Source organism: Thunnus maccoyii, chromosome 1, assembly GCF_910596095.1.
Source record: "Thunnus maccoyii chromosome 1, fThuMac1.1, whole genome shotgun sequence".
NCBI classification, from domain to species: domain Eukaryota; kingdom Metazoa; phylum Chordata; class Actinopteri; order Scombriformes; family Scombridae; genus Thunnus; species Thunnus maccoyii.
This window is the reverse complement of record NC_056533.1, coordinates 38,936,296-39,046,604: the sequence shown is the minus strand read 5'-3', so window position 1 is coordinate 39,046,604 and position 110,309 is coordinate 38,936,296. Positions and strand designations below refer to the sequence as shown.

Here is a 110,309-nt window from a genome sequence, read left to right as displayed (position 1 = left end):
AACACTTGGTTAGGGTTAGGAAAAGATCATGGTTTGGGTTAAAATAAAATAAAAAATAACATAAAAATGGCTGCAAATGTCCTGACACCTCGCTAGGGAAGCAGGTATTGGTTTCAAGGTGGTCTCGAACTGATTTCCAACTTTCAACTTTCTGCCATGATTTGATATGACATGGATTACACATGTTGAAACGTAGATACTCAACATTTCTGTGGTTTGCAGAAACATACAATGCCAACGTTTTATTCTGGCGACCAAACACAACCTGGTGTTAAAGAGCATCAAGTTAGTACCTTTTGTTGTTGTATGGTTTGTTTTCGCAGATCTCTGGTGAAAGGTAATATAGTGTTCCTATGACTGTTGTTGCCAGTTCTTCAGTTCTGGAAATGAGAAAAGAATAGAAAGCAGACTGTATTATACTTTACTGTTTCCATTTTAATCTTGGCTTCATAGAGATCTACAGATTCATTCAGATGACATTTTACAAACCTGTTCAGCACCCTTGAAACTCCAAAGTCCCCGAGCTGTACAGTCCCACCTTTTGTCAAAAATATGTTCTATGCAGACATCATGAAAAGAATTGTAATGTCATTATCATGAGTTTATACAATACAAATAAAAAATGCATCATCACTGAGGCAAGATCATGTGGTGCATGAAGCAATACCTGTGGTTTAATGTCCCTGTGGAGGGTTTTTCTATCATGGACGTGCTTTAATGCCAGACAAATCTGCACAAACCAGTCCAGGATCTAAGAAAGGCAGAGGAACGTAAAGCCACACTTAAGAGTATCAACTTGCACTATAGACATCATCTGTAATTCTAATGAATGAAAAAGCCAAAGAGATAATATAAAAACATTAAAAAGAGTCTAAATACATGTTAAAGACATATACAGTGAAGTGGAATAGTGAGTGTTATAAGATGAATTCTATCCACATGTTGAACAGTTTCACCCTAAAGATTATCAGGTTTATTTTCAACATTCATGATTGTCTTGAAGAGTTAGTAGCTTACTCGTTCTTCTGAGAAAAGTTCTCCTTTCTGAGAGTTGATCTTCTCTAAGAGGTCTCCTCCCTCACAGTAGTCCATCACAATACACAGACAGCCCTCCTCTAAAAAGATTTTTATACAGCATAAGGAACATGCATGAAAACACGTGTATGCATCAGGATATCATTGCAGTAGATGATCTCTGTGATTCTTTGAGGTTACAGCTAAGATCTTGGATCATTTATACCTTCAAAAGACTCTTTATACTGGACAATGTTGGGATGACTCATGTTGGCGAGGACTTCAACTTCTTTTTGAACATTCTGCCTCTCTTCAGGTGACATCTGTCAAAGTGAGAGGGACAGATAATGTGAAAGAGCAACGTAGTAAAGAGGAGCTCAAATCAACACTGATACTGTGGAATATTATACAAAGGGTTCTTACTCTAGATATGCCATATATCTCCTTGATGACATATTGGTGTCCATCCTCTTTGGATTTGACAAGGTTGGCCGTTCCAAATCTACCTTTCCCAATTCTCTCCACCAGTTTGTACTTCTCCATGTTAGTGGAATGACTGCCACCTCATGCTGCAGAGGGACAAACACAGCTGATTGAACTGAAATGCACTGAATTAACTACAGTAAAGTTACAATGAATAACAAACTCTGAGTTACATATTTAAAGCTGCACTAATCAATACTTCTATTTTAACAGTGAATCACATCACTCTGTGCGATGTAAAAAGGGTCATTTATCATACAGGGGACATATTAATACTTTTTGTGATTCTGTTATTTTTACACTGTTATAGTGTCTGATGTCTATATTAAATATAGTTAAAGGTCCAAAACATGAGGAGTAATGATCAATATGTCCACATGTGTCCTGACTTTTGACATGAAACATGTATTTTCAACATGAAGCTGTTATGTATATGACCAGCATCCATATGGGCAGGCTGCCCTCCATCAGGCAATGGATGAAACATGTTATGACAACTTTGTATTTGCTGTTGTGTGACTGATGTTTGACCTGAATGAATAAGAAGGAGACCTGCAGAGGTAGCAGACCTAAAACTCTGGAGTATCTGTGTCCACAGTCAATAATCTGATTGTATTTGATGGTTATTTGGTTCTGCTTTGAAAACAAAACTACTGTGAAACTATCAGCAAATGAAGTGTTATTTCTCTTATTCACTCACTTAGTTTTATCATCCCTCTCTCTCATTCTCTCTCTAGCTTGCTCGCCCACCATTCTCTCTTCTCTCATGTGAGTAAACTCGAGTTACTGCTCATCATATTTCAGTGTTTTGGTTTATCCCCTGTAGTTTCAGGCTACGACACTCCTGATGAATAAATAAACAAATAAAATCACTATATTTTGCTATTTCAGGTACTATAATTGCCTCCATGATCAGTGTGTCACAGCCAGTGCTGCTGCTGCAGCTGATCACTGTGCTGGTAAACGGGTCAAACTTCAATAACTAACTTGTTTTTAACACACCAGCAAGCTGCTGTTCCTTTCACCTCATGCAGTGACTTTGTCTCATGTTTCTCACTACACATCGATCTTCATATGAGGCCTCACAGTTTGAAAACATCTGGTAAAGTGTAAAGTTGTATTTACTTTTTTGTGTATTTTATGATTGCAGTATTAAAGGTCATTCCTTACTGTATTTTCAGTGATTAAATTAAAGTGATCAAAATATCTAATAATGTATGTTGGTGTGTTGTACACAAAGCTTTTAGCGCAGGGGTCTCAAACTCAAATGACCTGGGGGCCGCTGGAGGCAGAGTCTGGGTGAGGCTGGGCTGCATCAGGTATTCCACAAAAAAAGCTTAGCAGGCGCAAAAAAGGCGACTACTACCGGGTTGTTCATTACCCGCCGTGCTTTTGTTGTTGTAAACGTCGTCATAGAAACAAGTGAAACAAATGACATCATAAAGAAATATCGTTATAATGTTTATTGTGCAAGGCATTTACTATGGAGTAAAATGTTTTGAGGAATAAATCTCTTTCCGCAAATGATTCAGTACATTTCATTCACCCAAAAGATTTTTTCGAATAATTTGTCCGTGAATGTCACATCATTGCAGAGCAAACGTGGAGAAAATGAAGCCGGGACAGTGGGACACCATTATCCCATGGTTTGTAGCCATGGAGGCGTTATTTATTGGCTTTTATTTTCTATAATAACTCCATGGATGTAGCGGGCGCTGCGAAGTTAGCGGCGTTGTCAAATCAAATATGGCGTGTGGCACAGCAGCATCAGCTGTTCTCTGTATTTATGATCTCTGTCGGATAAACATAAGAGTGTTCATGAAAACGTATATATTAACTTTTAATTCTCTTCACAACGTGGCATTATGTGACAGAAATATGCACATACATTATTATCTGCCAGACTTATAAAGACGCAGATACACCTGGTTTTGTTGTTTTAATGTCACACACTGTGGAATCACATGCACGAGCCTCATTTGCTGTCACAGTGAGCCAAAAATGGATGTAAAGGTCTTTAAACCTCCGTTTGTACGTCAACAGTTGTGTCCGTTCCGCACATCAGACCTCAGTGAGAATTACGCACAGGCTCTCCAACAGCTGATCATTACGCACGGCTGCTGTGGATATTTGAAAAGACTTTACCTCTGATTCATCACATTTTTCTGCAAACCGTCACCACTGTAATGTGTCAGTCATCATTATTAAACATCAGAAGAATGATAAATGATTGATTGATAGAGCTCGTGTTGAAACGGACTTTACAAAGTGCTTCAAAACAAAATGAAGTGATCGTTAACAGAGAGATGATGCTGAAATAAACAGAATGATGCTTTAATAAGGTTTAATAATTCACCTTTGAATTTTACTGAAAGCTGTGTAGCAAAAATAACGACACAATCTATCGTGAGGTGCGCACATTCTTCCTGTATAAATATCATAGTGGTTGTGACACAGCCATATACCTCTGTGATTGGCAGGTTCGTTCAGCTCCAGCTTGTGCAATAAAGGGACCTTAAACACACAACACAGTAAAGTGCCATTCATATAAAACTTGAGACCCATGTGTTAGACAGAAACAAAACAGAAACAGTCCAGAACCCAACAGTAAACATTTGACACTGATATAAAACAGAGAAAAGCAGCATCATAACTACAGAGAAACTTTGACATTGTTGCTTAATAAATTAATTTAATGATTAATCAATTATCAAAGATGTTAATGACAATAAACTAATTCTAGCAACTGACTAATGATTTAATCAATAATAGTAATAACATTTATATAACTAATATCACATCTCTGCATGTTCATCCACATTAAGAAACATTAACCAGTAAACCAACTCAGTAAATAGAGAAGGATGTGTAATAATCTGAGAGACTGTGAGACAAACTAACAAACGAGATACTGTCTTAGTTTCTCTGGATCAGGTCTGGATCAGGTCTGGATCAGGTCTGGATCAGGTCTGCTTTCTGTCTCCAGAGTCAAAACTAAACATTGAGAAGCAGAGTTCGGTTTTTATGCTCCACATAAAACTGCAGGTCTGCTGTGACTCAGTTCTTTAAATCACAGCTGAAGACTTTTCTGTTTGCTGCCTTTCATTAAACCACATTAAGGGTTAATATTTTACACTGTTACTTTTATTCTCGTTTTATCTGTCTTATTCTATTTTAGCTTTTTAATTGTTTTTTTATGTCTTTTTACTTGTGTTGCTTTTATATTCTGTCTTGATGCATTTTATGTTCTATGTAAAGCACTTTGAATTACCTTGTTGTTGAAATGTGCTATACAAATAAACTTGCTTTGTAGGAGAAAAGTGGAATGGTTTTACATTATTACTGATTAGCTGTGTCCTTGCAAATACAAAACACCCGCAATATTTTTTAAAAGGCGCTTTAGTAAATATATAAATACCGATTTTTCGTGCGTTCTTGGGGGGGGAAAGTTGCATTAAATCATCACACCACCAGACGCAGCTCTCAACCTATAAAAATAGGATCGCAATTTCCCTTTATGATTGAAATTTGCCTTTTGGTTCAGATGAGTACTTAAATTGTTCTAAATCCAACAAATACATGGTCATTTCGTCTGAAATGTGGCCTGTCTTTCTGCTGAACTTGTGAAACGTCAGAGTTTCCGGTTGGCCTTTAAACAACGTCTTCGCGGTCCGCAGTACCAGACTATACATGTACTATCATCTGTATATAGAGACCGAATGAATGCACATAAATCATTGAAATCACCGCATTAACGATAATAATGTTTTCTTTAGTGTGTATATCATCAATTATTCGTTGTCCTGCCCAGGTCTGATGATGTAAGCCTCGGCCTAGTATAGATACTGATACCATGTGAATAAAAGCAGCTAAACAAATCAACATCTGATCATCTGATAAAGAATAGGGATCGATCATAGTCAACCAAAGTAAAAGAATCAGGTTTGTCAATAAAAATACTGAAAACAGTTCAAAGTAAAACGTTTCCTCTGTGCTGAGACTGAGGTTGTCACAACATACAACAGTTTACAGTGGAGCCCTGAGTATCACATTAATTATCATTAATAGTCTGTTATATTGAATATATAGCTATACATTGTTCAACTTGTTTTTCTCCCATCAGGCACATAACAGAAAAATCACTGCCAAAATAAAAGTATAACCCACCTTTGTAGAAGAGACTCATCCATGTTAAAAATACATTCTTCTATCCAGGAGTTGGTTTCAGTCATGCAGTAATCAGTTGTTCAGGCGTCTATCTCTCCTGATAAAACGCAGCACTTCCCTTCATATACCGAGGCGGTCCGCCATTACAGGTCCCTTTTCTCTACTGGTGAAGACACTTTCACTTTCATTGGCTTGAACATAAGCGGCTGTTTGTTGTTTAAGAGGGAGGGGTGTGGCGCAAGACTGAGGAGACATGTCAAATATTTTTTAAGCACTGGGGAGGGACTAATGTTTTTATTTTGGCTTAGAGGAGGGACATACAGCTTTAAATGGTTAATACTTTTTTTCCTCTTAAAATACGTTTTTTACCGTTTTATCATGTCAGGACTCAAAAATCGTCTCTGAGGAAATAAACCACTAAAACCTGCTTATTCAGTTTGTGTTGGAACATGAAGGGTTGAATGAAAAAAGTCTCTTTTATCAGACTTTTACGCCTCCACAGTTACTGGGAGGAAAATGCTGCTTTCAGCTCTGTGATTGGTGGTCCAGCTGTAATTTCACAGAGGGCCAGTAATTTCAACAGCATTTGACAGTAAAATTGACCAATCATGACAATATCTCCGCTCTAGATGGGTGGGCTTTGGTTTGTGTTTCATCTGTCTATTAAAGTATCGTTTCTCAACGGGGCCGTTCACAGAACGTCGGGGGGCGCTGGAAGCAACACTTTTGAAAGGGGGGTGTTGTTTGTGTGTCTGTTTTTACAGTTTAGTCCTACATTTGAATACACATTTTCAAAATTCCCTCATTAGACTTCAGAGTTTTCCTGTGTTTTTTCACAGCACTGTCAAGTCTGTTTTCCTCCGTTTTACGCGCGTAACTAGTCTACATACAAATTTGTATTTTGGGCCAAGACGCAGGTGACCTACACTCAACACTGTACCTGAACGCCTCCTGTGTAGACACACGGGGAGACTGCAGAGTCATTTAAGGTCATGCTTCTCTGTCTCTCCTCTGCTCTGTTTGTTGGTGTTTGTCTTTAGCTTAGTTAGTTAATTAACGTCTATTAAAAGTTGGCTTCTGACTGAAACAGCTCCTCCTCTCAGCCTGCAGCAGAGGGAGGAGGAGGAGGAGGACAGGATGAAGATACTGACTGATGTCTGTGTTCTTCATTCTTTCTAAACGTCACTCAGTATTTTAACACCTGTTGGTTATGTTACCTTTAGATGCTGAAAATAATCTGAATCAAGCTGATGAGTGAAGGTGAAATGAATCAGCAGCTTCAGCCAGAACTAAACCAACCAGAAGAACAAACATGAACCACACAGCAGGAGGTTTTTCAGGTTTGTTGATTCACAAACAGTCTCAGCTCTCTGCATTCATCTTTAACCTGAAGAGTCCTTTAAGGAAATCTGATAACAGAACAGCAGCTCTGAACTTTGGAACGAAGAATCTGGAATGAAAGTCAAATATTAACAGATAGTATATGCAGGTCACGATCAGAGCTCTACAATCCTGCCATGAGGGAGAGGAGGAGATGACATCTCTCTTCATTTGATAACGTCAAAAGTTCAGCTTTGTTGCAGGTCTCCCGACTCATTTTTAAAAAGACGAGAAAAAGAAAAGAGAGGGTGAACGAGCAACAGAGAGACAGCACTGGAAAGTTTTCACTGAAAGCGAAAAAGCCTGTGACGGTGGTTAAGTTCTAAATCACAAATAAACAACCATCAAACAATTAAAAGTTACTTTGGAGATAGACGCACTTTTGGTGCAATCTGGACACATGACACGTTTAATATTAACAAACTTTGAATAAGCAATCGCATCAACCTCTGGCAGGAACAGCAAGAGCAAGAAAGAAAGCAGGAACAGGGATCACTTTCTGTAGAACAGGAAATGACCAGGTTTTAGATTTTATGGATTTTTATTTTTCATGTTCATGCTCATGTCCTATCTGATGAAATACTCAGTTATGGACATACTGGTGCTATCTCAGTTCAGAACATGGAGTCCATTGTTCAGTATGCTAGGACATGTATAGGAAAATATAATACACAAGTAAGGTTTTGTAGGATTTTTTTTCCTTTCTGCTGTTGTAGTGCCATCATACTCCACACAGTGCTGAGGTAGCAGCCTCCTCAACTGCTTTTGGTTTGTCACTTGTGACAAATGAAGATGTTGTGATTCTGCTGGCCACGACTGAGAACATGATTCAAAACCTGAGACTTGGACAAACTACAGTTTTTCAGCCTCACAAAGGTAAAGAATGGTATATTTGCTGATCTTGACGACAGCTGTCATTGGTGAGCAGTATATATATTAGCAGGCTTTATCCATAAGTACTCATAGTTGGGTAAACGTGTGTGTGTGTGTGTACAGGAAGATATAACAAAGACATGAATAATTAAAGCTGCAAGCAGCGTTGAACGGGCCTTCGCACCCTTGCGTATGTCAGGGCGCAGCGCTGGTGAAGGGCTTCTGTCACGGGCATAGAGATGTCCCCTGACCGGGGCTGTTTTCAGACAGTGCAAGGGGAGAATAACGTCACATCCTCAATCACGTACTGTGCCTGCTGCAGGGGCTGCTGCATTGAAATGTCGTAGGGGGCGCTATGGAGCCAGTTTTCATCACTGACTGAATATTGCTATTTAGACGTGTTCAGGCTGGGAGTCTTATCAAACATGTAAAGTTTGGTGTAGACTCCAGCATTTACACTAAACTTATAGCAATTTCGCCTGTCATGGCGAAACATCAAAACTCAACGCCACGCCACGGCCACACGCTTCAATGATAACTAAATTTTTGATAACTTTTGATCACACACTGGTGTAGATGACACACACTGATTTTGAAGTCGTTACGATGAATTCTGTAGGAGGAGTTTGTTAAAATACAAGGTATGCGAAATGGTCAAAAAAACGCGAAAAATGACCACTTTTATCAAGATGGCCGACTTCCTGTAGGACTTACAATACAGCTCCAAGAGGCTTTTTTGTGCGTCTTCACATGATACATAAGCCTCCCGAATTTCATTTTCCTAGGTTAATCTGGAAGGCGGGGCTACAATTTAGAAATTTTCAAGGGGGCGCTGGTGAGCCATATTGTCACGTCTATGCAAATGACCTATCCAGAATTTTAACTGGTGTCGCTCCAGACATGTGTGCCAAGTTTCGTGATTGTAGACCCATCCCTTATCCCTAAAATACAGCATCGTATTTCATGGCGAAGGATGTGTCGCCATGGCAACGGCGTTTGGTCATGGGTCATGACCTGCCCAATGTAGCATCACCAAGGTCTTACATCTTAGCTGAGTCAATTTCAGGTGCATCGGCCAAATTTCCTAGGAGTAATACAACAAAGAACGACGCATGATACTTCCTGTTGCACTCTGGCCCGTCGGGATCAGATCACGCTTTTTAAAAATGAGGGATATTTCTTACAAGTGTGGTGTGCTTTTATTTTGAAAGTTTGATTGACATGTGTACTGTCAGGTGTGTAGAGACAATAAGTAACTGCAGCTGGACACAGAAAAATACTCATATATTTGAATGGAGAGTGTGAGCGAACCCATACCTTTTTGAACATTTACTGCTTCCACATAATTTTAGATACAAACTTCATTTGAACTTTAAATGAGCCACGAGACTTTGACCTACAAATCTTGAATTTACATGTGTTTTCTATCTTTTATTGTTTTTGAGATATTAGAGTGTGAGTTTTAAAGTCTTTTCTTGCTCCTCCTGTGATTTTATAATGAGTGTGTATTGCGGAATGTTTCACAGCACTGAGGGAGTGACATCACCAGGAGCAGTTGGAGAGGAGGATTTTAGAGAACGCTTCTCGTGAAATATCCTCATAAATCCCATGACTTTGGCCAAATCATACATAAAAATCACATTTTTTTGTAGGGATTTTCGTCGCGAATCCATTGATACAGGTTTGAAAGTGGTCGGACTTATAGTTTAGACGCCAGATGCCCCAGTTTGGCACAAAGTCCATGCCCAGAGATTGCCTCCCCATTGGTTTACATTGTAAGGTGTAATGTCGCACTCCAACTTTCAGGGCTTACTAGATCTAAACCGTTCGAGTTATTACAAAGTTTTTAATAACTTTTGCTCAACACAGTGTGATAAGTCATGTATTAAAGTTTGAAGCCGATACCATTAACGCCCTCGGAGGAGATAGCGTTTGTTCGGGGGCCAAAATTGGGGCAAAGTCTTATTTTGAAAAGCTGATTGCAGACTTCCTGTTGGATTTAGATCAGGGGTGTCAGCGTATGATTTGTAGGTCTTGATGAGACGAATAATTGAGTTTTGGTTCGATCTCTCTACGACATTCCTACGGGCCGTGGCGGCCGTTTTAGATACATAGGTGGCTCTAGAGAGCACATTTTGGCACTTCCGGGGTTAATTTTTACATTTTATCAAATTTTTCACCAGACCTGATGTGCGTGCCAAATTTGGTGAGTTTTTGAGCATGTTTAGGGGGTCAAATTTAGAGTTAAAGTGGCGGATTAATAAAGAAAGAATAATAAGAAAGAAACAAACGCACGAAAAACAATAGGGTCTTCGCCCTTTGGGCTCAGGCCCTAAAAATATAACACTGCTGTTGTCTCGTGTGTTCTGCTTTCTCATGGTACTGTGTTAGGATGGCCATGTAGCGGCTGGACTCTAAAGCAAAAGGCTTGAGGCAGAGGTTAGGTTGCAGACCAACCAGGTGTTTATTTCACCCACAGACACAGTACAACAGTCATAATTTTCCCCATAAAATACTGTGGATGACAGGCAGCATGTGATCTTGACAGCAGCAAAGCTTGATGGAAACTGGCAGCCTTATATAGCCTGCCACTGGGTACGACCTCGACCCCTACCACAGTATAGGGAAATCTGCCCCAACCCTAACATCAAAACTACACAAAAACAACAAAAACATGAAATACATTTTATACTACACACGTCAAATAGTTTACCTCATCTAGATTTATGCTACACATTACAATAGAATCATAGAAAACCTGAATAGGAGATTAAAGTACACTAACATCCCTACACTAATTACTACATGGTATCTCCCGGAACCTTTAAATTGGTGCTCAGGTACCCTGGAGACTCTTTTAGCCCGAATACCCTGGAGAGGAGAAAGAACAGAGGTTTGTGACCGACACAAACATGACACATTATATTATTGCACAATCAAGCCACAGTTAACTATTTTCAATCCACCATCATTTTGGCAAAAGTTGTACCACAATGAGCTCATTATGTTGAGGTAATCAAACACTGAGTGCATATGTCTGTCTCCACAGGGCTACATTATCTACAAGACAAGTCCGCAACACATATTTTTATTATTAAATCTTTGATCAGTTATATATAAGACATGGGCCTAGATTTGGGTATGGTCGGTAGGAACATGTCCCTTCCAATATTTTTACAGATCTCAAACAATCTAGCTGTTCAAATTCCACGTAATGTAAATGGTGAGATCACTGCAGAATTGCCAGGTTTGTGTGTTTTCAGGAAAAAAGTTCGCTATTATGATCAAGAGAAAAGAGCTGAAAGAGCAGAATAAGGGTCTGAGTGGATCAAATGTTATTATTGCATATGTGTCACTAAGACATGAACATTATTTATAAGCTAAATTCGCCATAGCTTGTCCAATTGATCTGTTTGTGACTGTCAGGCATCATTTCATTATGAAAACCCTGTCTGCAGCAGCCTGAGCAGCACAGAGACACACAGACAGGTGAGCTCTCATGTCAGAGAGAAAGATCAGCCTTAAGTTCAGGAGTTGATTGAAAAATAATACAAATATAAGTTTTTGAGATGATTTGAAGAAGTTTGAGTATCACTGTGGCTCTTTCATGAAACTCTTGAGTTGTTTCACCCAAATCCACAAACTGAAAGAAGGACAGAATCTCAGGTGATGTTTGAAAACCTTCCAGCAGCGAGTTACAGAGCAGCACATTACCTACAGGTTTCTATACATTTTTTTCTTGTTACATTTATTTTGACAATCTATGACGTTAATTTTAAATATTAATTTTGGTCTCAGATGAATATTTAAGTGATCCGGTACAGGCAAGTCAGCAAATGCATATTCAGTAAAGTAAACATTTTGCAGAGTCAGGCTCTTTATGTGTGTAGTAGAGATGTGCAGAGAAGCCAGTATTTGTATTTGTATCTATATTCGTTGAGGCAGCAAAATTATTTGTATTTACATTCTAATAAAAGTGGAAATAGGTGTAAAAATCCTGTGTTTGTTTTTGTTTTTATTACGCTTTTGATTTTAGAAAACTTAAGTGTTAAAGTAAGTGTTCATGAATAATCAATATTATGAAGGAGGTCCCCACACCGGATCTCTGACTCGAGACTCCCAAATAATAGACGACTGCGCTGACTACTGAGCTAAAGTAGCCACTATGCAGATAGACCTTTACGTATTTATACACCCATTACACAGACACAGCACAGCGTGTAATGTGTAAGGAAGAACTTCAGAGGCGATTCTTGCTTTGCACTTCTCACTTATTGCTTATTTTTTGCAACCTAACTTTGTGGAAAGGAGAAGGGGAACAACAGGTTATGGAGAGTCCCTTAGGAGCACTTTGCGTGTGTCAGTAGCTGAGCTTTATCTCTTGGGAACACCCCCAACTCTGGGAGTGATGTTCAAATAAGGAAATGTGACTCCCCTCGTTGAGACCTGCTGATAGACATAATAGTGGAGCAGAGGAGAGTCACTGAGATAGTGATGTAACTGACTAGCTGACTAGCGATGTTTTCCTCCTGAAAACAAATATTTCTTCAAATATTTGTACAAAATAAATTTTGGTAAAAAAAAACACTATTTATGCTTTTTCGAATATTCATATGGATTCGTGTAGTGTGTAGGTGTGTGCACATCTATTTAATGGCCATCAGGGGGCGACTCCACTGGCTGCAAAAAGAAGACCAGTTGTATGTAAGTCTATGAAAAAATGACTCTACTTCTCTCTTGATTTATTACCTCAGTAAACTGTTTCCTAATGAATTTATGGTCTCAATCGCTAGTTTCAAGTCTTCTTCAATACAGCATGATGTTCAAATTTTTAAATTGTGGTCCCAATTTAGAGTAAAATTGATGATAAAGCAGTGTCACAACACAATCTGATTAAAACGTTTTTGTTCATTAAACCTGAATTTGAAATTGACCATCAAGGACTGTAAATTCAAGTGGGTGTTTGTCTGAATTTAGCTCAGCATCAACATCTATATCAACACCATCTTCACCTCCACCTGCTTCACTCTGAACTGATGCTGAAGAAAAGTGTAGCTCACCGTCAGATTGTCCATCTTTAAATAATATATTCCAATCCTTAGAATCATCACTCTTCATGGACACACAGCTGGGTACAGGAGAGGATGGTCAACACAACACAAACAGAGCTTTGAGTGTAAATAATGATGGTTGGATGATTTGGGTCATGGACAGTTAAAGATCCTCATCTCACCTTTGAGCTTTTGTCTTGGTGTCATGTTTCCCACACAGAGCGGTTCTAGAGGGAGAGTTTCCCTCCTCGCAGCCGACACCTTCACACAAACACAACAACATGCTGTCAGAGCTGCACTCACTCATTTCAACAACACTGAGAATGTTAACTTAGAAAACACTCATCTGCTTCATTCACATCCAGTTGGATAATTGAGGAAGACCATGTTATAAGAAAGATGATTTCATATTAAATATCCTCAGCCACATATATTTAGCAATCAAAAAAATAAATGAGCAACTTTCCATTTTACAATCACAGGGTATAAAACACCTTTTCTTTAGAGAGATAGTGGTGTTTGGATTTGGATTGTGGCGGCGGAGCCATTATTGTGAAACAATTTTGCACTGTGGACCAATGTTGCTATTACACATTTTGATGTGAGACTGGGTTGGTTGTTGAAAAGCACCATCCATACACTGGAATGTAAAGGGAGACAACAATGTTTTAGCTTTAGATGTTTTTTATGACAAGCAGGTTTGTCTGGTTTTATATTTGTTACTCAAAAGCATAGCGAGTCACTCAAGTCGCCTTTACCATGAAGCCTAGTGAGCTACAGTATGGAACCAGGGGCAGGATGCTTGACTAGTCACACAACTAAAAAAAATGTTTTTTTTTAATAGATGTTTGGACATCAGTTGGCAAATGATTTGTTTACATTTCCAAAGAATGTGTTTGAGGTCTAATTTATTCATTTCTCCCTCATCGTCCACCTCCTGATCTGACCACACAGGTGATGAATGTGTGGGTGGAGGCCGACAGTCTCTACAGCTCTAAATCTCTCTACAGCTTCATAAAGGTCTCATATTTACTAAACCACAAACACTGTAAAGCAATCCAATTAAATTTGAATGTTTTCAACAAATCCCCTCTCTAACTGTACTCCGCCCATATATTCTGTTTCCCTCAGAAATACATCACATTATGAAAGCTAACTGTGATTTTACTGTGACATTAAAGCCAACTACAGACCACTACAACAAGTGGGAAATGTATCTCGCTATAGGTTTGACTAAAACACATAACTTACCAGCACTGTGAGCTTCTTGGGTTACATAACCAGATTCTGCACCAGCAGTAGAGGTGGTTGATGCACCTGCAGTGAAATTAAGAAATTTATTAAACAATGATTTGAATTTTAAAATGCAGGAGGCTACTGTTTTTATACACATCAACAGTGAGAGCTGTGTTTATTGGAACCTGTGACCTTTTTCCAATCATGTATATTAATAGTGCTCTTAGAAAGGGGACGAATGGATTTAAGTTATTAATGTTAGCCTTTTAGTGCAGGGAGGAATAGTACAAGCAGAAACAGCCACAGTGATGATGATGTTTACCTCATTATTTGAAATGATGGCTTACTTTTAATATGAACATCCAACATTGTAACATTATATATATGACTGAAAATAAGGAAAAGCATAATAGGTCCCATTTAAATGATAATGATAGATGAAGGCTTAAACTGAAGAAGACCCTTTTACCAATTGTTTAACTTTAATCATTGACTTTTATAATTTCCATGTATATTAGGGTGCAGTAAACATACAGATATCTTCATCACATCTTATTTTAATAATAACAACAATGACAATAATAATAACAATAATGATAATAATGATAATAATAATAATAATAATGATAAGAGTTCTGCAAATCTCCAGAGACCATCAGCTGCTTGCGTGTAAGCTGGAGCTCGGCTACAAACAGCGATGGAGGCCCTGTCAGCTCTGCCAGTCAGAGCAACACTGTGGCATGTAAGGTCACAGTGACACAAGAGATGTACAGTGAGCTTATATTCTCGTATCGCTCTTAGTGGCAGGTGCACCAGTCAGAGAAGCGCCAAGAAATCCAAAACTATCCAACTGATTTCATTCCAATTATTTTTCAGCTATTCAAAAGCCTTTCATTCATTCATCGGCAACTTATAAGTGTGTAATTAATATGTATTAGTATTATTACACTCTTTGTTACAAAGGCAGAAATACAAAATAGCACAGCTAAGGCTAATGTAAGAGGCTGATGCTCTCCTGTGGTTTAGTGCAGATTATCTCAAGATATACAGTGCTGCTTGAAAGTTTGTGAACGCTTCAGAATTTTCTTTATTTCTGCAAAAAATGACTTAAAACGTGATCAGATATTTACACAAGTCCTAAAACTAGATAAAGTGAATCCAATTAAACAAATGAGACAAAAAACAAAAACTTTTTCATTTATTGATTGAGGAAAATTATCCGATCTTACATATTTGTGTGAGGCAAAAGTATGTGAACTCCGAACCAAACTCCAAAAAACCAAACCAAACGTCTCCAGTAACTGTTTATCAGCTCTGCACATCAGCTTGGAGGAATTTTAGCTCATTCCTCCTTACAAAACAGTCTCAACTAAGGGATGTTGGTGGGCTTCTTTGCATGAACTACATGCTTCAGGTCCTTCCACAGCATTTCTATAGGATTAAGGTCAGGACTTTGACTCGGCCGTTCCAAAACATTATCTTTCTTCTGCTCTAATCATTCTTTGGTAGAACGACTTGTGTGTTTTGTGTCGTTGTCTTATTGCATGACCCACGTTCTGTTGAGCTTCAGTTCACAGACATTTTCTAGCAGAATTTGCTGGTACGACTCAGAACTCACAGCTCCTTAAATGGCTTCAAGCTGTCCTGGTTCAGAAACAGTAAAGCAGCCCAAACCATGATACTACCACCACCTTGTTATACACATGGGATAAGGTAATTATTCTGGAATGCAGTGTTTGCTCATCTCCAAACATAATGTTTCTCAAGCCAAAATGTTTGAGTATGGTCTCATCCATCCACAGAACATTGTTCCAATCACCTTCTAGCTTATCCACGTGGTCTTGAGCGAACTGTAGATGGCAGCAATGTTCTGTTTGGAGAGAAGTGGCTTTTTTTCTTTCAACTCTGCCATGCACACCACTGATGTTCAATGTTCTCCTGATAGAGGACTCATGAACATTGACTGTAGCCACTACAAGAGAGGCCTTTCCTAGACGTTTCAAACCGAGAGATTGAAACATCTATCTCTAATTTCTCCTTGAAAATGAATTGATAATCCTGGAGGTTCACATACGTTTGCCAGACACAAATATGTATCAATAAATAAATGAACAAGTGTAAGGTTTTTGTCTCATTTTTTTAAACTGATGTCTCTATATCTAGTTTTAGGACTTGAATGGAAATCTGAACACGTTTTAAATCATATTTATGCAGAAATAGAGCTAATTCTAAAGGGTTCACAAACTTTAAGCAGCATTGTAGGTATTGTAAAATGGAGCCTATAGGCTTACATACCTTTATATTCTTGCCTCTCCTTTTTTCTTTTTTCATGCTCAGACACAAGTGTTCCTTTTTTGTCAGACATCATAAGAGTCTGACAAACCTGTGACAAGTGACAATGCAAACACTGAGTAGAGAATAAATGTTTTATAACTGAACACAGTCCGCTTTATATAGATTCAGGTTGTATCAAAGATAACTAACTGTGCTCTCCACCTGTGGTGTGAGGAACCTCTGTATCCTACAGGAGAGGAAAGGTTCTTCCAGTATGCTGCTGACTGAGGGCCTCTCTGTGGGGTCGGGTTTCAACAGCTGTGCCGAGAGAGAACGCAGTTCTTGGGAGTAGTGATCAGACACAGGAGGGTATGAGTCATTGATGATCTTCAGAAGTATGTCCTTCATACTGCCAGCCTCAAACTGAGAGGAAACACATTTAGTACACAGTTATAACCACTGTAGAAAAAATGAAGATGACCCATTCTTGTTTGTCAACTATTAAGCAGAGAAGAGATCTAAATGTATGTGAGAGATCATTACATGTTTTCGATATATTAAATCTACACAAATTACTAAACAGCTCACACACAGAATACTTACTGCACGCTTAAGAGTGCACATTTCATACAGGACACAGCCGAGGGACCAAATATCACTGCAGAGGAGAGAAAGTCAGAGGAGAGAACAAACAAATAGACAAACTGGGATCAGTTCTGAGGGTAGATTTACATTTATTCAATAACAGTCACTTGCAAAATGGAGAAAAAAAGGACTTAATTGCTGAGAAAACTATGAATTGAACATTGAGACTGAGGTTTAAGTTTATTGACAACACTCCAATATATTTTAAAACAAAACAAATCAGACTTTATCAGTTATTGAACAATTAAGTCCTAGACTTATTTCCATTGTTGTCCCTGAGATTCTGCTTAATTTACTTCATTCATTTCACTAAAGTAGATCAGGTTACATGCATACATAAAACAGTTTAGGAGGAAATCAATACTACAGTAACTTCCTGTTGTAGATATAAACAAACAGGTTCGTTCAATAAAGAGGAGACATGATACCTTCACATCTCCCAGAAACCTTCACCTAATCCTGCATGACTCACAGTCAGTTCAGTGGGGAGAGAACTTGTCTGCTGGATTACTATTAAATGATAATTTACACCACAAATGAGACAAACACAACGTAGAGCATCATGTTAGTACCTTTTGTTGTCATATGGTTTGTTTTCGCAGATCTCTGGTGAAAGGTAATATAGTGTTCCTATGACTGTTGTTGCTAGTTCTAAAGTGCTGGAAATGAGAAAAGAATAGAAAGCAGACTGTATTATGCTTTACTATTTCCATTTTAATCTTGGCTTCATAGAGATCTACAGATTCATTCAGATGACATTTTACAAACCTGTTCAGCACTCTTGAAACTCCAAAGTCCCCGAGCTGTACAGTCCCACCTTTTGTCAAAAATATGTTCTATGCAGACATCATGAAAAGACATGTAATGTCATTATCATGAGTTTATACAATACAAATGAAAGATGCATAATCACTGAGGCAAGATCATGTGGTGCATGAAGCAATACCTGTGGTTTAATGTCCCTGTGGAGGATTTTTCTATCATGGATGTGCTTTAGTGCCAGACAAATCTGCACAAACCAGTCCAGGATCTAAGAAAGGCAGAGGAACGTAAAGCCACACTTAAGAGTATAAACTTGCACTACATACATTATTTGTAATTCTAATGAATGAAAAACCCAACCAGATAATATAAAAACATTAAAGAGTCTAAATACATGTTAAAGACATATACAGTGAAGTGGAATAGTGAGTGTTATATGATGAATTCTATCCACATGTTGAACAGATTCACCCTAAAGATTATCAGGTTTATCCTCAACATTCATGATTGTCTTGAAGAGTTAGTGGCTTACTTGTTCTTCTGAGAAAAGTTCTCCTTTCTGAGATTTGATCTTCTCTAAGAGGTCTCCTCCCTCACAGTAGTCCATCACAATACACAGATGGCCCTTCACTAAAAAGATTTTTATACAGCATAAGGAACATGCATGAAAACACGTGTATGCATCAGGATATCATTGCAGTAGATGACCTCTGAGATTCTTTGAGGTTACAGCTAAGATCTTGGATCATTTATACCTTCAAAAGACTCTTTATACTTGACAATGTTGGGATGACTCATGTTGGCGAGGACTTCAACTTCTTTTTGAGCTTTCTGCCTCTCTTCAGGTGACATCTGTCAAAGTGAGAGGGACAGATAATGTGAAAGAGCAACGTAGTAAAGAGGAGCTCAAATCAACACTGATACTGTGGAATATTATGCAAAGGGTTCTTACTCCAGATATGCCATGTATCTCCTTGATGACATATTGGTGTCCATCCTCTTTGGATTTGACAAGGATGGCTTTTCCAAATCCACCTTTCCCAATATTCGTCACCTCTTCATACTTCTCCATGTTAGTGGAATGACTGCCACCTCATGCTGCTCTGCAGAGATGAAGGAGCATATTGTGAAGCTACACTCGAGCTGATCAGGCTTTGATAGCAAGATCTTAAAATATTGTAAAAACATAATTTAATACACTGCTATTAACTTCAATTGTTTGGACTGTGTGTCATCCTGTAACCTATCTATCTTTGGGTTGGCTAGAGTTAAGAATGTCACAAAGATGGTTCACTTTTAACTGGTGTAGATAACCCCAGTATCCTGGGCTACACTGCCAACCAGCTCCAGAGTGGGTTCAGTTTGGAGAAACAGATTGTGGTGAGCTGGGTCATGTTAGCACAGGAACCATCAAACTACTTTTACAGCTAACTTTGTTTGTCGCAACAGCAGCAGTATAGAACAACAGTTTTTACAATACTTTGTGTCTAAGAGGGGTGAATGCCAGACAACAAAACAACAGAATAAAACTTGACATCTCTGCTGACACGTCGACTGAGGAACACTAAAAAGAACACAAACTGTTACTGTGTTCATATTGACTGAACACACTGTACAAAACATTAACATGCAACTGGTGCAGAAAGCACAAGAACAACTTACAGTAACTTAACTGGTAACACTGAGAGGCGTTGCTAATGCCAACCCCCCTAAAAGGAGTTCTAACATGGACAAATACACTGCATTTAACTACAGTAAAGTTATAAGTAATAACAAGCTCTGAGTTACATATTTAAAGCTGCACTAATTAGTATTTTAACAATGAACTTCAATCAGAGTCAGAGTAGTCTTTGCAGAATCTGGGTGGGAAAAAAAATAATGTCCCACAAACAGCTGTCTGTTCTGTAGCTGTTGTTACTAAGGTGGTTGCTAAGGGTTCCACAGGTTGTTCACGTTGTTCACTCTCAAATCTGATTCAGCTCCAACATGTACGGATGGATTTGAGAAGTTGGCATTTTAAGTAAAGGGGAAAAAGAAGTGAAATCCTGCTATTACAGTTTGTTTACGTAGCCTACAGAGCCGGAGGAAGCTTCCTGAAGCTGACCAATCAGAACAGAGTGGGCTCATCAGGAGGCGGGCCTTAAAGAGACAGGAGTTAAAACTGTCTGTTTCAGACAAAGGCTGAACTGAGGGGCTGCATAAAGGACCAGTATAAGATAAATAAGGAGTTTTTAATTGTCAATCATAAAAAGATATTCCAGTAGAGCCCCAGAATATTAATAAAGACCTTGAAATGTGCAGAATATGTCCTCTTTGACAAATGTTTTGCCTTTATTGGGAGGTGCCGTGGGGGTGTGACAGGAAATGAGGGGGAAGAGAGGGGGAATGACATGCAACAAAGGTTGCTGGCTGGAATCCAAGTGGGGAGACTATCAGGATGCACTGCAACAGTAATTTGGTTGTACAATCAATTGCTCGTACAATGATTTTCTCGTCTTTTCATTGCTCTGGCTATACAAGACTGGTTTGCTTCTAATCCAGACATTCCACCTTATTTGACCTTTTACAACCAATAGAGGAGTTATATTCAACATGAAGCTGTTATGTATATGACCAGCATCCATATGGGCAGACTACCCTCCATCAGGCCATGGATGAAGAATGTTATGACAACTTTGTATTTACTATTGTGTGACCAACTGGAAACAGCTTGTAATTGAGTCAGTGCAGAAGTCCCTTAAAGTGCAATACCACTGATGGTCACTAGATGCTGGCTCTAAAAATTCCTCCAATAGACTCCCATTCAAAAAGCGTCAACTTCTCTCAAACTTCTCTCTCTGAAACATTAGTCAATACATTTTTTTCAACGAGTCATTATGGTCTCAATATCTAAATTCGGACCCTCTCATAAGTGTGCAGGTGGTCATTTTGCTCTGTTAATAAGATATAAAGATGAATATCAGTTTTGATGTCTGCCATGAGGGTGTTGATTGACGGCTGTGATTGACAGCTGCTCCCCGGCTCCGGACCTCGCACTGAGTCAGACTATTGTCGCAATATTTCACTAAGTTTAATATTACTTGATAACGATACCTGCCGTGTTAGTTAGCTAATGTTAGCACAATTCTGCACCACTCAGTGTTCCTAGTAAGCTAGCATTACCTTCAGTCTGAGGTAGCAGAAAGCACCTTTCCTTCGCATTTAGAGAATTCGACCAACTCTTATTACGGCTGCTACTTTGATACTTCCGGGTCATTTCACTCAGTTTGGAATCTTCCTAAACAAAACAAAAAGCCTATTCGACAGCACCCTGACCCTATGTGAATAAAAGCAGGTAAACAAACCAACATCTGATCATCTGAGAAAGAATCGGGGTCGATTATAGTCAACCAAAGTAAAAGCATCAGGTTTGTCAATAAAAATACTGAAAACAGCTCAAAGTAAAACGTTTCCTCTGTGCTGAGACTGTGGTTGTCACAACAAGCCGAGTCTGAACACATAAGTTTACAGTGGAGCCCTGAGTATCACATTAATTATAATTCATAATCTGTTGTACAAATAGCTCTGCGTTGTTCGACTTGTTTTTCTCCCATCAGGCACATAACAGAAAAATCACTGACAAAATAAAAGTATAACCCACCTTTGTAGAAGGGATTCCCCCCTAAAAATACATTCTTCTATCCAAGAGATGGTTTCAGTCATGCAGTAATCAGTTGTTCAGGCGTCTATCTGTCCTTTGGATAAAGCGCTGCACTTCATATGCCGAGGCGGTCCGCCATTACAGCCCTCTGCTGGTGAAGACACTTTCACTTTTGGCTTGTACATACGCGACTGTTCGTTATTCATCAGAGGGAGGGGTGTGGTGCAAAACTGAGGAGACACATCAAATATTAGGTTATTTTAAGCACTGGGGAGGGACTTATGTATTTTTTATTTCGGCTTAGGGGAGGGACATACAACTTTAAATGGTTTCAGTTTGTATTAATTTATAAAATATTTATTTATAAAATACACGTTTTACCGCATTATAGTGACGGGACTTGTTGGACTGTGTTGGAATGTGAAGGGTTAAATCATCAGAATTTTGCGCCTCCACAGTTGCTGGGAGGAAAATGCTGCTTCCAGCTCTATGACTGGTGGTCCAGCTATAATTTTACAGAAGAATAATGTCAAATCACAGTAAAATTGACCAATCATAACCACATGTGATCCCCTTTGTGATCCACAGCCTATCTGTATAATTTTGCTTTCTGATGTTTTATTGGACAGTTTTTGTCTTTAATGATCTAAATATTTTTAGAAATGTTTCATAGGCTTTGTCAATATCTTCTTCATCATATAGGCAACTCCTCACTGTTGTGCTAATGATTCATGTCTAAATACACAGATGGATTCCTCCAAACTCATCTGTATTTTAATTTACCTGCATCCTTATCCTGCAGTCATAGATCACACAAAATGGCAAATGATCACTGATGTCATTGATTAATATTTGTAAATATATTATCTATTAGAGTGGCACAGTGTGATGTTATTCTGCTTCTACTGATCATTGAATATAAACATATATTATACATTACATCAATGAACTCATCAGTCATTTAGTGCTTATTAGGATTTAACAGATATATGTTGAAATGTCCACAAATATATAATATATATATATATCAACCACCAGGAAAGTGTCACATCCATGAAACTTATCAGCATCAGTCCTATAACTATACATTCAAAAGTATTTGATGCTGAGACCAACAGAGACACAATTCTGACTATCTGCCACTAGGTTAGTGTAATTTGATGGAAACCTTTATGCCTAGTGGTTAAACATATTCACCCCAACTCTTCTTTTGAGAAATGCGTACACAAACTCACTCATTGGGAGAATTTACAGAATTTATTGTAATTAAACCACCACTTTGAAAACACTGAACACCATCACAAGAAACAGCACCTTTTTAAAATGGTGTCTTTCTAGAAAAACATTAATAAAACAAATATATCAATAACGAAACAAATATTCTAACAATAATATAAAAAAATAAATAATGAGTAAATAATAAATTAAATACTGTCAAAACTAGAAGTGCACTCGACAGAATGTATACCTTCACCAAGGCCGTATCTCACAATGTTAGAAAAAGTGAAAAAAAAATCCATGATGAAGCCATTTTTCTAGATCAAGCTGACAAACAAACCAACAAACAGATGCAGGTGAAAACATAGTCTCCTTGACAGAAGTAATAACAAGGGACACCACCGTTACTTACATACAGGACACAAGTACTCCTCATCCACTGGAGGCCGATACACATTCATGGTACCACCACCTCTGACAGACATCACAGCAAATCTGGGAAAACAGGGACATGTAGTGGTACGTAAGTTTTGCATTTTATGGTATCCCTAAATATAGAATATCTCTAAATGAATTGACAACTAATATCTTTACTATTCCTTCATTTTTGGAAGTTCTCACCAATATGAATATTGCTTTCTGACTAAAAGTTGAATTTTCTACAGCACATGTTGTACAATGGAAAGTTAGTAATCTTACTACACAAAAGAAGCACAACATGAATGATGCCTTTATTAGTAGATGTGGATGATGTAGAAGATTGTTGTAATTACCACTGCAACCCTAACATTGATAAGTCAGAAAAAAATATTCCTTTTAATTTTTTACATTTTGCAATATGAGGAAATTACCTATTGTGCTTCATCCTGGTCCTCCATCCCACAATAAAAGCACAGACTGCTTAGATCATCTGTTAAAACAAACATTATTCAACAAATATGGTCAGATTAATACAATTTGCTTTTCTCAGTATTCCTTCACTGGTTTATAGTTGCATATTTATGAGATAACATGCATGAAACCAACAACATGAAATGATTGACAGTGTTGAGCAAAAAGGAAACAACAGATTCTCTGAGGAGGGAAGTTTCCAGTCTCAACTGAAGTGTCAAGATTTATTGCCTCCCCTGTAAAAATTTCTCTGCAAACTGAGGAGAGCTTTGATTAGTAGAAAGGCAGCAGGATTGCATGGTCTAGGATTTTTTTCCTCAATTGATTAGACACAAATCAAACAGATTTAAAGTATTACATATTCAATAAAACTTGCATCAGGATGTATAAAAGCAGGTGAAGATCTTCACTCCAATTGCTACTGAATTTGAGTTTGACAGTAATGTTCATGTAACTGCATTTCACTCACTTGTAATGACAGCCTATGCCATCTTGCTGACATCTATGAGGGAAAGTGCTGCCTGTCCACATGAAACATTGCAGCATTTTTTTCCTCATAAATGGTCTAAAGTATGTAAATAGTACATGTGTGAAAACTGTTGCACATCATTATTTAACAACCCATAGGTTCATAGGACACAAGTGCAACTATATTTTAGAGTCAAATTTACCTTGTAGACTCCAGGCTCATCTTAATCTTTCCTTTAGTTTCCCCAAGTGGATCCAAGACAAAGGTTATTTTCTCATGTGGGTACATAAACTCTATTATTCACATGGAAACACAACATACATTAGGCATGAACCCATGGTATTAGTGATATTAATGCAATTCTACATTGTAGGGTATTGTGTTGACCTTTATGATAACAACTGAGAGCATGTATGCACTGCCAAATTTATCTGGTAAATGTCTAATTATGTAGAGTGTTTACATCACTATAGATACAGAGCTTGTTCTCACCACCAACATTCAATGATGGTTCTCATTCACAATTCCCACAATAACTTTGTGTGCCATTGAATCAGTCTGAAAGTAGTCACAAAAAACACTAAATCCCTGTTACTTGAAAAATGCATATTTGCAAAATGCAAAGTCATTAAAATCCAGTCAAATAAAAAATAAAAAATCATACTACCTACATTTTTCAGCTGAAGCGTGTGCATGTATTGGAGCTGGTGAGGTGGCTGCTGAGACAGGGCCTGTTGATGCTGCGGCTGCTGTAGAGACTGGCAGTGCTGGTGGGTCTGGGACTGCTAGTGAGACTGAGGCTGCTGTGCCCACTGATTTTTTGATTTTATGAGGGATTTGGGGCAGCTCCACCTTTGCAGTTTTTAAGTGATCCACATTAACTTTGTTAAAAACAGTACCATCTTCTGCCAGCAGATCAGCACTTTTCCCCTGTAGTGCCGTCACAGTGCAAGGACTGAGGAAGTTTGCCTCCAGTTTGCAACCTTTTCTATGTTGGCTTCTTATAATTTGTCTATTTTTAAGGCATGCTTAGGAGCACCCTGCTTCAATAGCTTCATTGTGTTCTTCTGCTGATTGGTGATATCCTTAACAATATCCTTGATTTGATCAAGGCTCTTTATGTCCTCTGACACAGCTTCCTCAACCACAACAACCTCAACGCTGCCGTCTACCTGTGAAGACGGCAGCATTCAGTCCATGTTTTCAACACTGCATTGACAGACCTAAACTTATATTGAGACATGTGTTTACCAACCATGAAGTGTTCTGGCACCTCTGTTGGGTAACGAGCCTTTCGCTCAAACATTAAAAAGAATGGGAAGAACTGAGTAGTCATTTTTTTTGGTACTCGTACTCATCTCAGTTTTCAGTTTTTTTTGCCACCAGCTTGCTGAGAGCTCAAATAGGCTTATAGACTTGTGGCCATTTTGTCAGGTCATCCACCATGACACAGATGGAGTGATTCAGTTTACCCATCAGATCCATGCCGAGTAGCTCAAATGGATGTGTAACCTGAAAAAAGCAGTACAACATGAAAATAGACATTTTATTCTGGATATAATGTGTCTGAGCATGTTTAAAGAAAATTAAGCTTTCTTCCTTTCCACGGGCTCTGCTGAGAAGTATGTAAAGATTTTATGTATTTATATCTGTAAGGTAAATATGTTTTGTGATAAAGCAACGGACATTGATTGTGAGAATGTGTCAACAGCAGTTACCTTTATGGGGGTATACTCCACCTTTAATAATATGACCAGCTGACTTGTACACTGCACATTCTGACACCTGTTTAAAAAACATATATGTATTTTTCTGTCACTTCACATTGGAGTCGACCATGTAGAACAGGTTTAATTACTGTAATTTAATATACATGCTAGTAAGGTATACATCTTTATGTGCTGAAACTCAATAAACAGCAAGGTCCTTATTTTTTCTTCAGTTGCAGTGTTCTCTTTACATTAAATTGTATAGATGGACCAAATAAAAGTTGCCAAGGAGTGTATATTAAAGGTGGCAATAGCTGTTTTTGACAGTTAACAGTGTAACAATAATAACAATAATCATTATTTATTCATATAGAAATATTTAGGCCTATTGGTAGACGCATGTTGGAAATAAATTGTAACAAACATTTACATCAGAAAATATATTTAACATTACATGTGAAGGCTGTGCCTGGGAAAACCATGCCAGAGATGCAAAACAACTCAGGAAGAGGCTGGGGGATGCAAAGTTCAAATAATTATCATGATTAAAATACTTATTTTATCAATAAATTTGTGACACATTGATATAATAACATTACATTAAAACATACATATTTTGAGGTGTTCTATTATTTTCCAAGTGTATTACAACTGTAGCCATCTGGTAAACGGTACCGCAGCCTCAAAGCCCGGACCAGCAGGCTCCGAGACCACCAGACAACCAGTTATATACGACAAATCTCATACATTAATTGGAAAAGTCTGTAGACAGTTGGTTGTAATTACTTTCAAATAATGTTTATATGAAGTAATGATTGTTTTTGTGTCATTTTCACATACAATTAAAGTGTAAGGCTCGAAGGGGCCACGGACGGGGACCCTGCGGGTTGTTGTTGTTGTTTCTTCAGCTGTCTGTAGACTTACATGCAAGTGATTGTCACATCTTGCCCGGACTTAAGGTGGTTTTTTTTTGGTCTTATGTTGTGTTCTGTGGGGTCTCCTGGTTTTGCACGTTTGTTTAGTCCCTCGGTTCATCACTGCATCATTGGTTTGTTGGGTTGTGTGCTTGGGTTTGTGGTTCGTTTTGGATGGGTTGGTGTAGATGGCGTTGGGTTTGTTTTCTGGGTTTTTGTTCTGTTTCCCTTGTGTGTTCATGTACTCCTCCACACCTGCCCTGCATTTGGACTCGTTAGCCCTGCCCTGCTGTCTTCCCCACACCTGCCCTGTGTTAGCCTCGTCAGCCCTGCCCCACTCCCTGTGTGTCCTCAGCCAATCAGCTCCCTGTATGTTCATTCCCCTCTCGAGTTCTCCAGCCATCTCCCCACCTGCACCTCATCTCCTTGTTAGTTCAGTTTCTTTAAGTTCGGGTTTTCTGTTCAGTCTTTGTTGGATCGTTTTGTGTTGTTCCTTCTGCTAGTTCTGTTCAGCCCTGTTTACCTGTCCGTGACCATTCACTATTAAAAGAGTTTTTTCATCATATCTGCATTCCGGCCTCTGCGTTTGGGTCTGCTCCTGCATCTCCTGAGCCCTGACAGTGATTTGACTTTCAAGGGTATTCAGTAGTTGTTGTTAATTGAAACTCACTGCAGTCCTCACTGTTAGTAGTCAGTTACACAATAGTGTGTTGAGTAGTATGTCATCCATTGTGCAGTTTACAATAAAAATCTGTAAATATTCCACTTGTGAAAATTCTACTAAAAGCAGTGTAAATTAACAGTAATGTGCATTACTGATATAAATAGCGTGAATACTGAACTGTGTTACTATTGAACATGCTGTATGTTTGTATGCTAAGTCCTTCATATATTTTAAGTTGTCATTTATATATTTATTGTCATTTATCTTTCCTCATAGGCTCAAGTGAAAAATGCATGCTGAGGTTCCTTGAGCATCAAAGAAATCTCGGTATGATGTATGCTAAAATACTGTTGGTATTGCTTGAATTATTCCAACGATTATTTCTTGACTCATCAGTTATATAATATTATTATATGCAGAAGCCCAAGGGAACTACTTCAAATGTCTTGTTTCGTCCGACCAACAGTCCCAAACCCCGGGATATTCAATTCACAGTGATGTAACATAAAGAAAAGCAGCAAATCTGCATATTTGAGAAGCAGGAACATTTTTGGCATTTTTTCTTGTGAAACAATTATATAAAATTAAGATATTATTGCTGATTAATTTTCTATTGATCAGCTTTATCAATTTAACATTGTAGCTCCACTTCAAACTCTGCCCATATTACATTTTTACAAGTTTTTACTTGACTGTTATTTTGTAAACTAATCAAAAGTTCATATTCATGTGTTTTGTGCACATCTAGGACTAAATCACTCACTCACCAGAAAGCAGCTATTGTATTGGTAAGTCAGATAAATATTTACATTTTGTATTTAAAAAGTCACTTAAGCATTTCATTGTGAAGTCCTTGTTAACTGAATAATTAGCAATTATGACTGTAACACAAATTATTTCACATTTTTTGATAAATCTGTTCCCGCAGGATCAAACTGACTGAGTGACATTGCCCTTTGTACAGCAATCAGAGGTATGTTTTAAATTTGCTTTTCTCTGCATCAGGAGCAGTATATTTGTATATCTGTATTGAATTATTCAAGAATATGTAGACTCAGTGCTTTTTATGTACTGAGCTATTACCAGACTGAATATCTGTCTGAACCCTGTTCAGACCAGAAATGGTCTGTATTAGTGTTGGCATGTTGCTTCAGGTAGCAATGAGATGATGAAACATGATACTAGAAGTCCAGTTTGAGGGATAGAACCATGTGTTTTTAGACTGCTCAGATGCCAAAACACTGCATAGCACTTTATAATACTGCAAGTCAGTATTTTACAACCCTGGCAAGTTTGTAAAGTCTGGAAACATGACCGCAAACATTTTTATATATATAATTCTCAAACACTGGCTTGGGCAACGATGGTTGTTTAAAAAAAAATGTTTTAAAAAAAAATAGAACCATCATAATTATATTATTTTTTGGAAATTACATTAGTCAAACTGTTACACTGTTTTGTTCTCGATGTTTGTGTGATGTATAATTATTTGTGTAATAATTATTACTTTTTCATTTTCAGTCTAGGAACAAAATGTTCATGAAAATGAGATGCACTCTGGCCCTTCGCAGTCTTCCGGTGTATCAGTGTGAGGGGTCTCTGAGTTCTTCAAGACCAGCAGTGTAACTTCTCAGTACACTCACAGAAATGTCAATATCTGTCAGTACAGTGTTGAAATAACATATTGTATGGGAAACGAACTTGAACACCTCCTGTAGCATTCTCAAAATTTAAGTAGATTCAAGGATAGGTTTGGACTTTTTCAAGTCTATCTCAATTCAATATTCAAATGTATATCGACAAAGTTATTAGTGGGTGGAAATTATTCGTCCTATCTCCATAATAGCTGTAAAGCAGTCCTTTCCTATCAGGTAGGATGAGTCTCTAACCGGTCTGCAGAATTACATTGAGTGTGTTCTGCCAGTTATCAAGTGGCTCCACATGATCACAGCTGATGGAGGCCACTGTCCAGTGAGAGCTTGATTCTAACTGATGCTACCTGGATGAGATGTCCCAAACTGATTTACTTCACAATAGTTGATGCTTCATATGATGTCCACTGTCTGTGTAGATTAGTCACTGCATAAATGCCTATTTAAAAGATGCCTGTTTTTTGTCTAGCTGTCAACATATCCACATTTCTATTTATTTTTTGAGACATTGAGTGTACAAACCTATTGATGAGGAGGTTCACTCAGTGCGACACCTGCTGGTCATTTTTTGTAACTACTTTTGGCATGCTTGCTGTTGGTTCTATGCCATTGATCTCTGTAATTGTTGAGAGCTCATAGTACCCTATTACCCCACTAGAAAACTGTGCTCCCAGAATGCAGGCTTACTGGTGGTTCCTACAGTCTCCAAAAGTGGAATGGGAGGCAGAGGCAGCCCTTAGTTATGCTGCTATAGGCCTAGACTGCCGGGGGACTTCCATTGATGCACTGAGCTCCTCTCGCCTCCTCTCCATCTGTATGTATTCATTTACCATTAATGCATATTTCTAACTTGACTTCTTCCTCAGAGTTCTTTGTGCTTTCTCATCCGCAGGAAACCCCATGGACCACACTGATGTGGGGATGTCCTTCTCCTGCTGTTCCTGCTGTTGCTAGTCATGTATCTATCGTTATTGTTGTTGCTGTTGTTGTTCTGCTTCTCTGACCCACTGTGTACAACATTGTAAATAACTTTGTAAATATATTTAACAGCCCAGTGTCTGTAGGGGTGGATGGCATTTTTAAAAAAATATCTTTCCTCCTGTTTCTGTTAAGTTAGGAGTTATGTCAGTGATTTGTATTTGTTGCTTTTTGTTGCTTTTTTTTTTTTTTGGCAGCTGGGGTGAGGGAGTGTCATTTTCATGTTGTGCCAGGGTTTCTCTTAGGCCGGGTCATAACAATATATTTTTAAATTCCTCTGCTTCTCCCAGTTTAGAGGCCCCTCTACTTAGCAGTGTGTGGGCCTGTATAGACTGTCTTTGATTGACATCTCCCCTAAAGAAGTAAAACACATTTCCAATCCACTGGAGATAGAAATATGAACGTATATTCAGACTATACAATATATATCTACAAACACAGTAGTAGAGTGGACAAAAGAGTCATTAGGTTTCATTCAGCGTATTCTGCTCATTCGTCATTCACCACAGTTGGATCACTCATTCAGTATACAGCAGGTTTAAATGTTTAGTGTGTTCATAATGGAAAAGTGACAAAATTGACTTTTGGTTTATTTCTGTGTGTGCTATTGCTGGATAATATTCTTCCACAATGCAATGCACAAAACAAATTGAGGGAGCTACAGTACTCACAGCTGTGGCAGGTTCTGAAGAATGATGGTAGTGTTCACACAATATATAAAAAATATCCCTCTGAAGAAGAGTGTCAGGTGGATATATTGGATAGTTGCTTGTAATTACTTTCATATGATGTTTAATAAGGTAATGATTATTGAAATTATGTTTTTGTAAGCCATTTTCGCATGATCCTATTTTTTTATACAGTATCAAACCAATATTTTTTACCAGGAATTTACTGTAAATAGATGAGATAATCACATACAATTATAGTCTAAAGCTCTCAAGATACCATTAATGGGTGTTAAAGGAGGATAATTTGAATATAATTTTACAATTTTTTTTGTGTTTTACAGAAATTTTGCTTTGATGGGGCAGTCTTAAGGATAAATTGGATAATTCTATGAATTTACAAAAGAATACTGTGTAAAACAAGCCATTATTTAAATTAGGTAATTTTAAGGTATTTCTGCAATGTTTTTCATTTTTTGTGCACATTTATACATTTATTTGGCATTCTAGCAATTTTTTTTTTTTTTTGGTTTTATTTTAGAACAGTTGGACTGTAAAAATGCAGACAATGTCTACAGTAAATATCTATATTTTAAAAAAATACTTTGTAGAAAAAAAACAGGCATGAACAGGCAACATCAAGTGTAAATTATTTAGAATTTGCTTTTTCTTCAAAAATGTAGATTTCTATATCTATTATATCATTATAAAGCTGCCTGGTTGCTTGTTATTGTATTTATAATTAAATCAATTCATCAATAAAATAAACAAGACTCTTTTTGTTCCCCAGACTCCAGTTAAGAGAAGAACAACCAGTCATTTCATCCATGCACCTCGAGACACAAATGATACTCCACTTCTGTGGGCTGGACAGTTGCCATTACACAAACAATGTCACAAATACTCAAATATTTTAATTTCATTTTCATTAATTCACTTTAGACACTGACACATAAATACAATACTATAATATAATGATACAATACAATACTAATAAAATCTAATAATACAATACAATAATATAATATAATATTGTATACAATGTAGTGCCTCAGTTGTTTGAGACCAGTGTTCAGATATACAGTCCAGTCATATGTAAACATAAAATAATTGGACCCTAGTACAACTAAGTAAGTAGTTCCCTGACAAACTCAATTTCTCTCCATTTCACACTTGTCAGCAACATGTAAACACCTTTTGTTCTAAGGATTAATTTTCTTGAAACAGTTTTACAGAGCTTCTTTCTTAAGCTACCACTTTGCAATTGCAGCATACATACTCACGTGTCCATTTAGTTGCTTGAATTGAAGCTTGGTGAAGTGTACATTGGTGAAAGGAAATGTAACAACAAAGTAATTGATAAAGTTTTAAAATGTAAGTTATTTTCTGATTTTAAAACACCATCAAAAGAACAATAGATAATGGTACAATATTAATAAATAAACATTTACACACAATTATTTTAAATGGCCAATTCAACCTAAAATAAAAGACATTCAGTTTAAAATTATGAACAATTTATCCAGCAGCTGAAACCTTACAGAAAGGATTTCAATTTGAAGTAGATTCTTGTGGTTGTTTGACAGAGCCTGAAAACTATTGAGCATTTATTTTTCTTTTCTTGTTTGGTCACATTGCAATTTTGGCAGAATGTTTACAGCTGGTTAAATATCAAGACTGGCAATCCTACATTTGATCTATTTCAGGTTTTAATTTATATGGATGATCTGCCAAGGAAGGTGTCAGAAATGGTAAACATAATTATCATTATGGGTAAATATCATATACATAAATGCAAATGGAAAAACAGTAAACCCTCCTTAACTTGTTTTAAAATTGAATGTAAAAACTATTAATCATTCATAAAGATGTTATCTAAGAATAACCAGTCTGTTCATGAATTATATGAAGTCATGTCTAAGTCTCTTGTATTTTGAATTATAGTCCTTGTTGCTCAAATACCTTAAGTTTACATTTTGTTATATTGTCAAACCCCCAAGTGTTTAAATGTTTTTCTCTTCTTTTCTTTCTACTGATTATATTATAAAATGCATATGTGAGTATTTATATATATATATATATATATATATATATATATATATATATATATATATATATATATATATATATATATATATATACACTAACTATATTTATAACTGAGACTATACAGTTTGTATGTTTCTATATGTATATTTTCTGGCTTGTATTTACTGATTACTGCAAGCTATTGTACCCCTCTTGTGTTTGTAAATTGAAATTATTAAAAAAAAAAAAAAAAAACAACTTTTCATAGGAATGAACAGGGCCCTGCCTCCGACACTGTATCCAGCTCTCTTTACACATCCACGATGGTAATACTAGATCTGAAAACTCTCACAAGATTTGTACGCATTGTGTGTCCTTGTACAAAATAATTATGTTTTATGATCTGACAACACTGTGGTTAAGGTCTGGTTGGGTTTAGGTACAAAAACCACTTGGTTCAGGTTAGGGTTATGGTTTGTGCTAAAATCATCATTCTCACGAGATCTTTCGCAAATCTAGGATTAACATCTAGACACGAGCCGCTCAAAGGGAGGAGGAGAGTACCTGATACACAATCGTGAAAGAAGTGTTCAGATCCTTTACTGAAGTAAAAGTAGAAATACTGTAGTCTTAAAATACTCCTTTGCAAGTAAAAGTCCTGATTTCAAAATGTTACTTAAGTAAAAGTACAGAAGTATTATAGGCAAAATGTACTTAAAGTATCAAAAGTAAAAGTTCTCGTTATGCAGCTTCTTGTAGAGTGTTATATTATTATTATTATTACTATCATTATTTTTCATTATTATTATAGTGTATATGTTTTTATCACTAACAAATACGGGTAAGAACATTTTAATATTGTAGTTCATAAATGTGGACCTAATTTTAGATACTTTAGGTAGATTAATAATAATAGTACTGCATCATAATATATAAATGTATCATATGTCTTTTAAACTAATAATAATAATAATAATAATAATAATAATAATAATAATACATATAAATATAATCATAATTATTATTATTATAATACACTTTATTTATATAGCACCTTTTTTACTCAAAGTGCATAACCTTTAAAAAAAAAAGAAAAAAGCAAACAATTTAAGAACCACTTATTATTATTTTATGTAAAATCTCAAATAAGGCAAATAAATGTAGTGGAGTAGAGAGTACACTATTACCTTCTGAAATGGAGTGGAAATATAAAGTAGCATCAAATGGAAATACTCAAGTAAAGTACAAGTACCACACAATTGTACTACATAACTGTACAGTACTTGAGAAAATACACTTTCTACCACTGGGAAGAAGTATTCAGATCCTTTACTGTATACAATACAATACAGCATAGTAAAAATGCCCCATTACAAGTAAACGTCCTGCATGAAAAATCCTACTACAGTAAAAGAGACGTTTAGAGGGAAAAATCACTATTTGGTGGAGCTGTTAACAACTCATAAACATCTGAAATGTGACCCAGACTACACACTGCTTTTTGTAAGATGTCAAAAGCCAAAAAACGTTGGAAACAACTGGTTTCATCTTTAACAATGTGTTGTATTTTAAAAGCTTGTTATATTATCCATTGTGGCAGGAAAGTGAAGATGCTTTCAAAAATAATGCCATGAATATGGTGCCATGATGCCTCATGGTGTGATAGAATACATGTGAGAACCATAAAAACACTCTGGGCTGGACAGATTCTATTTTATTAACACACAAATAGAGCTGCATGCTGCTCATTTGATCCTGACAGTAACAACAGCAGAGTCAACTGAGACAAATCAATGAATCATGTAGAAGGAAAAATAATTGAGTATTTGAGTCTGAGACAGATCTGCTTCACAGTGCAGAGTGTATGTGATGTTTGATTTCAGCAGCTGATCTTCAGTCAGCAGAGTTTCTGTACACAGGAGAGACTCTCCCTCCTACAGAGGACACAGAGACACTGAACCAGACCAGAGTGTAAACCCAAACCCAGCATACAGAGGCTGAGTGAATGTGGTGCTGAAGGTGTGGAGGTGGATCAGTGTGTCAGAGGAGACTCTGTAGAAGGCCAGAAGGCCAGCAGGACAGTCCACATACACTGCCACTCTGTTAGAGACGGAGGAGGAGGAGGAAGAACAGGGAGAGGAGGAGGAGGAGGAGGAGGAGGAGATGGATGTTACTGTCTTATTGTGACAGACAGAGTAAACAGCATCATCAGAGCAGTACAGACTCCAGGACTGATCATTCCTTCCAAACAAACCGTCGTCACTGTGTTCTTTCATGCTGATTTCTCTGTAAGTCACTGATATATAAACTCTTCCTCTCCACTCAACCTCCCAGTAATAGCGACCAATCAGAACATTTGTACACAGCAGCTGAGGCCAGACATCAAATCTGTCTGGATGATCAGGATATGACTGATCCTCCTCCACATGTGTCACTTTCCTGTTGTTGTCAGACAGTTTGAGTTTTCTGTTTGTTGTGTTTGTATCCAGTTTCAGTTCACAGGCATCTGATGGAGAGAACAAGACACAATACAGCTGCAGTTTATCATCTGTTTATTTATTACCAACTTTACAGACAATCACTGAAATTAAAACACTCAAACTTAAACTATCTCCGTGACAACTGAAACACTCCATCCACTGAGGAAGGGCATGAGCTGTGACTGAAAGCTTTGGGGATACAGAGTAAGTGGACCTTTTGATGAGAATGAGTTTTTAACTTAAACTTCATTCCAGCTATGTCTAATGTTTGTCTTAATGTAAATTCAACAGTTCAGTTAGAACATTAACAGACATGACAGTGAAGATGTCTGTAACATTCATGTTTTTTCAATAAATATTGGTGTAAAGTGAGTCTTTGTACGTCAAGTCCGTTATTTTCATCTCAAAATGTCATCTGTTAGAAACAGATTTTTGTCCGAATGCTCCAAACAGCGAAGTCAGTATGTATGAATGAACTTTATCTGCAGGAGAGACATGAGTGACATTTTGGAGCAGGTAGCACCACCATGTGGCCATTTATAAAACATTTCTCTTTTACCTCTTGAACTGTGATAACAGAAATATATTTCTGTTTCATGTATCCATTGGTTCAAGAAAAATGTCAGTTTAGGCCATGCCCATTTGTGCCAAAACAGACTTTCCATCATTTTTAACTTTTTTCACATCTTTCTCAAACTGAAAACACACTTACACTTCCTCACACCAGGTTTCAGTCTCTGCAGTCCACCATGGTCCACCCTGGAGGAAGAGACAAAGTCACAATCAACTTCACACACACTCCTGTCTGTCCTGTCCATCTGTCTGTCCATACCTGATAGTGTCCACCTGTCTGTCCATACCTGATAGTATCCACCTGTCTGTCCATACCTGAGAGTGTCCAGTCTCCAGTGTGGATCCTCCAGGCCTGCAGACAGCAGCTTCTCTCCTGAGACTCCTGGATGATTGTAGCTCAGGTCTAGCTCTCTCAGATAGGAGGGGTTGGAGCTCAGAGCTGAGGCCAGGGAAGCACAGCCTTCCTCTGTGATCAGACACGCTGACAGACTGAACACACACAAAAGTAGCTCTAATGAGCTTAAAAAGATCCTTAACTCAGTAAACAGCATTTTGTCCTTCAGGCCTTCATGTTTGTTGTGTGCGTTGCACTCAGCACCCCCTGCTGTATGTTGGTGTCATACAGATACATTTTAGGTTAGTAGTAGGAGAGAACTTTCATGTTCCTGCTGAGGCTGCAAATGTTGAAGCTCAGGGCTTAATTTTCCATTCTGTTTTTACTTTGGCAGAAGAAATGCCTTTAAAGTTAAATAATGTTCAACAGTATATCTAAAGATAGTAAGAAGATTTAATGTAAAAAATTACTGATGTTTTATGTTAGTTCATATTTTTCATTCCAGTAATGTTCAACATTTGATTTCAGTCATTTAATTAGCAAACTTAGTGTCTTGCATCATATTTTTGATTTCATTTCATTCAGTGTTTAAATATTTAATTTGTAATATTTTTAAAAATGTTAAATCTAAAGAAAATCATGTGCAACATTTCCTGCGCAGCAGGTCTGCTTTGTATGTTCCTGCATGTAGAGGACATGACAGTAATTCTGCGTTGTATACTTTATTATTCTTTCAATTATACTAGATTTTCAGGACTTTATGCACATCGAGTCTTCACTGAAGACTAAATGGCAGAAACATACATCCCGAGTCACATGTTGGCATGAAAGGAGTTTTACTTTCTGTACACTTGATATTACAACATTTCAGCTCAGACAGTACACAAAATCTTTTTAGTGTCAAAAACTCTTTATGTAAACTAGAAACAGGGGGGAGGCCAAAATATTACTTTTAATACATAGTAATACAAATGACCTGAGAGTTTCCAGCCTGCATTGTGGGCTCTCCAGTCCAGCAGACAGTAGCCTCACTCCTGAATCTTGCAGGTTGTTGTCACTTAGATCCAGCTCTCTTAGATGGGAGGGATTGGACTTCAGAACTGAAGCCAGAGAAGCACAGCTGATCTCTGACAAACTGCAGTGACTCAACCTGAACCCGACAGAATACAGGTTGAAAATTGTCAAATATAAAAGACAAAAATCACAGAGTGAACTATCCAGTGTAGATTTTTCTTGTTATATGAAGGTTTTAATTGTGCAGTTCAAAATTACTTTGACATTGTCAATAGACTAAACCATTGAAGAAAAAAATAGACTTTACCATTTAGATACTCAGTGTGGATCAACATAATATCAGCTTTATCTCTGCAATTTAGTGACAACACAACTGTCACATCATGTTAATCTCAGCACAGAGGTAAAAAATGGTGTCTGACCTCAGAGTCCCCAGTCTACATGGTGGGCTCAGAAAATCACACAGCAGCTTCACTCCTGAACCCTGATCCTGCAGTTTGTTGTAGCTCAAATCCAGCTCTCTCAGATGGGAGGGGTTGGACTTCAGAGCGGAGGCCAGAGAAGCACAGCTGATATCTGACAAACGGCAGTGACTCAATCTGAATAAAGAATAAATGATGCAGATAAAAGTCCATTTATAATCCAATCAGATGTGTTGAAGTTTTAAATGTGTAGTTCAACATTACTATGTCCTAATCAATGAGCTTTTGCCTAAAATGACTTTGTCATTGTGGATCATCATGTCAGCCTTCTACAGACATCATCCAAATGTCACCAAAACATTCAAACAACTATTCATGTCAACAGTGAGCCACAAAAATACTAAATTCATACTTTAAACACCTTATCTAAACCCACAAAAATGATCCAAAAACACCTTTTCTCAACCATTGATAGACTCATTAGCCCCTCCCCTGATGTTCCCTCTGATACTTTCTTATCTGCCAAAGAAATTAATCTGCATCATTTCTCAATGACAAAATTCTTAACATCAGGCACAATATCCCAATTACTAACTTCACTAATAACTATGACATACCTCTATACCACTGCATGTTGTCGGTCACATTTCTCCACTGTAGACTCCAACGATCTCACTGACCATATAAATCAACTTAAAGGGGACCTATTATGCTGATTTCCAGCTCTATATTTTTATTTTTTGACACCAATAGAGTAGCTTTGCATGGTTCACAGTTCAAAAAACTCTTTATTTATCTTATACTGGCCCTTTATGCAGCCCCTCAGTTCAGCCTCTGTCTGAAACAAAGTAGACAAAACTGTTGGAAACCTAGAGTTTAGAACAGTCAGAAGCTGGTGCCTGTTGCACACAGGGGTTATTTCTACATGCATTTACCTCATTATTTGTCATTTTGGCAATGTTTAATATGAACATCCATCATTGTAACATTATATATATGACTGAAAATAAGGAAAAGCATAATAACTCCCCTCTAAGTCCTCTACCAACTCCCTTGATCCACTCCCAGCATCCTTTGTTAAGTCTGTTAAATCTGATGTCATATGACATCTTGTCAATAGTAAACTGTTCTCTCCAGAATGGCGTATTTCCCCATTGCATGAAAGCTGCTGCTATTAGACCAGTTCTAAAGAAGGAAAACCTGGACCCAAATGCACTTACCAACCTCACACTCCTGAGTAAAAATATTGGGAAGGTTAACGTTAGAAGGTATATTAGCAACTGAACTGCTAGCTTACTGATAACAATATTTATGATAAATTCCAGTCTGGCTTCTGCACATCTTATAGCACAGAGGTTGCTCTTTTAAAAGTTGTTTATGACATGGGGATAAACAATGACAATAAAAAACCTCAGTCCTAATACTCCTAGACCTGAGCTCTGCATTCGATGCAGTGGACCATGGGATCCCGCTGGAAAGGCTAAGAAACTGGGTGGGTCTGTCTGGGACGGTTCTCCAGTGGTTTCAACTTATATATGGTTGGCCTCTGCTACATTATCAGCAAACATAACATTAGCTACCATAATTATGCTGATGACACACAGCTTCTCATCTCACTGTCCACTGATGACTTCCAACCCATAAACTCCCTAGTCAGCTGTTTGGAAGACACTGAACCACCGGATGGCTGCAAACTTCCTTCAGCTGAACAGGGCAAAAACTGAGATCTTGGTTGTAGGTGCTAAAGCCCAGAGACAACTGGTCTGCAAGTACTTGGAGTCCAGATCATTAAAGACAAGTGAACAGATTAAAAACCTAGGAGAAACCATGGATGGTGAAGTCAGTTTAAGGATCATATCAACAGCATCACCAAGGTTGCCTTTCTCCAACTCAGAAACATTTCCAAAATCAGAGGCTTTCTTTCTCAGTGTGCCTCAGAGAAACTCATGAGCAGGTGGGACTATTGCAGTTCTCTGTTTATGGGTCTTCCAAACAAAACAATCCATAGATTACGAATAATCCAGAACTCAGCTGCACAAATTCTTACCAGGACAAAAAGATCAGACCACATAACTCCGGTCCTCACATAACCTTCACTGACTACCTTGTTTTCAGAATACAATTCAAAATTTGTTTGTAATTTGTAAACTCTTGGTTTACAAAACACTTGCTGGTCTGGCTCCAAAGCGTGCTTTTGCATGAGATGGTGCTATACAATTAAATTTGAATTGAATTGGGCCTACATCTCTCTCTCTCTCTCTCTCTCTCTCTCTCTCTCTCTCTCTCTCTCTCTCTCTCTCTCTCTCTCTCTGTGTGTGTGTGTGTGTGTGTGTGTGTGAGGGTGTTCTGAAGGATCAATATCAATGATCATGTACATACATCATTTATGTATGTACATAAATTAGGTCCAATTGTTAAACATCAGACCTCAGACTCTCCAGTCTACAGTGTGGACTCTCCAGTCCAGCAGACAGAAACTTCACTCCTGAATCTTGTAGCTTGTTTTCACTCAGCTCCAGCTCTCTCAGATGGGAGGGGTTGGACTTCAGAGCTGTGGCCAGAGAAGCACAGCTGTTCGCTGACAAACTGCAGTCCCTCAATCTGAATAAAGAATAAATGATGTAGATAAAAATCTATCTATAATCCAATCAAATGTTTTCAGGTTTTAAATGTCTTGTTGATCAATTTAAAACAGATATTAGTTGAGAGGATCTTCCGTATACAAATGTAACTCTTTACCAAAATTTATAAACATTAATTAACAGTGGACATTTCCTATAGTTTCTTTAAGAATCTGTCATATTTTATAACTACAGACTAAAATTTGTACAGATATTTGTACAAATATGAAAAAAATAACTTCATGGATGTAAGTTATGTATGGAGAGCCCTTTAATTCAAAACCCTACCCAAACTGTACACCACCTGTCCAGTTACTAGACTGACCACCCAAACTGTACACCACCTATCCAGTTACCAGACACACCTATCCAGTCATCCTGCACTGCCACCCAGTGGACATCATGCGCGACCCAGTTGACAGGGCAGAGTGACCCAATTTGACATCATGCGCAACCCAGTCGACAATGCATGATGTCCAATTCGACACTGTGTGCTATCCAGCTGGATAACGCCGATTGGGCAGAAATTCAATCACCTCTCTTAAATAGGAAGTAGAGTTTGAAAGCCAAAACAAGCTTTGGAAATAAGCAAAAATCTAAGGCGGAGGAAATTGGTATTATTAATATTAATGTATGCCCTCCAGTCTGTTGGTCAGTTGTACCATCATGGATAATCCCAGAACCTGAAGTTGATGTATGCATACTGATTAATAACAAAAGCTAGAAATCAGGAGATATATTCAAGGAAGTTAAGTCTCATCTGCAACAAGGATAGAGTTCATATTTACAGAATTCAGAGGGATAAAAGGATCCAGAGAGTGGGAAAGTGGCATTTGGAATAACCAGTCCTGAATTAAGAATTAAAAACAGACATAGAATTTCAGATCAGATGTCAGTATTCACAGCATAGATGCTAGCATTATTATGGGCACTTTGGTGGATAGAAGACAATAAACCAGACAATTCAGTCATATGCAGTGATTCAGCTGCAGCTTTAACTACAATAAGAGAAATGTATTGGCAGAGATTTATCAAACATTATATAGAATTCAAGGTGTTAAATCTGTGTAATTTTGTCTCAATTGATTTACTATTCTGAAACTAAATCAGAAGATTAAATATGGTGCTTAAAAATGTTTTGTCACTCAATTTGAAAAAAGTCATTATAGAATACCTAATAAAAGGTTTGAAATTCTGTTTTTTCTTTTGCAAGTTTTACATTCTCTTGATAAGGAACCCTCTCTCTGGGTTAATATTAACCCTAACCCTTCAACATTTTTAACAACAACTACAGCATTGGCAGTTCAGTTATATGTAGGCTGTGCTCAGTTTATAAATAAGCTCAGAATGGCCAGCACAGAGTGCAAGACAACAGTGGTCTGCCTACAATATGCTCTCCGTCGCATCCGATCCATCCACCAGCCATACCTGACCACACCACTTGCATCAGGGCTCGCCACTCCATACTGCTCTTTACACCAGCACCACGATGGGCTCCTTCCCCCTTCTCTGTCCACCCTGCTCCGTCAACTCCATCACCATGGATGAAGTCACAGTATTTCAACAGTCTGAGCTGACTAAAATCAATTTTAACCAACTTTTAAACTGATTAAACAGCTGTGGAAAGACTGCCCTTATCGGCAATCCAATTCCTTCAAATGGTTCAGAGTGATTCAGCAGAGTCCTCAGTCTCCACAATTGGCTCCAGTCTGCTTGCAGGGCTTACAATGTGGGCTTCATAGACAATTTAAATTTTTTTTTTTTAAGACAGACGGTATCCATCCTAACAAGCTGGATATCCGAATGCTTGCTGCTAATTTGCAACACGCCGTGCAATCCTGTTCACATGACTCTCCACACAAACACCCTGGTACCTCCCTCTTCCTCTATGGTGCCACCTCAGAGTACTGTTTCCTGTGTGAACTCCCCCTTTTAGCAGTTATTTTCAGAAACTGCCATAAGTGGTTCCCTTTGGTATTAATAATTGTTCTGTCTTCGAAGTCCAGATGTTCAAAACCGGTGGTTCATGCCTTGTACTATGTGTAGTTGTGTATCACCCTCCTTGGCTGGATGCCATTTTCCTCACTGAGTTCTCTGAGTTTTCATCTTCAGTTGTTGTGAATCATGGCATAATTTTAATCCCTGGTGATTTTAACTTTCATTTTGACCTCTCATCAAATGTTAGAGCCACTGAATTTCTGGGTATTATGGACTCTTTTAACTTTGTACAGCTTGTCTCTGGCCCAACCCATAAACATGGCCACACTTTAGATTTAGTTTTTACACTTGGTCTGACCACTCCTTTGCTGGCTGTGGAGGATTTGGGGATCTCAGATCATCTGTGCCTTAGATTTTCCAACATGTTCTATAATGTTCCAAAACCTCAATTAAATGCCTCTTATGCCATAAGAAATAGTTTACCTTTCGCAATTAAGCAGTCCCCTTCTGTAGACACTTTTAAGGCTAAACTTAAGACCCACGTGTTCTCAGGCCTTTGAGTGTCCTTAAAGCTTTATGTTTTACTATTACTTATTTATTTGTGTATGCATAAGGGATAGTATTGTGATGTCATCTCTACTCCTTTTTTTTTGCTGTTACCTAGTTATGTTGTTTTAATTAGGGCCTGAGCCCCAAAGGGCCGAAGACCCTCTTGTATCTGTTCTGTTTCTTTCTTTTTTCTTTCTTTATTATTCCACCACGTCAACCCTAAATTTGACCCCCTAAACATGCTCAACAATTCACCAAATTTGGCACGCACATCAGGTTTGGTGACATATTTGATAAAATGTAAAAATTAACCCCCAAAGTGTCAAAATGTGCTAGATAGCATCACCTATGTATCTAAAATGGCGGCCACGCCCATAGGAATGTCGTAGAACGATCAAACCAAAACTCAATTATTCGTCTCAACAAGACCTACAAATCATACCCTGACACCCTTGACCTAAATCCAACAGGAAGTCCACAATACACCCATCAAAGTATGACTTTGTGCCAATTTTGGAACCCGAACAAACGCTATCTCCTCCTAGGGTGTTAATGGTATCGGCTTCAAACTTTAATATATGACTTATCACACTGTGCTGAACAAAAGCTATTAAAAACTTTGTAATAACTCAAACAGTTTAGATTTTATAAGCCCTGAAAGTTGGAGTGCCACATTGCACCTTACAATGTAAACCAATGGGGAGGCAATCTCTGGGCATAGACTTTGTGCTGAACTTAGGCGTTTGACATCTAAAGTCGTCTAAGTCAGACCACTTTCAAACCTGTATCAATGGATTTGCGACTACTGAAATGTGGTTTTTAATGTAAGAATTGGCCAAAGTCATGGGATTTATGAAGATATTTCCACTAGAAGACTGCTCTGAAATCCTGCTGTCAATCTGACAGGGAGAAGGAGGGAAGAAAGGCGGGGGATGGGTGTGACAGTTGGATGTAGCTCAGTTTTATAAGATATAGCAGAAAGGCCTATATACTTACAGTACATGATATACAAACTTTGTATGAAGTTTGGGGTTATTATCATTTATTTTACAATAATTGTAGGTCTTATATGTATAATCAGTAGTGAGGATGACCTATGAGGGGAAGGGAAAAAATGGAGTGAGAGTGACAGTTTAGTGATAAAGTGCTTCAGAAAAATAAAATCAAAACTAAAAATTGTAGCTCTGTACTGCCGTTTTTCCTTTATTAGGGCCCAAGCACCTAGCAGTTCACTCACACTCTCCATTCAAATATATGAGTATTTTTCTGTGTCCAGCTGCAGTTACCTATTGTCTCTACAGATCTGACAGCAGTGTTCAATGCTTACTTTTTTGTCAAGGAGTACATGTGTTCCTACATGAAACAAATTAGGAGCACACATAGAAATTTAAGAGCACACTGACAAATGTTCAAGTAACTGTTTATTAAAGAGAACAATTTATCACATACATATATAAATGCTGTGTGTGTGTGTGTGTGTGTGTGTGTGTGTGTGTGTGTGTGTTTGTAAATCAAATGTTCTCTGTAGGGGTGCTTGATTATGGGAAAAAGCATAATCACAATTATTTTTGCTCGATATTGACATCACGGTTATTTAACACGATTACTTTTTGACTATCATTTTTGGCGATTGCTGATATATGCACATATTTTTTCCCACTTGGCTGAGGAAACTATTACACATGCAAGCATAGATTGTACTAAGTATGATCAAAAAAGACAATATATGAGGGAAGAACTCAGGAAGACTAGAGTTCCGGAGCTCAGCATTAAAACTTTAATGAACCTGCCAAGTGGGTGTAGTAGCAGTTTTTTTTTTTGAGTTTATTATACAGACAGGATGGATGTGTAGGATTTAATATTTGGTCTACAGTCTGAAGCGGAGGGTGGCGGTAATGTGCCTAATATGCTAGTTGCCAAGCGCTGTTATAACCCAAAAAGAGGAGAATAAGAGGTTTTTTTCAAACAGAGTGGTACATCCTGTCAGCTGAGGGATTTCCTATCTGTGCAGCTGAACACAGCAACTCCTCCACGGACTGTTTCACCCTGGTGATCCCAGTGTTTCTTCTGCTTTACTTCACTTAACTGACCAACAGACCTGCTGATTCTTCCCCCTTTAACCTGAATAACAAACCGGGACTCGATGATCCGGTTGGATCCAAACAGAGAGCCGGGGCTAGCTGAGAGCCGAGCTTAGGCTAACTGGTTATGCTTCCTTCCGGTCATGCTGCAGCTAACGCTCTGTTAGCCTTATCAGCATCGCCACTTTCTGTATCTGTTGTTTCAACTTTAAATCCCTCTAGCATTTCATATGGTCTTATGGTTGTAATTTGCAGTCGCACAGTGTGCAAGTAAATTATTTTTCCACTTCGCACATATCTATTTTTAGGTACAAATGCGAGTCAAATACTCACTCTTTAGAGCCCTGTGACAGTACACATTTCAATCAAACTTTGACCAGGTCATGTGGGTTAAAAGTGCACAATTTTGATGACACAGCTGTGAGCAAGTCAGCCTTATATGACAAACATCATCTGATTCACATGAAATTTTCAAGGTGTGCTCTACAGTTGATATACAGCGACATGATGTTTATTTAATGCGTGTTTTCCACCACCATATAGTGGACACAGGAAATGATATTTAACTCCTTCACGCAATACTAGATAACAGACACCTAAAGTCTTTGTCCAGCAAGTACTTGTGGCACCATACATTTAAACGTACGACAGACATGAAGTGCAATCAGGCAGATTCCCAGAGCCATGGAGACAAACTTTGTGATTCGTCAGTTTCCAGAAAGTCCCAGAAAACGCCATTTTATTGACGTGATTGGTGGTACTGGTGGCTCTATTACTGGGCATCGTGATGGCCTGATGACGTGTCCGTGGTAAGACGTGTTTTCATCTCTGTTACCGTTGAGATTTGATGTTTCACCATGACAGAGGAAGTTGCTATAACTTTATTGTACATGGTCCAGTCTGCACCAAACTTTACATGTTTGATAAGAGTCCCAGCCTGAACAGGTCTACGTGACAATATTCCATCAGTGATGCAAACTGGCTGAATAGCGCCCCCTATGAAATTGCAGCAAAGCAGCCCCAGCAGCAGGCAAAATAGTGGACAAGGGAAGTGGTGTTTATCTCCTTCTTGCAATGTCTGAAAACAGCCCAGGTCTGAAGACATCTACATGCCCGTGACATAAGCCCTTCCACTGTGCTGTGGCCCAACATGCGTGGAGGCGCGAGGGCCTGTTCAATGCTGCTTGCAGCTTTAATTTACTTTTTTTATTTTATTGTACAGCACTTTGGTAAACTTGTTTTTAAATGTGCTTTATAAATAAACTTGATTTGATCTGATGATTGACTATTTTATCAAACTTAAAATTATCTACACCTATATAATTTCTCCAACTCTAAACTTTTCCAACTTCAACATGAATTGCCTGCAAAATGATTGCACATCCTCTGTTAATACATCACATCTGCAAATATGCCTATACAGCAACCTAATCCTGTGACCAAATGAATAATCAAAGCTATATGGCACTGGGGCCTACAACAGGACATAGAGGACTCTACCTACCTATTATAAAAGTTGATGGCGGCATGTTGTTGGCTTGAAATTCCAGGGGAGTTTTCTTTCACTGTTACACTCACAGAAGTGTGGATAGGTCTGGCAATGCAAAACTCATCATTGATTATTTGGTTGAAATTATGCTTGCTGATAAGAGCTGCTAAAAATAATTATCCTGTAAGATGGAAAAACTTCCCAGTCGCAAGACTAATGGACATATTTAATAGAATATAGGCTATAGTTTATGTCATTTCAATATAGACACACGTGGGGTCATTATTCTGTCTGGTTCATGGAGGGAGCCATGCATTGTCTGGTAGAAGAGAGACAAGGAAGACAAAGTCAAGTGACGTAATTCCTGTCCTATAAAGTGCATTGATGTAGTGATCTATGCAGAAAACTTCAATTAGCCACAAACTTTCAATAACTCCAAAATTATAAAAACATGCTGGCATGTGGCATGAATCCCTATGTCCCCGCATGACGTCACTAAGGAATTCCCATTGACAAGGGTATGGGATTTCTTTCTTTTTTTACTCCTGTAGTCCCTTTAATTGATTGAAACGAAGGTAGCTGGTCTGTCTCCAAAGTTGTGTTCAACTTGGTTGATAACAGGATAAACAAATATACAATGCATTATTTTGTTTTCCCAATTTTTGTGTGAATTAAAAAAATGGAAATTCACGTACTTTTCCCATTTTCGTCTTCAAATTAGCAAGTGGAATAGAAATTAAACCAGAACTAGAAAACAACTTGTTTTTTGCTTATTATTATATCTTATTGTTTCTGCTCCTACCGCATCTCAATACACTGTCATTGGCTATGCTTATAGCCTAGATAAATTGGATAGATTGATGGATGGATGTAGCACAAAGGTACACAGATTTAACACCCTGTCTTGTGAATTCTGTATAATGTTTGATAAACCTCTGCCAATATATCAAGTCTGGACTTGGATTTTATTTCTTTTATTGTCGTGTGGTTTAGTGTCTGGTAACTGGATAGGTGGTATGTGGTAACTGGAAAGTGGTGTATAGTTTGGACGCTCGGTGTCTAGTAACTGGATAGTTGGTGTACAGTTTGGATGCTGAGTGTCTGGTAACTGGATAGGTGATGTACAGTTTGGGTAGGGTTTTGAATTAAAGGGCTCTCCATAGTGAACTGACCTCAGACTCTCCAGTCTACAGTGTGGACTCTCCAGTCCAGCAGACAGAAATTTCACTCCTGAATCTTGAAGCTTGTTTTTACTCAGCTCCAGCTCTCTCAGAAGGGAAGCGTTGGACTTCAGAGCTGTGGCCAGAGAAGCACAGCTGATCTCTGACAAACTGCAGTCCCTCAGTCTGAATAAAGGATAAATGATGTCATTAAAAAATCATTTATAATCCAGTTGGGTTTTAAATGTGTAGTTCAACATTACTATGTCCTAATCAATTAGCTTTTGCCTAAAATGACTTTGTCATTGTGGATCATCATGTCAGCCTTCTACAGACATCATCTAAATGTCACCACAACATTCAGTCACCTATTCATGTCAACACTGAAAATTAACTTCATGGATGTAAGTTGTGTATGTACATAAATTATGTTTAATTGTTAAACATTAAGGTCAACAATAGTATCAGGCAGTCAGTGAACTGACCTCAGACTCTCCAGTCTACAGTTTTGACTCTCCAGTCCAGCACACAGCAGGTCCACTCCTGAATCCTGCAGCTTGTTGAAGCTTAGCTCCAGCTCTCTCAGATGGGAGGGGTTGGACTTCAGAGCTGAGACCAAAACCTCACAGTGAGTCTCTGAGAGCCAACAGCTAGAGAGTCTGTCATGACACATATATTATGACACATTTTATCATGAAAGAGGACACTTTATATTTACTTAATGCATTTGATGACAAAACAGTTTGACATTCCCTATTTTAATTAACATTTGCTCTTCACATCATGGTTCAGCTAATCTTTTTTTTAAAAAAAATTTCTGGGACATTTTATTCCTTCTAATGGAAAGCGACAGTCGACAATGTGACAGAGTGCACAGTGAACGCAGTAGCCACACATTTCTCCATTCTCTATTTCTCTGTTTTGCGTCATCAGGTTAGGCTAACCCATTGTTGCTAACTTTGGAGCTAACCCCCTTCACTTTTCCAGCACTTGGGGAAACAACAGATGTGACTTTTTAGCATTTAATAACTGACACACTGTAGTCTGTACTGTACATTTACTGCCAGACTGACAACTAACTACAAATTTTTTGGTCTGCTCCACTCGCATCCACCGTCACTTCCCTGCCGCTCACCCTTTCTCAATCACTATGCAAACGTATTAATGCAAACGTTCTAAGCACTGCCCTATTCCTGACCAGAGTTATGCTAGTTTCCCAGGCAACAACACAGAGGTTGACTCATGTATTGCAACAGCGCTGCACAGAGACTCCCAAACGCCATTGATTTACGAATGAATCAATATTTGGTGTTATTTTTGGCATTAAAAATATTCTTTTGGCCTGGCGGGGGTTCTCATTGTTATCATTATAGGAGAAACACTGATTCAGTAAATGTTCAGTGAACGTTGAGTACAGTTAGACCTAGCAGTCTCCATTAGGTTGGGCGAGTTCAAAGTTGGGAAAACAACAGGAGTGATTTGAATACACCTGTTTTCACAGGTAAATTGTTAGTCTGTTCCTCCCGCCACAGGAGGAACAGACTAATGTGGACTAATCCTGGCAAGCTACTGATGTAGCATTTCTATTCTCCTTATGAAAGTAACACAGCAATTATTCGACCAATGAGAATTTGGTTGGATGAGAGCCTATTGACCAACTAATCGACCAGGAGACTACAGCCCTATAAAAAACAGTGTCTGATTAGAACCTAGTCATGTAATAATAACTTTACTGCATTCACTGATAACTGTAAAATACTGATATATTTGTGATAAAATGCTGCTGTAATAAAACCTCAACCACAACCTCTAAAGTCCTTCATTTGTTTTACCAGGTTTGAATGATGCCTATGTCATCCAAAGGAAGAAAAACTGTAAAGTCAAATAATTACTAGAAATAAATAGAACAACTGTTCATTAACTTAACAGCTATAAACATAACCAACTGAAAAATCAACATTATTTACAGCCACAGCATTTCAAACAGCTAAAGAGCATCTGTGACTAAATTTAACTGACATATTATTTTGGCTATAAACAAGTGGAGAACTATTTTAACAATAATAAGAATTTCATATTATTTATATTTGAAGAACTTAACTACTAATCTAAACTGATTTATAATGTTAATCACATCTGGACTTACTGAGCCTTTTTGCAGTTCCTGACAGCTGGGATCAGTCGCCGTTGTCCCTCCACTGATGTGTTGTACTTCTTTAGGTCCAACTCATCCAAAACCTCCTCTGACATCTGCAGCATGTAGGCCAAAACTGAGCAGTGGATCAAAGAGATTTCCTTCTTTGATCTGTTCTCTGACTTCAGGAACTCTTGGATCTCCTGATGTACTGAGCGGTCATTCATCTCCATCAGGCAGTGGAAGATGTTGATGGTTCTTTCACTAGAAATTCTGAAGGTATTCATCTCCTTCAGGTTGCTGATGATTCTCTGGATGATTTTTGGACTGTTCTCTGTCTGACCCAGCAGGCCTCCTAAAAGACTCTGGTTGGACTCCAGAGAGAGGCCATGAAGGAAGCGAACAAACAGGTCTAGGTGGCCATTTTCTCTTCTGAGAGATTTCTCCATGACGTCCATCAGGAAGTCATCCAGAGATGGGTAATCATGATTACTGTTAGGTGGGTCACGGCTATCATTGTTTCTGAAATAAGCAGAAATTTTCTGGAGGAGAGACTTTGGTTTTGATTCCCTGTGTTTGTAGTCTTCTCCCAGGAAGTCCTCCAGTACCTCTGTGTTCCTGTTGTTGTAACAGTGGTGCATGTAGACTGCAGCCAGAAACTCTTGAACACTCAGATGAACAAAGCAGTAGACTGTTTTCTTGAAGATCACACTTTCTCTTTTGAAGATCTCTGTACAAACTCCATAAACTGAGGCCTCTTTGACATCGAGACCACACTGCTCCAGGTCTTTTTGGTAGAACATGATGTTTCTTTTCTCCAGATGTTCAAACGCCAGCCTCCCCAGCTTTAGAAGAACTTCCCTGTCAGCCTTCGTCAGCTCCTGTGGATTCGTCTCATGTCCTTCATCATACTTGTACGTCTTCCTTTTTGTCTGAACCAGCAGGAAGTGTGAGTACAGGTCAGTCAGGGTCTTGGGCAGCTCTCCTCTCTGGTCTGTAGTCAACACATTCTCCAGAACTGTAGCAATGATCAAGCAGAAGACTGGGATGTGACACATGATGTGGAGGCTCCCAGATGTCTTGATGTGTGAGATGATTGTGCTGGCCTGCTGTTCATTACTGAATCTCCTCCTGAAGTACTCCTCCTTCTGGGCGTCAGTGAAGCCTCGTACTTCTGTTACCCTGTCAACACATGTCAGAGGAATCTGACTGGCTGCTGTAGGTCGGGAAGTTATCCAGATGAGAGCCAAGGGAAGCAGATTCCCCTTGAAGAGGTTTGTCAACAGCACATTGACTGATGACTTCTGTGTGACATCAGATACGACCCTCCTGTTCTTGAAATCCAGTGAAAGTCTGCTTTCATCCAGGCCATCAAAGATGAACAAAACTTTACAGTCATTGAGCTTCTCTGCTGTGACCTTCTGTAAAAGTGGACAGAAATCATGGATCAGCATGAGAAGACTGTACTTCTCATCTTTGATCAAGTTCAGCTCCCTGAACGAAAGCAGAATCACCAGACTGACATCTTGGTTTTCCAAGCCTTCTGCCCAGTCCAGAGTGAACTTCTGCACTGAGAAGGTTTTTCCAACACCAGCAACGCCGTTTGTCAAAACGACTCTGATGTATTTCTTTTGGTTAGGTAAGGCTTTAAAGATGTCATGACACTTGATTGGCGTGTCATAGGGGGTCATCTTGGAAGCTGTCTCAAGCTGCCACACCTCGTGTTGGGTATTAACCTCTTTATTCTTTCCCTCTGTGATGTAGAGCTCAGTGTAGATATTGTTGAGGAGGGTTTCACTTCCTGCTTCATCAGTTCCTTCAGTCACATGTTGACATCTCCTCCTCAGACCGATCTTATATATATCTGAAACCTTCTGCAGATCACCATCTGCTGAAAGAGGAGAAAAGTATAGATATGAACATCTATCAGTGTGTTTACATGCGCTAACGTAACCAGAGAAACCAGGTTACATGGGTAATCGGGGCACATGTTAACACACACATTACAGGTTACTGTAAATCTGTATGTAAAAGCTTAGTGATCAGATTTCTCCTTTACACTGACCTTATTCTGAAAGCATGCCTTTCTTATTTTATCTGTATTGGTGATAGAAGATGCGTGTTAGTCCTGACTTTTTGTTCTGTTTTGCTCCGTGTGTCTGAGTCAGTTTTCCTCACATGAATGTGTCTGAATTCAACAAACAGTAAAATGTTAAGTGATGGAAACCAACTTATTTAGACTTCTAGAGGATATTTTGTGTCAGTTTAAGTTTTAGTTAGACTTTAAATACAAGGATTTAAGTACATGTCATGTGTATACATGACAGAGAAACTGACGTTCTCCAAGCGAGACATGGGGAAATAAGGTTTTTCCAATCCCCAATCCCCATTACAGTAACCAATAATTGTTACTTTGTAGGACCACCTGTCAGAATTACATCACTGCCCACCTGGCAAGAGTTCATTCATGTTTTCCAAAGTTAGACCCACAAAATTTCAATAATCCAATGACAAGCTCCAAATTACCCGAGGTGTGAAACCATCCTCCAGAAGGTGTTGTATATCTCAGAGGAGGAGATATAGCCAGATTTGCTATGTGCTATGTGCTATGTGCTATGTACTTCAAGTAGTTATGTCTGCATCATTGTTTGATCATTTAGTCTGACTTCATGAGTGTCTTTCCTATTACATTTTAAGCCCTGCAATTTAGGCACTATGTGTTAAAAGGGCTATATCTCCCACACAGTTCTTTCTATGTTGATGTAAACCCACTCAAAATAAAGCTGAGACTTTAATGTAATATCAATTATTTTATTTTAAATTGAATGTGCTGAAGCACAGAGCCTGAAGAACAAAAAATGAGTATGTGTAACTGTCCAAATACTTACTGTCTAGACTGTTTCTCCTCAAAGATCTGCTGTCTGGATGTGATGTCATGTTTGTCTCTTCCTGTGACCGACCTTCTGCTCCTGAGCCAATGTTTAACTTCCTCACCAGATCATTCCTGCTGATCTTCTTTAAAATACTCCTGATCACTTCCACAGCTCCAGCAAATTCATATTTCTGCACCATCAGATCCACCACGTCCTGCCTCTCTGCCTTTGACAGAGGATTCTCTTTGATGGGTGCGATGTTGCCCACCCTTTCATTCTTCAGAAACCACTTGAACCTCTCAAAGTCATTGTCTCTTAAATCGTCCAGAATGTTGAGGATGTCCGTCGCTGTCATCTTGGCTCTCTGGTAAAATCAGAGAACATTGATAAGAGAACCATTGTGTTTCTGTCTGTCTGCCAGTAGGAATTCATTCTGTGTTTCTACTGGATCTGATTGATTTGGCAAAAAGCCCAGTTTGGCCACAGTCCTTCAAGAGTCAGAGAAACCCAAGAGGATCTTCAGTAAAAATGTCTCACCACAAGTTTACTAAGAAGCTGTTCTGGAGCTTTCTATCGACTCGAGTTTTCTCAGTTGTCATGGAAATGTATGTGTTCAAATTTACATTTGTCTGGCTTAAATGTTGAGAATGAAAAACAATAGCTGACAAAGCAATCTCATAACAAGGTCCATTTAGTCTTCTGCTTTCACAACTAGCCTGTTTGTTGTGGTTCAGTGAACTCTGATGCGTTTACGTGTTTTGGTTGGTTCATAAATGCTGGTTTGAAAGCTGTCAACCAACCTGAAAATGAGGGTCTTATCTTTAAGACTCAGTACATGTCTCAAAGACTCAGTACATCAAACTGAGTATAAACATACTGTTGCAATGTTGTCCAATAACCTGATATTTTTGTTTAGTATATATAAAAAGTTACTTATTTTGGTCTAATAAAAACAATAATAAAGACTTGAGACCTGCAGAAATTTAACTGTTTTGTGTCGCTCATGGACAGATTAACCATATTAACCCTGAAACATCCACACGTAAATTCACATGTGAATTTTGACACAATTCATTTATACAAGACTGCTAATGTTGAACCTTGCTTAAGGCCCTCATCTTTTCAGGTGATATCTTACTTTTATGGAATTTTCACAAACAAATGTTTAAAAGCCAAATAACAAAAAAACAATGTACACTCTATGAATATGGGGTCACGTGCTTCTGAGCACCAATCAGGATTGAGCAGTATTTGAACAATCTCTGAACCCATTAGCTAGTGTCTGACAATCATTTAGCCTCTGGAGGCAAAGGCCAATATTTCAGGGTTTCAGTTGTAGCTGCTGGCTACACTAGATATCTGGGCCAAGACTTTCTCTTCCATGCGCCGGTCATTGTTTACAGTCCAATTAGCAACTTGCTAAAACAAATTGCAAGTGAATTGAAAACGGTCTTTTATTACATGAATCAAACGCTTCTCCACACAATACACAAACATCAATACTTTTTGTATGTGTTTTAGATCCAGATGACATTTCGGCCAATGTATTCTGCCTCTTTCGCTCCCCACATGGACTGTTTACAGAAAACCAGAAACAGAAACGGAAACCAGAATGCTTCCAATACCAAAATCTTGCCCCTTGCCTACAGATTCCGCATTCATATGCAGATATCTGTTTATAGAAATTAGTAATCAACATGAGATGACAATTGTCGAGTTGTTTATTCATGTACGCCCCTGTTAATCAAATCTGGTCAAACTATATCCACACAGTCCTGGTAATTTGAGTGTTACACCCTTTTTTTCCCCAAACTTTTACATTGATTGTTGCTGATTGAATCATAAATATTTTATGTTATAGAAAAATGTTTACACCATATTTTCAGGGTTTTAAGAGTTCAGAGCCAAAGTAACAACATACACCACAGAGGGAAACACTAACAACCTCCATGCAGTGAGCTCTACTATAAATAACTGATTAATGATGAACAATAAAAAGTCTTTAAACCAGTTAGGAGGAGGTATTCAGGTCCTTTTACCAAAGTTAAAATAACAGTGTAAAATACTCCATTACAAGTAATATTCACGCATACAAAATCTTAAGTACAGAAATATTATATTATGGCTGATACATAAACGTGTAGCCGACGTGTAGGAGATAATTTGGACTAATTTGTACACTGTTTTGATCTATATAAATCTTCCTCTCTATTTTTTTAAATGATCATATCATCAAGTTTGTAGGTAAAGTCCTAATCTGCAAAGTTAGTAGTTACTCCAGCTGTCAGACACATTTAGTGCAGTAGAGTGTACAATACTCACCTAAGAAGTCTATTGTACTGAAAGCATAAAGTAGGAGAAAAACAGGGACTCAAAATTGCACTCAAGTACAGGACATTAACCAAAACTATTGAGTAAATCACCTCCCGTTTAAGTACACATGGTTTTCATTCACACACACACAAAGAAAGAAAGAAGAGTTTCCTCTCAACTCAATGAAACATGTAAACCATCTCCTTTGTCATCATTGCACCTTACAGATAACTGAATCTGAACTGCAACATTTACAAAAACATGTGTTTTTCCACTCTTTTGCTATCTTTTCCTGCTCACACAGACAGCCAAGTTTAAATTAGTCTGTCCAGGATGATGATAAAAAGAAATATCTGCAAACATTTTGAAAATAGTATCTCAAACATGAAATAAACAATCGTGTCAGATGTGAACATTTTCAAAAACAGAGCTGAACTTGCTCTACGTATTCCTGTCTTATCTTACATCTGGCAGTGCAGCAGCTCTCACATGTTGCGACGATGTCATAAAAAGATGTTATTATTCATTTCAGTGGGAAGACCTGCTTCAGTTAGAACTCCACCCATCATTATTCAATAACTCTGATTCTTTTACCTCATCAGTTCCTGTTACAGTAGGACACCCCGAGGCTAATCAGCCCTGTGTGTGTGCAGGCTGCTGTTTCCTGATAAAACTGATAAAAGATGGTGGTGAATGTTTCCTCATATAAAAGTATGCAGTACAGGTCTGATGACAGTCCCAGAGTCTACCATGGATGACTTTTTAAAAAAATATATATGTTTAATATATAGACAGGAAGCAGATGGAGAGAGAGACATGGGGTGACATACAAAAAAAGGCCTGCTGCCAGATTCAAACCACCAATGTTGCAATCATGGGGCATGCGTCTTAACCAATGAGCTACAAGAACATGCTGTGGTTTTACCATAAATCCACCATTTACAGTTAAGTAAGGCAATGTTCCAGTCCTGACTAATAATGCTGATAGTAAGTTATTTCTCATTGAGCTCTTTGTGACATCAGATAAGATCAATAAACTCAGCTAGATCAGACTTTGATTTTGATGATAGTATGAAGAGTCTGATGCATGCATGTAGTGTGACTGTATCATTTACAGACATTTTTATGAGTTATAACTTCACCTGCTAAATTAGGATCTGCTTGCTGTTTTTAAAAGCAGTGTGAATTATCCAGTATGTATTATGCTGTATTATCCAATACAGCTGCAAAGTGGGAGGAGCTATTTTGGACACGCCTAGTTCCTGCAGTAAAAATCCCAGTAATTTTTTCCAAAGACAATGTTATCTGACTCATAGTTTGAGTACTGCTATAGCTTAGATTGTCATGAAACTCTCTCCTTAAATCATCAGTAAAAAAAGAATAATACCACATTAGAAAATATCTGGTTTACATGTCACTCAGTGCAACAATGTGACTCACTGATGTCTTTTTGTATGTTTTTTGACAACAATATAGTGTACTGCAGTGCTGTAGTATTTTGGTGTCTAATAAATCTTTCATGAATTGTATTCCATTGTCTCACCAATACCTGAGAAAATATGACAAAAGGTGTTAACTAGTCGGAACACTAAGCATAACCAACTGTGATAGTAGTACATGAACTAGACCTTCATGTAGTACTGTAGTACTACAGTGTACACTGTACTAGTACCACTAACAGTAGCATTAATACTAGTAGCACTAATAATGACATAATAGTAACAGTGATATAAAACAGTGACATAATAGTAACAGTAATACTAACAGCACAAGTAAACTAGTAACCCTGACTTTGAACTCAGAACACAAGATTCAAGACAAAAAAAAGTCTGTGCAAGTTTCACACCCAGTAAATAGAGAACAGGAAGTTCTTTTTGACTTTTTTTAAACTCTGCCACCTTGACACAGATCTGCTTGACTCAATTATGAAGCACAAAATATAATTTTTATCAATCCATGAGTCTTCCCTTTACAGTCCACTGGGAGACCGCCTACTCGGAGACTTTGAACATCAATAGTAGTGTGGTATTAACACTCACCCTGCCTTACATGTCCTGTTTTCCCTCTTTTGCTCCGTTGGCTGTAAATGGAGTCTGATGACTGATTGCATAATTTTCCTTTCAGTGTTTCCTCAACTCAGAGCTGCTCCTCCCCTCTATCTCCTCTGGTGTACTGCAGTACTGTGGAAGATTTAAAATGCCTAAAAGAAATCAAACAAAGAAATAAAATAAAATACAATAAACATTATAATATGTATTTCCTTTTTAGGTAGGTTTTTACAGTGTTAATCACTGTCTGTAATAACTGTCATAACTCAATAAAAATATTAAAAGGACAATAATTGAGTTTTTTGAGTGAATTGAATGAATTATTTTTCATTGGGACATGGATTTTTGTGCCACATTAAAATCAAACCACAACACAGAAAACAAAGTGAGGAGGTTTAAGGTGTTTCAGTGTTGTCCAGCAGAGAGCAGCATAGACCTGCCAACACTAAATACAGCACTGTCGTTAGTTTTCATGAAGAAGTGCAGGGCAGCTTTTTTGAAATGAAAATGGTGCTTTGATTTAAAAGAAATTAAAGATAAAAGGTTAAATAACATTTTCCCATTGATTTTCTTTTCATTATGACACAGTAAAAACACATAATTTTAGGGAAATACATACAACAATGTGTACTGTATTTCAACGAATTTATTTCTTTGATTTGTTTTTATTTAGATATTTTAAATCTTCCATACAGTACTGCAATGTTTAGGAGTCTGATAAACCTTCAAAACTGAAAAATAGAAAACAGTAATCGCTCTGAGTGAAGATATGATGTGGAGTTTACTTCTCCACACATATCTCTTTGGCTTGACTTCCACACTCTTCACATAATACAAAGGTTCCTACTTACATAACATTCTTGTGCAGCCTAATGCTACAGTAATAGCAATACTAATAACAGTCATAGCACTTTCAGTAGCAGCAATAGTAGAAGCACTTTCACTGGCATTATCGTTTAATCGCCATTAATAATTTAATTGATTAAAAATATATTAATCAACAATGTAGAAAACGAGAGACATGTCAACATTATTATCAGCCTCAAAAATCAAGTAGCAGTCGGGCTATCTTAACAGTTTGAGTAACAGTAACAGAAGAATTAACAGAAGCAGTAATACTAAAACTACTATCACTGATACTCATTGACAATTAGAGAGGGAGAGTTAGAGTCGGGTTAGTGGATCTGTATATTCTGCCAACTGGGATATCAGTCAGTTTGACATCCATACAGTTTAATTTTTACTCGCAGTGTATGTTGTTGTAAAGGAGAGCAACGCCGCAACAGTAGCAGGCTGCAGTGGACTAACAGCAGAGTACAGTTTTGTTTTAGATGATACTGATCATTTATATGTCTGGATCAGCTCAGGACATCTCTGAGTAGCAGTTGCAGAAGTAGCAATATTAACAGTGGCAGTAATACGAATATTATAATATTGATATTAACAGTAATGGTAAGTAACAGTAACATTAACAGAACCAGTAATAGTAATATTAGCTGTATTAACATTAACAGAAGTAGTAACAGTAAAACTACCGTTAGCATTAACAGACAGCAGCAGTGAAGTAATCCTAACAGTAGCAGTAGCTGTATCATGAGCAGTGTGATATAGTAATGATGGTAGTAACAATGGCATTAGTACTAACTATAGAAGTGACAGTGAAATTAACAGAAGCAGTAATAGTAATATTAGCTGTATTAACATTAACAGAAGTAGTAACAGTAAAACTACCATTAGCATTAATAGACAGCAGCAGTGAAGTAATCCTAACAGTAGCAGTAGCTGTATCATGAGCAGTATGATATAGTAATGATGGTAGTAACAATGGCATTAGTACTAACTATAGAAGTGACAGTGAAATTAACAGAAGCAGTAATAGAAATATTAGATGTAATATTAATAGTAGCAGTAATATAAGCATTAACAGTAGCGGTCATAGTAATATTATCAGTAGCAGTGACATTAACAGAAGCAGTAAAAGTTATACTAACATTAGCAGTAATAGTAGAAGCTTTAGGCCTATCAGTAGCAGTAATAGTAATATCAACAGCTATTCTATTACTAACATTGTTTTAAAGAATTTCTGTATTATAGAGTACAGCCTATTAAAATGACCTGATACCTTGTGATAATCAAAACAGCATTTAATCTCTAATATTAGACTATGCCGCCCATAATCAGCTGCTTGAGTAGATTGATCAGATAACATTTTATTAAATCAGGCTCAGATCTAACAGTGTGTCCCGTTCACTTTCCAGGTGAGGCACAGTTAATCTCAAATGAGCCTAATAAAACAAAATGTGGAGTTACAGATACATAATTATAACCATTGATATAATCAACAACAATAATAATAATATAACCATTTTTATATCTGTAGTTATAACCACTAAAACATTCAGGTTGAATTATTGTTTCCTTATATAAATTCGAGGTCCACTTATTACTTTTCTTCTGGGCTTTCAGCCATAACTTCGTGGTTTTCATCAGCATGGAGCACAGTTGTCATGGAGATGGTTCAGTTGTCATTACGTGACCTATTTTTGTTTGTTTTTCCATATACTGAGATAAACATTTAAAATTACTGAGGTGTTTTGTTTTATTATTAATGTATTTTTCTGTTAATATCAAATGTTTTCTTAGAAAAAAAAAAAATCAACAAAATTTACACCATAAATTATGTTCTTTATCCAATAGTATCACAAGAAAATTTAGCATCAACTGTTCTGCAGAACTGTTGGAGTACACAACATTTTTTGGTAAAGGTTTTGGATGGGACATTAACAACAAAGTGAAACAGTACAAATTAGATATTGTAACACAGTCCAGCAGTAAGTAGTAGCAACATTTCCCCCATTAATATTTCCACAACCCAAAGTAAATCGCCAAATATTGGAATAGAGGAGAGAGTGGACAGAGAGGAACACTCAAATAATAAACATGTAGGAGTGGGCATATACAGTCCATAATTCCACAAAGGAATAGTTAAGAGAATTTCAAACAAAGTATGAGTATAAACAGCAGAACTGAGAGCAACAATCATCAGTCTTCAGTTAGCAGTCACATGGTCAAACCACATATCGAATTAATTCAAATTAAGTCAAATCAAGTTTATTTATAAAACACTAAAATGACAGCAAAAAAGCAGTAGAGATAACATAACAATACTTTCCCATAAACACACACAAATAAATAATAAAGGAACAGTTGGACAACACCGAAGAGTAAAAATTGAGACATAAAGCCTTGAGGACACTCAAAGGCCTGAGAAAACATGTGTGTCTTAGGTTTAGCCTTAAATGTATCTACAGAGGGAGAACACTTAATTAAAAATGCTAAACTGTTCCAAAGCTTTGGGACAGCTACTTCTAACGCACAATCACCCTTACTCCTTAACCTCAATTGAGGGACAGCCAGGAGCAGCTGGTCTGAGGACCTTTTTTATTTGTATGTCAGCTCCTTGACCGTGCCAGAGTGGAGCACTAGAGCCCATCTTGGAACTCGACTCAGACTCAACCTGGATGACTCAGACTCGACTTGGACTCTTCTTTGGTGACTCGGGCTCGACCACTGGGGACTCAAGACTTGACTCGGACTCGAGACTTAGTGACTCGATTACAACACTGACTCAGTAGGAGTATTTTTACCCATTAATTTATAAGTTCAGTTGCTCTCTGTTTTTAATAAGAGTCACTGAATACTGGTCTGTCTGTCATTCAACACAGAGCTAAGGTATTTTTTAATTGAACAAGTGGCATTACTATAAAAACTTTACTGTAAATTTTTTAAATTGCATTACAAAAGAAATCTCCAAAGTCGAACTTCCTCAGCGAATGATAAAGAAAATAAAGCTTGAAAGTATCGAAAGCCTCGAAGAATTCTGAGGAGAATAAAAAACTGTTTCCTGATTAATTAAATGTGAATAATCAAGTAAATTTTAAAAAAATGTCAAATATTGTTAGAAATATGTCTGTTGGACAAGAATCTTGATTGTGCTTCATCAGTTATACTATCCAGCACTATTTTCATTCTTCAAGGCTTAAACTTTATAATCATTATTCAAAAGGCAAACTGGGGCTAGTAGTCAATAAACAGTGAATCTGTGCTGGTTTGGGGATTCAGGTAACATCTGCTCAAAGAATGTCAGTTTACATCAGGATTCCGTTCATATTCTGACTCTATACCAAATATCTGAATCACAAATCATTCATGAATATCTCAGCAGTCACAGATAAACATGTGATTAATCATTAATGAAGCCTGCAAACAGCAGAGTTTATTCTTTAGTTTTTATGCTTCTTGGTTATGGAGAAAAAAACATTTACAATTACACTATATAAAGATACTATGTCACATAAAACAGGAGAACAAAACAAGTTAATTGAATTATGGTAAATGTGAAAAACACAACAATATTTTTGAATGGTGTTTTTTAATTTTTTTTCATAAATATTCCTGTTATTGTCTTAATGTTTTCTATAAATAAAGTGATGAAAATAAAAGGTATGGTCCTGTCATTAAACATTTATTAAAGAAAAGTGCCACTTGCTGGGAAAATCATTTATAACATTTATACAATAAACCATCTAATCCAGGGGACATAATGTATTATTATTATTGTTATTACTATCCACTTACTGACCTCTGTAGGCAGATCACACAGATCCAGCCGAACTTTTCTGTAATGAATTCAGGAATATTAAAGCATCATTTTCAAACAGTTTCCTATAAAAGGTGGAACAGAAGTTGGATTTTTCCAGTTTGAAGAAATACAAGAAGTTCTGTTTCTCAAAAGTTTTATTTACAACAAAGAGATTTAATAACAATCATCATATAAAAACAGCATAAGAAAATCTTCCAATGCATACAATCAGAAAACAAATTAAATCTAAACATTGGGGTAATTTGAGTTGATTGTGTTTTTCCTGGTGATGCAGAGCAGAGATGTACTTTATTTTATTTTTTTTCTGTGGGAGAATTAACTGGGGAGGGAATCCGAGGGAATCATTGTCATGTTCATGAAAGTCAACACACAAGTTAACCTTATATATACTGTTCATATTCTGACCCTTCACAGAATCCCCTCATAAATAGTATAGTGTCTATACAAAAGTTCTGAACCACAAATCTATTTTTCATTCATAAATACCTAATCAGTCATTAATAAATGGGTGATTAATCTTTATTGAATCTTGCAGAAAGAGTGTATTCTTTAGGTTTTACACTATTTGTTATGGAGAAAAAACATTCACACTACTGTATATTATTATTATGGTCCTATGTTATGGAACATAACAGCCATCATAATTTCAATGAATGTCAGTGAATATGAACATTTTTGAAAGGTCATTTTTGAATAAATGTGGGTCAAATTGAGCACTCTCTACAGTATGTACAAAAATGTGTATTAGCTGCGCAAAAATTAAAAAAGTTGTGAAATATTTCCATTTTTGCATATTCTGGGTCACTTTAGGAAAAGTCATAAAATTTCAGGCTAAAACAAAAGGTGTTTAGTGTGTTATTACTGCACTCAAATGTAAAAGTGGATCAAATTTGGCCTGGACAGTATGTAAGGGTTAAAGTAAACACTTTCCAAACTGCCACATGAGTGAAACACACTGAAGTCTTCATTGTCTTAGATTAAGTGTATTTATTTTTGGTACAAACGTGCAATATATGATAATCTTCTCAATAAAGGACGAAGAAGCAGTATAGGTATACAAAGCGATGAAATAAGGTCAGAAAAGTAGGAGGTTATCTTGAGAGATGTCTGTGTCTTCTGATCTTTATGGAAACCCACTCTTAACCAAGTTAAATATTAAATGGCATCTTCAAGTTATACAGCAGGCAATCTAGTAGTTTTCCCACACATTTTATTCCAAAACACTAAAATATCCTACCATAATTATGCAGATGACACACAGATTTACATAATGATATCACCAGGGGACTGTGGTCCTGTACAAGCACTGAGTAACTTATCAATGATTGGAGGTGCCAGAATTCTCTTTAATTAAACAAAGATCAAGCCAAGGAAGAACAATTTAAAGTCAGTAATGTTAAAAACCACAAACCAAACCAAATCTTGGCATCGTCTTGGACAACATCCACAAAATCAGCCGACTGTCACCTTAATAATATCAAGAATAAGAGGACGTATGTTTCAGCAAGATTATTTTCAGTAGACTTGACTACTGTGATGGTGATGGTGTCTTGGCCAAATTATCAGTATTGCAAAGTTTCTTCTTGCATGGACCATCTTGTTCAGAGTTCTCCAGGAAGATGAAGGTAACTCCATCAGCACCGAAGAGGAGGAAGCAGAGAATGAATAACAGAGGAGTCCTGGAAACTACTCATCTTTGCTACATCCGAACCATCACCTCCTTCGCCAAGATTCCTCCTGCACCTTGTGGCATTGATCCATTCTGGTTCCCACTCAACCTTCCTGGCCGTTCACATGATCAACAGCAGCTGGAAGGAGACAGAAACACTTTATCTAGTGATTTAACATACACAGAATCTCATAGTTTTAAGGGATGAGAAGCCTCCTTTTTAGGCTCTGGCAGGCAGCAGGAAACCTGGAAGTGAAACTTTCTCAGAAGGTTAGTTACAGATAGAATATAGTTTCTCTTGGCTTGCTTGGTCCATATGAGGTTTCAGTGGCAGGTTTGCACCTGTGGAGAAAGATCTTCCCATTAGTATCTCAGGTAGAACTACAACAATTAGTCGATTGTCAGAAAATCAATGCCAATTATTTGATGGACCCAGTTTCTCAAATGTGAAGATTTGCTGTTTTTCATTTTCATATATGACAGATAATGGAATATCTTACATTTCTGACTGTTAGTCACACAAAACAAGCAATATGAAGACATAACCGTGGCCTCTTCTGAATGCCATAATTTCACTATTTTTTAAACATTTCATAGTCTAACCGATTAATCGACTAATTGAGAAAATAATCTGTAGATAAGTGATAATGAGAAGTACCTTTAGTTGCAGCCCTAATCTCATGTGGACTTAGTTCTGATTACACTGGCTAAAGCACCTAGCCATTTTTAACCTGTTTGCAAATGTCTTTTTAGACTTTACTCACCACTGCCTTCACTTTCTCTTTATTTTGTGATTTGTTGGTCACATGATGAATTGATGAAATGTATATAATGCAAACAGAGTCAGACACCCTGATGAAGGTGGTAATTAAAGCATGCCGGTTGATTGACTTTTTTGTATAGAAGCTCACACTTGTCTGCACCCTGCTGTGTGAAGAGCAGAAAACTGTTACTAAATAGGATCCAGAATTAGTGTGAATGGTGGCAACATCTATTACACATCAGTCTGTCCTGAGAGGGGGATCCCTCCTCTGTTACTAGTTTTTCCTTATTTATTATTGGATTATTATTAATCACAAGCTAGCGAGCAGTATGAAAAGTAATAGTAATCTTAATTTATAATAACACATCATAATTTCTTCGTTGATTATGTATTATTAATATGAATCTACAAAGTAACTAAAATGATCAAATTAATGTAGTAGAGTGAAAAATAAAATATTTCCCTTTGAAATGTGGTGAAGTAAAAGTAAGCAGTAGCAGAAAATGGAAATACTCAAGAAAAGTAGAAGTACTTCAAAATTGTACTTAAGGACAGTAGTTCAGTAAATACAATTACTACTACTACTAATGATAGATGATTTTGAGCTGCATTATACGTAATGTTTTTGAAGCTTGAGCGATATTAGAGACTAAAAGTACTATTTGATCATTGTTTTTAAAAAAATCTGTTTCTCTTTAAAGGGACTTATTCTGCTTTTTGTGATTTTTTGTTATTTATATCCTGTTCTGATGTTGGATGTTAAGTATGGTCAAAGTTCCGAAACTTGAGGTCAATGTATGTAGAAATGCTGCCTGCAAGTCAAAAGTCAGGGCCTCAACATGCTCTGAAAACTTTGTTTGCAACGTCCTTTTCTACTTTTCTGACAAACTGAAGTCAGCTTGTCACACATGTTCTGTAGCCTTGGTCACTAAGGTGGTTGCTAAGGCGGTTGTTAAGGTGTTTCCATGTGTTGTTCACATTGTCCACTCTCATATTTCAGATCTGATTCAGCTCCAATATGTACGGATAGATTTGAGAAGTTGACATTTTTGGAGTAAAGAAGGAGAAATAGAATTTAAATCCTGCTACTATAGTTTGTTTACAAGGAAGCTTCCTGAAGCTGACCAATCACAACAGAGTGGACTCATCGGGAGGGGGGCATCATGCAAAGATATTCCAGTAAAGCACCAGAATATAAATATAGAGCTGGAAATGTGCAGAATATGTCTCCTTTAAGTCCCCCAACTTTATGGAAATAAATCAATGAAGTGTCTTTTTAATGAGAGTTAATTAAGAGGATTATTTGTGTGGAGGAGTGTTCGTTGACTTCAGCAGCTGGAGCCACTTCAGCCTGTTTATGCGTATGTGAGAGCATGTTGATGAATTCTAGCTCTACAGTCTCTGGCCCAGTGTCCGAACTTTCCACAGTAAAAGCATTGATCTCTTCTCTTAGCTCTACAGTCTCGGGCCCAGTGTCCAAACCTTCCACAGCTGAAGCACTGATCTCTTCTCTTATCTCTGCGTGACTGTCTCGAACCTCCCGACCACGTTTGTAAAGCTCTGCTTTGTGACTCAAACATGCCCATATGTTCCATGCTTGACAACATGTTTTTGGCCTGAGCAAAGGTTGACATTTGCCAGTCAAGTTTTTGCAGTTTGAAAATCTCTGCAACATCAGGTTGTAAGCAATTTACAAGAGTGAAAATCGTAAACCCGCTGTTGTAATCCATCGCTACGCCTACACTGGAATCCCACACCTGTTCGAAACGCTGCAGGAAATCTGTCACCAGCTCTTTTGGTTTTTGATAGCAACACATTACAGCGAGGAAGTCAGCGTTCTCCCACGCGCTTTTCTCAATAGAGGCGACACAGGCGCCGTCCAGCCATGCTGTCAAGGAATCGATGTTTGGCCAATCAGCACTGGGGATGTGAAAATTTTTGCTCACTTTTTTCCACTTGGAGCCGTAAGCTAAGTCCAATAACATGCTGACGCCAGCAGGACGCATGTTACAGATAATGCAAATAACGCGCAGCCATGTGTGGAAGGCTGTCAGTTTGGTAAGCGGGTTAGGAATGTTTGTTAATTGGCCCCTGAACTCTCTGAAGAACCAGTCAGCGTCCATAACCCTCTCGTTTTCTCTCTGCTGAATTTGCTTTTCCGTCACACAAATAATCTTCGTCTGGGAATCATCTGGAATATTTCCATCCTCCTTTTCTTTTATACTTTCCTTTCCTTCCTCTGCTTTAACATGTGGAATATCTGCTGGCTTGCTGTCAACAGGTTGTTCAGGCAGTTGAGGAGGCGACTGTGGAAGCTGAGGAGGCGACTCGTGTTTCTCCTGAATGAGCCAATCAAGATTTACCCCCCCACATCTGAGCTGTCTGAGCAAACCCTCAACACTGGGCTGAGGTTGTAAGTCAATCCACCAGTGAATCAGGGCAGTGGCTTGTTTCCTGACTTTATCTGGAAATTTATTCATTATCTTTTCCTCTGCAGTGCTCCAAATCTGCAGGGCAGCCGAGAGCTGTTGGACATCTGCAGCACTAGTATGAGCAGCGATTAAGTCAACAACCAAACACAACGTCTCGTCATGCTTTTGTTTGACATGTTTGATCGAGGCGGAGGATGGTTTAGATTTAGCTTTCGGTGGTTTATGCTTTCTGGCTATTTCTTCCCATTTGGCAGCACATATGCGCATGTATCCATAATCCCAGTCAGGATTCATCTCCTCTCTGACCATTTCATTCAGCAGTTTAATTTTACTCGGGTCAAATGAGCCGCCTAAAGGCCAAATCCCATCGGTCCCACCACACATGTCATAGCTGAAAGGCAAAACAAAGTAATCTCCTACTTGCTTTGCGACAGTGTCAGCCGGGCTGCCAAGTGGAATAATCGGCCTGTCTTGCATTTGTTTTTTCCGTTGCTTCAGGATGTCCCTGACCCTTTCCTGTAAATGTTTAGGTCTTTTGGGACCTTCAAACTCTCCCCGCCACTGACCTTTTGAACTGTTGGACCCCATTATAAGGTCGACTCACTCACTGTTCTGCAGCGGCGGCTGATTCGCGGCTCATACGATTAGTCCACCAACAGTCGTCCACTTTCGTGTCCCGCTGCTTCTAGAAATGCAGGTACATTAAATGAATCGTTTGACATTTCAGGAAATACGCTTATTTGCTTTCTTGCTGAGAAAAGATTGATACCTCTTGCATGTTTGTACGATAAACACATAAACACTTTATCAATATAAAACATAACCTCATCTGGGTACCACCTCCGTTTTGGTTAGGATTTGTTAGCACCAGGAAGAAGCACTAATCCTTGTTCGGTTTAAGCAATGAATCAGTCTCATAACCATAAGTTCTTGTCCCAACAGTGACCTCTGGTTTACTGCAGCTCAAATTAGACAAACAACCACTTCAGGATAAATGAAGACATTTATTAACAGCTAAATGTCTTGAGGATACATGACAAAGTATAAATAATAAATAAATAGATAAAAAGAAAAATAAGGCCTATAAATGAGAGAAGAAAATAAACATAAGGAAAATCATTCAGCAAGAGTTGCTCGAAGTGTGTGATTGAGGCTTAACGTATTGTAACAGGGAATGCTAAGGCAAAGCTAATTCAAATTCTCTAAAGAAATTATCCTTTTAATTTTAATTTTATTTGACATCAACCCTTGATCACAAAGCCGTGTTATGCCTCACTGTTGACTTGTTTCATCGTGGTGTTGACGCATCATCTCAGCAGGTCCAGCATTGTTTTGTGCAGCATCAGCAGTGGTGTTCGGCAGTTAAAGAGCCTGGACCAAACAGTGGACTGTGGGCATGTCTTCGTTGGAGGTGTTGAACACCGGTAAAAAGGAGTCAAGCCATTTCTGGCCGCTCTTAAAGAGTCTTTAGACCGGCTTGACTTCTAGTTTGCAGTATTGCTCTCAGAAAGCAGGTAGTGATCCAGCTTTAAGCTTTGTTTTCTTCTTCAGGAGTTTAAGTTGAGGATTCAGGCTTTGGTTGGTTTGTAGTAACCTGAGTTGAATGCCGAATAAAGTTCAATCTGTCTACAGTCAATCTTCAACGGTGTTTACTTCAAAAATAAAATACTGTACGTGGAAGCACAAGACTTAATGTTACAGAACAAAAACCAACTAAACTTGTTTCAATAAAAGACTTAATACACTTATACTTGGTTGAAAAACAAATAAAAAAGATATCTTGAAAATTTTTATGGAGTTCTGGAGTTCAGCTCGACCGGGTTCAGTTAAGCTTTCCTATTTATTTTGGGTGTGTTTAAAGGTTTTCAGGTTGAATTGTTGATGAATATTCAGTTCCTTTGTTTTGGACTTTTAAGGTGTTGTTTACTACTTGAGATGTTGAATAACTTTCTTATACGGGGGAATTAAGTTTTAGTTTTAAATGGAAATCAACACTTCAGAGTCCCTAGGTCTGAACATTTCCTGTAATTTTGTAACATATATTGTGAAACCATTCAAGAAAACAGTTAAGCAGTATACATTCATTTCATAATAAGTCAATTCTTCTTTTAACATATAAAACATTAACCTTCATATTAACACTTCATTATGTCTAGACATCCAACCTTAATTGATTCAGTATGACTACTGTTCAATAATAAAAGAACTGAAATACTTTATATCTTACATTCCTATTACTTCAGAAGATTCACTCTTTCAGTACAACTGAAAAAAAAACACCTAAAAAAAATACAGTTTCATTTTTGAGGAAGGCTCTGTAGTAATTTCCTGAAAAAACCAGCTAGTGAGTATTTCTGGCAGCAGGACGGTGTGTGTGGGGTTGAGTCAAAATAAACTCTAGTGTGTGTACTAATGGTGATGAAAGAACATGTTTCCCAGTGCAGCGGTGTGGCTCACTGATGTGTTTTTAAAAGTTTTTGGAAACAAAAGAGGTCTACAACACAGAGGAATGAGATACATCAGGCTTTGATACACACATAATACTTGTTAGTAGATCAGTTCACTGTTGGTTTTTATAAAATTTGTAGACAATGCAGTCAGAAAAATAAAGAACATCACCAGCGTTATCTTTTGATGCCAAAACTTAAATTTTAGTTGTTTGATAAATATATGCTATGGTGCCACTGAGTATTAGTAGTTTGAGTGTTTAGGTACTTTCTGTCCCTGCAATAGAAGAATTTGAACATTTTTTGAAAAATATTTAGACCCTCAAGTGTTGAGTTTTTCTTTTTTTACAGAAAACATATTTTAATAGTTGACTGAATAGTAAAAACAATTTGTTTCAGAGACGTTGTCATTGAGAAATCTGATTGTCATTCAAAGTGTTGCAGCAAATAAATGAACTTTTGGAAAACAAAAATTGTTCAGAGGCGAAATTGTCAGAAAAGTATAAGGTCTTTATTGAATTGACAAAGTGGTCAAGACCTTGTCTTATTCTGCGCAGAGCAACTGAACTGAACACACAATTCGGTTGTACATATACAGTTGACAGGACACATCACCAGTTTTCATTTGTACATCTCTTTGGCCCTAAATAATGCTCATACTAGTCTAGTAATCAAAAACAACAGTGTCTGACATTTGTTTATCCTGCGTCTAGCTCAACAGACTGTCGATCATGAATGATGCCCCTGGAGAGAACAGCAATACCCGTATTTTCCTACCCGACAAATGTGGCACAGAAACTCTACGCACCCAAAAACCTCATAAGAACATCATATCCTGTGGAACATGAGAAAACACTCCGTACATGAACATATTTCTACTTTAATAGCAATACATAAGTATACAGGTAATTAGAGGAATATAAGTAAGCTTAAAGAGCACATATTGATTACATTGTGAATTTTTAACAAACAGTTTGGAAGTAATTGCATTACACTTATGAATTCTCCAACACAAAAGACAGTTGTCAGTTGTAAATAACCAGTGTAATCAGCAACAATTATACAGTATTTTGATGACAGAGACATTGCTCACACCACTAGGATTGTCTGACAGATTAAAGCAAAAATAATCACATAAACAAAACATGTTGTAATCAGAATAGCTGCATTGTATTCTGATGGGAGAGAGGACTCAGGCCACTCGCTGCCTCTCTGAGCATTGACAGATCAAAGCATAATGATCAGATAATTAGATACACAGATATACAATTTCTTTGTATATCTGGAGAGAAAAGCCATCCCCATCGCAGCCCTTTTCTCTGGTCATTAGCACACAGCCACACAAAAATCACTAGGTTAAAATTTTATCCTTGTCTGTGTAGACAAATGATCCCCGAGCAGAGTTAAGCACTTACATTTATGCCTAGTCATGCCTGACAGGAACAGTCTGCAGCATCGTGTGGTTTTATAACGTTGTTTATCACATTTCTTTCCACATGGGTGTGGAGAAACTGTCTAAACATGCATCTGTCAAACCACAGAGTTTCGTTTCAGCATTTTTCTAAAAGTCAAAAGTTTCTGTTAACCCATTAAATAAATCTCCATCACACAACTAAATTAGAACATAAGTATAATAATGAGTCAAATTTCCATTACAGTCTTTCAATGAGATTTCTCAGCAAATAGAAAAAATAAAGAATATCACCACACTTATCCTTTAATACCAAAATTCAAATTTTAGTAGTTTGATAAATATTTGCTGTGGTGCCAGCAACATATAATGAGTATTAGAGTATTTTAGACTCAGTATATTTAAATTTGAGTTCTTTCTGTTCCTGGCATTAAAGAAAAGAATTTGAATTTGTTGATTTTTTTAAAAAAAAAATTCACATGATAAAAAAGAAACATTTTGTTTCAAGGATTTTTATTTATTTATCTATTTATATATTTATTAAACCTTTATTTACACACAAAAATCACTGGGTTGAAATTTTGTGTTCAGTTTGTGTCGATATCACACTGACACAACACTGAATGTAGCAATCTGTTATTTTGAGCCAGTGTTTCACACAACAAGTTTTAGCTAAAAACTGACACAGATTTATTGTTTTTGTACAAAACAATGAGCAGATAATATTTAAAAGATACGTATGTTATTAACAATCAATAACAAACTATGACATGTGAGTTTAAAAAGAGTCAAGTAGATTACAACAAGCTTTAGTTTGGGTAAATAACCCAACAAGAAAATAGAAAATAACACTAAAACTGGGCCCAAACAACCTCTTGTCTTGAGTCACTTTCTGGGTAACATTAACCAGTGATGTGTTGGTGATACATTGACCCAATATTTTAACCCAGTGATATCAACACTTCATTATGTCTAGACATCCAACCTTAATTGATTCAGTATGACTACTGTTCAATAATAAAAGAACTGAAATACTTTATATCTTACATTCCTATTACTTCAGAAGATTCACTCTTTCAGTACAACTGAAAAAAAAACACCTAAAAAAAATACAGTTTCATTTTTGAGGAAGGCTCTGTAATAATTTCCTGAAACAACCAGCTAGTGAGTATTTCTGGCAGCAGGACGGTGTGATTTTTAATGTGTGTATACGTGGTGGTCTGGGAATAAACTGCAGATCGATAGAGAGAGCTTGTTTATTCCTGTTTACAGTTGCACACAATTACCAATCACATTATCTCTAAGCTCTCTGATTAAAGTGCAAATTCAATTAATACCAAAACACAAATTTAAGAAATAAATAATATAAAACATTCTGCATAAAGGAAAATAGTCAAAATACTAATATGTGCCAAAATAATATAACTCAAAACACACGTTCACTTTACTCTAATTCCACATGTTCAGTCCTGCAAACACTCATTCAACACTAACACAATATACACAAAAACTTTCTACAACATTCAAAGGTAGAAAAAGCAGTTTTGCAGTACCTGTGGTAGGTCAACAGAGAGAGGACCAGAGTTCAGGTCTTTCTCAGTCCAGAGCTTGTTTGTTTCTGAGCTGCAGAGCTGAGCTTGAGTCTCCCTGGTGGATCCACAGCAGCACCGTCTACTGACGTGAAGCTGTATTACCTCGATGTAAGAATGTCAGAATAGTGGGGTTTTGCAGTTCAAAACATTATGTTATCTTTAAGATCCCTTAAGTGTGTTTCACAGGAAAACTGATGATACTGCGGATGTCATTCAGTTCATAAAAACTCAGCTTCATAAATGTGAAGACTCATGACCTCAGTACTTTTACAATACCGGCTAAAGCCTGTAATTTATTAAACTTCACTGTTGTTTTTCACTAATATGTGTAGAGGGAAAAAATGATCATTTAATGAATAACCTTTGTATTAAGTGTGACTCTCTGTGTTATACTGTTTAGTAGAAAGCATGACTGGCTCCATTTCTGCTGAACTTCACTCAAACCCCTGATAGTATAAATGAACTGTCTTTCTTAATGCAGTGCCTGATCTGTGTAACACATTTATGTGTAAATGATGTAGGGTTGAAATATAGCCTAGCCTGCACATTAACCTTTTCCAGTCTGTCTGAGACAAGAGTGTGCCTTCATTTGGGAAAAGCCTTAATCAATCATCGATGTCTATCCCTTCATTGAATGTAACTATTGACTCTTTGTTCTTATGCATATAAAAACCTTGGTGAGGATGCACTCAGGATCGATTCCTCTGCAGTCGCTGACTGTCATTTTGTTGGTTTCGGTTCTTTTACAAAGACAAATTTCTCTTTGTTAGTCTCCCTTATTCTTTCTCCCTTATATTCTTTCTCCCTTATTTGCTCAACTTCCACCACAATATGAACCTGTCATCCCCAGGAGTCAAACTAGGGTTGGGGTTAGGGTTAGGCTTAGGGGTTAGGGTTAGGGCATTAGGTTTAGGGTTAGGTTTAGGGTTAGGGTTAGGCTTAGGGGTTAGGGTTAGGGCATTAGGGTTAGGGTCATCACAACTGAAGTGACACAGTTGAGATGACGTCAATATAAGGTGAAACCTGATCCGTTCTACACATATGCAGTGAGCCATGAGATGGTTCAGGTTTAGGTGTCACATGATTTGTAAGGAATTAGTAACTTTAACCCCCACAACGTTTCAAGTGATCATTTTAACCCTAACCAGACTTAAACCACAGCGTCATTTGTAATGGTTTTGGAAAATGGCATATTAGGCTTGTTAAAAGAATTTCTTCGTAATGATCTTTAAATAATGGAGACCAGATCCGAAGTATCAAAGTTTAGGTTGAATTTCTTTTCTTGTACAAGATGACTCCTTTCTGACCTGTCTCTGACCTTTATTCCCTCCTGACTTCCTCTAACGTATGTACTGGCCTCCCGTTGTTGATCTTAGCTGCTGCGTTTGCTGTTTCTACAACTCTGCAGAGCAAAACAGGAACATTCATCATGACATGCAAAAACAAGAACAGCACATAGTAAGGTTTTAAGACATCTAATCACAGAATAATTCTATTGGTGGTTCTGGAGTGCAGGTACAATCAACCTATATGGTTGTTAAATTATGAGGATGTGTTGAAATAATCATTAGTTGCAGCCCCAAACAGGACATGTCCTCACTTCTCTTTTGACCTATAAAGTGAAGACAAATAGAGTTCTGGTCTGTTCATTAAGGGTTTGTGTCTCAGCTGTCTGCTGAATGTGAGGAGGATGTTTTACTTAGAGGACGACGATAACAGCGAGGTCACAGACAACAGCACAACTGAACTTTCTCTCACATGTTCCCTTTTATTTCTGAGCCTGAGCGACGTCCAGTGGTGAAAGAAGCAGTCACCATGCAAAAACACTCCATTACAAGTAAAAGTCCTACATTTAAGACCCTACTTAAGTAAAAGTACATAAGTAATATCAGATAAATTTATTTAAAGTATTAAAAGTTAAAGTACTCAATATGAAGAAAATCAGCTACTGTGACTGATATCAGCTGGTAAAAAGAAGAAAAAACAAAAGTTCTGCCACAAATTTTTATTCGTTTTTCAGGTTTTTCCCTAAACTTTGTGAAATATTGTAAAGTTTTACCTCTTTGAGACGCAAACAATTATTTATTCGGAGCTACCAACTCAAACTCAATGTGTAACATGACAAGGAGCCACAACTACATGCAGAGGTTTACAAGACAACAAGTTTGGGAACTAATAGTTTAATCTTTAACTTTTTATATTGTATAAGCTTATCATTATGTTATTTCATGTACAATCTTCATTTGAAAAGTAACTAAAACTGTCAAGTAAATGTCATGACATCAATGTGAAACACTAGAAACCTGTAAAGAAAGAATGAAGAAACCAGAGAAAATAATTATATAGTATATAAAGATAGACAGTAATATACAACAACTGCTTGATGTCATCTCTGAAACAGGTTATTCAACATTAAAACAGCTTTTACTTTTAATAATTTACTCAGAGTGAGAGTTTGCAGGACTTGTAATGAAGTATTTTTACATTCTGGATTCTCATCCACCACTATTTATGATGTATGATGCACGTCATGTCTGTTAAATCACCTGCTGTGTTTTGTCAATCTGTCAACCTAAAGACAGTCAATATTAGATCAGACCTGCATGACTTTATTTACTATAGTCAGCTTTATATTGGACATCAGTCTTTGTTCATGTTTAACCTTCCAGTAGCTCTCACTGACGCCTGTTTACATGTTTAAACACCTTCACTGACTGATATGAAGATAAATGTACTATAGACAGATGTGAGTCCATCCACCTGCAATAATATTAGCATCAAAAAGCCACAAGATGGCGCTCCGACATCACTATGAAACAGACAAACTGCTCAGAGCTCAGAAACATCACTGTTTACATTTGTTCTTATCAGCTTGTCAGTTGTCTGAGAAGTACTTTACAATTAAAGTTTGATTGATTTATTGCTTGATTGAGTGATTACTGGTGACCTGCATTTTAATTGTTTCTGCAGTAGGTAGGTATTGGATACATTCATAGCTTACTGGTGTGTAAATAATTTATACTGGTGTTTGCAAATTCATTGCATTAAACTTTTCCTGTCTGTGCTGATTTAATCAGCCCCAGCAGAACACTGGCGTCCCGTCCACTGTTTAAATGACGCTTGCTCACAAACTGATAAGATTATCTTGCTGACGATCTGCAGATCAATCGCTCGGGTTATTATTATCAAAATGAGCTCTCAGCATGAGTTTTAACGCTTCTTGTGAGCAGTTACAGAAATCCAAGTGACGTGTGTGCATCAAAGTTTACTGTTCTTCTGAATATAAAGAGTTCACTGAAGAGTTTCTTGTGTTATTTATTGGTTATTGATTTTTTAGAAACTATTCACATTCTAGTTGTTCACACTTCATCTCTATGAAGTCAGAAAGGTCAGTGGCAGGTTTGACTTGAGTAAAAACATGAGTCAGATTTAAATGTTTGTTGTTATTTATTGATTATGAAACTTTTCACTTTGACCACAAGCTTCACAGATTTCACTCATCAGGTGATAACATTTAGTAATAACATTTTCCTTAAACCTGAGGCCTGAACTATATATTTATAATTCATTGTAAATCTTGAATGGAAATATTCACATGAAATATTTCTTTTATTTTCAAACAGTTCTGGTTATTGTGAAAAAAAAACATGCAACATGCTCATATTTGAAGCTATTAAGAGACTGCGTCCTGCGTCTGAAAGGGTTTTGAGCTGAGCAGCTGTAATTGAAATGATGATTAAAATCACGCTGCGTATGGCTGCTTTCAGACAGATCAGCGCTGTGTAAAAAAAATTACAGCCCCTCATTCATTTCAATGAAACTCCTGTGTCGGCACAGTTATGGTCCTGATTCAAAGGCAACGTTCAGACTGCAGGCAAAAGTGGCTCAAATCTGATTTTTTTGCTCATATGTGACTCAGATCTGTTTTTTCATAACAGTGTGAACAGCATGAATCACATGGAATCTAATCTTTTCAACTCAGATTTTGGCCACTTTTGCCTGCAGTCTGAACGTCATATGTGGTCCTGAATCAGATACTGGTCTGATCTCAGTCTGAACAGTCATATTGGAATTCATGTGACTTTTACGTCACTCCAGCCAACCCAACTACTACATGCTTCTCAGTGAGATGAGTCGCCTGAGCTGAGTGTCTCGCCGCATTGAAAGATGGAGTTAAAAGTAACCACTGACTGACTGAAATTTTAGATGAAATCTGTTTCTGTGAAGCCATTCATGTCACGACCCCACCACGCCGACTACAGAAGTACAGAAGTAGCAGCCATTGCTCCACAAAAAGGCGTAATTAAAAATTCGGCTCTCTTTCTCCTCATGCTCGTCTGCTCACGAATTTGCTGGCTTCCACTGCACATACCAGACTTTGCTGCTGCTTGTTGAAGTGCATGTTCTAGACTATATTGTTATTTGATGGATAAATTATCAATAGGCTGAGGTTTGTTGAAGTCAAGTGTCTCTTTAATTCAAACAGAACATATGTTACAGACACAGAGAGTCCGCAGAGTCTCTGTGGAGAATTCTGAAGTAAAAAAGGAAAGTCACTGGTATATATTGACGGCCTTGGGAGGCTCTTTGGTTGTTTACAGATTCCTTCTAACAGACCTAGACAAAGCTTTACAGAGCTTTCCCTTCCACATGATAACCATGATGTCCATATGACTCATATTGTTACCCTCAAGGCCCTGCCGCCAAATATATACATACATATGATCATACCTACTTATCTAATACATGGATTTTTCTATCACTATTATTCTCACTGTGCTGCAGAACGGAGCGACTCAGGAGATCCTTCGTCCCCACATCAATGAGACTGTTCAATTCCTCCTGAACTGACTGGATAGTTTTTTGTTTTTATATTTTGATGAGCTCTTGACAATTTGAATTTCCCTTCAGGGATCAATAAAGTAATATCTATCTATCTATCTATCTATCTATCTATCTATCTATCTTCACTGCACATCAATTTATAAATGAAACGCTGACTTCAGTGGCCTCATACGACAGCGTGCTGCATGTGACGTCTTTGTTATTGTTGTTTTGCGCATGCAAGCCTCGCTACAGAACACTGTGCACAAAAACCACCAGACACAGGAACAGTTTATTCCCCTTCGCCGTGCAATAACCCTGGACACTATAATACCCACTGCACCGACAAATTATACATATTTATGTTAGTTTAAAATACAAAATGTGCAATACATTTCATTCATCCATATATTTATTCCAGGACTCTTTACACCTTTGCACTACTTGTATCCTGCTCACTGTTTACAAAAATGGTTTCACCTTCATATAGACAATTTATGTTGTTGTCCACTTGTTTCTATATGTTTGTATCTATTTGTTTGTACATTATAGTGATATGTTTATGTTTAATAATCTTTGACTTGTTGTCCTTGTGTAACTGTTTAAGCATTGTTGTGTGTAAGTACATTGAAAGACACTAAACTGGAGTCAAATTCCTTGCGTAAACATACTTGGCCAATAAATCACCACAGAAGCAGAAACCACGATTCCCTTTTTGTTCGACTCCTTCACCACATCATACACAAAAATACACAATAATCATATATTAAAGGATAAAATCTTTAAAGTGACAAAGTGGCAATAAAAGCGATTCTTCTTCTACTGGCTTGTAAATAAGTCCATCATGACCATCACAGCAATGCTTATTACACAGCAGTACTTAATAAATAGATTAATGTACATTAAAAGAGGCGATGGGGTCGTCTGCAGAATGTCCTAATGAGCAGCCTTATAATAACGGGCAAAGATCCAAAGGGACCTATTTAAATAAGCTCTTGTTGAGGATGGTCACAGCTGAAGGAATAAATGATTTCTTGTAATCTTTGTTCCTGGAACTTTCAGTCTGCAGCCTGACGGAAGCAACTGAAGTGCTGAATGGAGACGATGTGCGGGGTTGTTGTAGATCTGGATTATATTTTTGGTTTGTGGATTAAGACAATAAATCCTGGAGTTGTTTGACTCCAATGATCTTGGTGGCCTGATTGACGACCTGAGTCAGTTTGTTCTTTTGTTTTACTGAGAAGTTTGTTAAATGTTAAACGTGAGAACACTCTCGGTTAGTGATTTGTAAACCATAGATAGGGTTTGTTCATCAGGATAAATGGCCTTTTCTGTTCAGGAGATCAACTTGTGGAAAATGTTTTTAAAGAGGGATCAGTTGTGTGAAACTTTTATTGTTTATATATTGTTTGTGCTGTTCTGTGTGTATGTTATTGTTGAATTTTATGTATTTTAAAGGCTCATCAAGGGACAGGCATTACAAACTAGCTCAGGCTATAAAATCTGTGGTATTTGGTGCTAGTTCATGCTGTATACTAGTCCCTATACAAATAAACATTAAATAAATGCATAAATATAAGTAAAAGAGTTATTAAATCCTGTCTCATAGTATTTTAAACTGCTGTGCAGCATGTTGATGTCTGATAGACCTTCAAACTCACAGATCTGTTACTCTGCTGCTCTTCCTGGAGCCTGTTTCAACAAATTTGCAACATGAGATAATTTCCTCTCACTTATTTTCACACATATCATCACGCCACACTTGTGACTCACGCACGCAGGTCTTGTAAAACTATTTGCGATGTGCAGTTGTTAAACATGATGCTGTCACTATGTGTGAGCTGCTCATTTCACCTGTTTTTGGTTTCTAAACATCAGAAAATGTCCTCATCAAACAAAGCATGTAAAAATTCCTTTTTTCCCCCTTTTGCAATCTTCTGAATTTGTGGAAAGTAGAATGAATAAAGGCTTCAGTCCACTCAGTTTCATGTTAAAAGCATCATGTAATCATGAATTATTTCCAGCGTTAAAAACACTTTTCGGTTTGTAGCTCCTTTGATTTTCCTTCTTGACGTGCTCGATGCTTTTTGTTCAATAATCAAAGCTCTGCTGAAAGTCCGTCACTGAAACATTTATCTCTCTACTGTATCTCTACATTATTTATCATCTCTGTCCTCTCTTGTACGAATGCTAACAGTCTCCCCTTTTTTGCTCCATCTGTGTTTAATCTTTATTCCTCTCACTAACTGCACTCTGAAGAGGAGAGGCAGGAATGCATATTTACTGTATATCCAGCAAGTTAATGTAAAATATATCATGTCTGGTGAGATCTTAGCGTGAAGCAGCGTTTGATCTCGTGCAGTCAGATCAGATCATTTCACATTTTGTGTTCAAGGGAAGTTATACCCGTTAAAGTTCAACAAGAGTCAGAACTAGAAGCAGACACAAGCCAGCAGAGTCATCATGGCTCCTGTTGTCGTGGTAACAAGGCGTAAAATACACCACCAATGGCTGAGTGTGACCTCAGGACGCTGCAGTCACTGGGTCAGCTCTCTGACTGACACGCTGAGGTCATCCTGCCTGGGACTCATTACCAGGACTTTACAAAACCTTCACACAACATCTACACAATGTGTTATAGAAGGCTCCAGACCTCTGAGTCGCTGCCAACATCTCTGATCTATTGAGTGACTCAAACAGCTTCAGTGTTTTGCTCACTGCCGGCTGTTTACCCACCAAGCCAATCATACCTTTAAAAGGAGGGATGAAAGTTAGAACCGGTATTAAAGTAACACTTTTCAGATAAACGTCATTTCAAAAGATACAGTTACAGACAGAAACTAATTTTCATTATGATTAACAACTCACATGTGTGGTCTATCAATGACTTTGACTTTCTTGGGTCAACAGTAACACAACGGTATAAACTTGAATTGTTTATATTATTCCATAGACTGTATAAAAATATAGACGTAGTTACCGTGACGTCACCTGTTGGTTTCTGAAGAGCGGTTTTGAGGCTCAAAGCGAGCCGCTCCGGCCGTCGCCATCTTGGCAGTGCGTGACGTTGCCTAACTCCCAGCCAATCAAAAATGGGCAAAGAGGCGGGCCGAATGGCTGAAACAAGCTACCTAGCGGCTGGCGGACCTGTCACTCAAAGCAGCCATGTCCTTCATTATGCATAACTTTACGGCTTAATAAAATTTAAACGGGTGAGATAAAAAAAATCCCCCCCGTACAGTTGTCATGAAAGGAGAAATTAGCTACAGAGACCAAAACCAGGCTCTAAACATGTTTATTTCTGCTGCATTTTAACATGGGGGTCTATGGGGATTGACTCGCTTGTGGAGCCTCAAGTGGCCGTTCAAGGAACTGCAGTTTTTGGCACTTCCACATTGGCTTCATTTTACAGCCCCAGAGGTTGCCGCTTGTATTATTGTTGTTTTTATTTAAAAAAAATCTGACAATGTCCTTGTTAATATGTAATTGCAAACATATTATGTCCTTCATCTTAATAAAATAATATTAAATTAAATTTTCATTTTCATCAAACGTTTTACAACAACAGTATGAACAGTATAACTTTTAAAGGAAATTCAACAGTATAACATTGTAAAACTAACACATTTCATTTGCTGTGTTGCTGAGATAAATTATTTTTCTTATTATTTATTATTAATTGTCATAGTTGTGACAGATATAGAGGTCTGTGCACTCAGTAAATGCCTCATGGGACCAGTGCAGAGAGAAGAGACACTGCACCTACACTTCCCCTCATCCCCTCATTCCTCATCCTCGTCCTGGGAAACTGTAGGTGCAGCGGTTTGATCAGAGTAGAACCTGCTGTAACACACGGCGTGACCGCATTAGCAGCAGGATGAAAGGAAACAGCCGTTACCATTGTCCTGACAACGACTCCTGACAGTGAAACCTGACTCGCTTCTACACTGAAAAACTCTGACAAAAAAAAGTCCTCAATAATCTGTCAAATGATTATGTTTATGACACAGGAAACAATAAACACAACTTGTCGTTCAAAAAAATTTACCACTCGAGTGAATTTACTTACCGTGGTTGAAAACAGCTTTTCAGGTAAAACTCTGCAACGGTATGACATATCTACGTGATTTTTCCAGGTTCTGTTAAAGGGGAGGTTTATGCTTTTCCTTATTTTCAGACATGTATATAATGTCACAATATCGGATGTTCATGTTAAAAGTGGTCAACGTGTCAACTAACGAGGTAAACGTATGTAGCAGTAATCCCTGTGAGAAGAAAGCAGCAGTTCTGCTCTGAACACTAAGTTTTAAAGGTTTTTTTCTACTTTCAGCCGGAGTTGACGTCAGTTTGTGACAGATTTCTTTATATGAACATCTGCTACGTGCACAGTGCACAAGTTCGCAGCTCCTCTCCGGGAGTAGTTACACCAAGCCACGACTCCATTACACAGCACAGCAAAGTAAAATAAGTAGTTTACCTGTTGGAGGTGTGCTGGTTGTCTGCAGCTCTTCATAAAACATCATCATCACTGTGGCTGTTTCTGCTTGTACTCCTCCTCCCTGCGTTATTTTATAACTGATCTGCTGAACAAATAGTTCAAATAGCTTCTTATGTTGAACACGTTTTTACTTCCTGTAAATTCTTCACAATAAAAGTCTCCCATTAGTCATTTAAAAGCTTTTAATTTGAAGCAGTAAAGCAGGAAATATTTGGTTTGCATTGACGGTCATGCAGAGCTACTCTAGTGGAGTCCAAAAATTAAATTGTAGAGCTGAAATTAGCAACAGGTCCTCTTTAAGTGTTTTAAGTGTTATGTGCTGACGCAGTTACACATATCAGACTTGTCTGGGCTTGGAGAAAATCGCCTCGTCACTTTCTTCCCACGTTACTTTCATACCGGCTTACCCCTGCTATCAAATAGTTAACAGTTGTATGAAGAGGTTTATCTGCTCTTACAGCATCATAACTAACTGCATTGTCAATCAATCAATCAATAGATTTTGCAGCAGTTTGTCACAGAATACTAGATTAGATTTATGTGTAACTCAGAATACATTGTTGATCAAAAATGAGGGTTTTTACACCAAAATACTTGTGTTTAATGCAAAGTAACAGCAGACTAATATTACTACAATAAATCAAAGTTGTGCTTTGTAAGTATTTTTTCTATTTTCTGTCTTATTGCATTGTTTTATGGCTACTGTGATGATTTTAAAAATATAACCAACTTAGTGATGCATTTTGGTTCGCTTAGATTTTATAGGAAGATAGGATAAGATACTAAGATAGGAACTGTAGGTTTGAAAACATCCTAAAATGGATCGAATCAACTGAGAGGGGTCACTCATATTTCTGAACCCACACAGAATCATCACCAACTCTGCAGCTCTACAGAGCTTTTTAGGGTGTTTTCAACCCTCTAGTGCAGGTTCAACCACGGGCCAGCTTTTTCAGCACTATTTATTTGGGGGCGGATGAACAGGCACGAGAAAAACACATATTTTTGATATGTTTTTGTCTGTATAAAACAGTTAAAATGTTGTATCTGAGGGCAGATGTTATAATTTCCATTAATAGGCTGATCCACACAATAAACAGTGGTCTGCTTCATCTATGGTTGAAGCTAAAGTATTGTCATGTTATGTACCTGTGTAAGTATATAAGAGGTTACAAGCTCATAATTGTGGGGATTTACATGAGCTTTGTGTTTATAATGTTATCTACTGTGTGGTTTAAAAGATTTGATGCAATCTATAAAAGGGAAAATTTCAGCTTTCGTTTGATGACGTTTGCCTCCCACTGCTCTACTGTGTTTGTTCCTGTCTGAATCAGTGGATCAGTTGGTAAATTTGGTTCAGTTTTTTATTTTTATTTACTAGTTTATTTGTCAGGAACAATGCAAAAAACATTGTAACAGGTTAAAATAACATGAAACAGATATAGGATTTATAGCCAAGGCTAATTTGCAACCCCTGTCCCTGGTTAGGCTTTTCTACTTAAAATAGTCATAACATATCACTACCAGAAATACATTAATTAAATAAAGCACAGAATAAATAGTGACAATCTCAATAACAACAGTATTTACATCACATAACAATCAATTTACATGTGTTGCATATGTATACACGTATGTTCCCTAATTCATGGCAATGATGTATTTATGTGCATAATATTTATCGGTGTATGTGTCCGTGTACATACATGCATAATCTGCATCAGTGCATGTATGTTTATCTGTATGTATCTGTTCGTCTATCTATGTGAACATGCACATGGACACAGATCACAGATCAGTGATCGCAGGTTTGGTTTTGTTTCAGCCAATGTTTCACCTTTTCATTAAATGTTTCTTTGAACACAGAAAAAATCACTAAAAGCCAGGTGAGAACATTCTCTCTTCTCATTGGTCAGATGTGTCTGGGGCGGAAGCGAGAACATAAACACAGGAAGAAGGTCCAGAAGAAGCTCCTATCTGCCAAAATGTCAAGAAGACAATGTAGTTGGTTGTTAGTTCAGGTCAGACTTCGATTCATTCTCCGGCTAGCTGCTAGCTGCTAGCAACTATTGATTTCACTCATCAACATCCCAGCATGCAAAGCGCTCCTGGCTGTGGGAGTCATTTAGCTCAAACTCGCAGCCTTGTAGTCAGACAGATAGAGGTCGGATCACATTCCCACTACAAAACGAACCGAGACCACTTCTGAACCGAGGAGGAAAACCACCCAGAGTCCCGTTCAACCAGACACGGGGTTGACAACAGCTGTGGCCTCTTTTAGCTCCTTGCGGTCCGTCTCAGTGTTTCTGTACACAAAGTCAGAGACTAGCTGGTGAAGAAAGTGGAACATTTAGCACCTAAAGAGCCCATGAAACCCCTGAAGTCCTAAAAAATAATATAAAAAATATAATTAATATAGTTTTTCAGGACTTCAGGAGCTCTGCAAGAACCAGATTTTTTTTTTCAGGAGTCAGACACCAAACCAGCAGCTGAAAGAAGAGTGAATATCGGTGTTAAATTCACTTACATGGAGCCACATAACAGTTTATAAAGTGTGAAACCACTAGGATGACCGTCAGACACTGTCAGTGGAGATTCTTCTCTCATGAACACCTTTATTAAAACCTTCACTGTGACTTCCTTCCTCTCATGCCGTCCACGTCCGACACTCCTCCTCCTGAGTGAGAGAGGAGTTTGCAGAAAATGCAAATTTATGCGGTGTGTCTTATTAAAATGCATCCAAGCTAAAAAGAAAGAAAATATTCAGTGAGTGCTAATGCGCGGCATTATAATTTAAAAACTTCCCTTTGTAGTTTGTGTTTCATCAGGGCCGGGTGTGATGAAATGATTGTGACACTTTATTAGCGATTCATGTGAAGATGAGAGGGGAAACCGTATGCAGATGGTTCATTTTCATTACAGGAACGTCAGAGCAGCTTTCTATCTGAATCTCTCAGAGTGTAACGACCTCGCTGCCCTCTTGAAGTGCAACAATAAAACGAACAGCAGACGGCATGAAAACAATGTTAGTTACATTTTTTTGTTATATCAAACCACATTTTTGACACTAGTTATGGTCTTTATTTCATCAGCAATATTTATCTGCACTCTGTAACTGTGCAAACTGCCTGAAAAACCCTTCCCCATGACCCAGGAGTTGCAGCCATTTCTAAACAAACTGATGTGACCAAAGGAACACGTCACCCAGCGCAACGGTGTGACTCACTTACGTGTTTTTAATAGTTTTTCGGACAACAACGGAGGTCTATGACACAGAGGAATAAGACCGTATTCCAAATCTGGCGTTGTGGCGCACCTCTGTAGGGTTCTGTGGAGGTGCGGGGTCAGGATGCTTATTTGTAACTGCTGTGAAACAGTCAGAAAATAACATTTTATTCCTCTTGTTTACTTGCTGTCTCACAACCACTGCTCACTCTCTTCATTCACTCTCTAGATCACTCAACCACCACTCTCTCTCTCTCTCTCACTTTTTCTCTCGTCTTTTTTAAATCGAGTCAAGAAGCCGTCAAACTTCACTTTTAACGTCAACAAAGGAGGAAAAATGTCCTCCCGTCGTCCTAGTAACGTCTTTGTCCTCCCTCATGGCAGAGGTGTACAACTCTAATCGGTCTGATCGCTGGCTGTGATTGGCCACCACTGTGTGACGTTGGTTTCTTCAAAAGTTGATTTTGGTTCAGCTTCAGCCCCCACCCCCGCAGCCTAAATGCACTACCCCCATTCAAATGAAATGGGGGACTGACGTTTTTCACTACAGCGGCTGACTGAGATAAATCAGGCTTTTGCAAAAAAAAAAGGTAAAGGTGAAAGTGATTCTCAGTGCTCAGTCATAACTTTGGCACTAAAACATCACAACACCTGACAGCAGATGTTTGGAAGCAAAAACATACTCATCTGTTTTTTATTCATATTATTTTCATGCAAAATTCAAGTTGAAACTGTGTATTCTTCTATGTTGATACAGCCTTTTATAACTCACAGACTTACTGCACTTCAGTTTAACAAAAACAGCTACACTCTCCTGGTGCTCTGCTAAGATGAGAAAAGATATTCCTGATAAGAGCAGAAACATTCAGGCGAGCAGGACATAGTCTCCAGACTCAATAATTCATGCTTACAGAGGAGCGCTGAATTATTGAACTGAGCTGTTAGTCCGATGATGACTCACTCGCTGTTATTCTGAAGGCATGAAGCCGCAGCAGCTTCAGTTTCCTGTGATCACTGAGGAGACGTCTGCTGCTCTTTCAGCTCAGCTTTTAGTTTATCAGTGCAGCCGATCTGTGTAGGAAACAGGCTCGGATGTAAGAGGAGACCTCTGTGTGTGTGCTGCTTTTAATCAAAGTTAATTATTTGGTTAGTCAGACAAAAATAAATCTTTAGGCTTGTTCTGCCTTAAAAGAAATCTAATAATTATTAATATATAAGTCAAAACAACAAACATGTTTGTGTTGATCTCTTCTCTGTGCAGAAGGATGTATGTGCAGAGTTTGTTTTCAGTTTCTCAGAGCTCACCTTAAATCTCAGTTTAACACCTGGATGTACCTGCAGGATTTATGACATCACAACCAGTTTGGAGCCAATCATGGTCCAGTATGCAGGTTACACAGGTGTGAGTGAAGGAGGAGACATCTGGTGTCCAGCAGGAAAACTTCAAATCAACAATATTTACATATTTAGAGATTCTGAATTTGAAGGAGAAGGAGGACATGCTGTTTTAAGGATTTTAACTTGGCAATTTAGCTTTTTTTTAATGGAAAAACTATATCAGACACAAATTATTATTCAGAACAGAGATATTTTTATTTCTTAAACATGTCTGGAGGGGATCTTTAGGTAAAGATAAAAATACTCCAATAGAAGTAAAAGACCTGCATGGAAAATATCACTTAAATTAAAAGTACGTAAGTATTATTAGCCAAAATGTACTTAAAGCTACAATGGGTAAGATTTGGCCACCTGATCCAAACAAATGGGGGGCAGCATATCACCAGAAAGCACAGTCGCTGGCTCATCTCCACCATTGCTGCTCTGGGCAGCGCTACTTCTTGGACTTGGACTGAGGACGCTACAGTGACTCACTATCGTCCCTGTAGTACAAAGTGGTATTATGAGACAGTACGGGCCGGAGCTAGCTGGTTAGCATGCTCATTTCAGTAGATATCTCTGCAACAAAATACATTGACTTCTTTGACATAACGTCAAAACTGCTATTCCTTCACGTTCTGTTGATAATTTTAGTTAATTTGTTGAATGTTTTAAACTAAAATTCTGGCCAAATCTTACATATTGCACCTTTAAAGTCTCTTATTATTACTGATGTATTAATGTTTGTTCACTTCCTTCCACTGTCTGATGGAGATGAACGACCGCTATCGATCAGAAGATCCAAGAGTTCCTGAAGTCAGAGGAAAGACCAGAGAGGAGACTCTCTGAGATCCACCGCTCAGCTCTGGTCTACATGCTGCAGATGTCACAGGAGGTTCTGGATGAGATGAACCTGAAGACGTACAACACATCACAGGATGGACGCCTGAGACTGATCCCAGCTGTGAGGAACTGCAGAAAGGCTCAGTAAATCCAGATGTGATTAGCGTTATAAATCAGTGTAGATCAGTAGTCTAGTTCTTCAAATATAAGTAATATTACATTCTTATTATTGTTAAAATGTTACTCTACTTGTTTATAGCCAAAATATGTGTTTCCTTCCTTTGGGTGATGGCAACGAAACCTGGTAAAAAAAATGAAGGACTTTAGAGGTTGTGGTTGAGGTTTTATTACAGCAGCATTTTATCATAACATACAGTATAATCAGACAGACACTGATTTTTACCTCCATGATTAAGAGTGTAAAGGTCCAGTGTGTAGAATTTAGCGGCATCTAGTGGAACAGACTTGGCAGAAATGGAATATAATATTCATAAGTATGTTTTAATTAGTGTTTAATCACATGAATATAAGAATTGTTGTGTTTTCGTTACCTCAGAATGAGCCCTTTATATCTACATAGAGAGCTTGTCCTCCTTCATGGAGCCCGCCATGTTGCACCACCATGTTTCTACAGTAACCTAGAATGGACAAACCAAACACTGGCTCTAGAGAGGCTCTTTTCTCCTGCAAACTTGGAAGAGGAGGTTGAGGTGAGGGGTATTGGATTGGTTGCAATCTGCAACCTCACCGCTAGATGCAGCTAAATCCTACACACTGAACCTTTAAAATAAGATTAGATTGTCTCTGTTCCTGCAGTAACGATGTGTTCATGACTCTCAGCAGTTTATTTCCTCTGTGTACTTCAGTGAAATCTGCAGAGTAAACAGACTTGATACCAAAAGTCTGTGCAGGTGTGTGAGCTTGGAGCTCAGTGTGTTCACTCCAACACGTTAACATGAGAGCTGAAAGGAAGCAGGCTACGCTGCTGAACACTGATTTCTGTTGTTTCTTCTTCTCTCATCAGATGGAGGTGATGATCTCTGTATGAGCTTCGAGAGAGGATCGGCTGTAACCTGATAATCAGTCTGGACCGGAGTCTGGATCTGGATTTTGTCATCTTCACTTAAGTCTCTTAACAGTTATGTCTGGATTTTGTTAAAGTCAACACTTTACAAATTTATTACGTGATTACTGTTTGATGCTGTTGTGGCAGAAAGAGGTGGATCAAAGAGGAATCAGTTGGTCGAGACACAAATTTCCCATATTACACAACGTGACATGCCTTTTTATACTGAAGACAGGCTGTGTGTGTGTATGTGTTCATGTTGCGTGACAAGTCTCATCCTGTTTGCCAGACTCGTTGGCAATCCCAAATTCTAAAGAAGAATGGTGGGACATTTCTCAATTTCACTTATCTTGGACTTTAACCAAATTTGAGTGGGCGTCTTCTGCACTATGTATACTTTCCCAATATCTCCAGATGTCTCCTGTTTTGGTTTGGGGGACTGATATGTTTGGCATCGGTACAGGTCACAGTGACCTGGCACTCATTCCAGGTCACAGTTACCTGGCTCTCATCCCCCTACAATGCAGAAAAAAACAGTTGTTATAAGTCAGACTCTGACCCTGGCCTCATATTTATCAAGTGTCTCAGAATCACACAGAGAGTTAACAAGGACAAAAACTAATTTATGAAGTAGAAAAGAATTTACTCTGACTGTCAGCAGGAGAGGGATTACTCCTGGAAGAGAGTGAGAAGTCGCTGTTTTACAACAGTAGAGAAAGTTAGAGAGAATAGAGGGGGGGACCTCCTCAGACATCATTCCCCAAGGAGCAATATGTACAATGTATTGTCTACTACTTTTCCTCAATAGGTATCAGTCTCTCAGGGGTAAAAACTGACAGTAGGCCTATATCTTTCAGTGAGTAGAGACACTATATGCCTGCTAAATACCCCAACTCAAGATGCCCAGAGTTTACCTTACCTATGTGTCAGTAGTCCTTATTTTGTAAAAACACTGTGCATCTTATGCAGTTCTTTCTTCTTTTGCTTGATGCCAGCATGTCAAGGGACCTTGATGAGGAGACTATTTCTGCAGTCACAGAAATGTCAGAGGTAGGACCAAATGTGAAATGTTTTGGATTTGTCTGCATTCTTCAAATTATGTCAAACTATGCACCTTGCTGCAGCACGTGACCGGAACAAGAAGTACCTCAGCAAGTAATGAAGGAAGTGAGTAACTATTCAAATTACTATTGCCAGTTATATAATCAGCTACTCTTTGAGACATTTTCTCTTTCACAGGATGTCCGTTAGATTTACAAATGTCATCTGTTTATTGATATTGGAAGTCAGAAACTGGACATTGAGCACTGAAAGTTAAAAAGTAAGAAGTTGCAGTTGGAGATAAAGAACTGGAGAGGGATGTAAGTATACATTTAAACACAGCAGAAGGTCATGCTTTGGACTTTATTTAATGGGTTTTTTTGTCTTCACAGCATGAACAAAATGAGTGAATGAATAAATAAATCCAAAACAATGTTGGCACACTTTTATTTTCTTAAATTATAAATGCTAAACTTTTAAATAAAAGGGTTCACTCTAAAACAAAGATGACCAAGAATAAAATAGGGGATTAACTGAAATAGGTATTTTTGTAAAGGTCCCTGACAGTTCTGGGTTTATTAACATGTTCTTTGAAACTTAAGTAAATTCATGCTTGGTCACATTGAGAGAAAAATGGGATTCTGTTTCCGCCTGTTGGAAATTCTTTTAAACACAGCTAAATTCAGCTCGCCAGTTAGCCTGCCACGGAGCAGGCTAGTTCTGTGGTACAAGTTACATTGGTTACTGAGCCAGCCTGTTCTCACTCCCAACTCGTCACATAGCGAAGCTTGGTCAGGACCCCTTTAGCATCATTTTTCAACGTCCAGGGTAGTCCGATAGACTACTGCTGAGCTCCCACAACGTCTGAAATAGACGCCATGAGACCGATGACGTCTATATAAGGTGACAAATTTCAGTCTGGTCTCCAGAATAAAACGTTGGCATTGTATGTTTCTGCAAACCACAGACACGTTGAATATCTATATTTCAACACCTGTAATACGGAGCATATTAACATTTCAACAATATGTATCATATCAAGATTTCTGAAGTGACGCACTTCACATGACATCTATATAAGCTGACTTTCTTCTTAGGAGGTGGAGGGGCTGGTGGGGGCTTGTAACGTTGTTGGCAGAAAGTTGGAAATCATCACAGAGCACGGTTCAAGACCACCTTGCCGTTTTTATTCTATTTTTTATTTTAACCCAAACTACGATCGTTCCCTAACCCTCACCTAGTGGTTTTTGTGCCTAAACCTAACCAGACCTTAACCACTGTGTTGTCACACCATAAAATATAATTTTTTTTTAATAGTGACTACCATGATACTGCGCGTCGAAAAATGACGCTAAACGGGTACTCAGTGTGTTAGAAAGTGACGCCACAGGGTCCTGACCAAGCTTCGATATGTGACGAGTTGGGAGTGAGAACGTGTTGACTGAGCAGGGAATCATAAAAGCCACAGTAATGGAACAGAACTCTCACTCTCACAATTAGTGAGACTTATCAAAATAAGCCAGGCTTTACCTTTATCTGCCTTGTTGCTAATATCCAGTTTTATTGCACCACCAAAGTCGTTATTCTTCTACTGATGGGCAAGAAAGTTCATGCAGTTTTTTAAAATATCAATTAACTGCATTATAAAATTAAAATCATTAACGTCATTGGATGACAATAAACCATGTAAAAATGTTTACAGTATTTTTGGTGGCACACTTCAAAATGCCCTCTTATGAACTCTTTAAGCAGACTGGGACCTGTATGATAAGATTTTAGTTGCTTCTTTCACCACAGAAGTTTTTTTTTTTTTTTTAATTTACACTAACTAGTATCGAAATAAAAGTGGCCTACTGATTCAGAAGAGTAGTTCATATGTTGGATCATTATGTTTTGACCTCAGCAGACCCGGGTTGGATTCCTGAAGCTGCAGATATCTCCTCTGCAGATCTGGCCTCTGTGACCTGCGGTACTGAGATCCCTCCACTTGACCCGGCTGAACTCTGCGCTGGTATGTAAGTCTGAAGGGACGGAGGCAGCTGGGTCTGAGGCTCAGATTAACCCTTGAAAACACAGAGTTACTATAGTACCAGGCGTTTTTATCTGCATCTCCGACGTCAGTTTCCAAATTATATAGCAACAAATGTTCATTACAACATATCCAGTAGAAAGAAACATACTTCCAATATGGACATTTTTGTTGTAAGACTTTGTATCCTCATTATTTACATTTACTTTTGATTTAATCGTCTGTGAAGATTCTCAGTTCACTTTATATCCAAAAGCAACTGGTCCTGTAGATCCTTGAAGAAGTGTCGCCTCTCGTCCAAAAGTCTTCTTCATTTCTGGAACTGAAGAAGCCTTTTGTGTCATGGTTTTGTTCCAGTCTGGCTCTTAAGTTATATTCATGTAGTTCTGAGACAGTTTGATTGATGACAGTTTATATATAAAGAGAATTGTTCATGATTATATTGTAGACTTTTATGTAACTCATGGATGAAGTTCTGTTTTTGGTTTGTCCTCAGTCCAGCGCTGCTATTGCCTTTTGTGTTTTTTCTGGTTTTCTCCAGCCTGCCCTGCATTCAGCCTCGTTAGCCCTGCCTTCTTCCCTGTGTCTTCCCCAGCCTATCAGCTCCTTTCCTGTCCTCCTGCTCCACCTGCACCTAATCCCTGTCATCAGTTTAGTTTGTATTTAAGTCCTGGTTTTTGGTTCAGTGTTTTTGGATCCTTTGTTCAGTCTTATTCTGTATAGTTTTGTTTCTGCCAGGTTTGCTTTGCCTGAACAAGCCTACAATAAAGAAGTTATTCTTCAGCTCTGCCTTCAGTCTCCTGCGTTTGGGTCCACCTGCTCCGCTCCACCTAACAGAGGGATTCAACCAGTCATGGACCCAGTGGAGACAAACCTGCACAAATTACTAATTCATGCTCTTGATTTAGCTTTACATATTTTGCCTTTTCCCCTCCTGTAGAGAGGGAAGTGTCATGAGAAAAAAAACAATTGTCTGAACCAATTATTAAACAGAGAGGAGAAAGTACTTGTTTGAACAGTTTTAGAAGGCTAATCAGGGGCAGGAGCCACAACTTAGCTTCAGCTAGATGCCCTGTGTATATTAAATCTGTTGCATTTCTTCTCTGTATGGCCCCTGTTAAATAAACAAAATAAAAATATGTGAGCAAATTATGAAATTGTGCTCACAAACTTTTTTTTCCCTCCATGACACCTCCACAGCTATCTACACAAGGGATGACTGAAGTAAAATATAAATCCTGCATGAGAAAAAGTTCCTTCCTCTGCTTTCCGAAAATAGTCCCACTTCCCTCCCCTCAGCACAAAAATCACACAATTATAAGTAACGTGATGCACCAGATGTTTTTTACACAGAACCATCTGTCCATCACAGGCTAATTTCAACCAATCAGATCAATGAACCAGATGACATAGAAGGAGAAAACAGAACAACCAGCTGCAGTCTGAGGAACTTTGAAAACTAGCAAGCAAGTTGGTGTAGCTAGACTGGTCCGAACCACTGTTGGTTCAGCCTGACAACATGGATTTTCACATGATCTCGCGAATCCAGCTGCCTCACAAGGTAAAGCCAAAAGGGGAATGAACAGAAACAGACTATTGTGTTGGACCATCAGATGCTGATGATGTTTAATAAAGATAATTTATTTATTTCTTCTGTTTTCTTATTTGACTTTGCAAAAATGCATCGACAGCTGTTTTTAGACTAAAATCTAACTAAAGACTTCTTAAATGTTTTTGTTTTTTCCAAAGGAGATGTTTTTGCCAGAAATTGAAAATTCTGTAATTAATAGTAATTGATTACTTGTACAAATAACAAACGTATTTGCGAAGTAGTTCTGAAATAATGTTTTTAAAATGATTGAAATGACAGAATAAAGCAAACAGTTGTAACTCTATTTTAATTCCCTGCTTGTTTCCATTGGTTACTGGTGATTACTGGTTAATTACTATCAGTTTTTGAGTGGGTAAACAATTTGTGAGTATTGGTTATAAAATATGATGTTTTATGTAGTTATGTACCAAGATGACAGAATATCTGAGCTGAAGTTCTCTCTCTTCGCTTTGTGAACTCATTGTACTTTTTTCCTCTCTGTCTGTGACATCGGTGTCGTTCACAACAAGGACGCGCTGCACCTGCGAGCTTCCCTCCCGTCAACATAAATGATGGCTGCTCTCAGAGCTTGAGCCGAGGGGGGGGGGGGGGGCAGGGGGTGGCAGGCAGAGAGGTGGACGCATTCTCTCCACAGTTTGAACAGTGATTGATGAGGCCGATAGACGATGACGGGGGCGTCGCAACTCCACCCTCCCTTCTCTTCGTTTAATCACATCTCGTACAAACAGGTCACACAAGCTGAAGACACTTTACACCGAAGACATAAACTGATGCAAAACTGAGGCTGTGATTGTTTAGGTGTTTCAGGATAGCTTTGCTCAGTGACATGGCCTTCTGGGATACCTGTGCTCGCATTCGCCTGTCATAAGACCTTTTCTTGAATTTGGGAGTCCAAACTCTTGAGAATGGCAAACACAGATCTTGTCCACAGCAGAAATTTTGACTCATCATAGCAGGAAAAGTGGAGCTGATTAAAACGTTCACTGTGTGTTTAGACAGAGCGGAAAGCTAATTTTAGATGCAGTGCCGTTATATACAGAGTCAATGCAAAGACACAAATTTGCCCAGGGTGGCGTGAATTCACGCGTCCATGCAAGTCGAAAATGTTTCTTCAATTTGAGCAAAACATTCGCACGGATACCAGGAATTTATGAAACGTCCAGAGACGAGACTGGAGGGAACACACAGGAACTCTCCGACAGACACAAGCAATGTGTCCGTTGTTGGCTAGCTTACAGCTAATGTGCAGTTTGTATTTTGGCTCCAACCATCAAACTGATGCAAGGCTAAATTCTCTTCACATTCTGTCTGAACATATCTTATATCGTGTCCTAACTGAATGCAATGCAAGTGAGCGTCAGTGACAAAATTAGTTTGATTTCTTTGTTTTCTGCTGGAATGTCCCAACTGGCCACAAGTGACGCAGCGCTGCAGACGCCCTGTTTCTATATACTCCCTGTCGCTTGTGTTAAAAGCACGTCATGGAGAAGGAACAGCTGATCCATTTAGTTAAAATGAAGAGTTATCTCTATGATACTTCTTCATTTCATTACAAAAAAACCTAAATGAAGTAGCAGCTGGCTGGAGGGAGATTGCCAGGGAGCTGTGTGTTTTCTGTTTAAAACGTTGGATAGCAAGTACTCACCCATCTTTTACTTGACTGGTTACATCTCCAGTCTGATCTTGAGCACACAGCTAATAGGTATGTGGTTTGTTTATATGACGTAACAGAAGTGCATATTTAATGGGTTCAGTGTGGACAGGGAGCATCCAATGTTATGCAATACGACTTGATAGTTGGACGCTCGCTTGCTGTTAGGGCACGGTGTTAAGGGAACCATACTGTATGCACCAGTCATGAATTAAACAAGAACTAAATGGGATTTTAAGGATTTCTAGGATTTTTAATTGCACTTGTGCTTTTCTTGCCTTGACATGTCAAAATAAGTGCATTTGGCAGCAACAAATATTAGATTTCAACTCCGAGACCAAAGTTTAACTTCCAAAAGGAATTCTATCTCATGTTTAAAATGCTGCTGAGACATCGGAGCCAACGCTAAATTACCAAAGGACTGCTGGTATAAGATTGTTCTCCCCAGGGACACTGACAAGCCGGTGTTCCCCCCCCCAGAAGGTCCCCACATCACTAAAAAAAACAGAAAAAGAGTGCAAGTAAGCATCATGCTGATAATGATCAGGCCTGGGTTACATAACAGCGACTGTTCATTTCAACTTTTGACTTCATCTTTGGGGCAAAGTCAATATCTGCAAAATTTCACGGCAATCCGTCTGATTGTTTTTCAGAAATTTACATCTGGACCAAAATGTTGGACTGACCAATCAACTAACAGATGGAAAATTTATGAAAATAAGACTCGGTTGTAAACATTGCAGATTTTTACAGTGAACGTGTGTGTGCATGCATTTCTGTGTTATTGTCTTATGTCTGTGAAGCAGCTGCAGAGTGAGGATCAGGCCCTCAGGCTGATATTTGCATGCAGTTTTTTCAGGGTGAGGCAGCTGTGTACAGTATGTTTCTGTCGCTGAGCTGCAACCAACTGCAGGTGAGAAAATTCACCTGATCTGTTCTGAAATCACAACAGGGTGCGATCATGATGATGAGTTGTCTTTATTTTACCTGTCTACTTTACCTTCTCTGACTTCTTTATTATAAACCTGTTTCCTTCCACTGTTTTTAATTATTTCAATGTGATGATTTGTACTGGATAAATATTGATTCAACTAGTGGAGCTCGTTAGGGGTGAAATTGTTGCCTGAGAGGAAATAAAAGTTTCCTTTTTTGTCTTGTTTTAGATCTTGCAGGATGAGTTTCTGCTAGGAACACACTGGAACATTCTCAAGAAGCAAGAACCCTGTAAACTATCACTGAAACCTGCTAAAGAACCTGTAGAAACCCCTCAAGAACCTTTGGTACTCCTGAGGAACTGTATAACCTTCTTAGGAAACTCTGGGACCTCCTTAAATTTTCTGGAAGCTCCCTGAGATCCTAAACCCCCTAAAGTTCAGCTTGAACATCCTATAGAACCTGATAGCATCTTGAAGAACCAATGTAACCTCCACAAGATCCTATAGAACACCCTCACCTATGAAACCATCTCAAGTGCCCCCCAGAGACCCCTTAACCTCTCGAGGAACGTTAATAAGAGCCAAGAACCTTAAAATAATGTAGAAGACCAGGGTGTTACAAAAAACTTACAGACCTTCTGGAACCTCCTTAAAACATGTATGACATCCTGAAGAATTTCTATAACCTCCTCAAGATCCTCTAAAGATCCTTTAGAGTATGTTACCTTTCTAACACCCTGGAGAACATAAGTATCTCAGGATCCTGTAGAACAGTTTCAATTATGAAATCTCCTCAAGAAATTAAAGAACCCCAAACCTCTTGAGGAAAATAACCTTCTCAAGAACCTTTGGAACATCCTGAATAACCTGAAGAGCCCATGTAACTTCCTCAAGATCCTGTAGAGCAGCTTCAATAATGAAACTTCCTCAAGAAACTAAAGAGCCCATAAAGACCCCCTAACCTCTTGAGGAAAAATAACCCTCTAGATTCTTCTGGAATATCTGGAGTATCCTGAGGTACTTGTTTAACATCCTAGAGAACCTATGTAACTGTCTCAAGATCCTGTAGAGCAGCATTACTTCTGAAACCTCCTTGAAATTATAGAACCCCCTAGAGCCTCTTGAGGAAATTGAATAACCTTCTCAAGAACATCTGAAACATCCTGAGGTACCTGTATAACATCTTGGAGCTGTATAACAGCTTCATTTATGAAACCTTCTTGTGAAACTGTGGTACCCCTAAAAACACCCCTTAGAACCTCTTGAGGAAAGATAACCTCCTCAAGATCCTCTAGGATCTCTAGATCCTCTGGAGTATCCTGAGGTACCTGTGCAACATCCTGGAGAACCTGTAAGTATCTCAGGATCCTGTAGAACAGCTTTACTAATGAAACCTCCTCAAGAAACTAAAGAGCCCCCGAAAGATCCCCTAACCTCTTGAGGAAACACAACCTCCTCAAAACCCTTTAGAACCTCTAAAGAACATCTGGAGAATTCTGTACCCGTATAACACCCTGAAGAACCTATGCAACTTTATCATGATCCTGTAGAAAAGCTTCACTTCTGAAACCTCCTCAAGAACCTCTAGAAAAACCACAAAACATCAAAATAGTCTAGAACCTCAGGAAGAAGAAAACTTACAGACTAGATGTAAATTTTAACATATTTATGCACCAAAATGGGCAAAATTAACCCTTTTTAAAAAAAAAAATTCTACCAGATTTTAGATTTGTGAATATTTATCAATATGGAGCCTCTGACCCCCAGACCTCTATATTAAGTTAATTAATATTAGTGTTATTATTGTTTTTATTACTATGATTATTTCCATTTTCCTGATCGGCGTTCTGTAGTAGGCATCATACTAATCACTCTAACAAACACCAATATTTGTTCTGTGTTGATGGAGTGACTTCTGACCTTTGACCTATTGCTTATTGGTTGCCTGAACGACTAGTGTTTGATACCCAGGAAAAAAAGCTGACTCCACTGTTGAGTTAAAGCTTTAAGGATAAGAATAAAAGTTTAACTTCTCTAATCTGAGAGCGTTTTTAAAAGCAGCCGCAGTTTGCAGCAGGTGGACGGTTTCTTCACGCCGCGGTGAGATGGAAATGAACAACGTTCCCGAGGCTTTTCACTGCAGGCTAAAGAAGACCGCCAACCTCTCCAGTCCTCGCTGAGGCTCTAAATAATCATATTCAGCTCTTTTATTTCATCTGAACTAATTAAAGTGATGAAATCTGGAGCAATATCCTCCATTTATAATGTTCCAGGCATTGTGGAGCTTTTGGCAAAAGGAAATCAGTGATAGAAGAAGCTGATGATGAAAAGGTAGAGCAGGAGGCAGTAACACAGCTGGCAGGGTTCGCTGAGCCGAGGACGGCTGCAGGAGAGTCCAAAATAAAATAAGACCTCTCTGAGCTTGACAACTGGGACTCCGCTCAGACAGCATGCAACAAAAATATATTTTCTATATCTATAAAAGCAGTATTACCACAGTGTAGAAATACTTTGTTACATGTAAAAGTCCTGCATTCAAAATTAAGTTTCATTAAAGATCCCGTTCAGACATGTTTTAAGATGTACAGTGCATAAAAGACTCTACTTTGAATAATAATTTGGTGAACTTTGAATAAAACTTTGGTTTTTCCACAAAAAAGTTCAATTATTTTATTAAAATCTATTGCTTCTCCCTCATTAAACATTTCAGAATCTATGAATAATAAAACAAATATATATAATTTCTAAAGTTTTCCTGCTGGACACAAGACGTCTCCTCCCTGAGTGTTTGTGCTCTGCAGGCTTCAAGTTTCCACATCACACTTGTGTAAGTTGAATATTGGACAACAATTGGCTCCAAACTGGTTGTGATGTCACAAATCATGCTCGTAGACCCGCCCCTTAAAATTAGATTTTCAATGAGTAACAAGGAAATCTTCCACTTTCAGCAGATGGATGTAAAAACAGCCAAACATCCAACTGTAGGAACAAGAAGAGAAACATGTTTTTGAGTGGAGGACAAATTTAAGTATTAGCATCAAAATATACTTTGAGTACCAAAAGTATTCATTATACAGAACGGTCCACTTCAGAATAATATATTAGAGTACAATACAGTACATTAGAGCTTGATATATTCAAAATTGATGACTTTTAGAAAAAAGAGCCCATTATAAGGTGTGTAGCCCAGGGACGGGTGCTTAAGTGTGGGATAGAAATGTTAAACTGGTGGGAAAGGTTCCTGGAGACCCGGACAGAGTACCAGGGGTCTTGGCTGTGTGTGTAGCCCAGGTGTGGGTGCTTTAGTGTGGGATAGAAATGTTCTGCTGGAGGGCAAGGTTCCTGGGGGCCTTGGGCTGGTGTTTCGCCCAGGGATAGGTGCTTAAGTGTGAGCTAGAAATGTTCAGCTGGTGGGAAAGGTTCCTGGAGACCCGGACAGAGTACCAATGGTCTTGGCTGTGTGTTTAGCCCAGGGATGGGTGCTTAAGTGTGGGGTAGGGACCTGTCAGAGGCAGGGGAAAGAGTATTCAGTTTATATAATAACGTTTCTATAGTTATTATATAGTAACAGTTAATTATAATAGTTCATTGAATATATAAAAATATGAATAAACAGAATTAATCATTTAAAAACATTTTTTGCGTGGTGTCTGGATTACGAACGTTACAGTGAGGGACTTGAACTCTACATTTCTAAAAATCTTTCATACTGTACATTTACTTAGAGTATTGTACTTGAGTAGAGTTTTAAAGTACTAGTACTTTAGTTGAGTATTCACATTTTATGCTACTTCATTCTTCTGCTCCGTTACATTGATCAGACAGCTGCAGTTACTTTTCAGATCAAACATACATGCAAAACATGTGATTATTGTATAAGATGTTTGTGATAAACTAGCTCATATTTGTTCAAATTAGCACCACTTACAACAGTGAAATGCTACTTAAACAAGCATCATAATCCAATAATATAATGTACAATAATAACACTCACAGGGGTCATTTGTATACATAAGAACTTTTGATCCTTTAACTATTAATACGTCTGTATGTTTACTTAACATTAAAAATGCAGAACGTATTTGTAACAGTAATAGTTTTGTTCCATCAGCAGTATTTGTTTGTTTGTTGTTGCTACTTTTACTTCAGTAAAGGATCTGAATACTTTTTGTATCACTGCTTTACGTTTACAAAACAGTAATGTTTAAAGTATTATTTATTATCAGTATATGAGCACAATTCATGAATTTTCTGAACTGTAACTTTTACCTGAGATCAAAGTATTTCATGACATAAATGGAGCCTGTGCTGTGACTGGTTGTCATGACAGAGATCTGCATTGAAGGTGACATCAATATTAAGTGAATGACACTGAAAACAGTCATAAACGTAACAGTCACACTCTGCTGTTCTCCTGAGCCGTTGATTGGTTGGTTTCTCTACTGCACTTTTATTTACTATTGTATATAACTGTATTTCTGTACTATATAGTATTAATTTAAAGTATTTCTAACTGTAGGCTTATTTCTGATTTATCTTGCATTTATGTCTCTGTCCTTAACTGTTTTAATATAATTTAAAAACATTTAAAAATGTTTATTTTCTTTTAATTTTAATTTTATTTTTTTTTAATTGAATTATAAAGCACTTTTGTGCATGAAATGTTCCTCACAAATAAACCTGCCTTGCCTTTGCATGCCCAGATGTTCTACTGCAGCTTAATAGGAAGTCCTGCAAAAGCAGTTTTTTTTTCCTCTCGTACTGTAGCTACAGAAATACCTGCAGCACCGATTTCACTTGCAGTTTACTTAATCGATACTTGTGACTTGACTTAAGTTGAGCTCTGACAGACTTTAGACCTCACTTGTGTTCTTGCATTCATAGACTTGAGAGTGGTAGTGTATTGGTGGTGGATCCTGTCCGGGTGTCAACCTCCAGGGAGGGCAGCCTTGCTCTCCACAGCGCCGCCCTCCCTCTCTCTTAGCCCGGCTTCAAATCTCCTCCAAACGGCGCTCACAGCAGCGACCTGACCGCCGCTCAGCAGCCGCTCCTCCGGCTGCCAGCTGCGTTCATCCTAAACCACTTCCTCTCTTCGAAACAACTACTGACTGCTGAGAAGGAATCTGTTATTTACTGGGTGTTTTTTTTTTTCATATCGGTGCATGGATGGAGTCGTCCCCGCAGGAGTCCGCGAGCGACCCGGGCATGAGCTGCTCTGAGCCCGGCACGCCGGTCACGGAGACGCCGGCGAGCCTGGAGACCCTGCGGGGCGGAGAGCACCTGACTCCGGCAAGGAGACACAGCAGCTCCGGGACCAGCTCTTCCAGCAAAGGTAGGACTGCAGCTGGAGATTTATCTGATTTAAAGGATAACAGTCAAAACTGCCAACCAGCCGGGGAGTGTTTCAGCTGTCAGGCTGCTGCTGCAGCAACTTCAAACGATTTGTGAGCAGTTTGATCTGTGCAAGTCTGACACACGCGCGCGCGCGCACACACACACACACACACACACACACGCACACGCACAAATACAGTTTGTGGTGATTGTGAAGCCGTACATGGTCAATCAAAGTCGGACACGGAGAGCTGGAAGCCGCTGAGTGTCCAGCTGGAGAAACACAATCTCTGATTTTTATCACTGACGCTGATCAACTCTCATATTATGAATGACGTGAATGGAAGAAGCAAGTTTAAAAGGGTTAAAGTGAATTAATTTCGAATTTAATGAATCTGACATCCATGTCCACAGAGGCTACTTGACTGTTTTCCTGCTTTTGGTTTTGGGCCTCATCTTCAAATGATTTTATAGAGCAACATTCTTCCAGCTTTATGTCAACAGTTTGTTTCTTTCCTGTTTCAACATGACGCTGCTCCTGTGCACAAAACCATCTCCATAAAGAAATGGTTTTCCCAGTTTGGCATAGAAACCTGAAACCTCAACCCCATCCAACACCAGCCAGACCTTATCACCCAACATCAGAGTTGGACTACATTGATACTCTTGAGGCCATGTAGTGTGCATTAATGATGAAGCTGAGAACTGGAGAGACTTTATTTAAAGGACGTTTAGTTCGAATTACTGGTTGTTTTTTTAAGCTCCTCTGATTCTGTGCTTGTTGTTCTGCTCTGCTGCTTTTCATATTAATGAGACGATAACTGTTATTTGTTTTCATTATCAATCTACTGGTTATTTTCTCAGTTAATTGATTTATTGTTTTGTCTGAAAAGTGTCAGAAAACAGTGAAAACTGCTTGTTTTATTAAACTTAAACCTAAAGATATTCAGTTTATTATCTTATAGGACAAAGAAAAGCAACAGATCTTCACATTTGAGAACCTGGAACCTGCAGTTGTTGTAACTTTGATGATTAATTGATCCTCCAAATAGACCCATCGACTGACTGATTGATGAGCTGGTGATTGCTAGCTCTATTTGTTAGTGCGGAAACGGTCTCACACATAATTAATACCAAAGAGGAAAGTGCAGTTAACATGTGTCCCCTGTGAGCAGCTCTCAGGCCTGACGGCAGATTTTCCTGCAGCTCATTTTTGGTATGCAGCCTGGAGAGAGAGAGAGAGAGAGAGAGAGAGAGAGAGAGAGAGAGAGAGAGAGAGAGAGAGAGAGAGAGAGAGAGAGAGAGAGAGAGAGAGAGAGAGAGAGAGAGAGAGAGAGAGAGAGAGAGAGAGAGAGAGAGAGAGAGAGAGAGAGAGAGAGAGAGAGAGAGAGAGAGAGAGAGAGAGAGAGGCGGTCAGATCGAGCTTCATTGAGTTTCTCAGAGCAGAGCAGAGTTACGTAACAGCTGTTCAAGGAGAGAGAGAGGGAGAGAGGGAGAGAGAGAGAAAGGAATCACTGAGAGTGTTTGAGCTGTGTGGAAACCGAGATGAACAGATAGTGTGACTCTGTTTTTTTGAGACGTTCAGTCGAAGCAGAGAGCCGGGAGAAGCCGGGACGACGCGAGTAAATAATGAAAGATAAATAAAAATCAAACTCCCAGAGAGCTCAGTGGGTCAGATGCTGCATTCAAGTGAGGTTTGTGAATTTTAAAGAGCTACGGGCTGCGTGAAACCAGCTACTGGTCGTCTTGTCAGTCAGAGTTTTGGTAACTGGTTACTGTATCCTGGGAAAAATATCTCCAGCCTGTACTGGTGCCCAAATTATCACCATACCTTCCATTCATCTTTCCACAGAAAACATTTTGTTCTTTTAAGAAAAAAATGACTTTATTATGAGTCCAAAGCTTCAAGGAAACACCCAAAAAGTCTGACCTTTGATCCCAAACTTGCAAGTCGAGCAGCTTTTTTCTCTGTAAAGCGTAGAGTGATGGTGACGTTCAGAGCTGCAACTAATTAATCGTTCGGTACACAAAATTCAAAACAGTGAGAAATATCTGTCACACTTATCTGAAGTCTTTTTTGTTGTTCAACCAACAGTCCTAAATTCAAAAATGTTGACTTTACTGTCACATAAGAGTAAAAAAAAGCAGAAAATCTTCACATTTCTTTTATCTGTTGATGGATTAATTAATTATTGCAGCTTTGCTTTCGTTGTCCAACAGCTGAACAATCAAACTGTTGATATTTAAAAGTTTGTTCGAGTTGACTGACAGCAAACTCGACCTCCCTCCACCGGGAGGTCAAAGGTCAGGGTTTAAAGTTTGTGTGATGTCTCTGAACACCTGCTTCTGTTTGTTTGTCTGTTCGAGTGTTGACAACAATTATATATCACACTGGATCATTAATTTACTTTACACAGAAGTTCATTCTCAACGTTGAGAAAAGTATTTGTGACAAAAAAAACTTGAACAAGTCAGTGATCGTGGAGATGATTTAATTTATTGACATCTGTTAGATCGACGGTTCAATCAGCATAAAGACAGTAAACAAAGTTGTACGTGATGTCGTTAATCTATAGTTTCCTGCAGGGCCGAATGCTTTTTGCTATTTTTGTAAGTTATTTTTTGAGTTTTATAAATGATTAAACCTTTAATTGTTCTGTCTGTTGGTAGATTTAAATGTAAATTATTGTTCTGACCACAAGATTTAACAGGTTTTGCTCTTAAAAGTCAGTTTATTAACAGGATAACATGACTCAGCAGGTTTTATATTCTCCACAGTGAAGACGTTTCCATCAGCTGAGGACATTTTTAGTGAATTAGGACATTTTTTTTTAAAAAAGTGAGGACATCATGTAGGAGTATTTTGCAAAATGAGGATGTTTTGGTAGATGATAATATTGACTTTTCAAAGACGTCCTCATATCTTGACCCTGAGATATAACACATGTTCTTAAAAACTTAAAGCTTTGTATTCTTGGTTCATACTTCGAATTGTGTCCATTATTGTGTATGTTTATTTGTTTATTTGTTACAGATGTGTAACACTGCATCACAATTTAAAGACTATAATCCAGAAAAAGTCAAAAAATGTTTAAACTTGGATCAACTCTGCTCAAGAAAAATGTTTTATTTGCATTCAGTTTGTTTGTAACTTGTCAAAAGTAAAAATGTAAAACAAGTTGAAAGCTAGTTCACAATATAATTATATAAAAACAACTTCAAACAATCAAGTAAAAAACATTAAATCCACACAATATTCAATATACGAGACGAAGCTGTCGACACATTTATGAAATAGGATTTGAAACATCAAACTGCCGTCAGCGCTGCTCTCGCTCTGACTGTCAGCTCGCTCCTGAGCTCTCAGCCAGGCAGTCCTGCTATTTCTGACGGCACTCGAAGGCAGCAGGCGTGTTGTTATGTAAGAGGTGACGGGTGAGGAGGACACGGAGCTGGAGCAGCCAGCGGGAGAGAGACAGAGAGAGAGACATAGAGAGAGACAGAGAGAGAGAGAGAGAGTGACGGCTTTTTTAAAAAACAGACCTGTGAGAAGCTTTAAGGTTGAAAGCTGAAAACTAACCTGCTGACCCACATTCCTGCTGCCTGCCTGCAGAACAGCAACACGCTGCAGGAAACTTTATCCATAAAACTGAAATATTACAAAGAGAAAGTCTGTTATCAGCACAGAAAGATAACATCTGTTTCAAACGTATATTTTATTTATTTTCACAGATGTTCTTTGATAAACCTGTAATAAATTCTAATGGACTATGGTAAAATATACTGCTGTATTATTCTTCAACCCCCTCGTACACATGATTCAGTGTCAAGGTTTCTGACTAAAAACTGTTCACACTAAAATGTTTCCACTTTACAAATTGTTTATACTTTGCAAAACGTCTTCTGTCCCAAAAATGTCCTCATGTTCCAAAAATATCACTTTCAAAAAAATGTCCCTAACGGTATAAAAACGGCTCCGCTCTCCAAAAAGTCATCATTTTCCCAAATGTCAAACATGATCTCACTTTCAATCCTCATCATCCAAAATTCACTAAACAAACATGTCCTCACTTTATGGAAAATATCTTCATGTCCCTAAATGCTCCAAATTTATGATCCGATTGTGGAACCGTCTAATGAAAATGGCAGCGGACAGAATAAATAAAGTATTTATGTGGAGTAAATCATGTATTTCTCTTGGAGGAGGTGGATCTGCTGTATATCTGTAGGAACATATATGCATATCAAACAGAACAGAGAGCTGGTGTTCTTCATCTGGCCGTTGAGGTCGGTCCATTCAAAAATATTCTGGAGGAAAACAGATTGAGTGAGAATTGTGATTTGGGTTGAAAGTGGAAAGTGAGTCCCGTTTTCTATTGTACTGTACAAACTATGATGAATTAAGAGAGTTACTGTTTCAAACTGCTCGACTAAACCCTGAAATATTTTGATGTTCAGATGAGCAAAAACTGGAATGGCTGATTAATTTTGATGTATTTAAGTTTGCTAACTTTATCTCAAAAGTCTGGAAACGAAGGTGAGACAGACTGATTGATTAGTGTTTAATAGACTCTTCAGTAATAAGCTTCCAACTGTAATTCAGAATATCTGAACTATTTAATGATGAACTCTACAGTATATATATATATATATATATATATATATATATATATATAGTTGTACTCTGGTCCTGGCTTGTTGGTGCAGTTGTATGCATGACATAATAATACAAATTTCATTCATTCATTTATAATATTGTCATATAAAACAAAAGTTTAGGTAAAAAATTCAGCCAGCAAATAAAAACGAACTACGTTTTAGTTCCATTTGAGTGACTCTGCGGTATTTTGATATATGATTTAATTCCTTTTGGAAGATAAATGTTTGTCTCACAGGTGAAATCTAACAACTGCAGCTGCAACATTAATTTGTCTGAATGTAAAGTGAAGCTTCATGTTTTTACTGGACACAACAGCAGCGCTGCCACCACTACATTTACATAAATATAAATATATTAAAATGAACAGATCAGTCTATAATATTTAATATTTAGCTACATAACGGTTTGGATTTTTATTACAGCTACATTCCTGATTGAATAACATGATTTACTGCATCTCTCTGTTAATGAGGTTGTTTATTTGTTAGATATTAGTGTTACTGGAGGTTTGAGTTGAGATTATTTTGTCAGAACAGTCAGAAGCTTCGCTGCTGGTTCAGTTGCAGAATGATCGAACTGCGTCCTCTGAAGTTTGTAGTCCTGAGTCAAACTCGCCAAGTCTGAACTAGCGAGTATGGAAGTCCGAGCTTGGCGTACTCGGTATTGAGAAAGGTCGTATGTCACATGTCGCTACTTCCTGTATCCGTCTTTTTAAATGAAATTAAAAGCCGTCTAGTGTTTTATACACAGTCCAGCCATACACCAGGTTTTCATTTAGTCTCATTATTCTTCTTCTACAGTCAGTTTTAGCATCATTGCAAACAATAAACCTGAACTTTTATCTAGTAGCTCTCAGGGAGTCTCAGTCTGGTTTAATGAAGCTGCTTCAGGATGTTCATGAAACTTCTGATTGTCGTTTTCGCCGCCATCAACAAATAAAAACACAGACAGACAGAAAGTGTTGAGACGGAAAAGTGACTTATTTAAATGATTCATCTGATCGCCGTGACGTGAATAACTGACATTCATCAAGAGCAACCTGTCATAACACACCTGCAGGGGCCTTTTCAGTAACATCATTATATGCAGCGTTTGCTGCTCTATTTAAGGATTTATTTAAATTTGTGAAAATTAGTTTCACTAATCGGTTTCAGTTTTAGAACGTTTATCAGATCGTCTGCACCTCCGCAGGATCTTTATGAAGATCAGCTTCTGTAGCAGCTCACAGTCATTTCCAGGAATAAAAGGATTCAAATACTCCACTAAGATTTATTACTTATCAGAGCTACAACAAATAGACGATTAATCAATCAGTCAATCAATCAGAAACTTAATCTGCAACTCGTTCGATAATTTATGAATCGTATTATATATATTATATATTTACTGTAGATAGTGACGGTACGGAGATGAAGGGAAAGTGAACTAGAGATGTTTCAGCCACTACGTGTAATTTTAAACACACAGATAAATATATTTATTAAGATTACTGTAAAATTTCAGATATTCAAATCTAAACAGTTTATTCCTACAGAGAAAATTGTCAGATTAGCTTCCTCTACTCGTTCTCATGAATCATCTTAAACTTTAACTGTTTTTAGCATCAATAAACTTCACACGTATGTTTTATTTCTAAAATGTTTATTTCAGTTCTCACTGTTTACTGCAGACTTTTCTTTCTTTCTTTTTTTCTTTTTCAAACAAATTCAAGCATTCATTTATATTCTGAGACAGTCTGAACATCTTTCACTGAGTTCCAGTAACGTGGTTAAAGTTACATGCAGATACGGAGGCTGTTTTTATTGTCTGTTATTATGAATAAATAAATAAATAAATACATAAATGCAGAAATAAATACTTAAACACATAAATGAATAAAAAATAAATACATTTTGGTTATGATGTCTTGAATTTATTTCTACATTTCCATACATCAACTTTTATTTAGACTATTTCTGTATTTCATTTATTTATTTTATTATATTTATAATGAAGTCATTTTTCATCCTCCGTACATGTCACCTGTCATCTTTGTTTACTTTTAAAAAACATTTAAACTTCCAAACTACAGTACTGTTTGACAAAAATATTAGATATATATACTGTAAACATACAGTATAAACCTGTATATGACACTTTTTATATTAATATTTTTTCTTCCTGTAGTTTATTATTTTTATTTAATTTAATTCTGTTTCTCTTTGTATGAGCTTTTATCTTCCTGCTTCTCCATGTGCAGCTGAGTACATGTAGGTGAAAGTGGGTTTTTATAATATGCAGATATCCTTGTGACATTTTATCATATAAAATCATAATAATATATAATAATAATAAACATTCTTTAATGTGCAATAAATATAAATAATTAACCAGTGATTTTTGGGCTGTTAGGACTGTTTTTCAGCTCTGAGACACTTTATTAATAACACTCATTTTCATAGAGGAAGTCAAAGCTCTCACACTCGGGTATCAAAGCCCTGAACTCCGCAGACCTCATGAGGTCAAAGGTCACATATCAATCGGATGGTGTTACGCATCAACGGCACCTGCTGCCGCTTTTTTAACTCGAGTCTGCTCCTTCTTTTTCCTTCACCTTCGGATCCTTCCATGAACTGGTTTTTCACTTTCAAGAGAAGTTTTTTAAGCTGCACGGATGTGAAGGTGTGACCCAGTTTAAAGTGTTTCACAAACTGGGTGACGACGTGCAGAGAGAGAGAGAGAGAGAGAGAGAGAGAGAGAGTCTGTCCGTGCTGGTGAACGTGTGAAGTTATTTTGGCCTGCAGCTCCCCGGTGGCTCTCTGGCTCTGTGGTTTCGGATGCTTGGAGGAGGTTGAATGTGACTTCCAGCGTTTTGATACGTAGCTGAATTAAACTCCACATCATGCGGCGGCTGAATGTTTTCATGCCACTAACAAGATTTAATTATCTGTTGTGGGATGTGATCAGCCGTTTTTTCTTATTTCTACAAAGAGGAACGGGGGTCTGAGTCTCCGAGGAGCTCTGGGAGTGTTTTCTCTGGGATTTGATTGGCTCAGAAGCCAAAAAACTAACCGTCTACAAATTCCACATTTCCAGCGTCTGCCAACGTCTCACTGTCAAGTTTTATGATTTTTGGTTTTTAGTGCAAGTTAATCTGAAGAATGACATGCTCCAATTCTACCATTTAGCTCATAAAACATTTTTTAAAAGCTTTCTATAAAATATCTTGTCTTTTACATTTTTTATAGTTCTTGTAACTTGTGTCTGTTTTCTTTCTGTTTTAGTTCCAAACAAAATCCTTTTAAATTTTTGTGTAAAAAAAAATCATTTGAAAGTACGTCAGTCTGACAGAATGTTATGAAAATTTATTGAACAAGTAGATGAAGCAAGACGTAGAATTGAGTCACGCTAGCAGCGGGTTAGCATGTAGTAAAACTGTATGATAATAAAACTTTAACTGTTGTGAATCCTTCGGAGGCAGAAACAGCAGTGTAGCGTTTTACCATATGACCATATTATTAGCATGCTAACATTAGCTAATTAGCACTAACACAAAGTACAGCTGAGGCTGATGATGATGTCATTAGTTTTGCAGATATTTGAGCAGAAATCAAAGTAGAGCTGAACAGAAAATTACTCAGCAACTGTTTTTGATAATCAATGAAACATTTGAAGTCATGTTTTTTTTTGTCATCTATGATAGAAAATGTAACACTTTGGACTAAATGAGACATTTGAACTCCTATTTTATCAACCAAACAATTAGGGCTGCAACTTTTCATTATGATATAATATTTCATATTCTTGATATTTTAATAATAATAATAATAATAATAATAATAATAATAATAATAACAATAATTTTATTTGTATAACACCTTTCATACAAGAAATGCAGCTCAAAATGCTTAAATGCTTATAAAAAGAATATAAAAGCATGTAAAAAAAACAAAAAAACCCATTGTAACACACACGTAACATAAGATGGAAATAAAACCCACTTGATAACATTAATAAAAGTAAGATAAAATAAAAGTGAAAATACATAGATTGTGTACTTCAGTGGTGATAATTTGAGACTTAATAAGTGAAAACTCTCTGAAACCATAAATAAACAGACACAGACTCAACATCCTAAAACCCACAATGACGTCTTGAAATGTTTTGTTTTGTTTAAATTCTAAAGATATTCCATTTATTTTTACATACAACAAAGAAAAGCAGCAAATTCTCACAATAAAGAAGCCGGAAACAATGAATGTTTGCTAGAAAAAAATTATTTAAATGATTATTCGATTATCAAAATAGTTGCAGAGGAAAACTTAAGTTATTACAATATTCCTGAAGGAATCATGAATATCTGAACCAAATTTAATGCCAATCAGTCCAATAGTTGTGATATTTCAGTTTGAACAAAAACAAGTCGACCTCATGGTGGCTTTACAGGAAAAGTCATCAGGATTCATCTTCTAGATGAAGATATTTCAGTCTTTTAAACGCTGGTGGACCAGCAGAGAGGTTTAAAGTGAGTTTCCTGATCAGAGTTTGGCTTGTGTGTGTTTGTTCGTCACGGTGAACACTCGGTGTAGATGAACCTGTAGCTGCCAACAGTAAAGCAGACGTTTCAGAGTGTGTGTTTGTTACATAATCTGCTGCGAGCGGCTGACAGTCTGTGTGTCGTCCAGACGATCTGCCCGGATACCTGCTCCTGCCAGGAGGCCCCGCCGCCGCCGCCGCCGCTGCCGCCGCCTGATTGGTCACCGCTGATGTTTTTTCCATCTGAATATTTCAGATGATCGTCTGCTGATTCGGAGTCGGGAAGGTTCACTGAGCACAGCGGGAGGTTTGAGAGCTCGCCGCTAATTAAAACATCCAACAGAGACGCTCAGAGCAGCTTTAACTTACAAGTTAAACTCATCAACAGAAATGAATCGATTTTACACAGAAAACCATCCATGTTTCAGATCAATGATCCTCTAAAATGGAAGCAATTCTCACTGTAGAGAGTACTGCAGCTGCTTGAAGAATAAAATGATTTAATGTGGCAAACAAATAAAATGATTTGCTGCTTTTATGTGTTTATATATATATACAGTAGTTGTAAGTGGACAATCAGCAGACTAATCAGTCAGTTGCAGCCCTAGAAAATACAAAAATTGCATTAAAACTTATCCACTTGTTGGCTGAATAGAGGCCAGAACAGGTTGATGTGATCTCGTCTCTCTGACGTTGTTCAGTCAGGATTTCTGGAAGAACTTCAGCTTCTGATGAAGATGCACGAAGAAGAAGTCCAAACATTCAAAACACTGCAGCAACATTTGTAGTAGAAAGAAGAACTTTTACTCTGAGACCAACACAGTTCAGCTTTTGTCTCTTTGACTTTGACTGAAGGTCTGAACCCTGAAGACTAAGTGATGGTATGAAGGCAGGTTTGACCTTCTAGACGTCAGCATTAAAACCGTGAAAGAAGCAGGATTGAACGACTCTCGCAGCACATGAATGTAACTATTAAA

The 110,309-nt window shown here is 37.9% G+C and overlaps 4 protein-coding genes and 1 long non-coding RNA gene across 9 annotated transcripts in view; 1 reads left to right on the top strand and 4 right to left on the bottom strand.

Annotated features, from left to right (window-relative positions):
• Positions 1-5,975, bottom strand: part of LOC121903140 (interferon-induced very large GTPase 1-like) — a 12,704-nt gene extending 6,729 nt beyond the window's left edge. The window contains 8 exon segments of the mRNA XM_042420034.1: positions 294-380; positions 490-557; positions 668-751; positions 1,018-1,115; positions 1,241-1,337; positions 1,438-1,583; positions 3,963-4,011; positions 5,665-5,975. Of these exon segments, the coding sequence (XP_042275968.1) occupies positions 294-380; positions 490-557; positions 668-751; positions 1,018-1,115; positions 1,241-1,337; positions 1,438-1,557 (554 nt within the window). The 5' untranslated portion in view covers positions 1,558-1,583; positions 3,963-4,011; positions 5,665-5,975.
• A 4,382-nt stretch (positions 5,976-10,357) lies between these two features.
• LOC121903536 (serine/threonine-protein kinase Nek1-like) lies at positions 10,358-21,723 on the bottom strand. Its single transcript, XM_042420677.1, has 14 exons — positions 21,526-21,723; positions 18,838-18,988; positions 18,641-18,737; positions 18,418-18,515; positions 18,070-18,153; positions 17,892-17,959; positions 17,696-17,782; positions 17,082-17,136; positions 16,701-16,901; positions 16,500-16,587; positions 14,220-14,285; positions 13,151-13,229; positions 12,978-13,045; positions 10,358-10,788 (listed from the first exon to the last, which is right to left on the bottom strand). The coding sequence occupies exons 2-14, from the start codon at positions 18,955-18,957 to the stop codon at positions 10,775-10,777; spliced, it is 1,125 nt and encodes a 374-aa protein (XP_042276611.1). The 5' UTR covers positions 18,958-18,988; positions 21,526-21,723; the 3' UTR covers positions 10,358-10,774.
• Positions 21,724-27,166: 5,443 nt separating this feature from the next.
• On the top strand, positions 27,167-29,718 carry LOC121903903. The gene is made up of 5 exons (XR_006098131.1): positions 27,167-27,364; positions 27,667-27,717; positions 28,139-28,178; positions 28,319-28,363; positions 28,912-29,718. It is a non-coding gene; the product is annotated as an uncharacterized LOC121903903 (long non-coding RNA).
• A 4,578-nt stretch (positions 29,719-34,296) lies between these two features.
• LOC121903760 (NACHT, LRR and PYD domains-containing protein 12-like) lies at positions 34,297-56,804 on the bottom strand. The gene is made up of 10 exons (XM_042421130.1): positions 56,737-56,804; positions 52,400-52,748; positions 49,524-51,402; positions 47,863-48,036; positions 47,390-47,563; positions 39,967-40,140; positions 37,080-37,253; positions 36,085-36,258; positions 35,909-35,955; positions 34,297-35,222 (listed from the first exon to the last, which is right to left on the bottom strand). Exons 2-10 carry the CDS (start codon positions 52,737-52,739, stop codon positions 34,651-34,653), a joined length of 3,708 nt encoding a protein of 1,235 aa, XP_042277064.1. The 5' UTR covers positions 52,740-52,748; positions 56,737-56,804; the 3' UTR covers positions 34,297-34,650.
• A 5,571-nt stretch (positions 56,805-62,375) lies between these two features.
• On the bottom strand, positions 62,376-80,693 carry LOC121903449. Of its 5 annotated transcripts, none has more exons than XM_042420484.1 (4): positions 80,616-80,693; positions 71,684-71,824; positions 66,881-66,957; positions 62,376-63,216 (listed from the first exon to the last, which is right to left on the bottom strand). In XM_042420484.1, the coding sequence occupies exons 1-4, from the start codon at positions 80,661-80,663 to the stop codon at positions 63,207-63,209; spliced, it is 276 nt and encodes a 91-aa protein (XP_042276418.1). In that variant the 5' UTR covers positions 80,664-80,693; the 3' UTR covers positions 62,376-63,206. The 5 variants fall into 5 exon arrangements, 4 of the variants coding, with proteins under 4 accessions (XP_042276418.1, XP_042276426.1, XP_042276402.1 ...); XM_042420492.1 differs by having other exon boundaries at positions 66,881-66,954; XR_006098053.1 differs by lacking the exon at positions 80,616-80,693 and having other exon boundaries at positions 66,877-66,957.
• Between the last annotated feature and the right edge of the window lie 29,616 nt (positions 80,694-110,309).

Coding starts and splice junctions, on each gene's coding strand:
- LOC121903536 (XM_042420677.1), bottom strand. CDS start 18,957: ATGGAGAAGTATGAAGAGGTGACGAATATTGGGAAAGGTGGATTTGGA. Junction 18,738..18,837: donor AGATACATGGCATATCTGGA/GTAAGAACCCTT, acceptor TCACTTTGACAG/ATGTCACCTGAAGAGAGGCA. Junction 17,137..17,695: donor AAACCATATGACAACAAAAG/GTACTAACATGA, acceptor TCTCCTCTGCAG/TGATATTTGGTCCCTCGGCT.
- LOC121903449 (XM_042420468.1), bottom strand. CDS start 66,860: ATGGGGTCCAACAGTTCAAAAGGTCAGTGGCGGGGAGAGTTTGAAGGT.
- LOC121903760 (XM_042421130.1), bottom strand. CDS start 52,739: ATGACAGCGACGGACATCCTCAACATTCTGGACGATTTAAGAGACAAT. Junction 51,403..52,399: donor GAGGAGAAACAGTCTAGACA/GTAAGTATTTGG, acceptor CTCCTCTTTCAG/CAGATGGTGATCTGCAGAAG. Junction 47,564..47,862: donor TGTAGACTGGAGAGTCTGAG/GTCAGTTCACTG, acceptor TCCTTTATTCAG/ACTGAGGGACTGCAGTTTGT.